Genomic DNA, 144,179 nt, shown 5'->3' with positions numbered 1-144,179 from the left:
CACACTACCCTCTTCTGTTGGAGGGGCGCGTCCTCGCCAGGAGCGTTTCCACTAACTCAAGAGGGGAAGCATGGGGAGTTGAGAACCAAGGCTCTCAGCTCCTCGCAGCTCTCCCCCTCGCCCCCCCCGGGAGTCCTACTCCCAGCTGAAAGTGCGGGGAGGGCAGCCTTTGTAGGCCAAAAGCCTAATGAAAAGAAATTGTCTCAAGTAAAATTGTACTCCATTGTGCTTTATATTTCTTTTGCTAGCTTTGAATTAGTAAAAAGGAATTGTAGCCTTGAATTAGTCAAAAGAAATTGTTCGGAGTTTATTCTTTACAGATTGTTAATGACTGTTTTTAGAAGGATAGACGTTTTATGGCTGTAATTGCCTTATTTACTGTTTGGTGTGAGTGAAGGATGTGTGGGGAATTAACTGAGACAGGACAGCCAGCTAGGCCAGATGGTCAAGAAGGGAGTGGAGGAGGCGAGAGGCGCCAGCTTTCACCTGGATGGCAGATTGATGACCCCAAAGCAAAGGCAGACACCCAAGGACAAGATAAAGAGTGGAACCAGAGGGACGAGATAAGAAACAGCTGCGGATAACTCCCAGTAACAACCCAAATAATGCTGACTGGAGCAAGCTTGAACAGCTCCGGTGTAACACAGAAAGGTCCAGAGACTCGTATGGGAACTTAATACTATAAGAGAAGGGTGTATTGCCATGGGACTTTGGGTTGGTTCTGCATCAACATTGGAGCTTCCAATGCGTTCGCCAGAGACCCAGCTCCCCTCCCTCATGTGCAGTTTCAGATCTGACTGAGCAGTACTAAGGACTGGTAACTATAAGATCCAGCTGCAGAACCTTTTGGGGCGGGTGGATGGAAGCATATGCTGATTTCAATGCTTAAATTGTACTCAATAAACACGGCTTATTGCCTTATCCCCTTTAAAAAGATTCCATGTGCTGCTTATAAGCATAACACCACCAGGGAATTCTTGCCTCTCGTGGGGAAATCAGCACCCAGAGTCCTGTTGCCTGGCATGCTCCTGGTGGGGAGCAGGGAGCCAGGACCCCAGGGGGCAGCAGTATGTCAGTTGTATGGCTCCAGCAGAACTGTGAAACTGACAAGCCAGCCAACAGCCAATATAAGGAACACAGTGTCTACCCAAAAACAAGGAGGAGCCCTTGTGGCACCTTACAGACTAACAAATTTATTTGGGCATAAGCTTTCATGGGCTACAGCCCACTTCATCAGATGCATGAAGTGAAAAATACAGGAGCAGGTATAAATACATGAAAGGATGGGGGTTGCTTTACCAAGTCTGAGGTCAGTCTAACGAGAAATCAATTAACAGCAGGATACCAATGGAGGAAAAATAACTCTTGGAGTGGCCCATTACAGACAGTTGACCAGAAGGTGTGAGTAACAGTAGGGAGAAATTAGTATTAGGGAAATTAAGTTTAAGTTATGTAATGACCCAAACACTGCCAGTCTTTATTCAGACCTAATCTGATGGTATTCCGGTTCTGCAGCTTCATGTTGGATTCTGTTTTTGTTGTTGAAGAATTGCCACTTTTACGTCTGTTATTGAGTGACCAGGGAGATTGAAGTGCTCTCCTACTGGTTTTTTTTAATGTTATGATTCCTGATGTCAGATTTGTGTCCATTTATTCTTTTGCGTATAGAAGGACTCCTCGTTGTTTTTGCTGCTACAGACTGTGGCATAGTTCTGACCTTGTCCCGGTGGGTCCCACAATTCCAGGCAGTTTATGCTAGCTTCAGAGACTCACTGCGACCCTCCACGTAGCTCTTCTCTCTCTAGGGCCAGGTACAGTCTACTGAGCCCTTTTCATCAGAAGCCAGCAAGGAGGTTGGTGAGAGAACTCCCACAGTCTCTGTTGTCCCTATGGGTTTATTCAAGAACAGTTGAGTCTCCAGTCCTGACAGGGGCCTGCCTTCCCCTCCCAGGAGGTGTTTCTGTAGTGGTGGGTTGGGGACGAGGGGGCCCAGGCCCACCCTCTACTCTGGGTTCTGGCCCAGGGACCCTACTGGCAGCAGCTGTTGGCGGCCGACCTTTCACTGCCAGAGTTACTACATTTCCCTGGGCCACTTCCCCACAGCTCTCCCGCTTCTCTCTCTTAATACCTTCCTCATTCTTACCTTAGGACTTCCTTTCCACTGGTTTCAGGGTTCTTCATTACCCAGCCCTTCAGCCACACTTCTTCTCCTCTGGCTCTCTTTGGCCTGACTGGAATGAGCCTTTTATAGCATCAGAGGGGCCTTAGAGTCAGGTGCTTAACAGCCTGACCTGACTCTTTGCAAGTTAATTGGAGTCAGGTGTTCTCATTAGCCTGGAGCAGCCCCTGCTCTAGTCAGTCACGGAACAGAAAACTGCTTATCCAGTGGCCAGCATATCTGCCTTCTACTACTCTGCTGTTCCCAACTGGCCTGGGTCTATCCCAAGACTAACATGGCTATCACTCTGAAAAGTGTCTACACAAACACTGCGTCGCCCTAACTACACCAACATAAGTCCTATGCCTCTCATGAAGGTGGCATTGTTATGTTGGCATAGTAGGGCACTTACATCGGCAGGACAAGGCTGTTATGTAGACACTGATGTAATTAGGTCAAGGTAAACTGCCTTATGTCGACCTAACTCTGTAGTGTAGAGCAAGCCATAGCTTTCACTTTAAATACACAAAAAACGTTTCTAGCTGTTCTGGTTGTAAAGAACAGTGAGCAGTGGGGGCAAAATACCTGACTGGCTTCAAAACTGTGCCTGATAAGTTTATGGAGGAGGATGGTATGATGAGACAGCCTACAATAGGATGTAGCGACTGCTAGCAGCAGATATGCCCAACAGCTGGAGATGGGACACCAGTTGGGGAGAGCTCCAAGTTACTATAGAGAATTAATTCCCAGGTCTCTGGTTGGCTGGTCTTGCCCACATGCTCAGGGTCTAACTGATCGCCATATTTCGGGTCGGGAAGAAATTGTCCCCCAGGTCAGATTGGCAGAGACCTTGAGGTTTTTTTGCTTTCTCTGCAGCATGTGGCACAGGTCACTTGCAGATTTAAACTAGCGTAAATGGTGAATTCTCTGTAATTTGAAGTCTTTAAACCATGATTTGAGGACTTCAGTAAGTCAGCCAGAGGTTAGGGGTCTATTATGGAAGTGGGGGCGGCGAGGTTCTGTGGCCTGCAATGTGAGGAGGTCAAACTAAAACTTAAATGTTTGAAAAAAGTTTCAAAATTGTGGCAATATTTTGTTTTGGCATTTTCTAAATGAAATATTCCAGTTGCTAGTTTAAAACAACTTTTTGTTTAGAAGTTTATGCTAATTATAGTTTATAAAAGAATAAACGAAAAATGGTTTAAATTAAAAACATTTGAAACGATCAAAACAAAAAAAACTTTGACCCAAATGGACTTTTTTTTTCTTTTTTTTCCACCCAGTTCACAAAAAATTTCCAGATTTTGACTTTTTGTCCTGACTCAGGATGGAAAAATGTTTTTGAAATCTAAAAATTTTCATGAGACAGGAAAACAGTTTCCCGACTGGTTCTAATCTGTCCAAACTATAAAATCCCAGCTTCTTTTGGGAAGAAAAGGACATGATTCCATTCTGGCCTCTCTGGGTACATCTACACTGCAATGAAAGATCAACAGCACAGCCATGGCTGGCCCAGATCAGCTGCCTCGGGCTTGCAGGGCTCAGGCTGCAGAGCTATACCATTGCATGTAGACACTCTGGCTTGGGCTGGAGCCTGGGCTCTGAGACCCCATGCGGCGGGAGAGTCTCAGAGCCCGGGCTCCAGCATGAACCTGGATGTCTACACTGCAATTTTATAGCCCCTCCACCTCAGCCAGGTGACCCGGGCTCTGAGACTCAGTGCCACGGGTATTTTATGGCAGTGTAGATGAAGCCTCAGAGATGTTTCATTTCCAGAGAGAGTACAGTGGGTTGGATCCTCAGCTGGTGTCCTCTGGCCACAGCGACAACTTCCCCAGCCAAAGACCTGGCTCAACATTTATTTTTTAGACAAAAGCATTAATAAAATATGGGGAGACCCTTATGCTCTCACGCTGGCATCCAATATTTTCCACCCATCTCTGAAGAATTATAACTCTCACACAACGGGACAAGTTCTTCAGAGTTCTCATGCCTGAGCTGTCCTTCAGTGTCGTGAAAGAGTAAAGTCTCACCAGCGTGAATGTCTCAGGCAGCCATTTTGAAAAAAACAAGCCAGGATTATTGGTACCAAACACTTCCAGGATACAGACGACCTGAAAATTACAAACATGCTATGATTTTCCATTGATTCCATCTGAACTTTAAGGTCCTTGGTTTTCTTTTATTACTTCAATGAACAATGGGGCCAAATTCTGAACCCAACACTTGCAGAATTGAAACTCACCTCCTAGCAGTTATCATATTGCTCCTTCCCGTCCCAAAAATGTCAAATCTTTTGTGGACTGTGTCTGGATAGAATGATTTCATACGGTCTTTGCTTTCCCTTGATTGCTCAAAAAACACAAGAGGACAGAAGTCACGAATAACAATGTTATGGGTTTATGATTATTTGTTACCTTTACAGCACCCCAATGCCTCGTCTCCACTTCTTTATGGCATGTATAGTTTCATCTAACACCACTTTTTGTATGGAGAACCACAGCAGTTGACTTGGCGTTTGGATCTGTTTCTTTCTGGGTACTGTCTGTGCTGTCTGCTCCCTAACAGTCACAGAATAAGAGCAACAAAAGTTTTACTGCAAATACTTCTTTTTTTAAAAAAAAAGAAGACGCCGATAATAAGAAGAAAATAGCACACACATAGCTCCGAGCTCTTCCTGGCCCTCTTGCTCCATTAAAAATGTTTGAAAGAAAGTACATTTCATAGCCCGTGAAGGATGACAAGTGTATTTTACCCTGTGAACTTTCTTCCTGATGGGCTGGGTGGAATGGATGCTGTTTCCCTTTATGATAGTTATTTTCTACCACTCACAGCCTATCCTTTTTATTTTATATATAAAATGTATGTTTGAGTCTTTATTTATTTTTTAAGGCGGTCGATTTTGTGGGGTGTGATTTAAGCAAGTGAAGGTTAGCTCCAAGTGCAATGTCGTGGCCAAGAAGGCGTATGTGATCCCTGGATGCATAAGCAGGGGAATATGGAGTTGGAGTAAAGAGGCGGTATTACCTCTGCAGATGGCACTGGTGAGACCCTTACTGGAAAGCAGGGTCCAATTTTGGTGCCCACACCTTAAAAAGGAAGTTGGAAAATGGCAAAGGGTTCATAAAAGGATGACTTGGAAAACCTGTCTTACGATAAGGGTCTTAAGGAGCTCCATCCAGTTAGCTTATCAAAGAGAATTAAGACTTTATCATGGTCGATGAGTGCCTGTATTCTGATATTAGAGGGCTCCCTAACCTAGCAGATGGACCCAGCAAGATCTAATGGCTGGAAGCTGAAACGAGATAAATTCAAACCGGAAATAAGGTCTGTGTTTTTTAATAGAGAGGGTAATTCGTCACTGGAACAACTTACCAAGCAGTGGATGCTGCAACACTTGAAGTCTTTAAAATCAAGAGTGGATGTCTTTCTAAAAGATACACTTTTGCTCAGCCAGAAGTCATATGGCTTAATATGGGAACTACTGGGTGAAATTACATGGCCTGTGTGATGCAGGAGGTCAGAGAAGATTAACATTATGGTCCCTTCTGGCTTTAGGGTCTATGAACTGCCGTAGAAAGGTAATATGGCAGCCCTGGCTGGTTGCACAGATGCACTTTGAAACAACTTGATGCCATTATAATGTCTTCCCCTATTCCACCCCAATACTTTGAGGCAGAGGAAAAGAAAATATATTTGTGGAGATTTTCCTCCCAGTTAAATCAAGTAAACCAAGCTGTGACACTGCATCATGGTTTAGGATAATCAGCAGCTCACTTTTATGAACCCTATTTTATTGGAAGGGCTCAGAGTCCAGCCCCTTATCTTTAAACCAACACGTTTTGATGCAAATGAAGGCCTGATTTCTGTGGATGCAGGGAAGAATATAATCAGCAGGCAGCATCTGAGATCTTTTCATCTTCTGTGTACTGGCCCACTGAGAGAATAAGGGACCTTAAATGAAAATAACCACTACTTAAATACCACCAGGAATTCTGTTTTAGCTCAAATGGTTTTTGGAACTAGAAAACCAGAATTCCACTAAAAGTCATTTAAGGGCAAAGGTGAAAGTGTGCAGTTTATCTAGTAATTGTGTCTGTTGCCCATGGATTTGTTAGCGAGTCCTACTTGGATGTCAATTTTGAGCCAAAAGCTTTAACTCCTGTTCTGTTTGCAAACCCATTTCTACCCTCTTTCTCTCTCTTTCTTCTGGCTGAATTCCTACTCCATTTTAACAACCTCTTGTTTTAATTGATTGCTCTTCAGCGTCTTAAGAATAAAAGATCACAGAGACTGGATTTCTGCTTCTTTTTCCTCCTATTATTACTAAAACAGTTATTCAATTTGTCAGCATGCATTAATGTTGACTTTAATGAGAGTAGTGATTTATATAAAACAAAAGTATGCTGTACTTTACTTTTCAAGTTACCGTTGAAACTTTAAACCCTTTGCCAATGTGAAATTTGGAAGTCATGCTGCACAAATTCCCTTTTCAAGGGTACACACATATTCTTGCACTTGCAAAATGCACAGTGGACTCAAATCTGAGTAATGGCGACTCTAGATCCCCACATCTGTGCTTACAATCAGGTAGTTTTAAAGGTGCCAGAATTCATACTTGTGTTCAGAATCTAACTGCAGGTAGGAAAAATATGGTCCCAAGTTTTGCAAGTAGAAAAAGATAAGTGAGGGGAAAAGTGAGGCCGTCCTCCTGAAAATGTGAACCCTCATTCTGTTCTACCCTTGAGTCATCAGTTGGGCACCTGCTTACAACCCTCAATGGGAGTGACTCCTGTAGCAAAAGTCACAGTTGGTGGCCTATGTAACTGAAGTATTTATGGCTTCCCTTATTGTAAGAGACGAGTGCCTTGCAATTTTTAATGTATTTAAAGTGCAATACTCAGAGGTATTGATCTTTATAGTCTGGCATCAGACACATGACCTAGATCAAGGTCACCAGTGGCCAATGCTGACCCAAAGCGTATCTTTCTCCATTCCCTTGAGATCCCTATCTGTGTCCACAGTAAGATCACGTTACCAGCACGGCTTAGTTCTTCAACCCAGCCAGCCAGCAATTTCAGAGAAAATGGGTTCACAATCTGTACAGGATTTACAGCACAAAGGAGAGGTTCTTTGGCAGATGGGCTCCTTCCCGTGCCGTTGCTCAAAGTACCTACAAACCCTTCATGAGTTCACAGCTCCCAGGAAGATGCTGAAATTAGCACCAAGCAGTTCTGTAACATCACGCCATGATGAACCCCTCAGTGCCCTCAGTCTGGGAAGGTAGGAAGTGCACTCAGGAGATAAGCAAGTTAATTAACCACGGGGCTATAGAACAACCATGTCCCACTGGTCCATCGCCCAACGAAGGGTATAGGAGGCCATGCCAATTATGATATTTAATGGAGTCTAAACTTCACAGTGTCCTGATTTATGACACTACAAGGGACAGGAGAACTAAGTCCTAGGTCTTTTCATCTCTAATTTCTATGCACCGAACTGAGATAGCAAATTGGCATCTCATAGCCAGCCAAATAGGCATCAGATGGTGATTATTTGTAGTCACCACCACATTTGACCTAGAGTTGAAAAAGCCTGTATCCTAACAGCAGCCAGTCCCCCACAACCTGCTTTGAACGTCTTTCCCGCCCCGCCTTTGCCCATGAAATCAGACTTCCAGATGTCAAAACCTAGACGGAGACGAGAGACAAGAAGGGCCAGATCCTCAGCTGGTGTACGTCGTCTGAGCCTTGTCTCCAACAGAGCTCTGACATTTCACAGCAGCAGAGGAAAAATGCCTGGCCACAAAATGCCTATTTATGAGAGCACATTTAGCAAAGTAATTCAGAGCATGAGCTCTTCTGATCAGAGGCTGAACCCATTTTCCACTGGAACGTCACCGGGTAAGTGCTTCATCTGTTCAGTGACCCCCAGACCACTGTAGCCAACTATGTTTCCTGCTGGGAAACTAAGCCAACTTCCCCTCTAGCACCTGGATTGGCTATAGCAATACTGGGAACCTATTAAATTGCTGTTGGCTCCATTGAGTCCAAGTGATTCAATTCAGTGACGAACACACACGTTTACTGACACAAATTCTCCCTGGCTGGGAGGCCTCTAGCTTCAATGGCCTTCACAGAGTCATGGACTTCAAGGCAAGAACGGACCACTATGGTCATCTAGTTGTCCTCCTGCATCACACGGGCCATAAGAGCTCCCTGTGTTAATGATACCTGCAACAGACCTATGCATCTTCCAAGGGCAAAGATTTAATGAAAAAAATAAATTAATGAAAGGTGTCCTAAAGACGACAACTGCTAGCCTGCTTGTCTCATATATTCACCCTTGGAGGGCCTGATCCAAGCCTGTGGAAGCCTATAGGACAGTGGTTCTCAGCCTTTCCTGACTACTGTACCCCTTTCAGGTGTCCAAAGCCTGAGCCTTAGCTTCGCAGGACCCCCTGTGGCCTGGGGCCCCAGGCAATTGCCCTGCTTGCTACCCCCTAACACTGGCCCTACACTTGCGACCCCCCACTAAACCCATTCTGCGACCAGGGTCGATCATAGACCATAGTCTTTGGTGTCCCCCTGCCGTTTGTTAAACTTTTGAATTCCTTATTTTTATTGCATTTGTAATGCATTTCATGACTTTGATGCACGCTTTGCGCGCATGATTTATCCCTGTTATATAAGACGATAAATTTGCACACTAGGATCTGTAAATCTATATTTATTTGTGCCATATATAAGCAAATAAAAAATTGTTTCCTCTAAGGTTATAGAAACTTTTTAATTTTAAAAATAACTTAAATGTACTAAGATCAAGAAATTGAACTGTACACAATGTTGGTTGGACCAATATTAAATAGCGTTACAGTAGGTGACAGCCTTAGATTGTTAACCCTAGTCCTCTAGCCCCGCTTTGCCTTATATTCCCATGAGGGCCTTGGAGAGGTGGGAGGACTCAGGGTTCTGGCCAGCCCAGGGCTCCTCCGGCAGCAAGGGGGTGAAGGGAGATCGGGGCTCTGGTGGGTGGGGTGGCGAGGCCTCCGGCAGAAGGTCTAACCTCCCTGAAGTCCATCTGCTGCCCATATTTATAGCCCATATCCCATGACCCACTAAGAGTCTGCAATGAATGCTTGAAAGCAAAGCTGAGAGTCTAAGATCTCAGGGCACATCTTCACTACAAAGAAAAATCGGCACTGCTGCAATCGACGCAGCGGCATCAATTTAGCGGGTCTGGTGAAGACGTGATAAATCAATGGGAGAGCGCTCTCCTGTCAATTTCTGCACTCCACCTCCTCGAGAAGTGTAAAGTAAGTTGACGGAAGAGTGTCTCCATCAACACAGCATGGTGTAGACATCGTGGTAAGTGGATCTAGCTACATTGACTTCAGTTACGTTATTCACATAACTGGTGTAGTGTAGCTTAGATCAATTTATCACGGTAGTGTAGACCTGGCTTCAGACGCCATTAAAGGTATCTCATAGAATATCAGGGTTGGAAGGGACCTCAGGAGGTCATCTAGTCCAACACCCAGCTCAAAGCAGGACCAACACCAACTAAATCAACCAGATGTGAGTGCAGCTCATAAAGACACTCTCAAGTTAGTTTTAATCTGGGTAGCTCAGGTGCCAGAACAGTGAAGCCAGTGCTGGCTCTAGGCATCAGCGTCTCAAGCATGTGCTTGGGGCGGCACTTTTCAAGGGGCGGCATTCCAACTCTTTGGGGGCGGCACTTTTCTACGGGTGGCACCCCGGCCCTTTTTTTTTCCCTGCGATTTGGTGGCAGCACTCAGTCTTTTTTCTTTTTTTTTTTTGGCTTGGGGCGGCAAAAAAACCTGGAGCCAGCCCTGAGTGAAGCCACAGCAGTATGTGCTGTCCACACCCACCCAGAACCATGAGTAATTCCTGGGGAGACTAGCCCATGGTGAAATGGCTTCATTGCTCCGATACCATGCCCACTGAGTCCTGGTCTACATTACAGAATTAGGTCAACACAAGGCAGCTTACGTCAACCCAACTCTGTAAGCGTCTACAGTAAAACTCTGCTCCCTCCGACATAACTCGCCCACCACATCGACTTCATTACTCCACCTCCGCCAGAAGGGTAGCACTTAGGTCGACGTAGTCAGGCCGACGCGGTGTCACAGCGTACCGATGGGCATTCTACTGGTGACGTGAGTGTAGCGCAATGAGTATCCAATATGCCCACACACCATAGAATGGATTCTCCCAGTGCCAACCATTCACAAATCTTGAGTCAGCCCCACCCTCCTCCAAAATATCATGTGATTACTAAGTCTCCTGATTTTAAACCAATACATGCTGGATTTTTTTTTTTATTTGCCTTGTGTTTTTTTGAGCCTTTAGAGGTCATATTTCCATGACTTCCCCACAATCACAAGGGGCAGAAACTTACTTATTTTTGTAATGAAAGCTGAGATTCTCATGTAACCACAGGAGCTCCAGAAGGTGCGGCTTTTGAGGAAAACACCCAATATCACAAATAAAATTCACAAGAGCGGACAGCACTGAGTTGGTCCAATGCAAAGGTTAGCTTTCCTCCTTCATCCATTCAGTCTGAATGCATTGCTTTTGGAAGTGAAAAATTGCTGACAGTTGCTAGAGCCAATATAGTAACCCTACCCCTAGACAATTCTGCTAATCCCTCTCCATTCTGAGTTGGAACATGCCATCCTATCCCAGTCTTGGGCTCCTGGCCATAATTCTACCCATGTACCTCAATCCTGACCTGTGTCATTCCTCTGCTATTCCAGTCCTGGGCTCCCCCACACAGCTTTGCCTCTAAACCTGGCCTGCAACCCCCATCCCCCTGCTATTCCAGTCCCATTCCCTGCAGCACATTTCTTTCTGTCTGAAATACCTTATATTCATGACTGTCATGTCAGTGAAATGTGACCAAAAATAAACGGCAGCTGTGTCCATCAAACAGATGCTAATGAACTTCCAGACAATAAAATTATATGGGGCTCTCTATTGTTTCCTACTTCTTTCTTCATTCTCCCCAGGAGCTGACTTTATGGAATTACTGCAGGAAGTTCCAGATGCATGAATAAGTAGGGAATGGACAATCCTCGATGAGGCTAGCAGGTTGCTATATACCATAAACTTTCGCATACTGGACCATAGGCTTTGTTTTAGGCACCTGTTCTAAATGTACAGGAATCACAATGAGCCCCAGATGGAGTTAGCCAAAACCGCAATGATCAGGGGTTGTAATGTGAAAGAGAAAAATCCTGGGAAAAACGTTATTTTTCTCCCCCGCCTGCTACGGTCCTACGGAAGCCTTGTTGCTGGCTGGTGATATATATGGGCAAGTTTGCTGGTCTTTCCTTGTGGGCCCACGTCTGCTTCTGTTCAACTCCATGGCAGTTTGACCACTAATTTCATTGGGAGCAGGGTCAAACCCCTTTGTTATGTCTAAGGCCTGGACTACACTAAGAGTTTATCTCGAATTTAGCAGCATTAAACCTAATTAACCCTGCACCCATCCACACACAGAAGCCCTTTATATCGATATAAAGGGGTCTTAATATCGAAATCTGTACTCCACCCCGACAAGGGGAGTAGCACTGAAATCGGTTTTGCCATTTCAAATTAGGGTTAGTGTGGCTGCAATTCGACGGTATTGGCCTCTGGGCGCTATCTAACAGTGCACCATTGTGACCGCTCTGGACAGCAATCTGAACAGCTCCTCCTAGCTTCATGGGGGGCACATAGCATCTCCCAAAATATGCTAGTAGGTGCAAGACCAATTGTAGCAGATACTGGGCCTGATCTGATCTCATTCACACCAGTTGCATGCTGGTATGATAAATACCTAGCTCTTATATAGCATTTTTCGTCAATAGATCTGAAAGCACTTTGCAAAGGAGGTCAGTATTATTATCCCCGCTTTACAGATGGGGAAATTGAGGCACAGTGAGATGAAGAGACTTGCTTAAGGTCACCAAGCAGACCAGTAGCAGAGGTAGGACTAGAACCTGAAGGGTTAAAATTCAGGTGCATTTTATATAACAACCTGGTATATGGATTGTGCCAGCTCTTTTCCAGATCCAAAGTCCAGAGTGTGGTCAAGAGACCAGAGGCCTAGCAAATAGTGATCAGCTAAGAGAAAGCTGGGGTAAACAGATAATCTTGTTTTGCTAAAATAAGACTAGTCAGCAAATTGCCAGATGTTGGAGCTAAGAACTAAATAATTGTGTCTTATTCAGAGTTGCAGATTGAACAAAGAATCCCTGTTCCTATTGTGTTCGTTTCTTCTGTAGGGAGACGTTCTTCCCACAGATCCAACCTTGAGTTTATGAAAAGTGGGCACATGTCAGTATAAGATACGGCATCCTCCCACCTCCCCTTCCAAGGGACCAATGCCTGCCTTAAGGCACAAAGAAGACAATCTTTATTGCCATATACTTTCACTGTTTCTTTGTTTTAACCCCTAGGAATGTATCTGCTGAACAATCGGAGGAGCAACCCATTCCTATGGACCCCAAATCAGAAGTCAACATATATATTTTATACTAATAACATTTTATCAAAGTATTAATTAAATGTTAACTTGCTAACTTGAGACCATGGGTGGAGACATTATGTAACCTGTTAACCACTGGCTACTGTGCTATCTTGTCTTGCTGCAAAACCTATCCCGGGGTGTGGAACTGCCTACCCTCACTTTCCCCCGCCCATGGAAAATCCAGATAGTCCATTGTAATCAATTGATTGACAGTGTCTCTGAGCCTAATAAGCAAGGTGATACTCGGCCAGTTCTGTATGTATTTATGTCCTTCAAACCCACATTTCCTGAGTCTCTGTTCAGGCCGCTATCCACTAGACCACACTATTGACATCAGCTGGGTTGCTCTTCCCACCATGTGAGATGAGAATCAGGCCAATTGTCTTGAAGAAGCAGCATTATTCAGTGGGCAGGTGGCTCAGCTGGGACCGGGAGACCTACGTTCTACTGCAGACTTTGTTACCGGCCTTTCTGTGTGACCCTGGGCAAGCGGCTTTGTCTCTTTGTGCTTCTGTTTTCCCTCCCATCCTTCATCTGCCTGGTCTGGTCAGATTTTAAGCACTTCATGACAAGAAATGTATCACTATATGTCTACAGAACAGGATGTTACCAAGGCAAAGAACTTACAAGATGCAGAAGATATTAGCCATCTAGGAAAAAGAATAGCTGGCAAAATCGGATGTGTTTACAAGGGCTATCACTCCTCATGCTTCAGGGCATAAAATGATCACCAGATGGGGTTAGAAAGAAATTGTTTCTCTTTATGTTTTAGTAATACAGTGTTCGGAGCACATGATAAGGGGAAGTGCATTATAATTTGCTGCAAAGCATCCACCAGTAACCAATGTCTAAGACAAGATACCTGAACTGATGGACCATTGGTCACCTTATATACTTATGTTGCATGCAGGTCAGGGAACAATTGGGTTGTAACTGGATCCCCGATACAGTTGGATTTGACAGACCATAAGGCAGAGGTTGTGCTCTGAATGACTAAGACATGTCATGACATAAATCACTGCATCGTGATAACATTATGTCACTGCATCACTTAATGACAACATTGTGTCAGACCAAAAGACATTTTGGGATTGTTTTAATGCCATATAAGCCCTACAAACAGAACTTGGAGCAACCCTAAAGAATTGTCGTTCCCCGTTTACTCTCCCCATCCACTTCTGCCCCAATGCCAGTTTGTTAACCATGCACCTACGATGAACGTCGGATCTGCTATGTGATGCCTAAGAAATCCAACATGACAGAATCAAGTTTTAAAAGGGTGTAACAAGCTCCTGTTATCAGAAATTTATTTCAATGAGTATTTTCTGCTCTAAACACAAAGGAGAATGGGACAACCGTGCCGAGCGGATACTTTGGAAGGCCTGCTCTGCTTGGCTAGAAGGACCCAATTGGAAAGGGCTCAAGAGTCTAAGTAAGTAAAACTCGTGTGAGTAAAAGGAGAATAAGCCCGGGGGTAAGCCGGTGAAATGTGTCATCGACTCAGCAAGAGGAAAGGCAAAAACAGAGCAGATATTTACTGCAATATGGCAAGTGGAACAGGAAAAAGAGGGTGAGTTTTCAGGAGGGATCTAGTTTGGTGTGACATCATGAGCATCAGGCCTGCCAGCTGGAGCCAGGCTGCTAGCAGACAAACACAGGGCTTCTTGGCATGTAGCACCAGCCCTGTGCATATTCAGTGAGAAGAACTGTAGGAAAGAGATCTTTGTTGCCACATGTCCTATTGCTGATGAAACACGTACAGGCTTGGAGAGAAAACAATGCAGTCAGTAACCACTAATTGCAAAATGGCCTCCACAGACATCCAGCTGCCTGGCTCTAGAAAATATAAAAACCAGCATCAGAAAGGCATGCTGGGAAAAAACAGGTCTATAAGATGACAACCCTACCCTGGGTAGAATTAGTAGGAGCCAAAAGTTGTTAAGGGTACATAGATACTGGAGCTGGAAGGTGTAACTTCCAACTCAGGTAGACATTTCCATGCTAGCTCCATCAGGGCTAGCGTGTTAAAAACAGCAGTGTAGCCTCCATGCTGCGAGTGGCAGGAGAAGTCAGCAGCTCTGTGATCTCACCCGAGACCCTAAGTACTTACTCAAGCAGCTAGCCCCTTGCACTGCTGCGGCTACATGTTATTTTTAATGCATTAACTTGCTCAGAGTTAGCAAGGGTATGTCTACTTGTGCTGGAAGTTATTCCTTCCAGTTCCAGAGTAGATACACCCAACGTTAGATGCTCATAGGGAAGGTGCTGAACCTATCACTGAAATGCACGACTTGGAATAGAGAAAAAAATACAGGAACGATATGCACCTTGACTTAGATAAGCGTCAAACCATGAAGAACGACCTACAAGTATCTCAAGCACTGCACAATCCTTCAAAAATGTTATTAGCTGTGGTCGCAAGTCTTAAAAGAAACTCAGCAGCCACTTCATTAACTCCATCTTTCGTCAAGGCTTGCCACTTTATGTTTCTTAAAATATATTGAGTAATAAAATATTACGCTCTGATTGAGAGAGTGACTTCAAGCAAGATGGACGGTGTTGCTGGGTCTTATTTTTTAGTTTCCCAGACCTGGGATGTGAGAAAACATTTTTTCACAACTCCTCTAGCTCAGGAGTTTAATTTTCTTCTTTTCCATTTGCAGCCAGAATTTATGTCGCGATTTATGCTCAGCTGAGACACCAATTTGGGAATGGAAAAACTGGAGGGGACGATGGAGAGCTGAGTAATAAAGGAACACTGCTTAAGATGTGTGAACAGCACTTCTGTAAAGTGAATTTAGTGCTGGAGAAAACATGGCTGGTTTGGAAAGCCCTGCAGAACAAAGCCCTCTGTTTATCCACAGAACAGATAGCCGAGGTGCAAGCTTCCCACTACTGCTCCATCAATGTGGGCTAACACTGAGCTGCAGAGATTACCTCCAAGTGACTTGGGCAGTCTCCATAGCCCACGTCACAATACAGAGCAACTGCACCAGTGTTTCTCCTCAGTGGTTCAACAAGGGCATTGACTCTCAGGCTTCCAGGACCCTAGCAGTTGCATTTCTTGGGTGGAGACCTGCATCTCTCCCCATCCTGCCTGGGATATTTCCAGGCCGAACAGTTCTCTGCCTACACTGTTATTCTTAGCAAAAGACAGTCTGCCAAAACAGCCCTGCTTGCTTTCTCTTCGGAAAGTAACAACAGCGTGACTGCCACCGTTCTAAGTTACCACACAGCACTTCCTTCTTAAAGTAGAAAGTATTACAGAGAAAACAAATTCAGTACAATCCAAGAAACTACACGCATGCTAATAAGCTCATCGGAGAACACCACAACCCAGGGGCAGCTCCAGGCACCAGTGCACCAAGCGAGTGCCTGGGGCGGCAAGCCGTGAGGGGTGCCCTGCTGGTCGCCATGAGGGCGGCAGTCAGGCTGCCTTTGGCAGCATGCCTGCAGGAGGTCTGCCGGTCCTGTGGTGTCGGCGGCAATTTGGCAGCGGGTATGCCGAAGGCACAGGACCAGTAGACCTCCTGCAGACATGCCGCCGAAAGCCGCCTGCCTGCCGTGCTTGGGGCGGCAAAATACATAGAGCCTTAACATTGGCTCTGGCAGAAGAAGTCCGTTTGCAAGGCGTTTGCTGGTGGTTTCAAATTCATCACAGCTTCACTTCAGAACCAGCCCACTGATAAAAAGTTTTGTCCATCCTTTATACAATTCAGGGGTCTTTGCTCTGGTTGATTCCAGATGGATCTGTCCTCAGGGCATAGCTTCAAAAGGCCTCCTAGGAAACCACTTCACTCATATTGTGTTGGACCCAGGCTACTAAAAGAAATGATGTGGGTGAGGTGATACCTTTTAGTGGGCGAACTTCTGCTGGTGAAGGAGACCAGCTTTCGAGCTACACAGAGCGCTTCCTAATGTTTACATTAGTCAAGTTCCTAGAAAAGTTACAAACAATCCTACAATCACACATAAACAATTGCATTTCAAATACAATGGACCCCAAAGGTATTAAAACCTAATTCAACAGGGTTTCACTTCATTCAATAAAGTTTATCTCAATTCCATAAGGTTTGTCCAGGATACTGTCCGTGCATCACAGCCCATTCATCCGTTGACCTGGGACTACCAGCGGAGGTTGTGGGTCCTGTGGCATGGACCCTCACCCATTGAGAACTTGACCAAGACCAGTAGGTAAGTCTCCAAACAACTCTAAAGATAGCAATGAAGACTCCTGGTCACCCAGCTGAACCCCTGTAGAAGGAGTCCAGCAATGAGGAAGGGGAGCCTTATAAATGTGTGCAACAGAGCTGGCCAATAGATTCCAGCTTTTGGAAAATGTATTAAAGAAAGAAAATTAGAAAAAAGCTTTTTACCAAGTTTTTCCCTGTTTTTTGACCAGCTGTCAAGCCAATTGAAATTTTGAAATGCCAAATTTCAGCCCCACCCAAGGCCACATCCTCTCTTTTAGAGCCTCCCTTAACCTGGTGATGCCTCCCTCCATGATGGGCAGCTGTACACAGATGTCGGCGTGTGGCTAGAAGCAGATTATGAGCATCTTGTCACAAGGTGCTGTAGCAAGGACTTGATATAGTACCCCATTACTTCTTTACAGCTACCCAATGGAGTCACCATGTACAATCGTATTTATATTATAGCCGCATGTATGTTATCCCTGCAAATAACTGACTTTCTTCGCCACTTCAGTTTCTGATGTGACACAAGACCTACACGGCAACGGCTTACAAAAAACAAGAAACCGAACGGACAAAGTAAAAGAGCTAATATCTGTGTGCTAAGTTATTATCTTCCAGCATTATTACCAGCACTGCTGAAGAGTTAAAAGTGTCAGCTATCTCCATTTTCCATTTGCAGCGAAGAGAAGGAAATACATGAAAGCTTGTTTGAGGAAATTAACTGGACCAGTGATGCTGAACGTTAACCTGCAGGAGAGGATGTATGTACTGCAGTTAGAAAAGGAATGCAGCTGACTAGGATCTAGGCCTGACCTGTCCTTCAGTGTTCCTTTTAGAGAGGACTAGATCCAGTCATTTTTACTTAGGATCAGATCAGTGGAACTGCTAGAGGAGTAAGCACTTACTCAGGTCAATATGGGTGACAGAATTAGTGCTACCGTAATTGGAACTTATTGAATAATAGAAACCAATGATAATTTGCAAATAAATGCGGTGAGTCTGTTCTGCTGTTATTCATGGATTCATATTACTCCTCATTCAGGAGTGCTCAGATCACCAGCTGTCTACAGTAGAACCTCAAAGATCTGAACACCAGAGTTACCGACTTACCGGTCTACCGGATACCCTGGGGAACCGGAAGTAATCCATCAGGCAGCAGCAGGAGACCCCCCTAAAAAGAAAATACTGTACTGTCTCAGGGCTTTAGCCAGGGGCTCAGGGCTTCAGCCATAAGGGGGTTGGAGCTTCACCACAGGAGGAGGTGTCAAGGCTTCGGGCAGGGGCTCAAGGCTTCTGATTCTCTGGAGTGCTGGGGCTCAGGGCTTCAGCCCTGCGGCTCCATTCCCAGCTTCAGCCCCACAGGGGTCACCTGGGCTCAGAGCTTCAGTCCCAGTGCTCCCCCCGTAGCTAAAGCCTTGAGCCCTGGTGCTCTCCGTGAGGCTGAAGCCCCAAGACCAGGCATTCCCCCAGCTCTAAAACCCTGCACCCTGGTGCTCCCGGGGAGTAGAAGCCCCAAGCCCAAGGCCCGGAGACCTGGTGCCCTGAGGGTCAGAAGGCCCATCACACCCCCACCCCACCCAGAGCCCTGACCCCTCCTACCCTGTGACTGCAGCCCCAACCCCCCATGGCTGAAGTCCATAACTTCTTATTCAGAATTACAGAACATTTCAGTTACAAACAATATCCATTCCCAAGGTGTTTGTAACTCTGAGGTTCTACTGTATTTGCAAAGTGTCATGAATTTAGATAAACTATTGAAAACTTGTATCAGAGAGTAAATTGTTTGCCGCTATTGTTATATGGTAAAAGTTTCAGTCAACTAATCAAGGAAAGGAAAAATACCATGAGACTTAGAAGACCAATCACATGCCACAATACTGAATAGTCCAGGTGAGCCGTTTGTGAGAGCTATCAGCTGTAATTTGTTTGCACCAAGTTTTTGCCAAATATGTCTGGATAACATATATATTTGTAGATATCAGGATCATGTCACCTATTTACTAAAGGAAGAAACAGCTGAATTCTGCAGAGTTATCTGCTGTGAGTAGTTTGCACAGCTCTAATGCGGATTGTTTTATTTCTGCATTAATTGGGGCTTGTTACTCGGGGTCGCTCTAAGATACACAACTTCAGCTCCGTGAATTGACATACTTAGATCTACTTACTGTGGTGTTTTCGCTCCAGTAGGTCAACAGATGATGCTCTCCTGTCAACTCCGCTTGCATTTCTAGTTCTGGTGGAGTACCGGAGTCAATCGGAGAGTACTCAGTGGTCGATTTATCGCATCTAGTATAGACGCGATAAATCAACCCCCACTGGATCGATCTCTGCCCGCTGACTATTTTGGGGAGTAATTCAATTGGCTCTCACAAGATAAGCCTGTTTAGGACACCTACACATTAAAGACAAATGCTGCTAGAGATCGCAGCTTGGGAATCTCAGCTGACTTCAGCTGCCATGTTGTAACAAGGACAGAGACAGCCAAAATCCAAACCATTTAGGCAGGGCCGGCTCTAGGCACCAGCGCCCCAAGCACATGCTTGGGGCAGCACTTTGCAAGGGGCAACATTCGAGCGCTTCAGCAGCGACACTCGGAACTTTTTCTTTTTTTCTTTGCTTAGGGCGGCTAAAAACCTAGAGCCAGCCCTGCATTTAGGATGTTAGAGGTTAAAGGTGACCCCTTGAATTGTGCCTGGCAGTGAACTGGCAGCCAGCACAGATCATGCAGGTAATGCATTCCCTGCAATGGATACCACTAAGTAGTGTAGGCAGGGGTGTTCTGCACCAGCTGATGCTCCAGAGTGTTGTACAGGTGCAGCCCTATGCCGAGTGCATTGCAGCAGTCCAGCCTCTAAAGGGACAAAGGCATGGAGAGCTATGTCCAGATTCAGAGCCCAAAGGAGCAGTCGGAGCCCCTTCAACAAACGCAGATGGGAAAAAAGCTGCCTCCACTCTTGCTACCTGGAATCCAGTATCAACTATGGATCCAGTGAGCATGTAGATAAACAAAGACTGGGAACATTCTCCAATTCAAAGGGGTGGACAGAAGCTCTCTCTTCTCTCCCTAACCTACCAGCAACACCTCAGGTTTATCCAGATGAAGCCTCAGCCAGCCCAGTCCTCAGCTAGCCACCAGTGATCCAGACCCAGCGAAACAGACACAGTCTCAATCCAGTCTCAAATGGACAAATGCTCACCTCATGCTCGCAACTAGCAGAGAGACAAAGAACTGAATGGGCTGTGGAGTCTGTACTATCCTTTCATCCCTGCAGGCAATCCCTCCATGTGATGGTGGAGGAAGGTAGATAGGACCGCGTGTGGAAAAGCTTGCCCGGCTAGTCTGTGCTACTCCTGCCCCATGCTTCAGTCTCTGGAACTGTCCATCCAGAACTAAAATGCACTGTGGAAAAATAACGATTTAAAGAATGACTAGTTTACAGTCTGCAGATCACCGTGATTTACCCACTTCCCTCTTTCCAGCCTTTGGAGAAACGGCTTCATATTGTCTGTCGGATAGCGCGCAGTTAAATAAAAGCCCTGGTGAGAGGTTAACGACAGATGGCAAATGCCGCCTGCAAACAGATGTGGAGATGTGCCTTCGCCTTGTTCGCGAGTGATAAAGCTGGACTCATTCCAGAGCCACCAGGACCGAGGGTGGAAAGAGAAGCAGTTTGGAGACAGACTCTGTCTACTGTGAATACTTGGCCAGTGGAACCTGGCAGCTGGTGGGAGGGAGATGAAAAACAGCTATTTAACAGAACAAAAAAACCAGTGGGTAAAAGCAGCTCTGTTTTATGTTCCTAGCTGTGCTTCCCAAAGTTCTTTTCAAGCCTTCTCTGGCGTTTTTCTTTAACCAGCGACTGGAAGCAGCTCTTGTCTCTTCTTCTGGCTCCTAGGGTTTGTCTACACTACCGCATGGGGTCGATCTAAGATACACAGCTTCAGCTATGTGAATGGCGTAGCTGAAGTCGAGATACTTAGATCTACTCACCACAGTCCTCAATCAATAAAATCAATCAATCCCAGCTGGATTGATCGCTGCTGCCGATCTGGCGACTAGTGCAGACAAGCCCTTAGGAAAATGCTATTAGATATTTCAAAGCAGCTCCAGGCAGGGGCAGTTCTAGACATTTCGCCGCCCCAAGCACGGCGGCATGCCGCAGGGGGCGCTGTGCCGGTTGCCGGTCCCGCAGCTCTGATGGACCTCCCGTAGGCGTGCCTGTGGAGGGTCCGCTGGTCCCACGGCTTCGGTGGACCTCCTGTAGGTGTGCCTGCGGAGGGTCCGCTGGTCCCACGGCTTCAGTGGACCTGCCATAGGCATGCCTGTGGAGGGTCTGCTGGTCCCACGGCTCCACGGAAGCCGCAGGACCAGTGGACCCTCTGCAGGCATGCTGCTGAAGGCAGCCTGCCTGCCACCCTCCCGACGACCAGCAAAGCGCCCCCTGCGGCATGCCACCCCAAGCACACGCTTGGCATGCTGGGGCCTGGAGCCGCCCCTGGCTCCAGGTTCATCTGGCATTTGGGATATTGGCTATTGCACTTGCAGCTAACGCTATGTCAATACAACCACGGTAAGTCAACTTACTCTATGCAACTCCAGCTACGTGAATAACACAACTCGAGTCAACGTACCTTAGGTCAAGTTCCCGCAGGATCTACACTGAGGGGTGTCGACGGGAGACTTACATTATTCTTCTTGTCGGGGGTAGAGTACAGGGATCGACTGGAGAGCGATCGGCAGTTGATTTGGCTGGTCTTTACCAGAGCAATCCCAGACTCACAGAGACAGGAGCCAGTATTGTCAGTGTCAAGCATTCAAAATCTTGAATCAGGCCCTCCCACAATCTTGAGTTTGGCTTAAAATCATGAGATTTTAAAAATAAATGCTGGAGTTCTTTTTATTTGCCTTCTGTGTTCTAAGCCATCAAATATAATAATAGTACTATCCTAGCTCCTATGTAGCTCCCGTCATCAGTAGATCTCAAAGATCTCGAAGGAGGTCAGTGTCATTAGGCTCCAGTTTACAGATGGGGAAACTGAGGCACAGCCTTTCCTTACCTGACAGGGGTAGAGTGAGGTGCTCAGATGCTATGGTGGCAGAAGCCATATAAATAACATGCGTGTGAGAGAGAACTGCTGACAAGTAGCGTGTGTGCATTCTAAGACAACCAAAAACCGCTGCACTAAACCTAACAGTATCATAAACAATAGAATTGGTCTGAAGATGGTCAACTTTTAAAAACCTTGGTTGTTTTTTTTTCAGAAATGTTCATGGGGTTTTTATTCTGGGTTTTCAATGAAAAATTAAAAACCTAAAAGTTTTACTGAAAAATATTCAATTTTCAGTTTTTCCATGGGGAAAAAATATAAATACATTTGGTTTTAGAGGAAAATTTTCTGCAAAAAATTCTTTGGAAAAAAGGCCATTTTTCATCAAGAAAAAGCTGATGGAATATTTCCAATCCGGTCTAATAAATAAAGAGAATATACACATACTCGTGTCACGCTGTCTGGAATGGCTCATAACTCTGAATGCCTATCTCAGGGCAGACTGCTAGAAAATGGAGCAGACACTCCAAACTGATGGTATGTTCTATAATTAGATTTCACCAAGTCTGTGACAAATGTGAACTCCTGGATCACTACATCAGTCCTACCATAGTGTCACAGACAGTCCCCTTAGACTGTCCAGGTAAAATATATGCACAGGTGAGTCACAGTTTGTAATTCCAAATGATGGCAGTGATGTAATAAACTGCCAGTTTCCCAAAAGTCTTGTCAGGGTTCACAGATTATCTCTGAGGATCTCCGCTTTGGATCCAGGACACTTCCCTGTAAGGGCTGGTCCACACTACGGGGGGGAAATCGATCTTAGATACGCAACTTCAGCTACGTGAATAACGTAGCTGAAGTCGAATATCTAAGATCGGATTACTCACCCGTCCACACTGCGCGGGATCGATGTTCGCGGCTCTCCCTGTCAATTCCGGAACTCCGTTGGGGTTGATGGTATTCCGGAATCGATATAAGCGCGCTCGGGGATCGATATATCGCGTCTAGATTAGACGCAATATATCGATCCCCGAGCAATCGATTTTAACCCGCCGATACGGCGGGTAGTCTGGACGTGGCCTAAGAAACAGCCCAGAGATGCAGGATCTCTCCTCGAATCCATATGTATAACTTCTTTGAGTGATGAATGCATTTCGAGTCTTTGCCCTCCAGTCATCACACATAATGACCACTTGCTTTGAAATGAGCTCTTTTCTGTTAGAGGTCCTCATTTGCATTTTTTCTCATTTGATGGGTTATTTAGTCACAGGGCTATACACACAATGCAAGTAAGATCCCACTCGTTTTCATGACATTTAAACACCAAATACACTCTCAGACATTTAACAATCACTTTGATCTATACTAAGCCACAAGTGAATTGGCCAGTGGCTCTGGCATGAGGTGGCACCTGGCCTGCCAGCATCACAACTTGAAAATGAGAATTTCAAAACTCAGAGGAGCAGTTAAGACAGGACCAAGTAAACATAGACCTATCCCTGAAAGGTGTTTGTCCAAACTGTTCTTAACAATCTCCAGTGATGGGGATTCCACAACCTCCCTTGATAACCTGTCCCAGAGCTTAACTACCCCTAGAGTTTAAAAGGTTTTCCTAATATCTAACCTAAATTTCTCTTGCTGCCGATTATGCCGATTACTTCTTGTCCTACCTTCAGTGGACATGGAAAAAAATGGATCACCGTTCTCTTTACAGCAGGCCTTAACATACTTGAAGACTTATCAGGTCCCTCCTCAATCTTCTGTTCTCAAGACTAAACATGCCCCGTTTAACTTTTCCCCATTACATCATTTTTGTTGTTCTCCTCTGGACTCTCTCCAATTTGTCCACATCTTTCTTGAAGCGTGGCACACAGAACTGGACACAGTTCTCCAGCAGGGGCCTCACCAGTGCTGACAGAGCGGGACAATCGCCTCCCATGTCTTACATAGAAAACTTCTGTTACTACACAGGGGCAACTCCAGGCCCCAGCATGCCAAGCGTGTGCTTGGGGCGGCAAGCCACTGGGGGCGCTCTGCCAGTCACCCCGAGGGCGCCAGGCAGGCTGCCTTTGGCGGCACGCCTGCAGAGGGTCCGCTGGTCCCGCGGCTTTGGCAGACCTCCCGAAGCCGCGGGACCAGCAGACCCTCCGCAGGCAAGCCGCCATAGGCAGCCTGCCTGCCCTGCTTGGGTCGGCAAAATGCCTAGAGCCACCCCTGTTACTATACCTAAGAGTATCAATCTTCTTTGCAGCCGCATCACATTGTTGGCTCATATTCAATTTGTGACCCACTGTAACCCCCCCAGCTGTTTTTCTGCATGACTCCTGGGTTGGGCAATGCTTGAAAGCACCTGTTACGTTCCCTCCTGCTTGCACTGAACATACTGCTCCGTGTAAGGCTTTAGGAGTATGGCCATCCTGTGCTGTATCGTCTCCCAGGCGTGCACAACATTTGCTGGCAACAAAGGCCAACGTTTTCAAACTCAAGTGAGGCACCTAAATCCACATTTAGACACCTAAAGTGGCCTCCGTTTAGAGAGACCAAACATTCCTGGCTTCCATTGAAGGTCAAGTGCTAGGGAGCAGTCATGTGTACTTTACTAGTAGCTTAGCTCCTATTTGTACTGGGACCCAGCCAGTCTGGCTCTGCCCAGCCCTCAGCGTTGTCTTCTTCACTCTGGACACTCGAAACGGTGCTGTTTGCTTCTGCAGTTAGACCTTCGAGGTCTCAAGAGATGCATCCAGCCTGGGGCCTGTAACAATAGCCACTGGAGTTGGTGGACAATGACCCCTTCATTATTATTTGCATTCCTGTATTACCAAGAGGCTCTTGCCCAGATCAGGGCCCCACTGCGCTAGGTGCTGGACATGTAGTGAGAGTTGGTTCATGCCCCAAATAGTTTATCTTCTCAATAGAAGAGAGAAAGGCAATATTATTATCCCCATTTTACAGATGGAGAACTGAGACACTGAGAGGTTAAGTAACTTGCCCAAGGCCATACAAAAACCTGGGGGTCCTGGGTTCTATTCCCAAGTCCCAGGCCAGAGACTTCACCATAATCATCTTTCCTGCAGCCCCTTGGCAGCTAACCTTGATCCCTGTCATGTGACTGCATCCAGGAAACAAAATTCAATCTCTCATCAGCGCTCCTGAGTGTCACATCTTATTCCAGCTCCCAGAGAGACAGTTAGCAATGAGAGGTCCTGACTGCATTTGGGATCACTCCTGCAAGTGACACTCTACCCCATTTTCAGAGCCGTGTCGCACGGAGGGATAAACCATCCTACTCAGCGTGGAAGACCCTTAAGAAAAGCAATCAGACCTGACCTGACGTTTATAGCCTCATGTGCGCAGAACCCATCATAAAACACTTTGCACAATTAAACTGCCTGAAGCAGCCAATCGCCTGCAGAGTGAGTGGCTGGAAAGAAAACAAAGAGCCCCCGAGTGCTCTCTGAGTGGGCTGGTTTGGGTCTGAATATATGCTCAGTTATTGGCCCTGACAGCACCAGCTGGTGCTATGAAATCTGGGAGCAGACAGCCTTCTGGCTCGGAGGCACTCACTCACAGATGGGAATGAAATGCAACCAAGCTTTTAGCAGCACTAGCAGAACGTTTACAAACATTGCATCTTTTGGCTTGGACTCGCCAGTCTCCTCCCTCCAAACCCATCCCGCCCCAGACCTCCCAGGCACCTTTTACAGCTGCTCAAATCCTGATACCAAGCTGTGCTGTCCGCCACTCACAAATGGTCTGCGCATGTAGAAAGAGACAATAGAGACATCAGTTATAAAGCCAGAAAGGACCGTTGTGATAATCTAGTCTGACCTCTTGCATAACCCAGGCCATAGGGAGTTCCCTAACTTAATTCCTCTTGCAGCGAGGGTTGCCAGGCGTCCAGTTTTCGACCAGAACACCCGGTCGAAAGGGGACCCTGGCTGCTCTGCTCAGCCTTTACAAGTCTGGTTGGCAGTGCAGCAGGGCTAAGGCAGGCTCCCTGCCCGCCCTAGCACGGCACAGCTCCCGGAAGTGGGCAGCATGTGCCTGCGGAACCCAGGCGTAGGCGCGATCAGGGAAGCTCCACGCGCTGCCCCTGCCCTGAGTGCCGCCCCCTCAGCACCCATTGGCCAGGAACCACAGCCAATGGGCACTGCGGGGGCAGCGCCTGCAAGTGCAAGCAGTGCACAGAGCCACCTGGCTGTGCCTCCTCCTTGGAGCCAGACAGGCCAGCTGCTTCTGAGAGCCATGTGGAGCCAGGGCAGGCAGGGAGCCTACCTTAGCCCTGCTGCACTGCCGACCAGGAACTTCCTGAGGTAGGTGCCACACGGCTGGAGTCCGAACCCCCTCCCGCCCCCCAACTCCCTGCCCCAGCCCTGAGCCCCCTCCTGGATCCTATACCCCAACCCCCTGCCCCAGCCCTGAGCCCCCTCCTGGATCCTACACACCAACCCCCTGCCCCAGCCCTGAGCCCGCTCCTGCACTGCAAACCCCTCAGCACCAGCCCCTCCTGCATCCCAAATCCCTCATCACTGACCCCACTTCCAGAGCCTGCACCCTCAGCCGTAGCCCTCGCCCCCTCCCACACCCCAACCCCCTGCCCCAGCCCTGAGTCCGCTCCTGCACTCCAAACCCCTCATCCCTGGCCCCACCCCAGAGCCCTCAACCCCTCCCACTCCCCAAAGCCCTTTCCCAGCCCAGGGGAAGTAAGTGAGGGTGGGGAAGAGGGAGTGACGGAGGGAGGGGGGATGGAGTGAGTGGGGGTGGAGCCTCAGAGAAGGGGTGGGGCAAGGGTGTTCGGTTTTGTGCCATTAGAAAGTTGGCAACCCTAGTTGCAGCTAGAGCATGGCTTTTAGGAAACAATAAGGGGCAGGCTTTCAAAGGCACAAACTGCGATGAAGTCCCTAACTCTCAATGACAGTCAATGGGAGTTGGGTGCCGCCTTCTCCTTTGGGCCTTGAAGATCTCCTCTGCAGGCCCCATCCTTGCTACAGTTACATGCTGATCCAGTGTGGTGGGGGCGTCTGTCCGTTAGGTTGTGCCGAACTCCCATCCTTGTCGCCTTGTGAGGGAGAAGCCTCAGGGAGTTGTCCCCAGCCAGCTAGTGAGCAGGGACCTCTTATTAAAGAGCCGGATAAGGAGTCACCCCCACGCCCCCGGCTAACCCCAGCAGTATGACTGTAGGGAAAACAGCAATACATTCCCCAGGCCTCGCTGATAGATGAATTCTAAACCAATAAACAGTCCGAACGGCCCCGCTCCAGCCCTAATCCCCATCTGACACACGCTGCCCGTCCGTGCTGTCAGCAGGCCAGCCAGGGATTCCTCTCAGGAGCTGCTGCAGATGTGGCACGGACCAGCGTCATACTCACCGTCCTTGCCTGCAGCTGTGCCAGCTCCTGCTGGCCGTACCAGCTCTGTGCTCCCCCTCCAGGTCTATCAGCCTGGGGCCAGGTTCCTTGGAGGCTGGGCCAGCTTAAGGTACTTCCCCTCTATTGTCGCCCGGGGTTTAGCTGAATCTTAGCCAGCCACCCCTGCTCGTTGTTGCCTGTTTCAGGTTGCTACACGGGCTGCTCTCTGATGCCCAACCTGGGTCTACCTGTGCATATCTCCCTGCATCCTTGCCCACTCTCCCAGCCCTGTGCTTGGGCTGTTGTGCCCCCATCCTGCAGCCCAAGCTGTCGGCCCCCTCTGTAAGCCCCTGTTCAAGGGCACCTGAGGCACATGCTTCAAGTCACAGGAGGGATTTCCTGCCAGCTGTCTAACCATGAGACCGCTGGTGGCAAGGCCAGGGCCATCACAACCAAGCAGCCGATGCGTGGAGCAAGGGCTCTACAATGGGTGACATCATGACTCCATCCTGTGGGGCAGGCTGGGCTTTGTTTTCTATACGCAAAGGGAAGCCACGAATGAGTTCTTTATTTCAGAGTCAGAGAGAACAACAAAAGCCCAATCGCCATGGAAGGAAGTGGGGGGGGGGGGTGAGCACAGTGGGTGCAGCTATCTCTGCCACGTGCTGCCTCTGAACTGAACACAAAATGGCCGCTGCCTCCAGCGGCCAACAGAATCCTACAGTTTAAAGGGGCAGGAGATTCAGAAAACCAAATCAAAACAGTTCCACCGTACTTCTAATCTAGCTAGGATTGGTCAAGTGACTTCGCCTCTCTGCACAACGTTCAGCCGTACTTCAAAGGAGTGCTGTGAGGATAAATAGATTAAACAAAGGTGATCAAAGGTTTAGAAACCCTGAGCCATGAGGAAAGGTTTAAAAAAATGGACATGTTTAGTCTTGAGAAAAAATCAGGAGGGCCTGATAGCCATCTTCAAATGTGTTAAGGGCTGTTACAAAGAGGACTGTGGCAATTATCTTTACTCCCCTCTGGTGTGGTCTTTGTCACTTTTTTTAATCCATGTGTCCTTCTTCAGGTCCATAACATTTTATGTTCTGCTACTTACCATATGGATGCTGAGTAGTAATAGATGTTGGAGGAGAAAACAAAGTTTTCTTACAGTAACTTGCTTTATTCGCACCATATACACTAGTCCTGGAAGACAGGTGGTCACCAAAGCATGCGGGCCAATCCCGACTTTCAGAGATTTCTGCCAAACACCAATGCCTGGTTTCCTGGGAGTGACTCTACTCCAAAGAATTAAATCTAGTTAGATATTAAGGCAGAGAGCAAGTTCTCTTGCTCCTTCACACAGCTGCCTCAATGAAACAATCAGCCAGTGACTCCTGATATAACGACATGAACTTAGGACAAGGGACATTTGGAGGACAGCTGAAAAGGTTTCATTTAAAAGAAAAAAAAAGAAGCAGGCTTGCAAATTTAATTGCCACCAGCTTCTTGGTAAACTTTGGGCCCTACAGCAACGACAGGCACTACATGCCTGCTCTGCAAACTTTGCTTGTGCAGGAAACTCCAGGAAGGAGAATGCAGCTTGCCTACAGACTATGGTTCACTCAAGTAACCATGGAAATTGTTCTTCATAGGCTAAGCCCCATTTAATGCATTACTCTCCGAGCGGAGTTCTGGAGGGAGCAGTACTTTTATATTCAGTCTCTTCTCCAGTCGAAACGATTCCTTTCCGACTTCCCTGCAGCAAACAACACAACCGACTGGCCTGAGGGAATGTGGTCAAGCTCACACGTTCCGCTCCAAAGGAAGGGAGCGAGATGTTCCGTTCTGTATGAATCTGAGAACACAGCCTGGTAACTAGGATGGCGCACTTGGGTCCTCCAGGACTGTAACAGCCTCAGTAGTTAGAACTATGATTTTCATGGAGTTTTGGCCACAGAGAGCCCTTCGCGGGGCTGAAATACAATCAGAGCGGCTTTTCTTCCACTTGGGAGCTGAAGTTCCTGGAGGAGCCAAGAGCGTGTGTTACTTTAGCCCCACAGAAATGCTTTCTGATAGCATTTAACATAAAAACATAAACCGTCTACACAAATCCAACACAAATACTATTAACCGCGAGGGTGTTTGATCTCCTCGGCGCTAAGAGAAGTCAAATAAGGAGCAGGGGAGGGGGAGGATGTAACATGTACTTACCAGCCATTAGACAGGGATGTACTCCCTTGCAAAATGGTCCTGCTGTTTGGATTTGCCAAATTTTAAGAGCCAGCTGCTGAAAGGCATGCTGGGAAATCAGTGTCTGCACTAGAAATGGTTACTTCCTGGTCCCTGATAATGAAGGATTTATGGGCTCAGAGCCTCAAAGGCATTCAGGTGCCCAACTCCCTTTGAAACCAATGGCAAGTAGGTGCCTAAATACCTTGGAAGAGCTGGGCCATGCTCTTTTCTCTATGCCATGTATGTTCCTATTGATAACTATTACAGAGCAAACCTCAATCAATGACAGCATAAAGCATTTAAGTGGCATCGCTCATAAAGAAGTGAATCTCTCAGACACCAAAGATGTCAGCCTGCCTACATTTTTCCACGTAGCTTCAGAGGGCTACAAAATTCTTTACTTCCTACGCTAAAACTGTTGCGTTTATTGTTATTATTACTGATTATTGATTTGTATTACCATAGCACCTGGGGGCTCTAGATATGGACCAGGACCCCACTGTGCTAGATGCTGTACAAACACAGTCCCTGCCCCAGAGCTGCCAATCTAAGGCTATGATAAGAGACAACAGATGGATACAGACGGATGGGGAGTACAAGGAAACAGTGGGACAACACTGACTAGCGTGACAACCAGGGATTTCCACACACCAGCAGCCTAGTCATTGTCAAGTTGTTTGTAAGCTTCCTGGCAAAGAAGAATTTTTGAGGAGGGATTTGAAGAAGGGCAGTGAGGTGGTTTTGTGGGTGTTCAAAGGGAGCTCGTCCCAAGAGTGAAGGGCAGCACAGGGAAACGCACGAAGGTGCTTGTTTGACAAAGCAACAAGTGAACAACTGAGGCTGGCATCGTGAGCTGAGTTGCTCTATGCTTGGAAAAAGCTGCTGCAGCCCACCACTGAGCTGGCTGCATTTCAGCAGCAGGTGAAGTGACTGGATCCAGTGAACACTAGATTTGGGGAACATGGTGGATAAGCAGCTGAACAGGAGCTATCACTGCGACACTGTGGCCACAAGGACTAATGTGATCCTTAGATGCATAAACAGAGGAATCTCGAGCAGGAGCAGAAAGGTAATTTTACCTGTGTGTCTGGCAAATGGTGAGACCGCTGCTGGGAAACTGTGTCCAGTTCTGGTGCCCGCAATTCAAGAAAGATATTGATAAATTCAAGAGGGTTCAGAGAAGAGCATCAAGATAGATTAAGAGATTAGAAAACCTGCCTTATAGTATCAGAGGGGTAGCCGTGTTAGTCTGGATCTGTAAGAGCAGCAAATAGTCCTGTGGCATCTTATAGACTAACAGACGTTTTGGAGCATGAGCTTTCGTGGGTATCCAACGAAGTGGGTATTCACCCACGAAAGCTCATGCTCCAATACGTCTGTTAGTCAATAAGGTGTCACAGGACTCTGCTTGCCTTATAGTGATAGACTCAAGGAGCCCAATCTATTTAGGGTAACGCTAGGGTGACTTGATCACAGTCTGTAGGTACCTACATAACAAATTTGATAATGGGCTCATCAATCTCGCAGAGGAAAGTACAACACAATCCAGTGGCCGTGTGCTGCTGGCAGACCAGGTGCCAGTTCATGCCAAGGTCTGTAGAGCTCAAGCAAACACTATCACATGCGTAGCTGGAAACTGGTCTGGCTCATCTGTGGGTTAATGTTGCTAAAATAGATCTTAGCCTTGTAACAATGTGTTTAGACTTTATGAAATGATTGTAAATTGCTACATGCCTTAATCTCACTTAGACTCTCTGCAACACATGCTAGACAGTAATATAGTTCTGGAACCGTAAAACTGTTTGCTCTGAAACTGTAAATCCAGTCAAGACAGAAACATCACCCAGTGTGAAATACTGATTTGCACCCAGGAGGAGGGGTTAGCCCCGGCCCATCAGGAAGGCCTGTTGAATCCAAACGGGCCATTGTGAGCCATCAAAGCACAAGGAGTTTGCTGATTGCTTCCTGGACACTCATGAAAAGGGGGATGTGTAGAAGCACTCGTCCTGTCAGTTTGGACTTTAGGGAGAGGGGATAAAAATCCCTGACCAGAAGGAATTGGGGTCTTTTTATGCTGTTTGGACTCTCAGGGGCAGAGATTCCTAAACATAAGCATGAGATCCCCAGGATGAACGGTGGTTAGCCCTAAAGGATGCACAGAGCTGGCATATTTCAGCAGCTCTATCACCATCTGAAACCATTTGTGTGTGTACACTTACCACTTTAACCTGGTATATAACTCTCATTTTTTTTCCCTAGTTAATAAATCTTTAGTTTACTCTAGGATTGGCTACAAGTGTTTGTTAGTTTTGGGATGTGAGATCTAAGGTGCAATTGACCAGATGCAAGAGACTGGTCTTTTGGGACTGGGAGTAACCTGAATATTGTTGTGATTTTTGGTGCAATCACAGAGTCAAGTTTGCCTGGGTGGCAAGATGGATCAGAGTGCACAATGGGGCTGTCTGTGACTCCACATATAAAGCCATGTGTTGTGCCTGAGGAGTTTACACTTGGTTGGTGAAACCCAAATATAGACCTCACAACCAGTTTGGGGGTTGTGCCCTGCTTCTTGTCAGTCTGCGCTGAGGGTGGGTCTCTCGTCCGTAAGCCACTCCAGACAGTGTGACAGGCCGGAAGCTGAAGCTAGACAAACTCAGATGGGACATAAGGTGTAAATTTTTAACAGTCAAAGTAATTAACCACTGGTACAATTTACCAAGGACTGGGGTGGATTCTCCATCACTGACCATTTTTGAATCAAGACTGGATGTTTTTCTGAGATCTGCTCTAGGAGTTATTGTGGCAAAGTTCTATGGACTGTGTTATCCAGGAGGTCGAACTAGAGTGATCCCTTATGGCTTGGGATCGATGGATCTAGTTGTTGTGGGAAGCAGTTCTGGAGATGCAGCTTCCCTTGGGAAGCTCGCCCACAGAAGTCAGGCAAAGGGGCAGACAACGCAGCAATTGCTCCTCTCCTCTTTCCCCTCACTGGGCAGAGATCCTGGCATGAGGCTGTGGGTGAGCTCAGTCAATCAGTAAACTGGTGCATCCGTCTGTGGGCCCTGCTAATTCAGCAAAGGAGCTGGGCGGGGGAATGGCTATCTGAGCTTTGCCCCCTCATCCTTTCCGTTCACTAGCATCTGACCGAGGAGCCAGCCAATTCAGCAGCGTGGCTGTGGGGAGCCGGCGTTTCACCACCGCCCCGTGATGCTGGTTAGCTAAGTGCCAGCAACGGCCAAGGCTGTAGGCAACTGACAAATTCATCGCTGGAAACCAAACGAGCTCACCTGTATGGTAGTTTTGTTGGAAATAGGTATTCGTGCTAGAATCATAGAATCTCAGGGTTGGAAGGGACCTCACGAGATATCTAGTCCAACCCCCTGCTCAAAGCAGGGCCAATCCCCAACTGAATCAAGAATGTGTTATAAGAATGTATTTAGTGTTTAGACTTCAACATTTCAGCTTGGAAGTAGCTGCGTGCACCCGTCTCATGAGTAGTGTCTGGATTCCACGCTATAAGGAAATAGCTGCGTTTTGCTTTATAACTTTGACAATGTTTGCTCTGACTGTGTGAACCCAGGCATGGGAATCACCCCTTGACCCCTGCCCCCGCTTATCCTGGAGGACTATCAAAAATTAAGTGGACCACTATCAGACAAAAGCTTTCTTAATTGCCCCATCCCCCCATGGAGAAGTACAGGCAGAAGGCCTCATCCCATTGGCTTGAGTGCTGCAAGAGGGAAATAAAAATAATTGTCTGCATTCTCACAGGCCCAGCGGCATTAAAGTAAAGCGGAGATCCCCAGGGGTTACCCCTGGGTCCGCCCTGAAAGACATTTTGAATTTACAGATCACTACAACTCTGTGACGCTTAGGATTTAAACTCATTTGTGTGCATGCTTGCTTGCTTGAACCTGTAACGACGTCTATTACTACTTTTTCCTAGTTAATAGCCTTTAAATAAGGTCTTACAGGCAGGGCGGAATTTGTAATGAAAACGTTGCCAGGGCTCAAACAATGTATTTACTTTCATAACCGAGGAGGCAAATCCAGAGGGTTGCCAACTTTCTAATTGCAGAAAACCGAACACCTTTGCCCCGCCCCCTACCCCTTCCCTGAAGCCCCGTCACCCACTCACTCCACCCCCCATCCCGCTGTCACTCAATCTCCCCCCTCCCTTGCTCACTCGCTCATTTTCACTCTCAGGCCAAAGTAGGCACCAGGAGAAGGCCAGGAGCTGCAACAGTTTGACTGTGGGAGATGGAACATGGGATTCAAATACCCTTCACCTCAACGGGGAGAGATTTTAAACACTATTGTAAAATGAATTGCTCCCCGAAAGAGTCCCACTCGCTTGCAATGAGAGAGACTAAAGAGACTACTGCAGGAGCTTGATTTTCTTGCCTTCACTCAGTTGTCCTGGCAGGGAATCCGTTAGTGCTGCAGCCACTTACTGATTCCTGCCCTATCTGACAATGAACAGCATAGCGGGGGGGTAGAGGGAGGTGATGCTGCTCCATGTTTAATGATTAGTTAAATTATTGACATGTACGGTTTAATAGACAATAAAATGTCATTCATGCTGCAGAAACTGACCCCTCCCTATTTTCCCATCCTGCTAACCAATAGCATTGGCCTCGTTAGCACTACAAAAGTACTTTTCCCTCTCTTGATATTCACCCCTTCTTGACAACTGTTGCGAATAGGCCACTTCCACCTTAATTGAATTGACCTCGTTAGCACTGACTCCCCACTTGGTAAGGCAACTCCCATCTTTTCAGGTGCTGTAATATTTTTACTGCTTACTGTATTTTCCACGCCATGCATCTGAAGAAGTGGGTTTTATGCTTATGCCCAAATAAATGTGTTGGTCTCTAAGGTGCTACAAGGACTCCTCATTGTTTTTGCTAATACAGACTAACACGCCTGTACCCCTCTGAAAACTGGTCTCTGATAGTTAGAGCTGAAGCACAAGGTCTAATAGCCCTTCCAAAATTGTTATCATCCTTATTTATAACAACTTGGGCTATTCTTAAACTCATTGTCGAATCTTGCTACATTCTTGGTCACAGTGACATACCGTGGTCATGAGTTCCACAGTCTAATCACACGTTGTATGAAAATATATTTTCTTGTTCTGATTTTGCCACTTATTAATTTTATTGACTGTCCTTTGTTCTTAGGGAGGGGGACCAGAAACTCCAGATTTACCTTCTCTTGACCATTATTTTATATATTCTTATCTCCTATGTGATATTCTTATCACATCTTACCTTCGTCATTTCTTTCCTAAAGTAACAATCCTCAATCTCTTCATACGAGAGTTTTTCCATGCCCCTAATTGACAAGGTCTAGAACCTACACCTGCCAGTCCTTGAGTGACTCAGAATCGTCACCAGTAATGAAGATTTTGCAGGGCAGATTAAATCCTCAGTGACAATCGGGCAATGCAATTAAAGAGGATGAATTTGCAGCCAACACAGACCCTGAATTCGTAACTCAATTAACAAGTCTGCTTCTGCTGTATGAGTCAGAGGAGAATCCAGCTCCTCCGCTCAGAGATCTATAAATTGAATAGGAGTAAGAAATTTTAAAAACCAACTTATTATTGTCACTACGGTAATACATTTACGACTGTAAAAACATGGTAGGAGCAGATATGCAGAATACAAAGGGGCTAGCGATTCAGACACTTTTTAGAGCCGATTGGAATTTCAGTATATTAATCTAACCTTTTTAAGTCAATGAATCATATTTGTTGCTCATTTAGATTATGGCAAATCCTTTGACCTCCATGGGACTGCACCAGTGAAAGAGCAGTGAATTTAGCCTACTGCCTGTGAATTTGGGATCTCTGAGCAGAGGTATGTATTTGTTTATATTTTATAACACTTCCATGCATTTAAAATCCTGAGGGAATCAGCTCATGAAAGTGTCAGTCTTCCACCTGAAGGTCAGCCCTGGACAGAGGAGGAAGCCGGTTTAACTGTACACCTAGAGTGAGTAAGTAGGTTAATTGGAGCATGTCAATATGCACAATGATATGACAGCCAGGAGAAAAGATTCCAAATTCTCTCCAGCTGCCTCTTTTCAGAATTCAGTCTTCTGCATACAGAACTGGAGACATCTCCAGGATATTCTACTTAATCACACGTATAAGTTTAAAATGAATACATGATAATGTTCCAGACCAGAGGTGGGCAAACTACAGCACTCAGGCCATATCCAGCCTGCGGGACTGGCCTGCCCGGTCCCCGAGCTCCCGGCAGGGGAGGCTAGTCCTCAGCCCCCCCTCTGCTGTCCCCCCTCCTCCACAGCCTCATGTCACCGTGTCACCAGCGCTCTGGGCAGCACGGCTGGCTCTGGCCAGGCCACATAGCTACGTGCTCCTGCCACTCTGAGCAGCATGGTAAGGGGGAAGGGAGTGTGGGGGGGTGAATAAGGGGCAGGAGGTTCCGGGGGGCTGTTAAGGTACAGGGGGTGGTTGGATGAGGGGGTGGTTGGAAAGGCATGGGATTTCTGGGGGGGCTGTGAGAGGGCGAGGGTGTGGATAGGGATCGGGGCAGTCAGGGGACAGGGAACGGGGGGGTTGGATGGGGGGGGCGATCAGGGGATGGGGAGCAGGGGCAGTTGGATAGGCATGGAATTCCGGGGGGGGTCTCAGGGGGTGGGGGGTGGATAGGGGTCAGGGCAGTCAGGGGACAAGGAGCAGGGGAGGTTGGATAGGGGATGGGATCCTGGGAGGGGGCAGTCAGGCGACAAGGAGCAGGGGAGGTTGGATGGATCAGAGGTTCTGAGGGCGGCAGTCAGGGGGCACATAGGCAGCAGGGGCCAGGCTGTTTGGGGGGGGGGCACAGCCTTCCCTACCCGGCCTGCCATACAGTTTCACAACCCCCATGTGGCCCTCAGACGAAAAAGTTTGCCCACCCCTGTTCCAGACCCTCTTCTCAGCATTTGAAGATGCTAGTTAACATAAGAACGGCCATAGTGGGTCAGACCAAAGGTCCATCTAGCCCAGTATCCTGTCTACTGACAGTGACCAATGCCAGGTGCTCCAGAGGGAATGAACAGAACAGGGAATCATCGAGTCATCCATCCCCTGTTTCCCATTCCCAGCTTCCGGCAAACAGGCTAAGGACACTTAGAGCATGGGGTGCATCCCTGCCCACTCTGGCTAATAGCCATTGATGGACCTATCCTCCATGAATTTATCTAGTTCTTTTTTAAACCTCTCATAATATTGGCCTTTACAACATCCCCGGGCAACAGTTCCACACGTTGACTGTGCGGAGTATGAAAAAGTAATTCCTTTTGTTTGTTTTAAACCTGAGGCCTAATAATTTCATTGGGTGACCCCTAGTTCTTGTGTTATGTGAAGAAGTAAATAACACTTCCCTAGTCACTTTCTCCACACCAGTCAAGATTTTATAGACCTCTATCATCCCCCCTCTTAGCCCAATCTTTTTAATCTCTCCTCACACAGAAGCTGTTCCATACCTCGAATCATTTTTGTTGCCCTTTTCTCAACCTTTTCCAATTCCAATATATCTTTTTTGAGATGGGGCGACCACATCTGCACATGGTGTTCAAGATGTGGGCATACCATGGATTTATATAGAGGCAATATGATAGTTTCTGTCTTATTATCTCTCCCTTTCTTAATGATTCCCAACATTCTGTTTGCTTTTTTGGCTGCCGCTGTACATTGAGTGGATGTTTTCAGAGAACTGTCCACAATGACTTCAAGATCTCTTTCTTGAGTGGTAACAGCTAATTTAGCCCCCATCATTTTATATGTATAGTTGGGATTATGTTTTCCAATGTGCATTACTTTACATTTATCAACACTGAATTTGATCTGTCATTTTGTTGCCCAGTCACCCAGTTTGGTGAAATCCCTAGGTCATTCTTCACAGTCAGCTTTGGACTTAACTATCTTGAGTAGTTTTGTATCATCTGCAAATTTTGCCACCTCACAGTTTACCCCTTTTTCCAGACCATTTATGAATACATTGACCAGCCCTGGTCCCAGCATAGCCCCTCGATGACACCACTATTTACCTTGCTCCGTTCTGAGAGTTGACCCATTACTCCTACCCTTTGTTTCCCGTCTTTTAACCAGTTATTGAGCCACCAGAGGACCTTCCCTCTTAGCCCATGAGGACTGTTTGCTTCAGAGACAGCAGCCAGGCTGGATTATAAAACAGTGTATTAGTGACACCTAGTGGTTACTTCTGGATTCTTAAAAATTAGGGGTTTTCTACACACCAAAGTTGTGCTGCTTTAACTATACTGATGCCATACAACCATCCGGCGCTTTACACTGGTATCGCTACTCCCATACAAGGAGAAGAAGCAATCCCAGTGTAAAGAACCATTACCACTGTGTCCACCCTATAGATGTACCAGTATAACTTGACTGGCTTAAAAACACACACACACGCATGCGCGCTAACTGACAGTGCTCCCAGTACAAAACCTGTGCGTAGACCAGGCTTGATGTACTCAGAGCCTCGGAGGTTTGACTCCAAGTTAGAAATAGCTGTCCCACAAGTCTCTTGCAGAATCAGCTCCAAAACCACTTGGCTCCCATGGGTGACGGGAAGTCATTAAAATAAGCATTACAAAATTCACACTCCTCATGGAGGCATATTAACCACGGCAGCCAATGAATTTATGCTGCTCTATCTCACCCTACCAATTCCCTTGGTCTCACAGGCCTGTTGCCTCTTCTCTTTTAGGGTAGGTCTACACTGCCATCGAAGGTGTGATTTCAGCACAGGCTGCCGTACCTGCATTAGCTTTACCCACACTAGCAAGGCTAAAATCAGCCATGATGACGCAGCAGCACAGGTTTCAGCCCCGGTTGGCAACATGTGTATGTAGCCAGGGTCCCGGGCAGGTTCGTACAGCCCAATGGTCACCACATCTTCCCTGCTTCTATCACCCATGCTAGCTAGAGAAAAGCTAGCAACAGCTACGCCCAGGCCCACCGACAGTAATTCCAGGCCCCAGGGCAGCACAGGCAATGGGGCCCCTGGAAAGGGGTGGCTGCCACTGCCGGTACTACCCTGCTCGAGCGATTTAAAAAAGCCCAGGGCTCCTGGCCGCTGCTACCATGGCAGGAGCGGAGGCTGGGGACCCCGGGCCCTTTTAAATTGCCCAGGCCCCTGAGCAATTGCCTCCTTTCCCCCCACCTCACCCCCATCAGTGGGCCTGGCTACGCCTGCCCGTGCTGCAGTCATGTCTCCAACTGCACTGTGGACGTACCCATGGGTTGGAAGCTCCTTTGGATAGGAGCTGTCTCTTACCACATGTACACACCCAAAAACACCAGGCCCCCTCCTGTCCGACACCTCCAGGTGCAGCTGCACTATAACCCACAGAGTATTCCTCTCCGGCACTAATGCATGCGGACGCTGGGGGATAAACGCACAAGACACAGGCCGCTATAGATTGCACTGGGAGGCTTTATTCTGTTACAGAAAAAAAATGATTGTTTTTTCATGGCCCAGGCCGCACTGAGACTAGTCCTGGCCTGAGCCCAGCACATCTAGGAAGAGCAGGCAACCTCATCCTCACGTAGCCAGCAGCAAGCAAGCCTTCCACTAAAGCCTGGGGCAGCTGGGAGTAGGAGGGGATCTTCCCAGACTCCCTCCCATCATCCGCGAGAGCTTTCAAGACCAAGTGGACGTGGCTAGCAGGATGGCCACCTACTCCTTGGCCGAGATGCGGCCTCATCCTCTCCAGCCTTTGGGTACAGCTGCTCCAAGAGCGGTGAGAGATCCTGCGTTCCACCGGCCCTTCTTTTTCCCCTTCCCAGACCTCCGCACTCTTCCTCCCTGAAATAGACAAACAGGAGATTTAGAGACCAGGGAAAGAACAGGGTCAGCAAGAGCCTGGGTCTGAATTTGTGTCTGCTCCAGGCAGTTTTATTGCTATGCAGCAGGAGGGTCAAACTGAGCCATCTGCAGTCACAGAGCAGTGAGTAGCTTTGTGCATAGGCGGCAAGTTATATTCTTTTGTGGTGCCCGGGCTCCAGGAATATTCAGGGCCAGGGGCCCTGCTCCAGCAATATTTGGAGCTGGGTCTCTCCCACGGCCCTGCCTGGAGCAGGCCCCGGCTTCCTCCTGCTACCCATCCATCTCCCCGTCTCCCCTCTGCCCCGCCACGTCCCTGCCTGAAAGAAAGCGGTACGTGCCTCTCCCATGCCTGCTTGTGCTGCCGGTGTAGCACATTCCTATGGGAAGCGGTATCCTATACTACATTGCACCCCCTCCTATCCGCAAACTCCCTCCCAGAGCCTACACCCCCTCCCCATTCCCACACACCCTGTCTTGCCCCCAAACTCCCACCCAGAGTCTGCACCCCTCACCTCCTCCTACGCCCTCACCCCTAGGCCAGAGCCTGCACCCAAACTCCCTCCCAGAGCCTTAGGCAGGTGGGAGGCAGAGTTGGGGGGGGCGGAGTGGGGAGGGCAGGTTCTGGGCACCACCAAAATTTCTACAAACCTGCCACCCATGGCTTTGTGCAATCTACAGCAGAGGTTCTCAACCATTTTCTTTCTGAGCCCGCTCCCTCCCCCCTGCTAGAAAAACTCCATAGCCCACTTGTGCCACAGCAACTGTTTTTCTACACAGCCAGTAGATTATAAGCCAGGGCAGCGTTAGGGGGTAGCAAGCAGGGCAGGGGCCACAGGGGGCCTAAGTTGCTTGGGCTTCGCTTTCTGCCTGGCTTGGGGGGGCTCGGGCCTCGGCTTCAGCCTGGCTTGGCGGAGCTCGGGCTTCGGCTCCAGCCTGGCTTGGCGGGGCTCGGGCTTCGCTTTCTGCCTGGCTTGGGGGGGCTCGGGCCTCGGCTTCAGCCTGGCTTGGCGGGGCTCGGGCTTCGGCGTCAGCCTGGCTTGGCGGGGCTCAGGCTTCGGCTTCGGCCTGGCTTGGCGGGGCTCGGGCTTCGGCTTCAGCCTGGCTTGGGGGGGCTCGGGCTTCGGCTTCGGCCTGGCTTGGCGGGGCTCGGGCTTCGGCTTCAGCCTGGCTTGGGGGGGCTCGGGCTTCGGCGTCAGCCTGGCTTGGCGGGGCTCGGGCTTCGGCGTCAGCCTGGCTTGGCGGGGCTCGGGCTTCGGCTTCGGCCTGGCTTGGCGGGGCTCAGGCTTCGGCTTCGGCCTGGCTTGGGGGGGGCTCGGGCTTCGGCGTCAGCCTGGCTTGGCGGGGCTCGGGCTTCGGCGTCAGCCTGGCTTGGCGGGGCTCAGGCTTCGGCTTCGGCCTGGCTTGGCGGGGCTCGGGCTTCGGCTTCGGCCTGGCTTGGCGGGGCTCGGGCTTCGGCTTCAGCCTGGCTTGGCGGGGCTCGGGCTTCGGCTTCAGCCTGGCTTGGCAGGGCTCGGGCTTCGGCTTTCTGTCTGGATTGGCGGGGCTCGGGCTTTGGCTTCAGCCTGGCTTGGCGGGGCTCGGGCTTCGGCTTCGGCCTGGCTTGGCAGGGCTCGGGCTTCGGCTTCAGCCTGGCTTGGAGGGGCTCGGGCTTCGGCTTTCTGCCCTGGGCTCCTGCGAGCCTAACGCTGGGTTTGCTCTTTGGTTTATTTTAGAGGCCCCCGTGCAACCTGCTCACGGTCAGACTCCTGGCTGAGAACCTCTGATCTACAGGGTTAGGGTTGGTTTTAATATAAAACTTAACAGCCCTCCCACTTACGTAGGAACAGGCTGGGTCCAAACATAGATGGAGGCCTCAAAGCCCACCCGGAAGTGGCATACTGCTGATGATTCAACATCAAGCATTCTTCCGTCTGGGTCAGCCCTGAACCAATGCTTCATTGTAGTTCTAGGGAGAGTGGCTGTTAAAGGTGTCATGTTTCAGCTGAATAGAAGTGAGGGCCTGACCACTGGTGGTCATTAAATACCTCATGGCATAGCTCAGCTGTTATCCCTGGTGTCCTGACCAAGTGACCAGAGAGGTCATTACATTATAGTGAGGACTTGGGAAATATTTATATTTTGATGAATATCATAGGTCCTCAGTGGATCTATGTGATACGTCCCTGCCTGGGTCAAAAGGAGTTGTTAAAGAAACCAGGCAGGAAAAGTAGAACCATGGCCTAGGTAAGGAGCATCCCTTCAGGGCAAGAAACCTGACCATGGTGTTTGAAGAGGGAATCCTCAGCCCCAAGCCTGGCACCAGGGCTGTTTGGCTGAGGCTCAGAAGAGATCAAAAGACAGTGACTGTTTAAAAGACCTGCCCTCCGGAGTGGGAGTGGAATGGTCAACACACCTAGGGTGACCAGATGTCCCAATTTTTGGGTCTTTTTCTTATATAGGCTCCTATTACCCCCCACCCCATCCCGATTTTTGACATTTTCTGTCTGGTCACCCTAAACACACCTCTGAGACTGACAGACAGGCTGGCTGGGAGTCAGGGTCCCCTGGGAGATCAGGAGACACAAAGGCTAAGTCATGTCTAGCTAGGGGCTCAAGGGAAATGCCATGCACCGCTCAGGCAGCCTGCACGGAGGTGGCTTTGTTATTTTACATCCACTTCTCTAAGCCTTTGGGGCCAAGTAAGTAATCCTTTGTTTTGTGCTTGTGTGTCACTGCATCCTGGTGCTGGCCAGGCTCCTGAAGGCAGAGGGGATGAAAGGGGAGGAAGGAGTGAGCAGAGATAAACTGCTGACAGCCTGAGAGGTGTAACCCAGAGAGCCAGCCAGAAAGTGGTTGGATGGCAAGATTTTAACCCTAAAAAGCCGAGGCAGGGGTGCACTCGGAGGATTGGAAAAGGGTCTCAGCAGAGGTAGCCTTCCCAGGGCCTGTCACAGTTATGCCCTCCAAGAGTCCCGCTTTCTTCGGAGCCACTGCTCTTCACTTTCTGTGGTGAACTGTTGTAGAGAGGTGGTCACAGCCCCTTCTCTCCCGCACTCCCACCACCCGGGTGTTTTGAGGAGAGTAAAGGAGCAGACAGAGGGGTCAGGTCTCATGTCGAAAGACGGGGAGCCAGAGGAGGAAATATTGGAGCAAAGAATGACTATACCCCATCTTCAGTTCCTCAGCACCATTGGCAGGAGATAAGGAACCAAAAGGTTAATTCAAGGTGAGAGGAGAAAATGATTAAAAAAAAAAACCAGATCTGAATTGTGTTTTTATGGAGGGAGGTTCCTTCATTTTCAAACTTCCTGTGGAGATTGTTAGTGTGTCCAATGGGGGTTATGGGAAGTAAAACTTGGGGTTGGTCACAGTGACATAACAGGTGAGGTTCCTGCAGAGAAACCTTTTGATCGCTAGGAGGCACCATGGAACGTTCATTCGAATTCCGGCAAGGGGGCAAGGAGTGCTGGGAAGGAGAGCTGGGTTGTCCTGGGGCTGGCTGAAGGCACCAGGAAGGGACTCTAAATTAGTTCTTTCAAGGGGTTTCTTATAGTTAACAGTGTTTGTTAAGCAGGTCGGGGTGGAGCTGCGGTGAGTGGGAAGAGCGGCTGCCCTGTTTAATCAGACATCAGGTCACTCCCGGGGACATGGTCCTTATCTCACGGGAGCAGAGCGAGGGTGCCACAAGGTACAGTTTTTAAGTCCAAAGCTCAGCAATGACAGCAAATTGCCTGCGCCCAGGGCACAGGAAATGCAGGGCTGTACAACTTCTTCTACTTTTACATCTCCCAAGATTTTGTAATTGTCATCAAACTGCAGCAGACCCCAGCATGACAGACACCTGGTTCCCCCCCATCCCCACAGTGAAACACATGGCAATTTTCCAAGCTCCTCGCCCGTGAGTCCACCAGCACTCAGTCCCCAGTTCCTTTCCTCTGCTCAAACACAATCCAACCACTCAGCCCCTTTCACCCTCCAAGCACTGTTCTCTAGCTCTAGTTTGCCGACTAGCAAAACACCCCTCTGAGGTAGACAGGTGATATTTCCCCACTTCACCCAGCTGCAAACTGAGGCACAGAGAGGTTAACCCAGCTAAGATGACACAGCAAGGCAGAGGCGGGAACAGAACCCCTGACACCAGACTCCTTCTCTCCTTGCCTTTGATCACTAGGATAGGAACACAATGCCTGGCACTGGAACAATTCAGCTTTGGAGCAGGCCAGACCAGGTCAGCCTCCACTGAAGTCACCGGACAATGCTCTGACAGAAATGCCACAGATGATTATTCTTTGATGCTGCCCCCAGGGGAGAAGAAGCCTGTCTGTGTGGTTACCTGTGGGTCAGTCTGACACCAGGAGCCCAGCCATGCTGCCAATGCAGCTGCAGCTTGCTCGGGGAGGCACGCAGAGAGCTTGGATGCTGGGGAGTGTGGAGATGTTAGTCTGGGAATAGCAGAAGATCACAACTTTTACCCAGAGTGAGTCCCACCTCCTCTCTGCTAGAAGCCCTGTGTGATCCCTGCATTCGCCTACCAGTACAGTAGTCTGATGGGTGTTCTGCGCTCTGGTGAGCAGCACGGGAATCCTCACACCACCCGAGATCTTGGGGGAAAACCTTTCAGTGAACAGGATTTTGCCAGCAAAGCTTCACTAGCATTTTACAACAGCCCTTCGCAGAAACGGGAGCCATGTAGCTCCTGATCGTCCTGAGGCAAGTCCCAGTCATTATCCCTGTTTTGCAGATAGGGAAACTGAGGCAAAGGGCAGGGAAGTCACATGCCCAAGGTCACACAAGATGACACTGAGCATGTCACATTACATGTTACATTCCTGGCTCCCAGTCCCATGCTTAGTCCACACAACCCTACAGCAAGGACAGGAGCAGGGGAATGACCCATTCCACTTTATTCTCCAAGCTCAACTTTTCATCAGCGAGGATTACATAGTGGATCTCATCCTGGATGTCCCCTCTCCTGCATCTCCCAGCAGATCCCAAGAAAGGACAGACACAATGCAAACAACTTCTAGCTCTAGTTTGCCGACTAGCAAAACACCCCTCTGAGGTAGACAGGTGATATTTCCCCACTTCACCCAGCTGCAAACTGAGGCACAGAGAGGTTAACCCAGCTAAGATGACACAGCAAGGCAGAGGCGGGAACAGAACCCCTGACACCAGACTCCTTCTCTCCTTGCCTTTGATCACTAGGATAGGAACACAATGCCTGGCACTGGAACAATTCAGCTTTGGAGCAGGCCAGACCAGGTCAGCCTCCACTGAAGTCACCGGACAATGCTCTGACAGAAATGCCACAGATGATTATTCTTTGATGCTGCCCCCAGGGGAGAAGAAGCCTGTCTGTGTGGTTACCTGTGGGTCAGTCTGACACCAGGAGCCCAGCCATGCTGCCAATGCAGCTGCAGCTTGCTCGGGGAGGCACGCAGAGAGCTTGGATGCTGGGGAGTGTGGAGATGTTAGTCTGGGAATAGCAGAAGATCACAACTTTTACCCAGAGTGAGTCCCACCTCCTCTCTGCTAGAAGCCCTGTGTGATCCCTGCATTCGCCTACCAGTACAGTAGTCTGATGGGTGTTCTGCGCTCTGGTGAGCAGCACGGGAATCCTCACACCACCCGAGATCTTGGGGGAAAAGCCTTTCAGTGAACAGGATTTTGCCAGCAAAGCTTCACTAGCATTTCACAACAGCCCTTCGCAGAAACGGGAGCCATGTAGCTCCTGATCGTCCTGAGGCAAGTCCCAGTCATTATCCCTGTTTTGCAGATAGGGAAACTGAGGCAAAGGGCAGGGAAGTCACACAAGATGACACTGAGGTCACACAAGGTCACACAAGATGACACTGAGCATGTCACATTACATGTTACATTCCTGGCTCCCAGTCCCATGCTTAGTCCACACAACCCTACAGCAAGGACAGGAGCAGGGGAATGACCCATTCCACTTTCTTCTCCAAGCTCAACTTTTCATCAGCGAGGATTACATAGTGGATCTCATCCTGGATGTCCCCTCTCCTGCATCTCCCAGCAGATCCCAAGAAAGGACAGACACAATGCAAACAACTTCCCCTCCACTCCTTATCCCTCCTGCAAACCATACCTTCAGCTGTGTCTGGAATCCATTCTCCTGGGTTATTGTTCTGGCATGTGGTCCTACTGCACCCAGATCTTCCATAGCCAGCAACTCCTGAGTGGTGGGACTAGCTATGGTGGCCGCAGCCAGCACCGCAAAAGCCAAGAGAAGCAGCAGGCGTCTCATCATGGTCTTAGTCTCCCTCTGGGGAATGCACAGACTCTCTGCTCGTAATCTCAGTTGGTCTGGAAGGAATGGCAGATGGAATCTGGCTGTAATTGGGAGAAGGGTTGTTTGACCAGATGATGCAATTGAAAGGGTTTCTTTACACATAGACCTTTTTTGGTCCCATCCCAGAGAGGCTCCATCTGACCAATCACTTCCCCACCCCCAGCCCACACAATGTGCATTGTGCAATGCTAAGAACAAACAGATCAAGAACAAGATCCCCAGCCGTGATGTCTGGCAGATTATCTACTGGGGGGCTGTGTAATGTTTAGCAGGCACTTGGGAGGCAGATCAGAAGGTTGGAGAGAAGTCACCGACTTTGTTATTTCTTGCGGAGTCTGCTCAGGCCTCTGCAAACATCTGGTTCATGAGTCATACTGGGTCGTAGCTGGGACATTATGAGCATAGCTTCTCGGACACGAACCGAATGTGAAATCATTTGCTGGTGCACCCGCTCCTTCACTGGCAGAAGTTATGCTAAAACAGCAAGTAACGTGCTCCACTGCTCTCTCCTGGCTGGAATCGGAGCTCCTGGTGTCTTTGGTTGTCTTCTTTGGAGCGGACACACAAAAGAAAACAAAGGCAGTGATTGTTGTCAGCTGGACAGAGGAGAAGACACGCAGTCCTTCCCAGCGCTGCGCCCAGATTTAATTCTGTTTAGCACCCAGGACAGGGAGTCTCCAGTGCTTAAGGCACATAATAACGTAATTAACACAGTCAGAACAATGAAGCAGGAAGGAAGGAGGAAGCCCTTTGCTGGCTTCAGAAACAGAGCACCCCATTTCTGCCAGCCCCCGACGTGTGGGCATCCCTCTACCAGTCCCCCAGGGAGAGAAAATCTAGCAATTGCTTATGGGAAATCCACATTGAAAATAACAGTTTTACACTCTGGACTCAGAATAGGAAACATCATATTTATGACATTCTTGATAGCAATCAACATCCCACCAGAGGAACCCTTTATGTGTTTCGATGATGCTCCCCCAGTGAATTGATTTGAACAAGATTCCTCTCCATGAAACTATGAAAACAACAGGGAAATCCCAGGCAGACTTTTAACAAGCACAAAAGTTTTCTGTAACTAGATGGTTACCCCCATGGCCATTACTGGGAGGAATTGCCAGGCAGCTGACCTACTAGCGAACTAAAGTTACAACTAATCAAAAAGTACTTTTTAAAAAGTGCTCGATGCTTGAAGAACCCAGCTGACAATGGGCAAGCTGTAGGGAATGACCAGGGTGACCGAGCAAGGGGTATGTCTGTGTCAGACTGTGAACTCCATCGTGTTCTGTGAACCCTGTTTGGTTTCCAGAGCTCTACTCTCCGCTGTGACCTTCGTTTTGGAATGTGACCTTCATGCTGGATTGCACTCTCCTTTGTGGGCTACAGCTTCCATTTTGTTGCAGGTCTTGATACCTAGCGGCAAGACTGTCTGTGTCTGGAAAGCCCTGACAAAGCCCTCAAGGCCCATCATCACTGAATGATGCTCCCCTCCTTGGAAAATGGGTTTTCCACCAGTGGGCACCATTGACTTTAAAATGTCTCTCTACACGGAAGCTGACAGGGGTGGGAGGCCTGTAACTTCCTGTCTGGAAGAAACCCAATTTTCTCTTTGGTTGGTGACAGATTTTAAAACCTATTTTCAGACATACAATAGAACCTCAGAGTTCTGAACACCTGGGAATGGAGGCTGTTGGTAACTCTGAAACGTTCAGAACTCTGAACACAACGTTATGGTGGTTCTTTCAAAAGTTTACAACTGAACATTGACCTAATACAGCTTTGAAACTTTGCTATGCAGAAAAAATATTGCATCTTAATTGTAACCATCTTAATTTAAATCAAACAAGCACAGTCACAGTTTCTAGCTCCCTCCGCACCCCAAGTGCCACCTGTGCCTGGGGAGGCAGGTCATTGCTCAACAGTCCTGTTGGCTGTCTCTGTGTGACAGACTGCGCAGTCAGAGATTTATCTACACGAATTAATCACTAAACCGTCAAAATATCGACATTGGCTGCAGCTACCATGGGACGGAAACTGGGATTATAGTTTCCCACGCAGGGGTCCGCAGGAGCTTCTTGGTTGCTTGACACATCTTTTCTTCAACTACTAAGATACTGTTTCTATTGCTGTAGCATCAGCCCCCAGCTGGCACCTCCAGAGGCACTGATTCCCTAATGGCCTTATTTTTGCAGCCAAAATCCCCAGAAAGGGGGTCACCAAGGGTGGTGGAGGGAAAGACCCCCACATTCTCTGACCCTCAGGCCTGTCAGAGGCTGAGAACAAACAAAGATGCCGACAAGAAATTGAGACCGACTTGCCAACCCCAAACATTCAAAAAGTACCCATCAGGCTCCAAAAATTCTTGTCACCTCATCACAGGCCTCCAGGAGCTGGCACTTTAAGAAAAATGCCAAATATCGCAGGAGTCGTGATAAAAGCGTGAGAGCTGGCAACGCTGCAGAGAACTGCTGCTTTCGTCTCAGAAATGGAACTGAGCCGTGTTTTCCTGCCAGAAGTGGGAGAGGCCTTTCAAGGCTCAGGCAGGGGTTTGGGCCGAGCCGGGCACTTGGGGAGCTGCAATGACTGGGAGCATGGAGAAGCCAGTCTGGACGGAGGGATCAGAGGTTATGGGCTGGCTGAGCAGTGGGGAGCCTGAGGTTTATTTGGGGCAGGGGTAGAGTTTGGAGGTGCTGTTGTGGGTCAAAGCCTGGGCAGCCCCCCATTCATCCCCCACTTCCCATTACTCCCCATTTCCTTCCCCCCACAGCCCCAGCCATCCTGCCCCTTCAGCCCCCATTCGCTGCCATGCCCACCCCTTTCACCCCCATTCTCTCAGCCTGCCCATCTCCCCCCCCATTGCTCCATCTCCCCCACTACACTCCCCCCACAGCCAGTAACTGGGGCTGTCAGGCTGCTCCCTCCATCGACCCCAGGCTGCCTGGGTGACAGCTGGGGCCATTGAGAGCACAGGAGAGACCGTCGCCAGCCTCGGCTGGACCCAGCTGCCCCATCAGCCAGGAGGAGGACACCTTGGGATGTGTGTGTGTGTCCCTGGCACTGAGTGTCCTGGCCTCAGAGATCCTCATCGCTTTGCAGACAGCAGCATGGGGGGGGGAGCAGCTGCTGAGGGTCAGGAGGTAGGACCAGAGGGACACAGATGCTGCGCTCTCCTCTGGGGAGGAGGCAGCGAGAGGGGACACAGACCCCTTGGAAGAAGCATTGTCCAGAGGCCCCTGAGCTGGGGCAGATCCCACCTCTCCTCCCTCTCCCACAGGAGCCCTTGACACAGCCCCTGGGGCTGGATGGCACCTCGTCCCTGCCCAGCAGGCTGAGAGGCTTACACGGTGCCTCCACCCTGCATCTCCCCAGCCCAGTGCAGGCTGTGATGCTGATGCTAGCTCTGATCAAAACAGTGGGCTGAACTGAGAACTGATAAACTCGCTGCTGGGAGTCAGGCCAATTCACTTGTGTATTAGCAGAGGATCAAAAATGGCTGCTAGATTGATATGAATGTATTTGGTTTTAAACTTCACGACATGAACAAGATTTTGCATGGATCATTTTCACTTATCTGTATCTTGTCACTATTTTGCATTGTCTGCCCCCCACCTCCCCACCTCCTCTCTAAATCCCCCTCCCAACGTGAGGAAAGCCTTGTGCAATGCACATGAAGGATGCTTTGCAGAAAGGTTACACCTCCTGCGTACTTTGGAGCGAGTGGTCATGGTATTATGAGTTCAAAGACTCCCAACGCATTTCTCTCTCACAGCCACCAAAGCAGAAACCACCCATCTGTCCTGTCCGATTGTCCTACATGATCAAATATCAATATGTATACAAAGGAAAACCCTGCATCTCAGGAGGGTTTGGACTCGGTCAGGGCAGAACAACTGAATGAGAAGATGGAGAGCCCCAGGGGTAGCGTGGGTAGCCCCGAGCCACTTTTGGGAAAATAGCAGATGACAACCTCTCTGCTCCCATTTGGAATTACAAACTGCGATTCACCTGTACATAGGTTTTACCTGCTTTGACCTCTCAGGAAGTCTTTCTTTTTTTTAGCTAATAAACCCTTAGATTATTACAGAATTGGCTGCCAGCGTTGTCTTTGTCTGAGATCGAGGATGCAGCTCTACCTGAGTGAGTGACTGGGCTCTTGGGCCTTGGAGCAACCTGGAATATTTGTGATTTTTGGTGTCCGTGACCATTTATCACATGTTCCAGTTTGCCTGGGTTGCAAGACAGGCTGGAGTGCCTGAGGGGACTGTCTGTGAGGCCATGGTAAGACGATTGCAGCACTTCAGGAGTTCGCATTTGGCACTGGGTTGGTTAAATTTAATTTTAGACAATACCTGTGGGGGGAAGGGGGGAGATCTGCCCTGCTTTTGACAGTTGTCCCAGAGTCAGGCACTCACTGTAATAAGCTGCTCCAGAGAGCTTGACAAAGGCCATCTCCTCCCGCTCGCTGCCTCCCCCCGGCCCAGGCCGTCTCCTCCCGCTCGCTGCCTCTCCCCAGCCCAGGGGCTGAGGAAGGACAGGTGGGGTGGGGGAGGCTGGGTCACGCCGAGTCAGACCTGGGAGGAGGGGGGTTCTCTGCCCTGGGTGGGTGGACTGGGCAGGGCACAGGCTGTGCCCACCCACCATAGGCTACGCCAGTCCTTGGAGTCTTCGTCCAGCCCCACGTCCCTGTGGGCACAGCCCCTTCCCGGCAGTGCACCGCCTCGTGGCCTGGCTGGGAGCCGGGGAACCGGCCACTCCCGACAGTGTGGGGACACAGGGTGGCTCCCAGCGATCAGAGTGGAGGCCGGGGAAGGGGCTATAGTGCTGCACATGGGCAGGTGGGAAGAGACTTATTCCCCACTGGAGAGGGGTGGGGATGTGGTTACTGCAGCAGCTGGGAGCTCTGGGCTGCCTACGGGACCCTGCCCTGTGCCCCTTGGAGCCGGGGCCGTGGGGAATGAGGGAGCCAGGCTCAGAGGTTCCTGCTTTTATTGCTGTGAGTGAATAAATGCAAAATACACGAGAAACTCCAGGCTCAGCAAAGCAGGTTCATCATCCGGCAGAGGGAATGAGCCTCCCACGACCGACATGGCCCAGTCCTGGCCCCCGCCCGCAGCGCTCAGCAGGGGCTGGGAGTTTCTGTACCCCGCAGCCAGCAGCATGCTCACTCCTCATGTGTAACCTTTGCAGAAAGCTCAGCAGCGCCGGGGAACAGGTGTGGGAGGGGAGGCCGGCTGGGCCCAGCCAGAGGGTGTGACTGGTGGTGCCGTCCCCTCCCCAGCTAAGATGCCTGTTCAGCCTTTCCGTTTTCCACATACAGTGACCATGCCAAAGACTGCCAAACCAGGGCCGCCCGGGGGGGGGGGCAAGAGGGGCAATTTGCCCCAGGCTCCGCAGGGGCCCCCAAGAGAGTTTTTAGGGGCCCCTGGAGCGGGGCCCTTCACTCGCTCGGGGACCCCAGAAAACTCTTGCGGGGCCAGGCCCTGGAGCTTTTTCCGCTTCTGGTCTTCGCTGGCTGGGAAATCCTTCCGCTCTGGGGCGGAAGGACCCCCCGCCATCGCATTACCATGGAAGTGGGACCTGCCGCCAAAGTGCAACCTGGTCTTTGGCGGTAATTCGGCGGTGGGGAGCCCTTCCATTCAGGGACCCGCCGCCGAAATGCCCCGAAGACCCGCGGCGGAGGCCCCCCGCCACCGAATTACCGCCGAAGAGCAGGCTGCACTTCAGCGGCGGGTCCCGCTTCAGCGGTAATTCGCCGGCGGGGGGCGCCTGCCGCGGGTCTTCAGGGCACTTCAGCGGTGGGTCCCAGAACGGAAGGGCCCCCTGCCGCCGAACAGGGCCGGCTCTAGACATTTCGCCGCGCGGGGGGTCCCCTGCCGCTTGCCGGTCCCACAGCTCCGGTGGACCTTCAGCACATGGCTGCGGAGGATCCGCTGGTGCCGCCACTCCGGTGGACCTCCCGCAGGCATGCCTGCAGATGCTCCACTGGAGCCGCGGGACCTGCGGGAGGTCCACTGGAGCCGCCTGCCGCCGATGGCCCCAGGCCCCCGGAATCCTCTGGGCGGCGCTGGCCAAACTGCCTGGATTAAAGGATCTGAAGTTCTGCGGCCGCGCGGCCCGTCTCACTCTCGCTCCCTGAAACACACATGGGCGAGACACGGCGCTAGGGGCTGGAGGAGCTGGAGGCACCGGCCTGCTCCATGGCTGCCCCCTCCTGGCTGGCACTAGAGAGACCCCGGGTGTGGGTCCCAGCCCGCCCAGGCTGCGAGGCAGCGAGTCTGGAAGAAGCACAGGGCCTGCTCATTCCGTCCCCCCTCCCTCTGTTACTCCCTCTCCCCCTCCCTCGCTTGTTTTCACCCGGCTGGAGCACGGGGTTGGGGTGTGGGAGGGGATGCGAGCTCCAGCTGGGGGTGCAGGCTCTATGGCTGGGTCATAGGGGACCTGGGTGCAGGATGGAGGTTCCAGACTAGGGCTGAGGGGTTCATTGCGGGAGGGAGCTCTGGACTGGAGCAGGGGGTTGGGATGTGGGGTCGGGGCAGGAGTTTGGGTATAGAAGGGTCTCCGGGCTGGAGCAGGGGGTTGGGGTACGGGGTCTGGGCGGGATTTTGGTTGCAGAAGGGTCTCCGGGCTGGAGCAGGGGGTTGGGATGTGGGAGAGGGTGTGGGGTCTGGGAGGGAGTTTGGGTGCAGGAGGGTCTCTGGGCTGGACAGGGGGTGGGGTCTGGGAGGGAGTTTGGGTGCAGGAAGGTCTCTGGGCTGGAGCAGGGGGTTGGGATGCGGGAGGGGGAGTGGGGTCTGGCAGGGAGTTTGGGTGCAGGAGGGTCTCTGGGCTGGACAGGGAGTGGGATCTGGGAGGGAGTTTGGGTGCAGGAGGGTCTCCGGGCTGGACAGGGAGTGGGGTCTGGCAGGGAGTTTGGGTGCAGGAGGGTCTCCGGGCTGGACAGGGAGTGGGGTCTGGCAGGGAGTTTGGGTGCAGGAGGGTCTCTGGGCTGGAGCAGGGGGTGGGGTCTGGGAGGGAGTTTGAGTGCAGGAGGGTGTCCGGGCTGGAGCAGGGGGTTGGGATGCGGAAGGGGGTGGGGTCTGGGAGGGGGGTTGGGTGCAGGAGGGTCTCCGGGCTGGACAGGGGGTGGGGTCTGGGAGGGAGTTTGGGTGCAGGAGGGTCTCCGGGCTGGAGCAGGGGGTTGGGATGTGGGAGGGAGTTTGGGTGCAGAAGAGGGTTCGGAGCTGGGTTAGGGAGTTGGTTTGTGGGAGGGGTGCAGGGCGCGGGCTCTGAGTGGTACTTTCCCGTGGAATAGCGGCCGGCATGTCGCTCCAGCTCGGGGGCAGCCAGGTGATTCTGTGTTCTGTCTGGCGGCAGGCGCTGCCCTCACAGCTCCCGTGGGCCGTGGTTCCTGGCCAATAAGAGCTGCGGGGCCCCTGTGGCTGCCTGTACACCCAGGAGCTGGAGGGACATGCCAGCTGCTTGCCAGGAGCTGTGCGCAGGGTTGGGCAGGGAGCCTGCCAGCCCCGCTGCGCCACCAACCAGACTTAACAGCCCGATCAGTGGTGCTGACCGGAGCCGCCAGGATCCCCTTTGCATTGCACCCAGCTGAGCCCGTCTCTTCGCAGTGCGGGCCGCGCCCACTGCTCTGCTGTGCCCAGGCCCTGTGCGAATTGCAGTGGGGGGCTCGAGAACAGGCCCTGCTCGGCCTCTGTCCCCTGCAGCTATGACTGGGCCCTGGGCAGTGTCTGGGCTCCCAGCGTTTAGGAGTCTGGGGGCAAAGCAGGAAACTCCCAGCTGGGGCTGGGCAAGGGAGACAGATTTAACCACATCTGCCGGGAGAGTGTCGGGGGGGCGGGGGGAGAAGCGGGAAGGCATTAACTCACCACAGCAAATTCTCATTGGCCGAGCAGGTGGGGATTCAGGCCGGGCGCTGACGCTCCACAGGGGCCGAGAGCGAATTACCCCTGTGGTGGGGTGACACTCACCGCACGCCCAGCAGGGGGTGCCCTGCACCCGGGACGTCTCACACTCCCCCTGGCTTTTCCGGGCAGGCTTCTCCCCGTTGTTCCCCCTCTCTCAACCCTTTGCCTCCTGCCCCCTAACGCTCAGGCCTGAATCAGAGTCTGGCTCGGGTCCTGGTTCGCGTTTCCTGCTCTGAAGGGAGCCCCTTTGCCCGGAGCTGATGAGGAGCTGGCGGCCAATCCATCAGCTCAGCCCTCCCCAGCTACAGCTGTCCCCCACCCCAGGGGAGAGGGTGGGGGAGGCTGGGTGAAGGGGCTGGGTCTGCTCCATGCAGAAGGTTGCGACCCTGTATCCGATCCCATCCCACCCCCCCGGGGACCCCAGGTAGGGGCACGCGGCAAAGAGCCTCCCTGCAGGGACGTGCTCAGGGCCCCGGGCGCGGGACTCACCGGCTGCTGCTGTTGGGCTCCGTCCACCTGGACTGACGCCCCATCACCTGCTGCCACCACGCCAGGATCCTCTGCACCCAGTGGCTGCTGCAGAATGGGCCCAGCCAGGGCAGCCCCGGCCAGCGCCAGAACCAGCAGCAGCACCAGCCACAGACGCCTCATCGTCCCCTTGAGCTGCTTTTCCTCCTGGGACTGTTGAGCTCCGCTACCACTTCCCCTGGGAGAGGGGCCTCGGCCTCGTGTGGGGCTGGGGGTTGTGTGACCCACTGGCGGGTGCGAGAGGCTTTTAACCAGCCTTCTCCTCTCCCACATGGGGAGGTACCTTGGGGGTTAAGGAACCTCCTTCCCTTCCCTCCCTTCCCTCAGGCAAGGGAAACAGGAAAGTGCCTGTGTGCAATACACTGAAACTGCCCCTTAACGGATCTCTCCAGCAGGTTTCCTCACCGCATGGAAAGCTGGAGCAAGGACAGGGGTCAGTGGGAATCTCCATGGGGCAGGGTCATTTCTGGGGAGCCGGGGATCCCCTGGGTGGGGAGATGTAATTCCCACAATGGGGACAAGGGGAGGGAAGGTCCCTGCCAGAGCGATCCTGTATCCAATCCCATCCCAGTCCCTGGGAATTCCCAAGAAGCAGGATGAGGTAAAGAGCCTCCCTGCAGGGACGTGCTCAGGGCCCCAGGCACAGGACTCACCAGTGACTGCTGTTGGGCTCCGTCCACCTGGGCTGACGCCCCATCACCCGCTGCCACCACGCCAGGATCCTCCACACCCAGTGGCTGCTGCAGAATGGGCCCAGCCAGGGCAGCCCCGGCCAGCACCAGAACCAGCAGCAGCACCAGCCACAGACGCCTCATCATCCCCTCGGGCTGAGTCTCCTCCTGGGACTGTTGAGCTCTGCTACCACTTCCCCTGGCAGAGGGGCCTCGGTCTCGGGTTTGTGTGAGCGTGAGGATTTTAACCAGACCTTCTCTACTCAGAAATTCCTCCCTCTCCAAGGGAAACAGGAAGGGCCTTGGTGCAATACGCTGAAATCCCTTCTGGGTTTTCTCACCCCACAGATGCCTGAGGCAATAGGCAGTTACCAGCCTGACCCTGGCCTCTGCCCAAAACTGCCCTTTGTGTATGGCACAAGAGGGGCACAAAGGGTAGCAGGACAGGCAACGGTCACATGCTGTTACACAGGATCCTGCCTTTCCAACTGGCCTGTGTCTGACCCTACACCTCCCAGCACCTCTGTTCTGACTGAGATTTTCCCTTTCTGTCCACTGAAAGGCATGAGTGGGCACCAAGAACACCCAGGTCAACCATCAAGTCATCGCTTGAGAATGGGACACAGGCCTTTTATATCGACACCACCGGCACAAGTATGGTCAAGCTCAAGTGACCGGAAGTTACCAGTGGATAGATGACTCTGACGTAGCCTAGAGTGAACTGAGTTGGGGGGCCCAGTCCAGTTTCCCCCAGAACAAATGGCCACATCCCAATGACACTCTTGGTAATTCTGTTTGGCAGGTGTTACCGGGTGGTGCTGTCATAGTCTCCTAAGAGTCTTTTCTTAGTGTGCGAACAAGTTTTCAGCTTTGGGAAGACATGCTGTGTGTGAGTTTTGTGCTACGTTAGCTTTTGGTGTAAAAGAGAGCTGTGTGAGCAGCAGGAGAATTTGCTCTCTGCCTTGGACTCTGATTAGAGAAAATTCTGGAGAGAGAGTGGCTATTTGGCCATCTCCATTTCAGGATTGGTGTGTGCATGTAAATAAAGCAAGTTACACTTAGAATATACCCAGATTGTCACTGATTTCTCCTCCACTGGGAAGCCAACCTGCAAAGCCCCACACAGCTGCTATCGCTCGGCTGAGGGGCAGCCCTGGTATCAGAAGAAGGGACAAAACTACTTCAATATCCTTGGATCAAAGGCCCAAGAAGCGCCTCAATGTTTCACAAACAAACATCAACCATCTGCAAGGTAGGTGACACCTCCCAGTACTGAACCAGTCCCCTCTGGTGTGCAGAGAGGCACCACACAACAGGACCAGCCAGGACATGGAGAACACCATATCCTTATCCGAGGGGGAATGTAAGTAGCTAGAGCGAATTTACCAGTTTGGGAAGTTAGCCAGGATTTTGGATTCACACGTTCCATCTTTTCTACAGCGTCATGGAAATTTTAGTGGCCGCAAATGGTCAAAAACTTGGTTTTAATCCTCATTGGAATGGCAGTGCCTCCACCAGCACAGCAGCCTCTCACCACCTAGGCATGGCATTCCCACAACCGATGAGAGAAGGACTGCCACCGACTGAACCAGAGCCACTTTCTGCGGAACCTCGTCTTCCGTGGAAGTTGGCCCTCCGAGCCGGCACTGACCCAACCCTAGTTCACTTGTGAACGGAGACAGGACCACAGCACAAAGTTCAGTGACTGGGCTCAGAGTAATCAGGGCTGCAGTGGGCATGAATGCTGAGCCTCTTGCAAATAAAGGTGCCTGCTGCAGGTCAACGCCGAGGCACATCCATGGGATAGCCCAGAAGAAGTGTGAATCCCTGCGGCCCGTTCTGCACCTGAACTGCCGACAGAAGACTGATCTGGAGATTTTTAACCCTGCACCTTTCCCCAGGTGCTAGCAGGGACACTTATCTGTATCCTGTGTAAACTCTGCTCTAAAGATCCCCGTCAAATTCTTACACACCAGATATTGCATCTCAGGAACTCCAATGCTTTTAAATGTATATAGGCTGTTCAGCATATCCCATGATGATGTCACAGCATCATGTCTGTTCTCTTGTGGCTGTTTAGTCTGATCAGTGAATAGCAAAGTCACAAACTGATGGGAAAGTGCAGGCTCCCACTGAGGATTTGGCATGACACTTGGCCCTGTTTTTCATGTCTGTCTTCCTCAAAGTGTTTACAACCTTCATCAATAGCTGCTCTCTGGGATAGGTCTGTCCTTGACAATGTCTTCAAAGTGACCAGAATTTCTACCATACAAAGTGAGCTTTTAAATAAATCCCACACTTATGGGAATGCTGCTACCACAACTGTGATTCAACCAGGAGTTGGCTAGCCTGGCCCCGACCCCAGAGCCAACAGCTCACCATGCTCACAAAGGGCACCCCGATGTTCTCCGGGCAGTTTTGATGCTGTGGGGACCACTGAAAAGGATTCATTATTCAAAAAGAGCCAAAGCCAAGCTCCAGCAGAGCTGTGAATATCAACACAGGTTTTAGAAAACCACAGTAATAATCTGACACCGAATAGGGCGTGTTCACCGCTGCTGCTCCTCACCTGTGTGCTCCTGAGCTGATGCTGCCCGGGCAGCACTCCCTCCCCACAGAGCGGATGCAGCCAGCCCACAGCCTAAACCCACTGTGAAATTAACTGCCTCTGCAGCACATGCTCTCGTGGCCTCCTCGCAGAAATGATGCACCCAGCACAGGAAAGGGACATTTTGCACCGTTGCCGGGTCATTTTATTATGAAAAAAATACTTGTTGCAGCCCAGTTTTACCTGTAACAAAACCCACCGATACAGCACATGCTCCACAAGCTCCTGTATGTGGGGGGATCAGAAAGTAAAAGGGAACAATATGAATCGTACATGAATCTGTCTGCTAGAATGCAGGCGAGGCCGTTTTTAGTGACCATGCATAAAGCTCTCCAGCTGCACAGCCATTTTGGGATTCTTTTGTACAGTCATTGGTTTCTTCTTGCCCTCCACAAAGCCTCCATGCAATGGGAGGCTCCACCCCCCCATCTGTTTAAGTGACGACAGCTCACCAGCCCCTCTTGTATATTACATAGTTCTGCCATGTACTCAGCTGTACTGCAGGAGAGATAAAAAGGGTCAGCAAAGGAGTTGGCTCTATAGACACCCACCCACCTCTGCACAGAAACACGCTGTCTGCCCTGGCCAAAGAAAGCATTTGCACCTCTCTAGCACACTGCTCTGAGACACGGCTTGAGCTAGAGAGATGCTACATCATTCCCTGACCAGTGTGGGTAGGGCCACAATTCTCACGGGATTGCTAAGCACAGGGCTTTTCTTCTGGCTGTGTGGTGTTCCACATGCCACTCATGAGCCATTTGCTCCTTCAATCTGCTCCAGTGCTTCACCTGAGAACTTTTACTTCATCAAAAGTCCAGAAAAGCTCAACTGGACACCCCTGCCCTGCCCGCAATGCCAAACCACATACTGCAACGATCACCCCCTGTGAGGCTGAGCCAGACAGCTAGGCACGCTCTCCAGGGGATGAGAAGGCAGTACACAGCATGCACATTGCATGGAGCATTCCCATGTGAAATGCTCACACACAGCAAACACATGCTCGTGGGTCTAGAACAGACTGAGGGGCTCCCCATATCTGCCCCTTTAGGAGCTGCTGTGCTGTGGCTAAAGGATTCCCATCTCAGAGAGAGATTCCCCTCTACCCAAGTCCAAGGGAGTTAAGGATTCTGTTAGCAAACCGTGACACGTGACAAGCCCAAATGAGTCTGTGCTCTGAGGCAGCCAACCAGGCCTCTTTAATCAGAATCACTTCCTTCCTGCTTTGCTGATCCAACAGCTGATGCCAGTTCTTCCTCTTGGCCTCTCAATCGCTCTCCTGTGTGGGCAACAGAAAAGCCAGTCAGTGATCATTGTGTAACCGGAGTTTAAAAGGGCACATGACGGGGGTGATCTGAACTGTGCTACCCAAACTTCCAGGATATCCACCAATCTTGCCAGCAAGTTTCCCTGCTCAGGTCCCAGTTATTTCTGGAGTGGATGTGAGTGTCACCCAAATGGCTGGGCGAATCTGGATTCTACTGTACAACTCGTACCACTAAAGGCTCTGAGAACATCCCATAGACATGTGTATCTGCCCACGGTGGGCAGCAATATTACCCCTCCCCAAATCAGCCACCTGCCCATCAGGGAAGCAATCAAGGGGAACTAACAATGGTTTTGACATATCCGGGGAAGGCTTGGCTGGAAGCGTGCTCTGAGGACCAACACATTCTGGCTGGCTGACTGCCAGAGGGAGGCAGCATTACTCTCCACCCCAGACCCCTCCTCAGTGCCCCTAGAGAGAGGGCGCCCGGGGGGCGGAGAGGGGCGGCTCATTCCTGACACTATTCCACAGCCTTTCGTTTTAAAAAGTTAGACCGAGCTCCACTGAAGATCGCTCTCAGCCATGAAATTGCTGGAGAATCCAAGATTCAGAGCAGAACCAGAAACAAAGGTACAGCATTAGTGCTAAGAGTTGTCCAGAGAGAACTGGCAAGTGAGCGCCAGCTCTCTACAAGTCCAACGTGTTAAAAACACCCTCTCTGTTCATTTCCACTCATGTTGGAAAGTCTTTTCTGTGGCTTTTTAGACTGTGACCCTAAGCCCCGCTCTGCTCACTCTACACACGACTGTAATACGCTTTGTACAAAACAAGCCTTGTGCAGCATCATTTGAAAACTAATCACTCACTGATCATTAATAGGCTTGTGTGGTGAATGAGTTCTGGATACATGCTGGAATTATGACTGAAGTGTGTTTAAATCAGGCATGTCCAGGGGAGTTGGTAAACAGGTCTGTCCTAAACAAAGGAATGGGCTTTTACCCTAATTGACATATAAGTAGTAAACGGGGCCATCAAACTAACAAGGGGAGGTGATCATAGGAAAGAGAACACTTTTCATTTTAGCAAACACCTGGAAGGGAAGAAAGAGCAGGGAGCTTCCTTCTCCACCAGACTCAGCGTTACCTTTCTCATAGCTTGAAGGAACTGTACTTGGAGGGTAACCTTCAGAAGAATCCATTTCAAAGATTCTCTGGACTATAAAAGAAAGGGGCAGAAAACCTAAATTCTCTCACCTAACATGACACAGGAACCAGCACTTTGGGTTCTGGAGGAGATCCTGATGGGAGGAGCGAGGGGGGTGGTAGCCCCCATTTTGCCAAAGACTGGGTGAGAAACACCATCTTGAACAAAGCCTGTATCTTAAGTTTTAGACGCACGTTTTCACTTGTAGTTGCTTGAAATCAATTCTAACTTTCTTTCTTACACTTGAACTCACTTAAAATCCTATCTTCTTCTGTTCATAAACTTATTTTACTTTTAATTTAAACCCACAGTGCTGTGTTCGATTCAAGTGAATGTTAGCTGCAGTTAATGTGGCAAGCTGTTTGGTTTTGTCTCTTTAAAGGAACAAATGAACCATATTATTTCTGTGAACATTGCAGGAGAGGGCTGACATGGCAGAGGGCACGGGTTTGCGGTCACCTGCTAACATGAACCAAGCCTGGTAAAGACAAGAGTGTGTCTGTGATAACTGAGGCCGGCTCTTGGATTCAGAGTGGTTGAATCAGAGCTGTAGAGCACAGAGAACACGGCGTGCAAGCTGGCTGTGTGCGCGTCCCAGGCAGGGAGCACAAGCAACGGAAGCATTTTGGGGGACTCGGGATTGTAATACAAGTGGTGACCCAACCTCCCACTGGTCTGAATTGCACCCTGAAGTGTGACACTGACGATCAACAATATTTACTGCCTGAAAACGAGACCACGATTTTCAAAGATAAATATGCAGGCACCTAAGTAAGTAGCCTGCTTCTCAAAAGGCCGAGCTCCCCCGCAGATCCATCTGAGCTCAGGAGCAACTGCTGTGAGCGCTTATACAGATGCATACAGAGCAAATGAAGAGCCTAATTTTTGTCTCCTGCCTTTGAAAAATCTTGGCCCCAGTCCTTCCCAGCCTATCACCATTTCCACGGCTCCCATCCGTTAGTTCAACAGCAGCACTGCACTTACTTATCAATTCAGCAATTGCCCTTTGTGTTCTCTTCTCCAGTTTTTCCAGTTTCTTGGCTACATCTCGCTTTAAATCCCTGGGGGAGAGGATGGTCATTTAGCAAGAAAGCCCAACACACAAGCACACACAGACACAAAGCTAGCCCACCAGCTAGCCCAGCAGAAAGGATCCATGCATCTATCCAGAACCAGTCTGGGGTCTTGGATTAAGAACAGCCACAGAGATACTGTAAGCTCCTTGGGGCAGAGACTGTGTCTTACAGAGCAAGCTGCTGGCACTTTAATCACCATCAGAGCCAATGCAAGGGCCACACAGACCAGTCGGATGGAATACTCCTGCCACAGGTGTCCCTAAATACCACTGCCCAAGCAGGGGAGCAGCAGCAATCCATCCAATTCCTGTTTTAAGGGAAAGGGTAAGAGAAGTGCCAGCTTCACGGGGAGGGATGAGTGTCATCTCATTGGGGGAAGAAGGGGAATGAAGAAATCCTCGGCTCTGCCCCTCCCCACGGGGCAATTCTTGCCCTTCCTAAGTGAGAGAAGACAAGCACCATCTACGAGACAAAGAACTCCATTCCTGGTGGACACAAGTCTCTCTGAACTGCTGACACTATGCAAGACCCACAACTCGCATTAGTCCCTCCTCAAAGCCCGTGCCTGGCAATCCATGTGGCCCAACACTCACACTCAAAGAGAAGCCAACTCACCAGCCAAGCACAAAACACCAACACTCAACCAACAAGGAGAAAATGGCTAATGCACCACACATGCCAGGCCTGTATGATTTGTGATGTATTTATAGGGTTTCAGAACAGGAAGATGTGAAAATCCAGCTGAGGAGCACAGTGGGCCAGGCCCTTCTGTGCCCCTCATTTCCATCGGGAACCTGCCACATACTCTTTGAACACAGATGCTCTTTGCTTCGGAGGCCCCTGTCAGTAACATATTCCTTTGCATGTTATCCTGCGCCCACTATTCCAGCTGTGTGTGAGAAGCCTGGTGCCTGTGTCTGCCCACATGCTGAAATCAAGGTGCTGTCATGCTATGGGACCATTGCTCACTATGTGTTTGTACAGTACCTAGCACACCAGGGTCTTGATCCCAATCAAGCCTCTACATGCAACCGCAGTGCAAAGAATACAAGCATCACCAGGATCCCTTCATTATTAGCCAAACAAAAACAAAACCAATTGTATCCATCCTAGAAACTCCCAGACGATGGAGATCAGCACCACTTATCTGTCCCATCTAGCCAATCCCCCAAGAGCCAGAGCCTGTTCATTTTCTACAGGATATTGACTAGGGTTTTCTGCAGTGGTGTCCAGGGATGGGGATTTTAGTTCTCCCCTTGGGATACTGTTCTATACTCAGATCTCACTCCTGGGAAGTTTCTCTTGATCCTGAACATAAGTTTCCCAATTTCTTGTCGTCCCAGCTGGTACAACCTTAACAGGGTTAAAGTTATGGAAATAGCTGGAGCGCGTCCCTGCTACCATGAACACACGTGATGCTTAGGACTAAAAGGACTGAATCAACGTAAGCTAACTCCTAAGATAGCACTTACCAGTCTGGCTTTCTGGGGGCGAGGTTTGCCAAATCCTAGTGGAAAAGGAACAAGGGAATTCTCATTAAGAGCAGCCAAACTAACGTAACCGAAAAGAGTGAGTTTACAAGTGTGCACAATTACATTTCAAAGCAGGTATTGAAGATCAAGACACATACCACTTCTTCAATGATAGGCTCTGGCTTCGCGGCTTCTAGTTGGTCTTTCACCTTATCTTCCACTAGAGGGAACAATAGAACAACAAATGTTAACCGAGTGTCTCATAAGAAAGCCAGCATGAGGACGATGCTTCACTTTAGTATTTAAGAAGGTTTTACAAAACTGAACCCCAACAGACATGCGCTGGAAACTACTTCTGTACAAAAACATTCCTCTGCAACTTTTGCAACCCAAACATTGCACCCCAGAAGCAAAACTGACCATAAACCACGTGAAACGGACATCCATTGTCTGAACTGAGAGACATGTGAGAAGTGAGCAGCAGCAGCAGCAGCACTGAAGTCAATTGGACTCAAACTGTTTTAATATAACCTCTGCTGCTGTAACACTGGAAAAAAAATGGATTTGCTTATAACATATGACCTGAGTTGACAATGTCTATTTAAAGCAAGCAACGATGCACAGGAGTGAGCTTTCCTGCAGAAGTAGCATTTTCTCTTTGATACTAGGGACCAGCTTGATGCCTTCCTAGGCTACAGTAGGGAGATCACAGGGACTGGCACTGATGTACAGACTAGTCGTTGAGAAACACTGTCTTAGGGCTTGTCTACATCACAAAGTTGCAGCGCTGGTGAGGGGGTTACAGCGCTGCAACTTAGGAGGTGTACACATCTGCAGGGCATCACCAGCGGTGCAACTCCGTTTGCAGCGCTGGCCGTACTCCCGTTTTGTCTCGGGTGTAGAGGATCCAGCGCTGGTAATCAAGTGTAGACACTTACCAGCGCTTTTCTTGACCTCCGTGGAATAAGCAGGTATCCCAGCATACCTGAGGATACCTCTCTGGTAATCAAGCAGGTCTCCTTCCCCGCGGTTTGCTCCGGTGTTCTCCAAATCCCCCCCCCCAAGCGGGTCTCCTTCCCCGCGGTTTGCAGGGGGGTTCGGGGAACGCGAGAGCACACCGCGGGGAAGGAGACCTGCTTGCACGGGGGTTCGGGAAACACGAGAGCAAACCGCGGGGAAGGAGATCTGCTTGCAGGGGGGTTCGGGGAACACTGGAGCAACCTGGGGAAGGAGACCTGCTTCCCCACGGTTTGCTCTCGCGTTCCCCGAACCCCCCTTGAAGCCGCCCAACAGCGCTGCAGTGTGGCCACATCTAACACCACTTGCAGCGCTGGTTGCTGTAAGTGTGGCCACTCTGCAGCGCTGGCCCTATACAGCTGTACTAATACAGCTGTAACAACCAGCGCTGCAAAATTGTAGATGTAGACATACCCTTAGAGGAAGGACAGAGCCCCACAATCTGAAGAACTGATAAGATGACTGGTAAACTTTATTCCCAACTATTACTTTATTTAGTGTAATCATGGGAGCCTTCCCACTCCATAGCTCTGAGGCAAGTTACTTTAAACTCCTTATCGTAATTCTTTACATTATCCACCTCTGAACTCCCACTTATTCACAGCATATGACACCTTCTTCCCTCCTGCAATGGGCACATCCACCACTGGGAATGAGACACCCCAACCGGGAGAGTTCTGAACTGATACTTCTCTGAGAACTAGAGTAAAATCCCTGCTTCAAAACTAATGTAAAGCCCCAAGTGGAACAAGAGACAAGGAGAAACTGCCGGCAGAATTCCGTCTTTCCTTCTGCTCAGACGTTGCAAGAGGGAGAGGCCTGGTCCTGAACACTTCGAGAACAGCAATATTTACTGGAGGACACGACTCTGCACTTCAGAGTGCTATTTCTATCACATGCCCCCTCCCCCGGATGTTAGAAATCCATTGAGGAGTGGGAAACGCTAGCCCGTTGGTTTAACTTGGATCTGTTCTGTGCTTTCATGGATGCTCCCGTCCGGAGAGGAAACGGCTTTGAATGATGAAAACAAACACACAGAAAGAAACATGGACAAGATGAATTATGATTAGTGAAGGGTGCTGTCTGGCACAAATCGAGGGCAGGGTAGACTCCACTCCCTTGGCAAACTCAGGCTGGGTCTATAATACGTTAGAGTCCAATTCTGCTTAGAGCATGGTTCAGTTCAGGCTACAGGAAAGAGCTCTCTCTGTACCGGTGGTTCTCAACTTCGGGTCTGCGGGCTGCTTGCGGCCCACTCAGCACACGGCTGCGGCCCACGTGACCTCCTCAGGGCCATAGAGGACGTATATAGTGTGTGCGGATACGGCCCACATAACACAGAGAGCTACATATGCAGCCCACAACGGTAAATGGGTTGAGAATCACTGCTCTGTACTGTAAGACCAGGCCGTGAGAAGGGACGACTTGCAGTGGGGAGATCCTCTCTATTTTGTTACCTGACCTCTACGTCAAACGATGCGGTTACTTCTTATGCAGTTTTAAATGAATACACCCTCTTCTGATACCTAACAGGAGTCCTGACTTATCTCTGCCCCTCCCCCAACAATCACTGATTTTAAACAAGCCTACAACCCAGATTTCCATGTTTCAGTTACAGAGCAACTCCCCTCCCAAGGCATACAACACCACACAACACTTACAGAGGGAAGATTCCTGAAGCAGCGTAGGGCTATTACAAGCCACTGGCATTCTCTTTCAAGGAGATCATAACTCTGCTGAGGGGCTGGTAAAGATGACCAGTTCTCAGACATCACTGGAAACAAATCAAGGCAGCTATGCCCATTTCCCACTATTATAATTGTGGGAAAGTGCCATCATTGTTTCACAGGAGGGCAAACTATGAGATTCTGCCCACAGCTGAGATCCACAGAGGCCCCAGTATTTCTAATTATAGTCACCGCTCCCGCACTCAGCACTCTAGGGTATTCTTCATCCTTTCCAAACTAATTCCTGACACTCCCATTATTTGGCACACATTTTAAAGAGCTCTCTTCTGTGAGGGTTTAACACCACCATGCTAGCAACAAGACAAATAGGGATTTTTGTTTTACATTAATTAAGGGTAAGTGGATTTTCAAGCTGGAGAACGGTACCAGATTGAAAGCCCTGAAGTTATGGCTAATGTTGTCAAACATGGTTGCTTAAAGTTAGGTGCCTGAATAAAAGTGGCCTGGTTCTCGGAGGGTGCTGAGCACCCTCCAGCTCTCACTGACTTCCAGGAGAACTCTGCTCCTCTGAAAATCAAATGACTAATTTACAGGCCTGAATTTGGCTTTCCAGACCTAACTTTAGGGACTCACATTGGGAACCCTTGGCCCGATGTTGTCTGCCCACAGAAAAGGTTTGGCATGGGCAGTCGCAAGGCAATCTCCTCCACGCTGCCACACTGACGTGCCTCCACCCCGACCTCAAGGGAACCGCCACTGGAGGGCAGTCTCCATGCTCCTTCAATCCCTGGCACATCTCCGGAGTCACTCAAGGGGCCTGTTCGTGACACACACAGACTGGCTTAACGGAATTGGCTCGGAACCTCACAGACTCATTTCGCACAGGCCATCCGACTGCTGCTAAGTAGGAAAACCCTTTCCATCACTTCTAACCCGAGCTGGAGTCAAACCCATGAGGAGTTAGAGAAGAAAGGATCAATTGCCCTGTTGAGACGCCTCTGGCCCATTCTTTGGAGACGTAAGTATAAATGACTGGGTAGTTACCTCTGCTGGGAGGTGAAGCTGCAGTGTTGTCCCTGCCTATGCAGTCCCTACTCCTGCTCATTTCCTGCTAGTAATGGCCATGGCCTGTGGGAGAGGTTTATATGAAGTGTAAAAACCCAGGACATGAGCACTGAACCACTCTAGTCTAGTCTATATAGGACCAATTCACGGTCACACTCAGATGGCTTCTAGACTATAGGGACTATCTGCTCATTTCTCTGATACTGCTGGGAACAATGATTTAATTCATCCTCTGAGCCATTCAAGATTCCCCAACTGGGCACTGTGTACCACACAGCTGAGTTGGACCAAGTTCGACACGAAGACTGACAGACCATGGGAGGAGCAATAACAGTGTAAATCCTGAAAAGAGACTCATTTAGACTAATCTCTTCAGAGCAGGGACTGCAGCTTGTTCTAAATTCCCAGAGTGGCAGGCACGTGCCCAACACCATCTAGTTTATAATAATAAATTGGACAGAAAAAATAAATCAGGCAGGCGTCCAATAGCTGGTCTGAATTGAAAAAGAAAGGACTGGGGATATGCAACTGCTCACCTCGAGGTCACCGGGTCAAAGGCAGTGAAAGCAGGGCCGGCGCTTCCATTAGGCGTTTTGTGCACTCAACAAGGGGCGCACGGGAACTTCCAGCTGCGCTCCAGTCGCACCGCGGAAAACAGCGGCAGGCATCTGAGCAGCTCAATGACTACCGCTGTCGCCTGCGGCAGTGCGATGGGAGTGGAACCGGAAGCTCCCGCACACCCCGTGGGGAGCGCACAAAATTCCACCCCCCGAATTCTGCCTAGGGCGCCAGAAATCCTGACGCTGCTCCTGAGTGAAAGTCAGTGGCTTAACTGATGGGCAGCTGTTTGGCAACCAGCGTCCAATGAGTATGGTGGATCTCCCCCCAGTGCCTAGATGAAAAGTGTAACTGGCCCCTTGCTGGCAGTTAGAGCAGAGGCCAAGGACTGAAGCATTCCTGCTACAGCACTAGCAGAGATGGTCTCTCCAGATAGGGCAAGGCAGAGGAAATTGGACCTGTTGCTGACCCTTCACTCTCCAGGGTGATCAATCCAGCATCTTTCACATCTTCTAAGTTTTGTTTTTTAAACATCATTCCCAAGCTCTCAAAAACTCCCTCTCCAGCACCTACCTGAGGCTGGCTTGGCCTGAGGCACCTTCCTTTTCTTGAGATCTTCATCCTCAGGAACATAATTTCGCAGCTTGAGCTCCCTAGAAAGTAAGGGGAGAAAGCAGGAGAAGTGTAAACACCTGCACATTCCCCCTCAACAGCTTAACTGCTACCAGCTTAACTGACATGCACAAGAACAGAGATGGCAGCAAAGAATCCTGTGGCACCTTAAAGACTAACAGACGTTTTGGAGCATGAGCTTTCGTGGGTGAATACCCACTTCGTCAGATGCATGACATGCATGCATTGACATGCATCTGACGAAGTGGGTATTCACCCACGAAAGCTCATGCTCCAAAACGTCTGTTAGTCTATGAGGTGCCGCAGGATTCTTTGCTGCTTTTACAGATCCAGACTAACACGGCTACCCCTCTGATACAAGAACAGAGATGAAGAAGTCAAAGTTCTCACTTTCTGTAATCAATAAATAAGGAGAGAGACTTTGAAGTAGATGGACACAATTGAGGCTGGTTGATCTGCAAAGTGAGCCAATTCAACAGATCGGCCACCTGCTCAAGCATTTTCTCTGTGGCAAACAATCCTTCAATAGGGAAGTCCTGGCTGTGGAGGGGCCCATATTTCACTGCTTCGATACACATGGGATTACACTGAAAGAAGCGGGTCTGATTCTCCCAGCAGGCAAGCCAGAATGAGGTCCATTGGCCTGTGGCGTAATGCCACTGCTGACGTGACTGAAGCCAACAGAGTCACAGCACTGGCATCGGGTCAAGGTGCAAGAAGGTAATGGTGTATTTCAAGGTGAGATAATTTAAAGGTTAATTGGAATTGAACAGCCCTTGTTTGCCTCATATCCAGGGTGTTTAGACCCAGCTACTTATGGAAGGTGAGCTGCAAAGCAACATGCAAAGAGAACACGGTGTGGATTTCTGTGTAGAGTTCTTCCACTCGGGCTCCGTGGAGCTGGTGGGCAGGCGAAGGGAAACTATGCTCAGCCCAGAGATGTGTGTTCATTAACCCTTTCCAGGCCAGGATGTGAAGAGTTCCAGAGATGCTGCTGAGCCCCTCTCCTGTTGGGTCCATTTTTTTGGTCCTTTTCATAATCTTTCTCTGGTTTAAGTCTGTTGTTTTTAGGTGTTTCTATGCTAATGAAGTCCTGACCCTGCACATACGTAACTCTACTCATGTGTGTAACCTCATTACTTCGGTGGGATTACTTGTACATCAGCTCACACAGCAGGGAGTTCCCTGGTGCCATAGTCAGACAAGTAACCACAATAAACAAGAATCTGCATATGTTTTTGCAAGATCAGGGCCTTGAAAGGTGAGATCTCAGAGCAAGGACCCTGTCTCATGTGCTTGTGAACAATGCTAAGCAACAGCTGGTGCTATATAATAGTATTTTAGCCCATAAGGCAAATTAAGAAGATTAAACTAATCTAACACTTTAGATTGGTTTATCTGTTCAAGATGCTCTAAAGCTTTCAATTGGTTTAAGTTGTTAATGCAGCATTAAGGCCCTCAGTTTAAACTGCAAAATACATTAAAAATTGTGGGGAGGGGAGATGAACAAGAGGGTTAGAGAAAAGCCAAGGGGTGGGAGCCAATCATGCTGTTCTCAAAACTGTTTCTTAAATGATGCACCAGAGAGTAATTCATACCTAGAAATTCATACCTACCCTGCGATACTTGAGGGGCCGCGGGATTTGTAATGAACCTTGGAATTAACTCACTTCTTGGTCAGGCACTTGCATCAGTCAGAACTGCCCTGGAAGAGCATTTGACTGCTGCTGTTCAGCATATTGCATGACAAACCATTTTCATCTAGATCCTGTGTAAATAATGAATAGTATTTCTTCATTTAAAAAAAAATAAATCAGTGATGGAGCAATTTGGGATTTTGCAACTTTTAATGGCCAGTTTTAACACAGAAGCCATTTCCCACTGGATTCTAGGGCCTCTGTCTTTAAAGGCAAGTTATATGCGAGGTATGTTTTATGTTTATGCCTGTTTTAATCTGAAATCTTTCTTGTGACACAAAAAGGGGCAGCATTTCACTTGCTACTGCATGAATTCCTCCACCTAGACACCCAGCCAGCAGTCAATGGTGTTGGTCTGTCAGTTCTGATGCTGAGAACCAATTTCCAGTGTTTTTAATAGAAACAAAACAGATCCCACTAAATCAGCTGCACTGCACAGATTCAAAGTATCAGTTTCTTTTGAAGTCCCACTTTTATTCATATTTTGGTAGCGTCAGGAGGCCCCAGCTAACATCAAGGCCCCGCTGGGTTAAGTGCCGTACATACATATACTGAAAACCGGTTTCTGCCCCAGACAGCAAGCGGGGGCAAGAGAAAGGGGCAGAATCTACCCCCTTCCCCCACGGCGGCAGGAAAGATAGTCCAGTGTTTAGGGTGCTAGCCTGGGATTTAGGAGACCCAGGCTAAATTCCCAGCTCTGCCACAGACTCCATGTCAGCTGCTTGGTCTTTCCACGCCTCAGTTCCCCAACTGCGTGGGGATCACAGTACTTGCAAGGGGACTGGGGGAATAAATGAAAATTTGCGGTGCTCAGATACTACATTGAGGGGGTCACGTAAATATCTAAAATAAGCAGAAGAGCGGGAACCAAGCCCCAGAGCAATTTAGTTACTTACCCAAGAAGTTTGTGATAGAGCCTGGAACTGAGCCCACATCTCAAGTCCCCCTCACTCTGACATAACACCATGAACCAGACCAATTTTCCCACCATTGGGCAGACACTGGCAGAACAAGGGTGATTAAAAGAAACCGATTCCAGCAGAGATTAGCATGGGCCTGAAATACAAATGGACGCCAAACATTTCTCCCTTTGTGTCAAATGCAGGTCAGAGTTCATGGGATTCACTTTTAAACACAGCAATTGTGCTTCTTATGTAGTGCACTTGGCGCTGGGAAGAAATCTTTCACTAAGCTGGGCTTATGAAGGAACGACAGAGGGGGGATGGGAAGCGACTGATTAACGTTACAGGACCAGGTGTGTTATGACGACAAGAACTGCTCCCCTGAGCAGCACCTTGGGGATTCCCAAGGGTGCAGTCCCAGGGCCTGGCGTGATTAGTGGGTTTGCCAAGATTTCTAAGGTTAAAATGAAGGCAGCATTGGCCGATTGCTCTCGTCCAGGAGGGTCAGGATACTCAATACCTACTGAAGTCAGCGGGAGTGGCCAGGTGCCCCATGCCTCACAAGAACCAGCCCTTTGTGCTGCAGAGTAACAATCACTAACAGTGGTGGCTTACCATGGTTCACTCATCACCTCCCAGAGGGCTTTCCAATCTTCAATTCCCTCCCCAGGGCCAGGGGAATTACAATATACTGCTATTTATCCAAATAGCATAAGGAACATGGATTCTGTGTGGATAATGAAGAGAGCAGCCCTTCACCCCAGTCCTCTCCCTCAGTCAGAAACAGCTGGACAGGGTGCAGACTTAGCTGTTGTCACTACACATGCACAACAACAGTGCGACAGCCGATTCCCAGGCTCCTGCAGCTGCTCGGCTCGGTGCGCACACGCCCCAGCATTGGCTCCTTTGGGCTGCCCAGGGAGCACCACTGAGGCCACGTCGAAGAGGAAGCTGGGCACCTCGGTTCTGCATAAGCTAGGCCAAGAGCAACAACACTGACCAGGTGAAGAGCAACTCCATTGCAGAGGGGTGGGGAAGAGGCGAGGGAGCGGTGAATAGGGATGTGCACGCACAGGTGGCGGGGGAGGTCACGCCAGCAGCTGGGTTGGGGGGTTCACTAGGGGCTTGCATGGCAACAGCTGGGCAGGATAGCACATGGGCACTTGTTCTGGGGGGTGCAGACAAGGAAGAGGTTCAGATAATAGGGTTCCAGATAAATGGGAGTAGACTGTGTCTAGGTGGGGAAACCGAAGCAGAAATGTGAAATGAATTACCCAATGTCACAGGGTGGGTGTCAGACATCGGCATAGGGATCAAGAGCACCTAGCTTCCCATCTTATTTTCAGCCCACTGAAAATTGCAATGTATCTTTTTGTGCCTGCATGGGAAGAGGAATTTAATCAACAGAAGTTAATTTACTATCCTCGAGTCCTACAAGGGGAGTTCATTCCTTTCAGCAACTGCTAGCTGGCATGCTCCTTTCATTCCTTCTGGTCTCAAATGATTGATCAATTTTTTTTTTCAGCATAAGGCCCCAGTGCTGTTCACACAGACATCTCAGGGTTATTTATGTTTTTCTTAACAGTCCGCACTAAGCTGAATTCTGTTGCCAGCCTGGAGAAAACATCAGTAACTAATTCATCCAGAAGGTAATTGGATGTCAGGCAGTGCTGTTAGACCCTCGGCCAGCAGGCTGGATCTAGTATGCTGAAGGGGTTTCTCTTACTAAGACAGCAGAGTCAGACCTTGCAGAATGGAAGCATTCATTTAAAAAGTTCCTAGTCGCTTTAGTTCATGTCAAGAAGGTTTTCCTGTGAACGGAGTGTAAGCCAATGCAGACTTCCAGAGTTCAGCCACTCCAAAACAATAGCTCAGAGCAAACAAGTCAATGGGGTGGTACCATTAAGCCTTACTGTGACACTTGACAAGCTGTATTTCCAAATAACTATGTGGAATGTTGTGCTTAGTTGCATATGCAGGTGCCACAGACGGGTGCTCGGACAAAGAAACTGCTTGGACCAGTGGCCAAACAAAGGGCAGAAAATAGTAGCAATCCTAAAAGCACTCTGCATAGTATTTTCCCCTGCGCCTCACTTCCTAAAGCTCTGCAAGCTTCTTTAGCAAGTGAAAGGGTCAGCCCATGCAGAGCCACCTGCAGAAGCTACATGAAGACCACGTTCTATGGTCCTTGTGCAAACCTCCTATTGGCTGCTAGATTTCGAGAGGCCTCTGCGACCCTCATTTTATAAACCCACCTCCAATTTAACAGAGTTAAAACCCTAATTTGAAGTAAAAGGGGGAATCCTGGAGAAAAACAGACCTTTCCCAACCGTGTCCAGGAGAATTTCAGCCAGGCCTATGGCTGCCCAATCCTTGTGAACACAGTGAGGACCAAGGTGATCAGCCTGTAGGGTTTTAATGCTTGTAAAGTTTACACAAACCATTTCTATTAATACCAATATCAACCCAGGGCCAGAGAATTGTGTGTTAAGTGAACTGATCTGCTGACAAGGCAGAGCCAATTGGGCTCCTGCAGTCCTTGGTGTTGCAAGACTTTGACAGCCTTAAACCCATTCTCCATTTGGGGATATGCAGCATATGGACCAGGTAGAGAGGAGGCTCCAGCACAGTAAAGAGAATAAGGTTTACATCTGATTCCCCAACAGGCAGGGATAAGAACATAAGAACGGCTGTACTGAGTCAGACCAAAGGTCCACCCAGCCCAGTTCCCTGTCTGCTGACAGTGACCAATGCCAGGTGCCCCAGAGGGAGTGAACCTAACAGGCAATGATCAAGTGATATCTCCCCTGCTGTCCACCTCCACCCTCTGACAAACAGAGGCTAGGGACACCATTCTTTATCCATCCTGGCTAATAGCCATTAATGGACTTAAGATTTATGAATTTATCTAGTTCTCTTTTAAATCCTGTTATAGTCCTGGCCTTCACAACCTCCTCAGGCAAGGAATTCCACAGGTTGACTGTGCGCTGTGTGAAGAAGAGTTTCCTTTTATTTGTTTTAAACCTGCTGCCCATTAATTTCATTTGGTGGCCCCTCGTTCTTAAATTATGGGAACAAGTAAATAACTTTTCCTTCTTCACTTTCTCAGATTAGTAATGCAGTTTAGTAATAAAATAGCTTTTTGCCCATTGATGCTAAGCTGAATTCAAATCCCATGTCAGACTACCAACAAAAACATGAGGGTTTTATCACCGTTAGCCTCTGATGGAGATTTATCCCGGAGACAAAACAGCAAGTACAGAATTTGTTTGGTATCAGAGGGGTAGCCGTGTTAGTCTGGATCTGTAAAAGCAGCAAGGTATCCTGTGGCACTTTATAGACTAACAGACATTTTGGAGCATGAGTACATGCATCTGACGAACTGGGTATTCACCCACGAAAGCTCATGCTCCAAAACGTCTGTTAATCTACAAGGTGCCACAGGATTCTTTGCTGCTTTTACGGAATTTGTTTGGTGCTGCTCAGGACTGAGATAGCAGCAATGCTGTGCGCCAGGACCGAGTTGCACCAGCAGAGCCATGTAAGGGGCCTGGGATAAGGATAGCAATGATGCTGCAGGTGCAGAAAACTATTCAGTGCCTAGATGTACTACAACCAGTTCCAGCCATGGCTTTTTGTTCACCAAATTCATGCATGACTGTTTGAAACAAACAAAAAAGGATCCCTTTAATTGTTCAATATAAGACAATGCCACACACACCTGCCTCCTGTAATTAGCCGTGCCCACTGTTCCTGGCAGCTGCCTCCCTGAGGTGCCCATGGATTATGGAGTTAATCCCCAAGGCTCCAGCGCTCATTGGGAAGAGACAGAGCTGCTTTAAGTTAGTCTTTCCCACTCTCTGACTTCTTGCCCACCTTCATCCCGTGGTTCCTTGTTGATGATCTGTAATGTTTTATTGCAAAGAGGTAGTGTGATGCCAAATCAAACCTAGTCATTTATTGTAGGAGATGAGGGATTAAATGTGCTATCTTGAAAAGCAAAGGCTTACAGAGGCAGGAGAGAGCGAAGTCAAGGTAACTGATTTCTCTAGCGCTCTTTCATCCCCCAAAACAGATCACAAAGCACTTCACAGATGATGAGTTTGATCCAAATCTGGCTGAAGTCAACAGAAAGACACCCACTGACGTCAGTGGGATTGGGATCATGCCCTGTATTTTGGAGCCCTCCAATGCACGGCAGCCTCTTCTGGAGTGAAAGGCAACACTGGTTTAAGAGCACACAGCAATGCTACGTGGCCATTTAGATGCTACAAAAAAGTTATCATTCATTCTGCCAGTTACTAAAAAAAGAAACCCCTGTTAATGCAATGTTAAGGCCACAGTGTTAAGGAATCAAAGTCAGACAATAAGGATGTTTAGACTGAATTAATCGCCTTATCTTTTCCCCATTTACCTTATCTCTGCCCCTTCCCCCACAGGCCCAGGCACCGTGATACATTTATTAAATGTGATCACGTATTTCTCAGATACAACATAAGACACCTCAGCAGCTGAGTGGAGGCCTATCGGCAAGACTGGCCCAGATCCTCCATTACTCCCACCAAACAAGGCGCAGCTGGGTACGGCAAGGCGTATTGTCCTTTTAACGACATCTCTCTCTGTTTTTAATCTTTTACCATTTTTTGTACAAATGGTTTTGTAGTTCAACAGAAATACAGCATTATCCAGAGAACACAGCTTCCTACCTCATTACTTCACAAACCCTACATTTGGAAATGCACAGGTGAGCTACTACAACCGCATGCACAACTGCAGTAATTGAGCATCCAATTGACCAGCACAGTAACGAATGGGACAACAGCACACGGCACGGTATTCTGAAAACATGGTTCTAGATCATTTGGTTCTAGGCAACAAATTCGCTCATTGCATTTATCTGCATTACAGAGCACAGACATGGAACCGCAGTTACGCCTTTCCACTACAAGTCCCCTTTTCGACACTCATTGTACTACATCTAGCATCAGTTCTACTGGCACCTCCACTGCGAAAGGATTTCCTAAAGGGGTCAAAACCTCATTTTGAGGCATCAATCAGTCATCACCTGGGTGTGATGCAGCTGGTACTTGGTACTGTTCCACGGTAAAAATGCAGTCGGCATTTGCAACCAATACAGAGTTTGAAGAGTAATTCCTATAAGATGTGAAGAACTAGCTTGATGCAAAACAGAGGATACTTACAAGGTGCTTAAAGCTTTCTCCAGCTTGTTTGCTTTTCACTCTAACAGTGCTGGGTGTTTCGCACAGTCAACACTGTTTCCCAATTAATAAATGGGCTTTCAAAGTCTTCTGGTGATGCTTTTGCACACTGTCTCCCTCACGCCTGTCCGAAGTGTGCTGTCATTTGCCAAGAAATCTTCTGAGAGCAACTTCCTCAGATGCAGAGTCCATCACATGCTCCAGCTGCTATCACAAAGCAGCCACTTGTACTCTCATTAACTAGAATGCTTAAAAAGGCAATACATTCGCAGCTGGGAGAGGACGAGGTTAGTAGCGAGGAACAACAGTCTAGAACACTCAAGTGCACTCTTTCAGGGGAAGAGGAATTTTTGTTAGCATACGGAAAGGCAGGACGGGCAGAAGTACTTTTTACTGGAGGGAAGGCAAGGGGAAGCTTGCAGTAGGAGGTAGCAGTTATACGGACCTTGTAAATATTGCAAGGGCTCTGCTCCTGCATAATTTAGAAGCCATCCCTCACTAGCTTGCCTTCCTGCCAACCACTCATGCGCCTCCAATTCTGAAAGCTCACAAAACTTTAGACATTTCTAGATTCTTTCCACACACTCATTCCCTCAAGTCTTACTGCTCTAGATGGCAGCTGAAGACTACAAGCAAGATGGTGCATCGTCTGCCCAAGCCACAGCCAAAGCTCAATGGTTCATAATGCCCAAGATGCCAGCTGGCTCCTATTTTGAAGCACAAGTGTTATGTTAGTGCCTTTCTGTTCTTGGGAAACAGTTATGTTTAAGGAAGTCCTGCACATCCTCCTAAGCATCTCAGCTGTTTCTGGTCATTTCCATCAGAAGCCTCAGAGAAATACCATCTGGTTTTGATTATTCACTGCACTTTAACTTCCCAAGCTACTCCACAGCTTCATTTTTATAGTCTTCAATTTCTGTTACAGCCACTCCAATTTGCTTTAAAAAAAAAAGTGCCCTTGAAATGGAAACTCTTCACTGTCCTCTAAAGAGAGACTGATATAAAAGAATACTCCTCTGCTACTTCAACATCCACTTATCTTTGGGTAGTCTAGGCCAGTAGTTCTCAACCAGGGGTCTGGGGCCCCTTCGGGGCCCTCAAGCAGGTTTCAGAGGAGGCCTCCAAGCAGGGCCAGCATTAGACTCGCTGGGGCCCAGGGCAGAAAGCCAAAACCCCACCGCATGGGGCTGAAGCCCAGATCCCTGAGCCCCACCACCCAAAACTGAAGTTGAAGCCTGAGCAATGTAGCTTCGTGGGGGCCCCTGTGGCAATGGGCTCCAGGCAACTGCCCTGTTTGCTACCCCCTAACACTGGCCCTGGCTTTTATATGCAGAAAGCCAGCTATTGTGGCCCAGGTGGACCACGGAGTTTTTATAGCATGTTAGGGGGGGCCTCAGAAAGAAAGAGGTTGAGAACCTATGGTCTAGGGGGCGCACAGTCACACAGACTCTTTTCTTCAGCATGTTAAGAATTTATGTACATTACTTTGATCTCTTTACCTGGTTCTCCTGGAGTCTCTTTGACCTTTTTTTACTTCCAATTTGAACCTTTACAGGCACAGTTGTTTAATATGTCCATGGCATTTGGACAAAGATTTCTGTATTTCTGAAAGAAGAATTTGCAGCCTTACATTCTTGAACTTTTCTGCTTTTGTCTATTTCTACAGAGAGTTCCACCACTAACCTGCTGTGTGTGATCTTGGGCAAGTCAATCTACCTTTCTCTGGTTCAGCTTATCCATGTATAAAATGGGAATGCTATGTTCCTATCTCTTGGGGTGCTGTTTGTAGGTCATAGTATGGAAGGTGCTAAGATTTTCCTCCCTGTCTGTTGTTGAATTTTCCCATGTTTTTATAACCCATTTCCCACATAGTTTTCAAGGTTACCCTTTCATATCTACCACCATCTACTTCCTTTGATATTTCTGGGTCTAGCAGCCATCCATCCATCCATCCTTGACCCTCAATCTCAGCGGACTGGCTTGGAATGAAGGGTTCTTACATTTTCAAGCTATTCTATTTATCATCCTTCATATTCTCATGCACAGAATTTGCTGTATTTGCTCTGCTGTTGACGTAGCAACCAAGAATTTTTTTCTGAGAGTATATTACCCCACTGTTAAAAATAAAATAAAAGATCTCTCATCTGGCCGAGACCACCTCTTGTCCAATCACAAAGAGAAGAGCACTACCACAGTACCACCTCCTGGGGCAGGAAGCAAATGCATTTCTAAAGGACCTGCCAACACTGACGCCCAGAAACTACTGTCTGCTTAAAATGGTGCAGTTCTTTCCCATCATGCCTGGATTCCTTATCCAATGAAGGGTAGAAAAGGAACAAGAAACAAAGAGAGGGAAAAGTAGCTCCCCACTGCCTTCTTCTCAAAGACAATTTAACTTCAGAATCAGTGTGTTGCCATGCATTGTAGGTTGGCTGCTTTCACTAAAATAACAGACGTGTTGAAGCACATTCTATCTTCCCCAAGCCGCTGCCTAGGGCTCCTTTAGGCACTTTAGGAATGTCAAAAAAAAAACACATCATTAGCCTGTCAGACCCCAAAACAACACAGGCTAGAGAGGTGTCTGGTTTCTCAAGAGGAATTCCTAAGGGACCACGTGAGCAAGGGGGAAATGGCCAATTCTGGATGCTGCTAAGCACAGCTGAAGTAGAAGAGCTTCAAGCACATACATGCAGGTGCCACGTGCCCATCATGTCTCACATGATGCCTGCCCAGATTACTGGGCACATTCCAACTGGATACAAATAATCTAACCATCAATTACAAAACAGATTTAGAACTACCCAAAGAATCACAGAACCTAGGGCCAGCCTGGCAGCTTCATGGCAGCACAACAGAATGAGCTCCCCTGATAGACAAAATCCAAAATCTGACCTTAGCTAAGGCATGTGTTAGCATTGTATCTAGGGGCTATACTCCCAAGTTACGAACTGCAGCAATTCCATCTGGAAAAGGACCACATATCCTCCATCCCTTACAACTGCTTCCTTACTTGGTTGTCTCAGACACACACTACCAACCATTCTGCAGGCATGGAGGAAACCTTTGTGCAAAGAGACTGCCCCCGTCGAACTCGAGTAGCACGCCAGCAGTGACAAGACCGGCAGATCATGAACTGTGCTGCCAAAAGTCTGCTGTCAAGAATTTGCAGGGCTGGCCGAGAACGCTTTCACACTAGGGTCTTTCAGCTGCACTGTCCCTGCTGATTGCAGCTGTTGTGGTGGATATGGGAAGAGGGCTTTAAGACAGACTGCCTTGGCACAGCAAGGGCAGACTTGGCATTGCTAATGCAGTGCGAAGCACCAGTGCAATGTGCAGTCAATCTCTGTTTAGCAGGTGAACCACTGTGTGTTGGACCAGCTAATACTTGTGTGGAGCCTTCACCATAAAATCCAGGTAGACTCTGTTGCAACAGTCTATTCTGGATGGAAGGCAGTATCGCTATCACTTGGTGCTCAGCTGAAGGAAGGGGGCACATCTAGTTAGCCTCAGAAGTGAAGCAGCACTGCTGGTTACTGCTATTGTAGCATCAAGGAGTAGCACTGAATCCTGTAGGACATGAAGTCCAAGCTCCACCTTGACTATCAGAGGATAGGAGTCTTCAGAGGGAGAGATCAAAACTCCTGACAGTTCCTACAAGTGCGTCTCCTCTCTGTTAGCCTCACGTTGGTTTTACCCAGGTTGGGAAGAGTCAGCTGCTTTTTATCCCCCTCTCTAGCCACTCAGGGACTGGGACAATTGCTTAAGTAGAATTTAGACTGGAGTCTGTCCTCACTTCCAGGAATGGCAGCAGGTGGGAGCACTGTGGAGGTGGCACATGCTCAGACCCTGGCAGCAAAAGGATGAAGAGGATGTCAAGATATCAGTCAAGGACATCAGGCCACATCAGGATGACATTAACAGGCTCCACTCTCACTACCACGACAATGGGCGACTAACAATGTATCTCCACAGGGGTAAACAAACAAAGACCATCATTAAGGGTCAGGTATTACCCCTGCATATAGCAACAGTGGTCTCTCCAGTAGAAAAGTAACTACAACAGCCAAGAAACAGTACCACTTTCCAAAGCACAAAGGCACTGTATTTGCATAGAAGTTGTTTCTGGTATCACCCTTGTTGTTCTTCCTTTCCAATCTATTGCTAGGCAGGTTTGCCACCTTATTTCTTGTGTATGGAATCTGAAGACTGGCTGTTTCAACCTGACCCATGACATCCTGCCATAAGCCAGTGGAGAGTGCACTTCACAGCCCTGGCTTCCTGCAACTCCTCCCAGGAAATAATTCTCTGCAAGCAGCACTGTGTGGAGTTGTAATTCTTAAGGATGACTAAGTGCTGAAATGCTAGCAGCAGATTAATTACAGCCTTGTGAAGTTTAATTGCTAGCATGGCTGGTTAAGTCACAGGTCACGCCTTTCACTCTCCTCCACCCCTGCCATGCATTCTCTGACATTCCTCACAAGCCACAAGCCCAGATTGCAGAACTACAGTATAATTTCCAAGCTCAGAGCATTTCCTTCATGGGGTGGAGGTCTAACTCATCAGTGAATGATGGTTTATGGGCATCTGAGGCATGAGATCAGTAGTCGCAAGAACAGCCCTACCTTACATAAGTAACCTGCTTTCTCCAAATCATAGAAAGCAATCAATAGGAAGGGCCAGAGTCCACCTGCACCCATCCTTTGCAGGACATCGTCCATGTGAGTGACAGCACACAATTGATCCTAACGGTTGTTTCTGATCAAGAGTCTGGAGAAAGTGGTAAATAAAGCACACAAGCTCCATGCCACTATGTTCAAGGTGAATCACCAGAGTCAAGTTCGGTGATTAAAGATGTATGGGAGCAAAAATTGCCATGGGTTTGAGACTTTTGTAGAGAGGCCTATTCAGCACTCACTTTTGTGTTGGTATCTTGCAGCTCAAAAGCTTGTGGAAAGAGGAGGAACAGAAGGTTTCTTAGGTCTTGGCTACACTTGCGAGTTGGAGCACATGAAATCAGCCCCAGGTGCCCTAACTCCTGAGGTGTCCATACTGGCAAGGCATGTAGAGCGCCCGGACTCTGCAGCTGGAGCGCCCCTGGTAATCTACCTCCACGAGAAGCACAGAGCTTTCTACATCTGGGCTGGAGTGCCACGGTGCCAGTGTGGACGCCTTGGTCTATTAGTGTCCCACAATGCCTGTTCTAGCCACTCTGGTCATCACTTTGAAATCTACTGCCCTGTCCTCAGGTGACCAACCATCAAACTCGCCCTTTAAATTCTCTGGGAATTCTGAAAGTCCCCTTTCTGTTTGCTCAGCAATGAATGAAGTGCTCTCAGCGCATCTTTCCACATGACCCGTGACCATGCCTCCATGTGCCAGGCGATCCCCAGTATGGAGCAATGGAGAGGTACTGACCTCATCAGTGTTCGGGGGGAGGAAGCTGTCCTGTCCCAGCTGCGCTCTAGCCATAGGAATTATGATACCTACAGGCAGATATCAAGGCCATGACAGAAAGGGGCCATGACCAGGACGCAGCGCAGTGCAGAATTAAAGTGAAGGAGCTGCGGAACGCCTACCACAAAGTGCGGGAGGCAAACTGCCACTCTGGTGCTGCTTTCACAACCTGCCAATTCTACAAAGAGCTGGATGAGATACTGGGGGGGCGACCCCACCTCCACTCCGAAGAGCATCATGGACACTACAGAGGCCACAGCAGCCCAGAGTGCAACAAGGAAGGAGAAAGAAAGAAGGAGTGAGGGTGCTGAGGAGGAGCGGGGCCCATAGCCAGAGGATGGCCCGGCATCCCTAGATGCATGCAGCCAGGAGCTGTTTTCAAGCCAAGAGGAAGGTAGCAAGTCGCAGCAGATGGTGCTTAGGGAAGAACAAACAGCGGAGGAGGTGCCTGGCAAACAGCTTTTATTTTGAGAAGGGAGTTGTTGGGTGCAGACTGTTGGGGCAAGTAGGGTTGCAGAAAGAAGGGTTAGGGCTATGTGCATGCCTAGATGTGGAATAGGGCTTTGATGCACTCTCTCACATCGCGGTAATAGGCCTCAGTTATCTCACTGAGGGTCTCAAGCCGAAGCTGCACAGGTTCCTTGGCAAAGCTACTGTGGTCCTTGTCCCGGTCAGGCTAACGTGTCTGTGCCTCTGTGCCGTAAGGGGCAGGGGGACCGTTGCTGCACACAGGCAAGCAGCATAAGGGTAAGGGCGGAAGCTGCATTGTAGTAAAAGACCCTCCCTTGCTTCCCCAGGTCACCCTCAGCAGCGAGATATCTTCCAGGGCTAACCCATTCTGTGGAAAGTGTGGGGACAGTGTTGAGCATAGCAGCTCCCTGCAGCTGTTGGCTTTCCCCAAGACACAAGACCCCAGAGGACGGTACGGCCCTGGAACAATCAGTCCCCCCTGCCCCTGTGGTTACTCATCATTTCAGGGTTCTTGCGGGTTACGTGCACTTGGGACAGCCAGTTTGTGTTGTTGTGTACAATGTGTTTGTCTTTAAGATCAGCCGAACCGTTGCTCTGCCTTGTGTGAACAATGCTGCCTCTGTTCAATGTTGCATTTTGGCTTTACAGGTGCATCCTTGAGATCCCAGCCGTCCTTGTTGTCAAAGGCCAAAAGGCTGCACAGACTCAGGAAGCGGCTGTGAAGAAGCAAGGAGGACCTTCTGCATGAAGTCATGCAGCAATCCCTTACTGAAAATCAAAAACTACAGGAGTGGTGGGAGACCGAAAGGAGGCTCCACCAGGAGAACGCAGATCGCTAGCAACAAACCACGGAGCGGCTCCTAAGCATTATGGAGCGCCAAGCGGACTCGACGCAGGTGCTTGTAGCACTACATACGGAGCAGATCCGTGCCCGCCCCCTATTCCCCTTGTCCCAAAACTCTTTCCCTTGTGACCCTATGTCACCACCAACCCACTTTCCCCAACATTCGGTTTCTTATCACCACCAGCTGCCTCCAACATGAGGAGGTTACTCACCTTGTGCAGTAACTGACGTTCTTCGAGATGAGTGTCCCTGTGGGTGCTTCACTCTAGGTGTTGGTGCGCCCCTGCGCCTTTGATCGGAGATTTCTGCAACAGTACTTGTACCGGCCACGCATGCTCAGAGCCTGGCCCCCGCTCTGAGTATACCTCTAATGAGCATGCGCGGCCAGTTCCCTCAGTTCCTTCAGGCTACCCCAACTCCGAAGTAGAGGGGAGGAGGGTGGGTAGTGGAGCACCCACAGGGACACTCATCTTGAAGAACGTCAGTTACTGCACAAGGTGAGTAACCTCCTCTTCTTCGAGAGAGATGTCCCTGTGGGTGCTCCACTCTAGGTGACTTCAAAGCAGTGTATCTCAGGGAGGTAGTGACTTCGGGTCTGGCAGGAATGCAGTAGATAATACTGCCCTGCCTAATCGAGTGTCAGAGAGAGGGCCCTGAGTAAGGGCATAGTGTTTGACAAATGTGTGCTCGGAGGACCAAGTGGCTGCTCTACAAATGTCAGACAACGGTACTTTACGTAAGAAGGCTACAGAGGTAGATACAGATCTAGTGGAATGTGTTCTGATCAATGCTGGAGGTGTAACGTTTTTTATCTGATAGCAGAGTCGTATGCAATTGGAGATCCATTTCGAAAGTCTCTGGGTAGAGATAGGCATGCCTTTGGAGCGCTCCGCGATGGAGACAAAGAGTCTAGGAGAGTTTCTGAAGGGTTTGGTTCTGTCCAAATAGAAGGATAAGGCCCTGCACACATCAAGTGTGTGCATTGTAGCTTCGAAGGAGTTTGCATGTGGTTTTGGAAAGAAAATTGGTAGATGTATTGGTTCATTGATGTGAAAAGAAGTGTGAACTTTTGGAAGGAATTTTGGGTGTAGGCGTAGAGTAACTTTGTCCTTGAAGAAGAGTGTATATGGTGGATCTGCCATAAGGGCTGCTATCTAGCCTGCCCGTCTGGCGGAGGTAATCGCCACCAGAAAGGCTGTTTTCATCAAGAGGTGCAAGAGGGAGCAGGTGGCTAAGGGCTCAAAACGGTTGATGAGTTAAACAGGACAATACTAGGTGAAGATCCCATGGAGGGGTAGGTGGCTTAATTTCTGGATATAAGGTTTGGAGTCCCTTCAGGAAACGCTTGGTAATGGGATGAGCGAAGACCCAGGTACTGTCAACTGTGCCATGAAAGGTCGTGATGGCAGCTAAGTGGACTCTGATGGAGTTGAAGGAAAGGCCGGATTGCTTAATGTCCAATAGATAGTCGAGTATGCAGGGAAGAGGTGCCAAGGTAGGAGACAGTTGTTTAGTTGAACACCATTTTGTGAATCGTTTCCACTTTCGGAGATAGGTGGTACGGGTGGATTGTGTTCTGCTGTGTAGAAGTACCCTCTGAACTTGGTCAGAACAGTCTAGTTCTCGTTGGGAGAACTATGCAGATACCAGGCTTTGAGATGAAGCATGGAGAGATTGGGGTGAAGAAGCCGGCCGTGTTGCTGTGATAAAAGGTTCGGGACGAGAGGCAGGGAGATTGGTGGTCAAATTTACACTCTGGTGAGGAAAGGGAACCACGGTTGTCTCAGCCATGAAGGTGCGAACAAGATCACCCGACAAGATCCGTTCGTATCTTTATGAGGACCCTGTTGAGCAATGATATTGGGGGAAATGCATAAGCTAATTCCCGGTGCCATGGAATCACGAATGCATCTCCGAGGGAGTGTTTGCCCAGTCCCGCCCTGGAGCAAAAATTGAGGCATTTCGTGTTTTTCGCTGTTGCAAAGAGATCTATGGTTGGGTGACCCCAAGTGCAAAATATGTTGTAGATGATTTCCTTGTCTATCTCCCATTCGTGCTCCAAAGGGAAACGTCTGCTTAACTCGGCAGTGGTGTTCACCACCCCTTGGAGATAAGCAGCTGATATGCGGATGTGGTTCGCAAGGCACCAATTCCAGAGTTTTATGGCCTCTGAGCAAAGAGAGTGGGAACGAGCCCTTCCTTGTCTGTTTATGTAGAACATGCAGGCAATGCTGTCTGTCATTATGCGTACATGCTGATTCTTGATTAGTGGAAGGAAGTAGCGGCAGGCATTCCGTATAGCTCAAAGTTCTAGAACATTTATGTGCAGGGAGATCTTGGAATGAGGCCATAGCCTGTGGACTGTTTGGTGAGAGATGTGTGCCCTCTAGCCCGTGAGGGATGCATCAGTCGTCATTATCAGAGTTGGGGAGGTCTGGAGGAAGGGGACTCCAGAGCAGAGGTTGTAGGGGACTGTCCATCATATGAGAGAGTCTTTGACTCGGTAGGGTATGGCCAGATGTTTGTTTAGTGAGTGCACGTTTGGTTTGTAAACCGTGGCCAGTCAAGCTGGAAGCACCTCATGTAGAGATGTGCGTTCTGGACCACGAAGGTGCATGAGGCCATGTGCCCTAGTAGTTGGTGGCAGTCTCGGGCGGTGACCCGGGGGTTGTTGCGAAGTCTCGTAGCCAGCAGTTTTATGGTATTGAATCGGCCGGGTGGGAGAGATGCCAGTTCAGTTGTGGAGTCGAGGCTCGCTCCTATAAACTCCATGTGCTGGGTAGGACTTAATGTGGATTTGCTTTTGTTTATTTGCAGGCTCAGGGATTGGAAGCAATCGATGGTGAGTTGTGTGAAGCAGAGGGCCTCGTTGAATGTGGAGGCCTTCAGGAGGCAATCATCGAGGTAAGGGAATATTATGACTCCTTTTTTCCTGAGGTAGGCAGTGACTACCGCTAGCAGCTTGGAGAAAACTCGAGGGGCAGTGGAAAGGCCGAATGGTAGAACTCTGTATTGAAAATGCGTTGAGCCGAGGGTAAAACGAAGAAAACGTCTGTGGGCCGGGTGGATAGTGACGTGAAAGTAGGTGTCTTGTAGGTCGAGGGCTGAAAACCAATCGCCCTGTTCCAGGGCTGGAATTATGGTGGTGAGAGTAACCATCCTGAACTTTTGCTTTTTGACAAATTTGTTGAGCCTCCTGAGGTCGAGCATCGGTCGCCATCCTCCAGTTTTCTTTTCTGTTAAGAAATAATGGGAGTAGAATCCTTTCCCCTTGTGGCATTCGGGCACAAGTTCGATAGCCCTCAGGTGAAGGAGATGTTGTACTTCTTGCTGGAGGTGTAGCTCGTGAGAGGTGTCCCTGCAGAGGGACGGGGAGGGTGGTTGGGAGAGAGGTAAGGAGAGGAAGGGGATAGAATACCCAGTTGTGATGACCTCTAGAACCCACTTGTCGGTGGTAATATTCTGCCATTGGTGCAAAAATGGCTGTAGGCGGTGTCCAAAGATAGTTGTAGGCAGTGCATACGCTGAAATTGGGGCGATGTTTACGAGACCCTCGACCAAAGGTTCAAATCTGCTTATTAGTTGGAGGAAGTTGGGGCATCCTGGAAGAATTGGGGCGATGCCGCTGCTATCTGGATCTCTGGCGTTGGTGTTGCTGTTGTTGATCCTGAGATCTTGTGAAATGCTGAGTATATGGGGGGTAGCGTGGACGGTGGTAAGGTTGATGTCTGTACTGTCACCTTCTGGTTGTAGGGGGTTGGATGCCTAAGGATCGAAGAGTTGCCCTTGAGTCCTTCACTGAGTGGAGCACCTCAATCGTGGTGGAAGCAAAGGGTTTATCACCATCAAAAGGGAGGTCCTCTATGGTGCTCTGAACCTCGCGAGGAAAGAGGGAAGAGGAGAGCCATGAACTTAGGCGCATGACCACTGCCGTAGCGGTGGATCTTGCTGCGGTATTGGCTGCATCCAGAGCTGCTTGAAGAGCCGTGCGTGATATGATTTGGCCCTCGGAAACTAAAGCTGTAAACTGTTGTTTCTTCTGGTCTGGAATGTGTTCAATAAAGTCCATGAACTTGTTACAGTTTCTATGGTCGTACTTTGCCAGAATTGTGGTATAATTGGCAATTCGAAATTGTAAGGTTGAAGTGGCATACACTTTGCGGCCCAGCAGGTCTAAGCGTTTGCCTTCCTTGTTGGCTGGGGTATGGCGGAAATACTGTTGTTTGTTCCTTTGATTGGCTGCGTCCACTACCAGTGAGTTTGGCGCAGGATGTGAGAAAAGGAATTCATAGCCCTTAGAGGGAATGAAGTATTTATGGTCCGCTTGTTTGCGGGTAGGCTGGTTTGTGGCTGGAGCCTGCCAGATGGACTTAGCAGGTTCCAGAAGGGCTGCATTGATTGACAATGCCAGTCTGGATGAAGAAGAGGGTTGCAGGATGTCCGTTAACTCATGCTGTTGGTCCGATACTTCCTCTAGATTGATTCTAAGCTCGCTGGCAACCCTTTTAAAGAGATCCTAGAATTTCGAAAAACCGTCTAAGGACGGTAGAGGGGAGGGAAGTAAAGCTTCTTCAGGCATTGTTTCAATTGGTACTTCAGTTAGTACTGGTTCAGGAGCAGGAGTTAATTGATCCTGAGAATGGGAGGGTGCCGCCAAGTGAGTCATATCATCTGGACGTTCGCGTCTCGTTGGATTGGAATAGTGGGTGTGTTGCCGAGGGAAAGGTGCTCATGGGGCCCAATACTGCCATGGTGGTGGAAAAGGCATAGGTGGTGAGATCCAGGGGTTAACACACCAGGAGGCAGGGTCTCGAGGGTAGTCTGAGACAATTTTCCTGTGCCCGCGGGTGACAGGACTCCGAGGACGGAATTCTGATTGTATTGAAACATCACCTTGTAGTTCAGACTCCTCCTCACTGGAGAAAGGCTGTTCAGACCCTGAATCATTCGTAAGGGAGAAGCAGTCTTTAAGGAAGGGCGATTGCAGCGTAGGTGACACTAAGAGGTCACTTGACTGGGTAAACGGCAGCGCTGAGGCAGCTGAAGGTGAAGGCTGATAGAATTGCTGTGAGGGAACCCGGGCCTGCACCGGAGTTCTTAGTCTTGGCTCCGTGCCAAGTAGCGCTGTTAATGCCGGTGCCATAGTCAGTGCCACGCTATTAATAGCAGGCTGCGGTGCCTTGGGGGGGCCTGATTGGTCAGCACCGTGTTCATGGCGGTGCCAATAGGTGCCATAATCGAGGCAGGCAACTGAAAGCCTGTCACCTCGGCACCGGAGCCTCGCGCTGCCGCCGAAAGCACAGGCGGGTTTAACGCGGTGCCGGAGGAGCCCGGCTCGTCAAAAGTGCTCAGGCTGCGGAGCACCAGTAAGGAGACTGTGGATCTGACCGGAGAAGGTTTGTGTCTAAGGGCTTCTTTTGAATTTGACAGAAGGTGCCCTTGTTTTGCTGCTTTCTTCTGCTTTTTAGAAGTGGGAGAGCTGTGTCAGTGAGCGGAGGCAGAGTCTGCGCCAGGGTCTGAGGCAGAGCCTAGGGATTTTTGAAGTAGAATAAGTTTACGTTTTAGCTCCCTAACTAACAACTAACTAACAAGAAACTGTCTAACTACAAGTTATTTTAAGATGAGGAAAGAAATTCTTTAAGGAGTCTGCTGAGCTCCGTCTCAAGCCGGGGACGGTAGAGAAGGAACTGAGGGAACCGACCGCGCATGCTCACTAGAGGTATACTCAGAGCTGGGGCCAGGCTCTGAGCATGCGTGGCCGCTACGAGTACTGCTGCAGAAATCTCCGATCAAAGGCACAGGGGCGCACCGACACCTAGAGTGGAGCACCCACAGGGACATCTCTCGAAGAAGAACTGTAACTTCACCACTCAGCCCTGCAAACTACGACCCTTACCCACTGCACTCAGCCCCCATCACCAAGCATTTTAGCCAGACTGAAGTGCAGCACTCATTGCACGGCACTCCAGACAGAAACGGTGAATATGATAACAGGACATATGCAAATCTGTGATTGTTCCATTCCCCACCCTGCCCCCCTCCCTCCTCCCACACAGCACAGATGTGTCTTGCCATGTTTGTTTCTCCAGCAGTTGTGTTTCTTTTCAATAAATGTTTGGGGTGTTTTTTTGGTTTTGGAAACATTCGTTATTGCATTAAGTAAAAGATATCGTAGCCCAGGAAAGCAACAGGCACTGTTCATCAGTGCATCATACATAGCAAACAAATATGCCTGCTAGCATTGGAATCACAGCATTTCACTCCCCTGCAGAGCACCAAACATTATTGGTGGCTTTCCGCATCGAACTGCTCCCTCAAGGCATCCCTAATCCTATGGCCCTGCACTGGGTCCCTCTAATAGCACTGCTCTCTGGCTGTTCAAATTCAGCCTCCAGGCATTAAACTTCAGCAGTCCATGCCTGAGTGAAGCTTTCACCCTTCCCTTCACAAATATTATATAGGGTACAGCACACGGCTATAACCATGGGGATGTTGTCATCGGTCAGGTCCAGCTTCCCATACAGACAGTGCCAGCGGGCCTTTAAATAGCCATTCTGCACCGACTCAGCCTGTTGCTGAACGGCTCCTTGCTGCTGTCAAGGCTCCCTGTGTAGGGTGTTATGAGCCATGGAATTAAAGGGTAGGCAGGATCTCCAAAGATCATGATGGGCATTTCGACTTTCCTGACAGCAATCTTCTTGTCTGGGAAGAAAGTCCTGCTTGCAGCTTCCCAAACAGGCCTGTGTTCTGAAAGATGTGTGCATTATGCACCTTTCCAGACCAGCCTGCATTAATGTATGTGAAATGCCCACACTGATCCACAAGCACCAGGAGAACCATCAAGAAATACCCTTCCAATTTATGTACTCAGAGGCAAGGTGGTCTGGTGCCAGAATTGGAATATTGTTGTCCCACAAACTTACACAGGATTGTTTTAGGGGTCAAGACAAAGATGCCACATTTATTATTAATCCGTAACTATTAGCAAATACCTTAATGCTTATACACACACACACACACACACACACAACCAAAATGTTCTGCAGCTGCTGGATAGTTACCAGTCCTGATTGCAGTTTGAGTTTGCAGCTTGGGATCAGAGCTCGTGGCAGCTAACTGGCCAGGAAAGCTGAGCACGAGGAGGAGCCGGGTCTCTGTCGGGCGCGCACCGATGCTCCTTGATGTTGATAGCAGAACGTTACCCAAAGTTTCTCATCTCACCCTTCCCTTTTTATAGGAGTTTAGTTTGGATTCAAAGTTCCTAGGTCTTGCTGTGTCACCCCGCCTCTGGGTTTGCTTGATCACCCGTCATTGCAGGCGTGACTGTCAGCCTGGGACCTGGCTTTGATCTTCCCTCTGTTGTTCTGTTGTCCTTTTCTTTTTAGGGTGGATGCTTCTTACTTTGTTTAGGGCTGTTGTCTAGGTCTTCAGCCGTTGGTATTTGAACTTATCTCATCAGGACAGGCTGGGGCTGGAGGTTGATTCTATCACCCATGCATACCTCATTCACACATGTAAACTAAACTAATAAGATTACGGCAGGGTTTGCAGAAATGAAGGTTGGAGGAAGCTTTTATAAAATGGAGTGAGTGTTTTAAAATGGAGTTTGAATTACAATATGGAACAGAAGTTACAGTGTAGCCAAGTATAGTGAATAGTGAACAGAAGTTACATTAATAAAGTGAACAATTAAAAACAGTTTCATTTATCAGTTCTACAATATGCGTGCCATCTATCGCTCCTCCACAGTTAGGGAAACCCCTTTGTGCAAAGCCATCCACAGTGTCACGCACGTTGCCTAGAGTCACGGTTCTTCTGAGCAGGATTCGATCAACGGCCCTGCAAACTTGCATCGACACCATTCCAACAACAGACTTACCCACTCCGAACTGATTAGCGACTGATCGGTAGCTGTCTGGAGTAGCCAGCTTCCAGATTGCAAGCACCACATGCTTCTCCACTGGCAGGGCAGCTCTCAAGCCTCATGTCCTTGCGTCGCAGGGTGGGGGCAAGCTCAGCACACAGTCCCATAAAATGGCTCTCCTCCTCCAAAAGTTCTGCAGCCACTGCTCGTCATCCAAGACTTGCAGGATTCAAGGGGTGGGTATATCGTGGATTTACACAGTGGCATTATGGTATTTTCTGTTTTACTATGTAGCCCTTTCCTAACGGCTCTTAACAGTTTGTTACCATTTTAGGACTGCTACTGCTCATTGAGGCGATGTTTTCCAAGAATTATCCAGTGACTCCAAGATCTCTCTCTTGAGTGTTTACAGCTAATCTAGGCCCTATCATTGTGTGTGTATCTTTGGGATTATGCTGTCCAATGGGCATTACTTTGCATTTATTAATTCAGCCACATAGCAACCTGGTAGCTACACTGTCGGCAACATGTAATCCTCTCTCCCATCCTCAAGTGTAGCAGGAGGCACAGCTGGCCAGAGACAGCCAGAAGCAGCTTAGCAAAGCTGGTGAGGAAGCGGGCAACTAAATAATTTTCTTCTGATGGTTTTCACAAGGAAACCAAAGCTGGCAGCTCTGTTCCCTTTTTTCAGACTTAGGTCAGTCACGTTGGTTAGACGATATATCCAGGCTGTAAGCGTAGGTCACAAGATTATTTAGTGGACAATTACAATTCATTTGCCTGGATCAAGATTTTGGTTGTCTTCAACTCCAGACAACAAGGTTTTTCTTGGCCTGCTGCATAGCCTCTGCAGTGCTACAGAAATGCTGCTGCAACCTTAACTATGGTACAGTTAGCAGCTGTCCCATAAGCTTTGATTTCTAGAGCCTGCTGTTTCTAAACTTCAGGATCAACCTGATCAGCCTACCTTTAGGACTAGCCAGACTCACAAGCACTATGACAGTACACACACTGGTCCCTGTTTCAAGGGGCTGGGGGAGTTCAGAGACACTACTGGAAGATGCACATGCAGAATGAAAGGTACCAGTTTCCTGGAGTTGTAGGCCACTCCTGTTTTCAAAAGAATTTTTGTCTGGTAAAGGAGTGAACTAATAGTGAAATTCCTAAGTACATCAAAGTTTAATTGCAGAGCTAATGTCTCTATCAGCTGAACAGTAAAAACTGAATTTGAGATTCAAACATCCACTACAGAGAAGGGACTGTTCTAATTTGCCTTGCAAAGTTACATCTGGATCCTGACAACACAGCAAGTAGTTGGACAGACGTACACAAGGGTCTTGCAATCTATTGGGTAGTAACTGCTACAGAATGCAAACTTGACTCTTTTTACAACAAATTGTGCCTTCAAAAGCATGCGACTCCCACTGACCTAACCCTGAGCATGCATCTGTGGGCAGAGTTAGGCCCATTGATACAAAACTGACTTCTGACAGAGAGCAGCTGGTGTCACGCTTAAAGTTTTCTTCTCTCGTACAGCTGCTCTGAAGTTTCAAGGACTCTGTACACAAGTGGAAAGACCCTTTGGCCTTTATGGCTCCAGCCAGAGGTCAGGAGATTATGAGAGTTTCCAATACTCCCTGGAGGAGAAGGTGGTTTGCCAACTCCAGAGGACACAGGCTGAAGATTTCGTATGAAAAAATATGACTTCTGGCACAGTTCGAGCTCCTCATTGTGCTGCTTGACAAGACAAGACATCAACATTTAAAAGGGAGGAACTATAGGGCTGAAAGAGAGTAGAGGCTGTTTTTACATCACTGTTAGGGCTCTCCAAAGAGAACATGGCAAATATCATTATAAACCAGGGTGTGGATGTAAGGACGCATCCCTGATGGCACAATAATGCCATCTCGTATGGCAGAGATGCCAGACAGATTCATAGATTATTAGGGTTGGAAGGGACCTCAAGAGATCATCTAGTCCAACCCCCTGCTCAAAGCAGAACCAACCCCCAAATCCCTTAATGGCCCCCTCAAGGATTGAACTCACAACCCTGGGTTTAGAAGGCCAATGCTCAAACCACTGAGCTATCCGTCCCCCCAGTCTGACACATCTCGTCACCGCGTCACAATATGCATCATCTTGTTGCTCACTCAGTATATCAAGTGGCAGAGGGCTGGAATGTAATAGCAGCTCATTCATTATTCACCAGGCTCTATACCTTCACCTCTTGGCATGTCAGCTCACTTGCCTTCTGCAAGGCCCTGCGACCCTTTCAGGTATATGAACAGTGTGATACACAAGTTTGCCTCTTCACCTTACTCCATCCCAGGAGCCGCTCTCAGCACCAGTGCAGAATGACACCCGGGCAGTCCTTGCACACACACTTCCGCAGCAGAATTGAAACAGACCAGGGACACAATATGTCACTCTGCTCCTGTCAGCATCGTTGAGCAAGTGTTCATGTGCCAGAAGCAGCCGTTCAAATGCAGCTCTCCAGCACGGGGATTTCTACACTGCCAGATGGTGAGGAAGAACATGAAATTCCCTTGATCGCACACTAAATTCAAAGCCCCTGCCTCCTCTGTTGGGACCCGCAAATACTTATTGGTGGCAAAACCAACTAAAGAGTCAGCAGATTTTGCCATCAAGAAAAGCCTGTAATTGATCGACTTTGTCTTTACACCTTGCAGCTACAAGGAAAGCACAGCAGCAGGCCACCATTAGCATGAGCCCCATTTGGCCTTTGGGCCTTCACTCATGGGTGCCAAAAATAATTCCATGCTTAAAACATGGCAGGAGGAGACAAAGATATAACCATGGAAGAGGCTAAATTGTGTTCAGATTCTGATAATCCTCTGTTTTGGATGGCCTTCCCCTTGTGTGTCAGTCCCTAAGGGCCAACTCTTTGGGCCGAGGGCCATATCTGGGTGGGGAAATTGTATGCAGGGCAGGGGGCTGGGGTGCATGAGGGAGTGCGGGGTGTGGGAGGGGGTGCGATGTTAGGAATGGGCTCAGGGCAAGGGACTAGGGCAAAGGAGGAGTGCAGGGTGTATGAAGGGGCTCAGGGGAGGGAGTTGGGGTGCAGGAGGGGTGCAGACTGTGTGAGGGAGCTCAAGGCAGGGGGTTGGAGTGCAGAAGCGGTGTGGGGTGTAGCAGGAGGCTCAGGGCAGAGAGTAGAGGTGCAGGGTGTGGCAGGGGGTTGGGGTGCAGGAGGAGTGCGGACTGTGTGAGGGAGCTCAAGGCAGGGGGTTGGGGTGCAGAAGGGCTGTGGGGTGTAGCAGGAGGCTCAGGGCAGGGAGTAGGGGTGCAGGTTGTGGCAGGAGGTTGGGGTGCAGGAGGGGTGCCAGGTGCAGGCAGGAGGCTTAGGGCAGGGAGTTGGGGGCAGGATGCAGGAGGGATTCGAGCTCCGACCCAGTGCCGCTTACCTAAAGCGGTTCCAGGGTGGCAGTGGAGTGCCCCAGGGCCAAGGCAGGCTCCCTGCCTAGCCGGGCCCCACGCCGCGCCGGGAAGTGGCCGGAACCACAGCCCTGCACAGCCCGGGGGGGGGTGTGTGTGTGGGAGGGGCGTAGACGGGACAGGGCTCCGCACGCTGTCCTTGCCACGCCTCCAGGTACCTCCCCTGAAGTTCCCTGTTCCCGGTCAATGGGAGCTGCGGAGGGCGGTGCCTGGAGGCAAGGGCAACACACAGAGCCCTGTGCCTCCCCCACCCCCAGGCCACAGGGACGTGGTGCCGGCCATTTCTGAGAGTGGCGCGGGGCCTGCAGCACCATAGGGGGCAATCCTGCGGGCTGGATAGTTTGCCCACCCCTGCCCTAAAGGTATGTCTACACAGCAACTAGACACCCATGGCTGGCCCATGCCAACCAACTCTGGCTTGCAGAGCTCGGGCTGCGGGGCTGTTCCACTGTTGAGGAAATGTCTGGGCTCAGGCTGGTACCCAGGCTCTAGGATCCTGCGAAGTGGGAGGGTCCCAGAGCTCCTGCTGGAGCCTAGAAGTCTACATGGCCATGAAACAGAGTCACACTGGAGCCAGCTGGCACTGGCCAGCCCTGGGTTTTCCTTTAGTGTGTGGACATACCCCGAGAATTATTCCCAAACAGAAGGGCTGTTTGCATTTCCTAAAGTGTCTGAAATGGAAAACTTTTTACTGATAATTTCATTTTTGCTAGGGCTGTGCAGTTTTTCACTGTATTCCCTCAATGTCACTGAGAGAGTAAATTCACGGTAAGATATCTGGGTGCTGGAAGCCACAGAAAGATCCTAATTAGCAAACCATGGAAAGCAGCACTAAGACAACACACAGTCAGAGACAGCTGTCTGAAAAATAAACAAATTACTTGTGTTTGGTGCCATCCTCTTCGTCGTCTTCTCCAAACTGCTTATTCTCAGGTTCACCATTGTCCTTATTCTGAAAAACAAAAAAGGTTTCTGTCAAGCTTCTACTTTCCAGAATTATGCACAGTAACAAAAGAATGGAGTAGCACCAGAGCCACATTGAAAAGAGGACACAGGACCGATATGAACACTAGTGTTCTGTACAATTTAAATCTGACTTGCTTTTAGGCAAAGATTGAAAATTGCAGCTTTGTCTCTAGCTTGCACCAAAGACAAGGAAAATTAAATTATCTTCTCCTTAGAGGCAGCCATGACACTCAGAACTAATATTCTCCTTATTTCTGGATGTCCAAGCCAATTTGGTGAGCGAACAAGCAGACATGGTAAATTCTAAGCTAAAAGACCCGGTCTGCAGTATAAGTACAACCTTGTTTTAAACGACAGAGTAATGTTGAGAGTAGGGCATTGTAGGGCAAAGGACAGTGCAGTAGATTGGTAACAGCCGTGTACAGCTTCACCTTGTCACAAGATTGGGGAGGAGAGCTGAGTTTGGATCCCGAGTTCCCCTGGCTAGGAGGGAAGGCTGAATTCTATTCTGGCCAACAACCGAAGTGATAGTGACTGGATCTGAAGAGAGCCTCATGTTGATATGAAGAGTCCTATTACATCCATCTCCCTGTGAGTGCAGGATTATTCCCTAGCATAAACCAGGTTATGTTTACGTTTACACTAGCCTGCTTTCTGAAACATTTCCCATGTTTGATAGCAATGGGTCAGCTACAGAGTGACTGCAACAATGGGAGTGCGCTGCTTTTAGACAGGGATCCAGACAGCTGGTGACTTCTTTATCATTTAAAATAACTACGAAGAAAGTTTTAACAGGTTTACAAATCATTACTACATAAATTAATGATTACAACACTGAGCTTATCTTTTTTAGAGAAACATTACGCAGAAATAGAATAATCAAATCTCTATTTAGTAGGGTGTTACCATATTCGAGTGAGTCACTTTCCACTAGCCACGCTGTATTTGCTGGTGATTGTAGTAAGTGCAACTCCTGACTCTACTCATATTTATCAAACCAGCCACATTCATCAACCTTAATATTAAAAAAATCAGATATGTATGCTAGGATTTATGTGCAGGGGAATGTACTTTGAATAATCAATAAATGGTAACCAAACATCTAAGTATTTACTGGCCCTCTGTTTTGTTGAGTATGGAATTGATGCATAATTCTTTCCATAACAATGCCCCATATTTTTTGGAGCCATTCCTCTAATGTGGGGCTTCTCCTCCCACCCCCAATGAGGCACTATTGGAGCTATTAGCAGATGTGAAATCAATTCTTTGAACCTGTTCCACCAGCAGGATTATCAAAGCATCATTTGGTAATCCTCCTGGTGATTTTTGGTAATCATTTGGTAATTGTGACGTTATCTAATTAAAATATGACCATGCAAATCACTGCTGCTGCCACTGTTATATAACTGCAACGAATCTTATACAAAGTGTAACACGTGGCCAGAAAGGGTTAAGCATCCTGCAGAATAATTGACCCAGGTTCAAACTTTAGAGACATGTTAGAAAGGTACGTAAATGGTAATTAAGGCCATTCCATGTTATATAGGCTAGACATACAAACTCTGAAATGCAAACCTATATTGTTAGAAATTAAAAGTGATACTAATTGTGTTCACTTATATCTTGTTTAATGATTAGCCATGTAAACAGACAGTGCCTGTCTGTCACTCTAGCTATTAATTCAGAGAGCAAAAGGGGATATTAACATTTAGATGAATCTTGGGTGTAATAATGTCATTGTCTATATGTCACTTTAAAGTTTCTGATAGACTGTCTAATGGATAAATTGTCTTATGTAAATCCGTGTAGCTAATTACCAGTGACACTTAGGAAACAGGTCCACTTCAAAGTATCTTTGATTGCCTATTGTTCGCCTAAGGATGCCGAACTATATAAAGATGCCTTGGGTCCCAATCCTATTTATCTCAGACCTGCCTGATGCTTCACGCAGAGGAAGCTTAAGTCACAAGGCTGAGACTCCAGACCTGACTGGACCACCCTGAATATAAACATTTGGACTACAACCTATAAACTATTTCTGAAAGAACTTTTTGCAACTACAAAGCTCACCATCTCTGCTATGAATTCAATCTCAAGAATTGAACTCATGCCTGTATGTATATTGATCTTTTAACCAACACTCTCTCTTCTTTTTTAATAAATGTTAGTTTGGTTAAGAAGAATTGGCTATAAGCGTGTATTTGGGTAAGATCTGGAATATTCATTAACCTGGGAGGCAATGTGTCCAATCTTTTGGGATTGGTAGAACTTTCTTATATGATAAGTAGGATTTTCAGTAATCCTCATCATATTTGACTTGAGTATCTGGGTGGAGGCCTAAGGCTGGGTTACTTTAAGGAACTAAGTTGTTGGCTTCTGGGTAACCAGTGAAGTATTACAGAAGCTGTTTTCTGCTGGCTTGGTAAATCTAAGTATTGGAATATCCACCAGCTTTGGGGATTGTCTGCCCCATTCTTCGCAGTTCACCTTAATTGAGTGACCTCAGTTGGCTCCCCTGGGACCCTAGTCACAGTAATAATTATCCAACATTTATAATATTTCATTATGAAGCATATCCCAAAATTCTCTGATAACCGGACAGGTGTACCATGCCTCTTTCAACACAATTTCACCAACTTTTATCCCCATTCACTCTCTATATCTATTTTAAAACCTGACGGATGTGAGGTACCATTGAAATAGATATTAAGGAATTTTCTTTTATTTAGGTACAGACTGAGGTTGCTGACTTTTTTCCCAGACCAAAGCCAGTTCCTCTGGGGTAATTTGTCTATCCAATTCTTTTTTTCTTTATTAATATGTAGACTTTTTTTGTTAGGAAAATCATCAGCAAAGATTGACATTAATTTGTTATATATATTTTTTCTAGTCAACAAGAAGCCATCACTTCTACTAAAGTTGGGTTTCTATGGAAAAGTTTTCTAGGAAACTGGGAAACATAATGCCTAACTTGAAAGTACTGGTACCACAGGAGAGTGGGCCAGTTAAAGCAGGTTTTGGTTTCTAAATGAGTTAGAAAAGTTTCTTTGGTGAACAGTTGGCCAAGCACATGTATTTCATGGCTCTCCAAAACTTCAAAACTCTGCTGTATGATTTGGATTAAAATTTGGATTATTTGCAATGGGTGTAATTAGCAAAGAAAATGAATGTATTATCTCTAGTTCTGTCCCAAACCCATAGAGTAGCCTTTGCTAAAGGATTTATATAAATTGCATGAAGACATGTACATAGGTGAATTTGGTTTGTTTTAATCCGTGCTATCCTAGCAATATTTAGATTGCCACAATTTTCCTGTTCAATGAAGACCCAGTGTTTGCTTGAGCTGCCTGGCTTTGATGGTACCATGTAACATTTAGAACTAGTTCACCCTGTTTAATGGAACTGTAGAGTATCTGCACTCTCTCTCTTTTCTTATTCTATATGAACTCTAACATTCTTTGTATTCTTGCTAGAGCTTCCCCAGAAGATTTTGAAACAAGAAGGATATCTTTGGCAAAATATTCAATTTAACGGTAAATATTCTTCCTAACCAAGAAACTGTGCATTTCCCTCAGCATGCAAACTTTGTTCATTTGCTGAAGTAGGGGTTTGACATCTTCTTCTGCTATGCGAGGATGACATCTGCCAAAGGGGATCATTGGTGAGTATTTAAGTGTCAGAGGAACCCAATTTGTGCCCTGCAGATTTTCCCACAGAAATGGAATCTTGGAGGAGACATACTTGTTGCCTGAACTGTTGTGCACTTTCTTTCCTCCTTTGTCGCTTCTGTCTCATGAGCACGTCTGTTCTCCTCAAAGTGGGCTGTGGCTTGGTGTATGGTGTGACGCCACTGTGTTCTGTTTCATGCCAAGTCCTCCCAGTGTGTTGGGCTGATGTCTCCCTTTTTAAGATGTACTTTCAGTACGTCTTTGAAGTGCTTCAGATGCCCTCCGCAAGCCCTCCTTCCTTGATTTAACTGAGAGAAGAGTACTTGCTTCGGGAGGAGAATGTCAGGCATACGTACACAGTGGTCAGCCCAGAGGAGTTGGTATTTAATGACCTGCGCTTCTACACTGCTGATGTTGGCTGCAGAGAGAATGCTTATGTTACTGGGTCAGTCTTCCCAGCTGGTCCTGAGAATCCTACTGAGGCAGCATTCCTTGGACCCCTCCAGCGGCTTGAGATGTCGCCTGTAGGTTACCCAGGTCTCACACCCATAGAGAAGGGTGGGGATGACAACTGCCTTGTAAACCAAGATCTTAGTATCTGTTTGTAGATCCCTATCATTGAATACTTGTTTGAGTAGTCTTCTAAAGGATGTGCTGGCACAGCTGAACGTGTATTCAATTTCTCAGAGGGGTAGTCGTGTTAGTCTGGATCTGTAAAAGCAGCAAAGAATCCTGTGGCACCTTATAGACTAACAGACGTTTTGGAGCATGAGCTTTCGTGGGTGAATACATGTTGTTGCATCTGAAGAAGTGGGTATTCACCCACGAAAGCTCATGCTCCAAAACGTCTGTTAGTCTATAAGGTGCCACAGGATTCTTTGCTGCTATTCAATTTCTGTGTCAACGCTGGCTGGTTAGGAAAGGTGGCTGCCACGGTACAGAAAATGGCTGTGGTCCAGGCTGTGATAGGCATCTGAAAAAAGATTTAGGGTGCTTTGCAGGTCGGCCTGCGTGTGTGCAAGAATGGACACAGGAATCTGCATACTGAAGGTCAGTGATGCCAATTCTCGTGATCTTAGATTTTGTTTGGAGATGTTCAAGATTGAGGAGTTGGCCATCCATATGATCCTGATTCCCATTTCCATCAGGAAGGTGGTCGCAAACAAGAATCAGGATCACGACAAATAAAATGGAGAAGAGTGTTGGAGCAATGACACAGCCTTGCTTGACACCGGCACGAATGATGAATGGTTTGGTCTCTGAGCCGTTGCACAGAATGCTGGCAGTCATCCCATCATGGAGTAATCTGATGATAGAAATGAATTTCTGTGGACAGCCAAACCTAAACAGCACCTTCCATAGGGCATCACAGTTAATAGAGTCAAAGGCCTTGGTTAGGTCAATGAATGACATGATAGTTCCGGGTGTTGCTCTCTGCACTTTTCCTGAATCGGTCATGCCATGAAGATCATGTTGGTTGTGCCTCGGGATGACCTGAAGTCTCGCTGTGATTCAGGGAGGAGTTCCTCAGCAAGGGCAGGAGGCAGTTTAGTAGGATCCAGGCAAGAATCTTCCCTGTGATGAAGAGGAGAGCAATACCTCTGTAGTTCCAGCACAAAATTGACATCTTACAGCTGCTTCAGGTTGTTTGAGATTCAATTCCAAAGCGTCTTATGGCATTTGTTGCCTATTTGCACCCAAATGTTTTCTGGAGGGACAACTTCTCTGTATCTGGAAAATTACACATAGTGATGTCTGACCCAACTCACAGTAGCTTTACATGACAGTTCTTAAGGCATGTCTACCCTACAGCTCCTACAGTGGCACAACTAGAGTACTGCAGCTGTGCTGCTGTAGTGCAGTTGTTCCTTACATCGACAGACAGGTTTTTCTGTCACTTTAATTAATCCACCTCTTTCAGAGGTGGTAGCTAAGTTGATAGAAGAATTCATCCATCAACTAAGCTGCATCTACAGTGCAGGTTAGGTCAACCTAACTACCTCATGCAAAGCATGAAATTTTTCACAGCCCTGAGCGATGCAGCTAGATTACCCTAAGTTTTAGGTGTAGACCAGGCCTCAGAACATTTGTGGCCACTGGCATCCGATCTACACTAGTGCTACCACTGCAAATACCTAGCTATACCTCCTTCTACTATGGTCAATGATTAGATACAATGTGCTGAGACAGTATGACAATGGGTGCAATAGAATCTCTCTCTCTGGTGTCTTCCCTGACAGGAGGAAGAGCAAATGAGGCATTGTTCCTTTTTTGGGTGAGAGTGAGTAGAGTAAAGGAGATAATGGGGATTGTGGCAAGTAGGGAGCACAAGAACGGCCATACTGGGTCAGTTCAATGATCCATCTAGACCAGTATCCTGTCCTCTGACAGTGGCCAGTTCCAGATACTTCAGAAGGAATGAACAGAACAGGGCAATTTCAAGTGATCCATCCCATCATCCAGGCCCAGCTTCTGGTAGCTGCAGCTTTAGGAACACCCAGAGCATGAGGTTACATACCTGACTATCTTGGCTAATAGCCATTGATGTACCTATCCTCCATGAACTTACCTAATTCTTTTTTGAACCCAGTTATATTTTTGGCCTTCACAACATCCTCTGGCAACAAGTTCCACAAGCTGGTGTGTTTTATGGGAAGAAATACTTCCTTTTGTTTGTTTTAAACCTACTGCCTATTAATTTCATTGAGTAACCCCTGATTCTTATGTTATGTGAAAGGATAAATAATACTTCCTTATGCACTTTCTCCACACCACTCATGATTTTATAGACCTCTATCATATTCCCCCCCCCACCCAGTTGTCTCTTTTCTAAGCTCAACAGTGCCTGTCTTCTTAATTTTAACTTGTTTGGAACCTTTTCCATGTGCCTAATCATTACTGCTGTCCTTCTTTGCGCCTTTTCCAATTCAAACATATATGTTTTAGATGGGCCGACCAGAAATGCATGCAGTATTCATATGGCATTATGATATTTCTGTTTTATTATATATCCCTTTCCTAATGGTTCCTAACATTCCATTAACCATTTTTGACAGCTGCTGCACACTGAGGGGATGTTTTCAGAGAATTATCCATGACTCCAAGATCTCTTTCTTGAGTGATAACAACTCATTTAAACCCCATCATTTTGTACATATAGCTGGAATTATTTTTTCCAATGTGCATTACTTTGCATTTATCAGTACTGAACTTCATCTACCATTTTGTCACCCAGTTTTGTGAGATCCCTTTGTAACTCTTCACAGTCAGCTTTGGACTTAACTATGAGGAGTAACTTTATATCATCTGCAAATTTTGACACATCACTGTTTACCCCCTTTTCCAGATCATGTATGAATATGCTGAAGTCCCAATAGATCCCTGGGGGACCCTTCTGTTTACCTCTTTCCATTGCGAAAACTAACCATTTATTCCTACCCTGTGCTTCCTATCTTTTACCCAGTCACTGATGCATGAGAGCACCTTCCCTCTTAGCCCAAGACTGCTTAGTTTGCTTAAGAGTTTTTGGTAAGGGATCTTGTCAAAAGCTTTCTGAAAGTCCAAATACATATATTAACCTGATCACCCTTTTCCACATGCTTGACTCCCTCAAAGAACCCTAACAGATTGGAGAGGCATGATTTCTCTTTACAAAAGCCATGTTGACTCTTCCCCAACATACCATGTTCATCTACATATCTGATAATTTTGTTCTTTACTATATTTTCAGCCAATTTGCCTAGTACTGAAGTTAAGCTTACCAGCCTGTAAATCCCAGAACCACCTCTGAAGACTTTTTTTAAAATAGGCATTATATTAGCTACCCTCCAGTCATCTGGCACAAAGCCTGATTTAAGTGATAGATTGCATACTATAGTTAGTAGTTTTGCCATTTCATATCCGAGTTTCTTCAAAATTACCGGGTGAATACCAACTGGTCCTGGTGACTTAGTACTAATTTATCCAGTTGTTCCAAAATCTCCTCTATTGACACTCAATCTGGGATAGTCCCTCAGACATGTCACCTAAAAAGAATGGCTCAGATGTGAGGATCGCCCTCATGTCCTCTGGTGAAAAACGATGCAAAGAATTCATTTAGTTTTTCCCACAACGGCTTTGTCTTCCCTGAGTGCTCCTTAAGCACCTCCATTGTCCAGCAGCCCCACTGAATGTTTGGAAGGCTTCCTGCTTCTGATGGACTTAAATAATGTTTTGCTGTTAGTTTTGTGTCCTTAGCTAGTTGCTCTTCAGATTCATTCTTGGCCTGCCTTATTATACTTTTACACTTGACTTACCAGAGTTTATGCTTCTTTCTATTTTCCTCAGTAGAATTTGACTTCCAATTTTTAAAAAATGCCTTTTTGCCTCTCAACTGCCTCTTCTACTCTGCTGTTAAGCCAGTGGGTGGGGGTTGGTTTGTTTTTTTGGTCCTCATACTTACTGGGGTGCAGAAGTATACATTTAGTTTGATCTCTATTACGGTGTTTTTCAATGTCTCCAGGCATTTTACTCTGGTGACAGTTCCTTTTAATTTCCATTTAACTAGTTTCCTCATTTTTGTGTAGTTCCCCTTTTAAAGTTAAATGCTACTGTGGTGGGTCTCCAACATTTTCCCCCCTACGAGGATCTTAATTTTAATTATATTATGACTCCTATTACCAGTCGGTTCAGCTATATTCACCTCTTGGACCAGATTCTACGTTCGACTTAGGACTAAATCAAGAATTGCTTTTCCCATTGTGAGTTCCAGGACTGGCTGCTCCAAGAAGCAGTCATCAATGGTGTCTAGAAATTCTATCACTGCATCACTTTCTGAGGTGACACATACCCAGTCAACAGGAAGAAAGTTGAAATCCCCATTATTGCATTTTCTGCCTTTATAGCCTCTCTAACCTCCTGGGGTATTTCACAATCACTGTCACCATTCTGGTCAGGTGGTTGGTAGTATATTACTATTGCTAAACTCTTATTATTCAAGCATGGGATTTCTCTCCACAGAGATTCCATGGCACAGTTTGATTCATATAAGATTTTTACTTTATCTGACTTTCTGCTCTCTTTCACATATAGGGCCACTCCCTCACCAGCACAAACTTCTGTCATTCCTATATACTTTGTACCCTAGTATCACCATGTCCCACGGATTATGCTCATTCCACCAACTTTCCCTGATGCCTCTTATATCAATATCCTCATTTAATGCCAGGCACTCTAGTCCACCCATCTTAGTATTTAGATTTCAAGCATTTGTATACAAGCACTTGTACAGTTTCTCAGTATTCAGTTGCTTGCCTTCATATGTTATATTTCAGTGAGATTCTTTTACATTTGACAGCTCCTCACTACCTCCTACCTCTACTTTACCAACTTCTTTCCTATCTTTACTAGGATATAGAGTTTCCCTTTTAATAAATTCAGCCTGATGTTTCCACAAAACTGTGTGCTCCTCCACACTGGTCAGCTTTCCCCCAGTGCTTAGTTCAAAAAATCCTCTACAACCTTTTTAATTTTAAATTCCAGAAATCTGGCTTCATTTTGGTTTATGTGGAGCCCATCCTTCATGTATAGGCTCCTCCTTTCCCAAAAGGTTCCTTAGTTATTAATAAATGTAAAACACTCTTCCCTTTACCATCATCTCATCCACACATTGAGATCCTGCAGTTTTGCCCGTCTTCCTGACTCTGCGCATGGAATGGGAAACATTTCAGAAAATGCTACCATGGGGTTATGGGTTACAGAAGAGGCAGTAAGCCTCAGAACCTGCACGTAAGCTGCTACAAGTTGCTCGTCACTAGCATAAATACCTGTAAACTGCACTCCCTTCCTTCTGATTACCTGCTGCTAATACAGCTGCACCAGACAGAACAAAAACAGAGTAGATCTGAAACCCATGTCCTAAAATTTAGGTCTCTCTCTCTCAAGAGAAATTAATGCTGGTTCCTTCTTTGCAACAATGGCTGTTAAACAAGATTTCAGGTTTCATTAGCAGGATCATTCAAACCATGTGCTAATGTTCCTAGTTCCCAAAGTCAGCCTGCAAAGCCAGGAAATGCTGAGCAGCACAGCTTCTCTGAAACCAAACTAGGTAAGAAATAATCATGGCTTTACAGTTAAGTGTTCTTTTGTCACTGAGTCTTTTACAGAAGGGCCTTTGTTCAGTCTGTTTTCTCATAGAGCTTAATCAATAGATCAATGTGTGGATCATACTTCCTTTTGAGACTGCAGAGAGAAATCCTTCTATTTCCCTCAATTCCATTTCCAGTCACCCTACAAATTATAAAGTAGAGCTCTCAGTGTTGCTCTTGAACAGTTTAGCAATACATGCTAGCTGAGAAAAGTCAAGTTACCAATTAATAGTGGGTTACGGAGGTGCACTAGGAGAGGGTTATGTGTTTTTAAAAAATATAAACTCTGTCTTCCAACGTGTACCTGATTCATACTGCTCCTAGTCAATTTCATACTGGAGCATGTCATAAGGTGGGCAGCAAGAGGACTGCCTATTGAGTAATGCCTAGGAAGCTGAGCTTTGAAGACACATCATATTTGTTTCTCCACCCACCTCCCATCCTGACAGGACTGGAGCTTCATGACTCTGTTGCATAGGAAAACAAATTATTGGATCAATGCAACAGAAAAGGGCCCTGAAAATGCCTGTAGCCCCATGGAATTATTGTGCACAAAGACAACAGCACAGAGGGGAAGGGTAAGCAATCACAGCACAGCGTCAATAACCATCATCTTTGCCTGCGGACAGCAACCTCTTGACACACCATGGATCTTTACGCAGACTGACTCCAACAGAAAGTCACTTCAGACACACAGTACAAGCTGGGACCTACCTACACAACAGCTTAGGTTAGAAGGTGAAACATCAGCAGATTCTTACATGAATTTTAAGAGTGTCACATTTCTGAAGGTGTTAGTTGCTGTCCTTTCAAACTAAAGCAATGTTTGTTTCTGAATCATAGAATATCAGTGTTGGAAGGGACCTCAGGTGGTCATCTAGTCCAACCCCCTGCTCAAAGCAGGACTAATCCCCAATTAAATCATCCCAGCCAGAGCTTTGTCAAGCCTGACCTTAAAAACCTCTAAGGAAGGAGATGCCACCACCTCCCTAGGGAACCCATTCCAGTGCTTCACCACCCTCCTAGTGAAATAGTGTTTCCTAATATCCAAACGAGACCTCCCCCACTGCAACTTGAGACCATTACTCCTTGTTCTGTCATCTGCCTCCACTGAGAACAGTCTAGAGCCACCCTCTTTGGAACCCCCTTTCAGGTAGCTGAAAGCATCTATCAAATCATCCCTCATTCTTCTCTTCTGCAGACTAAATAATCCCAGTTCCCTCAGCCTCTCCTCATAAATCATGTGCTCCAGCCCCCTAATCATTTTTGTTCCCCTCCACTGGACTTTTTCCAATTTTTCCACATCCTTCTTGTAGTGTGGGGCCCAAAACTGGGCACAGTACTCATAGACTCATAGGTCAGAAGGGACCAATATGATCATCTTGTCTGACCTCCTGCACAAGGCAGGCCACAGAACCCTACCCATCCACTTTTATAACAACCCCTAACCCAGGACTGAGTTATTGAAATCCTCAAAATTGGTTTGAAGACCTCAAGCTGCAGAGAATCCACCAGCAAGCGACCCATGCCCCACGCTGCAGGGGAAGGCGAAAAACCTCCAGGGCCCCTGCCAATCCACCCTGGAGGAAAATTCCTTCCCGACCCCAGATATGGCGATCAGCTAAACCCTGAGCATGTGGGCAAGACTCACCAGCCAGCACCCAAGAAGGAATTCTCTGCAGTAACTCAGTTCCCATCCCATCCAACATCTCCCCGCAGACCACTGAGCAGACTTATCTGGTGATAATCCAAGATCAATTGCCCAAATTAAACTATCCTATCATAACATCCCCTCCATATACTTATCCAGCTTAGTCTTAAAGCCAGAAAAGTCTTTTGCCCCCACTACTTCCCTCGGAAGGCTGTTCCAGAACTTCAATACCCTAATGGTTAGAAACCTTCGTCTAATTTCAAGTCTAAACTTCCTTATATTCCGTTTGTACCCATTCGTCCTCATGCCTACATTAGTACTAAACTTAAATAATTCCTCTCCCTCCCTAATGTTAACCCCCCTGATATATTTATATAGAGCAAGCATATCCCCCCTCACCAATGTCGAATAGAGGGGAATGATCACGTCCCTCGATCTGCTGGCAATGCCCCTACTTATACAGCCCAAAATGCCATTAGCCTTCTTGGCAACAAGGGCACACTGTTGACTCATATCCAGCTTCTCATCCACTGTAACCCCTAGGTCCTTTTCTGCAGAACTGTTTCCTAGCCATTTGGTCCCTAGTCCGTAGCAGTGCATGGGATTCTTCCTTCCTAAGTGCAGGGCTCTGCACTTGTCCTTGTTGAACCTCAACAGATTTCTTCTGGTCCAATCCTCTAATTTGTCTAGGTCCCTCTGTATCCTATCCCTACCTTCCAGCATATCTACTACTCCTCCCAGTTCAGTGTTATCTGCAAACTTGCTGAGGGTGCAGTTCACGCCATCCTCCAGATCATTAATGAAGATATTAGACAAAACAGGCCACAAGACTGACCTTTGGGGCATTCCACTTAATACTGGCTGCCAACTAGACATGGAGCCATTGATCATTAGCCATTGAGCCCAACAATCTAGCCAGCTTTCTATCCACCTTATAGTCCATTTATCCAGCCCATACTTCTTTAACTTGCTGGCAAGAATACTGTGGGAGACTATAACATAAGCTTTGCTGAAGTCCAGGAATAACACATCCACTGCTTTCCACTCATCCACAAACCCAGTTATCTCATCATAGAAGGCAATTAGGTTAGTCAGGCATGACTTGCCCTTGGTGAATCCATGCTGACTGTTCCTGATCACTTTCCTCTCCTCTAAGTGCTTCAGATTTGATTTCTTGAGGACTTGTTCCACGATTTTTCCAGGGAGTGAGGTGAGGCTGACCGGCCTGTAGTTCCCCAGATCCTCCTCCTTCCCTTTTTTAAAGATGGGCACTACATTAGCCTTTTTCCAGTCATCCAGGACACTTCCCCCAATCGCCATGAGTTTTCAAAGATAATGGCCAATGGCTCTGCAATCACATCTGCCAACTCCTTTAGCACCCTTGGATGCAGCGCATCCGGTCCCATGGACTTGTGCTCGTCCAGCTTTTCTAAATAGTCCTGAACCACTTCTTTCTCTACAGAGGGCTGGTCAACTCCACCCCATACTGTGCTGCCCAGTGCAGCAGTCTGGGAGCTGACCTGGATTCGCTCACCAGATGACACTATCCTGATTATTTACGAATACTGGGAAAGAGGCCCTTCATTGTGGCATTTTAGCCCAGCTTATGGTTCTGTTGTGTTTTTTGCAGCCACCTGTCTGTCCTTTCCAGCATACTCTGAGTTCCACCAACCATCTGGGATTCCTATCTGAACATGTGCATTTGCTAACAAAGCAATCATACAATTAATATAGTGTAATTCATTGCAGCCCTGTTGTCTGCTACTTCCCCCCTCCGCCTTCCCTGCAGCTTCTTCCTTGGCAAGCTGCCTTCCACCATCATCTTCTCCAGATGGTCTCCACTTCTGCTTACTGCCCATGTACAACACTAACTTTCATTTCTCAAGCTCCAGGAGAGGAAACATTTCTCTTCGCAACACTGCAGTGCCCAGCTATTGGATTCTATTTCCAGTAATAGCTCCACATTTCAAATGCTCCAGTCATTTTCCTTCCTTGGAGGTGGTCAATTTCCACAAGTCTGTGGAGCAATAAGTCAGTTCAAGGCACTATCCAGAGAGGCTTCACCTTTGTTTTCTTGTATTTAAACTGAAAGCAGCAGGAGGAGCTGAGAACAACCCTTGTATTGCTCTGCCCTTATTTCTAGCACATCCTCTTTCTGGTATGCCCTGCGGTGAGACTCCAACAATACTGGTTATTAGCAATCGTAAGTCATACCACTGGAGGTAGCTGTATAGCTAAGGCCTACAAAACTGCATGCTAGCTGCCTGCAAATGAAAGTCTCTCTCATATCTCAATCTGCTAGGCATAGACAGCCCTTGGATGAACTACCAGGATAAAATATATATATATTTGGATTGCAATGTTTGAGAACTAACTACCAGATTGTAAATGAGCAGTGTGCGTGTGTGTATGTGTATGTGTGTGTGTGTGTATATACACACACACACACACACACACACACACACACACAGAGTAGTTACTTAGTTCTCAAACACTGCAATCCTCATCCATTACTTTTGGCCTGAAGCCACCAATATTAAAATTACTTTTGGGTGGATAAGGTAGGGCATTAATAAAGCAAAGAGGTTTAAGATAAAAAATGACTTTGTTTTACAAAGATGTTAAAGAGGACTAGACTATTTCCTGATAAAGACACAACTCCCCTTTCCCCTGCCCCAAAGGCTGACGCTGAATTATTCAAAGAGGACTAGCATCCTGATGCTACACAATGCTAGTGGCAAAGATTCACAAAGAACAAACTGGTAATAGCCCAACTTAAAAGAATATATGTGGACACATAAGACTGCAGAATTTGGGCCCTGCAAGAATGTTTGATGGAAGTTAGGGTATAGTCAGTGTCCAAGTGTTACCTTCTTATTCCCTTAGCAAATGCCAGATGGCAATAAAGATACATTTGGCTGCAGATGGCGACACTACAGAAAAATACATATGGTGGGTGTAGCCAACTGTCAGCAAGAAACTGCACCCTGCTTTTCTTCCAGCCTCTGGGCCATTGCTGTCCCAACACTCACCATCTACACCCAAAGAGCTGCCTTTCCATGCTAAGGATTATTGGTAGCATCTAAAGGACTTTGCTCAGATCACAAGGTCTACACTCTCCACTGCAGTATCAATGTCCCCAAATGCCTGCAGCATTTCTGGGGAAATCACCAGGTTATGTACCACATCAGCTTCCTGAACTCAAGCATGAACGGCACGGGACAGTACGCCTTGTTGGTCAGCAGGAGGGAATGTGGTCTCAGCAGGTGCTTCAACCTCCTGCTTTTCCCCTTTATACAGTTTAGTGTTACATCTGAGATTGTGTGCCATGCAACATGGGTATCTTTCTTCTCACCTGATCAGCAGACTAAGCCCGATCCTGTCAGATGCAGCAGTGATCTGTGGGTTTATCACAGGGGTCGGCAACCTTTCAGAAGTGGTGTGCTGAATCTTCATTTATTCACTCTAATTTAAGGTTTCGTGTGCCAGTAATATATTTTACCATTTTTAGAAGGTCTCCTTCTATAAGTCTATAATATATAACTAAACTGTTGTTGTATGTAAAGTAAATCATGTTTTTAAAATGTTTAAGAAGCTTCATTTAAAATTAAATTAAAATGCAGAGTCCCCGGGACCGGTGGCCAGGACCCAGGCAGTGTGAGTGCCACTGAAAATCAGCTAGAGCGTCGCCTTCGGCCCGCATGCCATAGGTTGCCTTATCCCTGGTTTATCGCCTCCCAGCTGGATTACTGTAATGTCCTAAAACTGGGGGACAGTGAAGGCTGCAAAGCAGCTCCACTTAGTTCTGTGTGCAGCCCTGCATCTTCCAACTAGAGCAGAGTATCAGGAGCACATCATCCCACGGCTCCATGTTTCTCTGGGCCACTGTTCAGTACCAACATGTTTCAGTGTCCTAGTCCCAATCTACAAAGGCCTCAGTGGACAGGCCTCGACTACCTGAGGATATTGTGCTTGTCATCGTTAGTACAGACTGGCACTGTCATGACAAATACAAGGCAAGGCTATAAGGCTTTTTCAACAGCAGGACCTTATCAATTAACTATACAATCCTATCCCGTTAAGAGCTAGAGGAGAGCCATCTCTTTGTATTTGCATTCATAGATACATGCAATAAAGCCAAGAGGAACTTAAGTCACCTAGCCTGACTACGTCAGTCACAAGACACAGAATTTCATCCAGATACCATAAGAACATAAGAATAGCCTTACTGGGTCAGACCAAAGGTCCATCTAACCCAGTATCCTGTCTTCTGACAATGGACAGTGCCAGGTGCCTCAGAGGAAATGAACAGAACAGATCATCAAGTGATCCATCCCCTGTCGCTCATTCCCAGCTTCTGGCAAACAGAGGCTAAGGACACCATTCCTGCCCATCCTGACTAATAGACTTTGATGGACCTACCCTCCATGAACTTATCTAGTTCTTTTTTGAACCCTGTTATGGTCCTGGCTTCACAACATCCTCTGGCAAGGAGTTCCACAGGTTGACTGTGTAGTGTGTGAAGAAATACTTACTTTTATTTGGTTTTTAACTTGCTGCCTATTAATTTCATTTGGTGACCCCTAGTTCTTGTGTTAGGAGAAGCAGTAAACAACACTTCCTCTTTTACTTTCTCTACACCAGTGATGATGTTATAGACCTCAGTCATATCTGCCCTTAGCAGTTTCTTTTCCAAGCTGAAAAGTCCCAGTCTTATTAATCTCTCCTTATACAGAAGATGTTACGTACCCTTCATCATTTTTGTTGCCCTTTTCTGAACCTTTTCCCATTCCAATATATCTTTTTTGAGATGGGGCGACCACATCTGCACACAGTATTCAAGATGTGGGCATACCATGGATTTATATAGAGGCAATATAATATTTTCTGTCCTATTATCTATTCCTTTCTTAATTATTCCCCTGCATTAAGCCCAATAACTTGTGTATGACTAAAGCAGATCATCCAGAAAGACATCTAGTCTTGACATGAACATATAAGGAAACGAAGATTCCACCACTTCTCTTGGTAGTTTGGTCCAGTGGTTAATCACCCTCCCTGTTAAAAATTTGTGCCTAATTTTTAATTTGAATTTGCCTGGTTTAAACTTCCAGCCATCATTTCTTGATATGCCTTTCTCTGTTAGTTTAAAGAATCCTTTAGTGCCCAGTATTTTCTCCCCACGAAGGTACTCATGCACTGCAGTCAAATCAACTCTTAGTCTTCTTTTCAATAAACTAAGCAGATACAGCTCTAAGTCTCTCACTGTGATGCTTTTTCTCCAGTCCTCAAATCTTTTTTGCGGTGCTCTTTTCTGCAACCTATTCAATTTTTCAACTTCCATTTTAAAAGGTGGACACCAGAACCGGATGGAGTACTGCATTACTGATCTCACCAATGCCATACACAGAGGAAAACTCATCTCTCTCCTCCCAGTTTATACATCCAAGGATCAAACTGGCCCCTTTCGTCAATGCAAGGTCACATTGATTTTCTTATCTACTACAACCCTTAAATCCTTTGAGTCCCTGCTTTCCAGGATACATTCCAACATTCTGTAGGTATAGCTGGCATCCCTTGTTCCCGGATGTGTAACTTTGCATTTGGCTGTATTAAAACACATTTTGTTTCAATGACCCATTTTACGAAGCAATCCAGATTACTCTGTATGACTGCCTTGTCCTCTTCATTTACCACTCCACCGATCTCTGTGTCATCCACAATTTTTTTAATATCAGCAATGATTTTATATTTACTTCCATATCACTAATGACAATATTGAATGGTGTCAGACCTAATATTGGGGGAGGTGTAGGTTGGATATTAAGAAAAACTTTATCACTCAGAGAGTGGTGAAACACTGGAATGGGTTACCTAGGGAGGTGGTGAAATCTCCTTCCTTAGAGGTTTTTAAGGTCAGGCTTGACGAAGCCCTGGCTAGGATGATTTAGTTGGGAATTGGTCCTGCTCTGAGAAGGGGGTTGGACTAGATGACCTTCTGAGGTCCCTTCGAACCCTGATATTCTATGATTCTATGATTGTTGCAGAACCCTACTAGAAACATCCCCATTCAATAATTCCCATTGACAACTACTTTGAGATCTGTAAGTTAGCCAGTTTTTAATCCATTGAATGTGTGCTTCTTTGACATTGTATTGTGCTAATTTTCTAATGAGAATGTTGTACAGTATTAAGCCAAATGCCTTACAAAAGTCTAAGTCTGTTCTACCTACAACAGTGATGGGCAACCTGCAGCCCATCAGGGTAATCTGCTGGCAAGCAGCGAGACAGTTTGTTTACATTGACCATCTGCAGACACAGCTGCCTGCAGCTCCCAGTGGTCGTGGTTCGCCATCTCCGGCCAATGGGAGCTGCGGGAAGTGGTGTGGGCCACAGGGACCTGCAGATTATCCTAGCAGGGGGCCTCATGTGGCCCACGGGCCACAGGTTGCCCACCACTGTTCTACATAGTTCACTTTATCAACCAAGTTTGTAATCTTAAAAAATGGTATCAGGTTTGTTTGACAAGACCTGTTTTCTGTAAAAGCATGATAACTGGCACCAATTATATTCCAATCCTTTGATTCTTTATTGACTGAATCAGCTTTTCCAATATTTTGCTGGGATCGATGCCAGACAAATCAGACTATAATTATCCAGGTTACCCTGCTTATCCTTTTCGAATACTGGAAAGATAGAAGCATTTTCCAGTCTTCTAGAATTTCCCCAGTATTCCAAGGTTTATTAAAATCTAACTTCAGCTGGCCAGTGATCTGCTTCATCTCTGAGGACATTTGGGTGCAAGTTATCTGGGTCTGTAGATTTAAAAATGTTTATCCTTAATACGTGTTGTCCAACATCCTCCTTAGTTCGCTACTAAAGTCCTGGACAGTAATTCATTCTCATGTGTCAAGTATCAGAGGGGTAGCCGTGTTAGTCTGGATCTGTAAAAGCAGCAAAGAGTCCTGTGGCATCTCATAGACTAACAGACGTTTTGGAGTATGAGTTCTCGTGGGTGAATACCCACTTCGTCGGATGCATGTAGTGGGTGATGCTAGTGCAGAACTCTACTTCTTTCCAAATAGATTTATTGAACATTCTTCCTCTTCTGTACCATTCTTAACAATTTTCCCAATTTTAGGATTTTTATGTTCCCAATAAAAACTCATTTTCCTCTTTGGCTCTGCCAGCCATGGATTTACACCTGATGTTTTTAGCTTTCCTTACCAATTTTCTACACTTCATAATTTATAATTTATATTGATAGCTGTCTGCCTCCCCTTTTTTATTTAATTGCAGCATTTACTTCCCCTCTAAACCCTGTTGGGCTTTTACCTTGAATTGTCCCCTTTCTTAACTGCAGAATTGTGGCTTTTCTACCCTCTAAAACTACCAATTTTCATTCACAATTTTCTGTCTAAATATTTCCTCCCACTCAATTCCACTCAGAAATTTCTTCATTTTTGAGAAATTAGCCCTTTTGAGGCACCAGGTATATGTATTACTGGTTAGGACCATCCTGTTTGCCCATCCTAACTGCAATCAGGTCATAATCACTGGCCCCTAGACAACCAACTACTTCCTTTCCGACAGTGTCTTCAGAATGGGCCAGATAGCACCTCCTCTGTCTCCCAGGAATCAATATGAACTTTTCCTTTCCTTGGAGTCTCAGTGGAATGGTGGAGAACACAAATCCCCCAGGTCAAATTTTGCTTACACGGTTCTGCTAGTGCCCAGACACCAGTCTGAAGGGTGCAATACCTATGTAAATACAGACATGAGTATTACCCAGGTGCACAGAGTAATTTGTCCAGCAGCAATCAAAGTAGATTTCCCCATTTTGATAGTGTTCTTGGCTTAAGGCTAACAGCAGCTGGTTGGACACAGACACACACACATTCAAAAAGCTGGTTCAATGAAGAGTGAGGAACATAAGATACAACTTTGTGTCTCAACGTTAACAAGCAGAAAGGAAGATCACAAGCAAAAATTAATATAAGAATTCACAAGCAGTGGAGGAAGAAAGCAGAGCTATAGTACATGGAGATGCTGAAAATTTTTTGTTTTTAACAAATGAAGGAAATTAAATGCTCCAAAACTTGGTTAACACGGAGTTAAGGTTGCCCAGTGGTGCCTTGCGCTGTTCCCGAACGTGAAGCATGCCTAACGTCAAGTCCCTAAAAAGTTAAGGGACAAGCCAGCTCCTCGGTGCAATCTTAACCCTGCCCCCACCCCAGCCCCCCGGAGCTGGGAATGGTTCAGCAAGGGTGGTGCAAATATTAAACAACCAAGAAAAGTGGCAGGTTCTCCATTTCTTGTCATCTTCAAATCAAGACTGGATGCTTTATTGGAAGATGCTCTAGTCAGTCAATCACAAGTTATTAGGCTCAATACAGGAGCAACTAGATGAAATTCTCTGGTCTGTGGTATACAAGAGGTCAAATTACATGATCTAGTGGTACCTTCTAGTATTAAAATATGTGAATCTATAGCAAGTAGCTATGAGGAAGGACTAAGAGAATGTGCCCTTGTTGGTATTCCACAGATTTGAATTTCAGCAATTCTCTGCAAGCATTCCAGCTGTGTTAGCTGGAGCTGTACTGAATACTAGAGGGATTTGTTGTAACAGCTTGGCAGAGCTGTCTCTATGATATGAGAAGAGGGGCATGTTTACCTTGAGAGAGCAAATATGCCTCATTTCAGGGCTGAATTTTGTAGGCTATGTCACTAGATGTGCATGAGGGGGTGTCTTCTTGCAATGGGAACTGTCAGCATTCTGGGGGCACAGATGATAGAGGTCTCCAGGGCACAGTGAGGGGTAAGGAAGGTAATGTGTCAGAAGAAATCCTCTGGCCAAGGTTGAAGATTTGCTAACAATTAGCAGGACTGGGGTGGTTTATATGGAGTAGGCCAGAGGTGTAGGTACTGTAGCTCCTGTTTGCTACACGTGACCTAACCACAAGTTTTGCCTTAGCAGAGAAGGTGTTACAGTTAGACTGTGTCCTTCAGTGCTTACATGCTCTGTTCCTGGAGCGTTCTGTAGCATCTGTGAGGGAAGAGTGCTATTCTGTGTGTTATTGGCATGGGGGGCTTCACTTAGCCCACGTCCAGACTAACCCGCGGCATCGGCGGGTTAAAATCGATTGCTCGGGGATCGATATATCGCGTCTAGTCTGGACGCGATGTATCGATCCCCGAGCGCGCTTACATCGATTCCGGAACTCCATCAACCCGAACGGAGTTCCAGAATCGACATGGAGAGCCGCAGACATCGATGCCGCGCCGTCTGGACGGGTGAGTACCTCGATTTTAGAAATTCGACTTCAGCTACAAAGTTGCATATTAAAATCCATTTTAATACCCTAGTCTGGACGTGGCCTTAGAGAAGGTAGAGGAAAGGTTGTACTGGGGGGGGGAGGGAAAGGTTGTATGGGGGGGAGGGATAGCTCAGTGGTTTGAGCACTAGCTTGCTAAACTCAGGGTTGTGAGTTCAATCCTTGAAGGGGCCACCTAGAGATCTGGGGCAAAAATTGGTCCTGCTAGTGAAGGCAGGGGGCTGGACTCAATGACCTTTCAAGGTCCCTTTCAGTTCTAGGAGATTGGTATATCTCCAATTATAAAATAAATATAAAATAGAAGCAGGTGGCATGTATCCTAATTTTGTATTGCCTGGTTTTCAGAAACGTAGTCAGTCTCCACATTCAGGAAGGGCATGAGGCACCACTAGGTAACCTTAATTCTGTGTTAACAAAAGTTTTGGGACATTTAATTCTCTTAGTACCACAAATGGAAAAAGCGAGAGGATCGTTAAGTGCCATCCACATTACAACACCATTGGGTAGCTAAGCTTGCATTGACAACCTGTGAATTTTTACACAAATACCAAAGGATCAAGCAATTTTAATTCCCTGACTGAGTGGTTAACATGAATAAAAGCAAGTAGTAAAAAAGCTTCATTTTAGTATTTACAGAGGAGAGCCAGAAAAACATAAAAATTCATAACTACATATTCAGGTCTTAAAGATCCATTGATACTTTGTGACAAACCACTATTTAGAAACAATTCTCCTATACCCACCCTGTTTATTAAAAGTATAAAAACATGACTGTTTTTAAGAACCTCTGTGTTCCTGGTGCTTATTCCTTATTGAAGTCATAAAACCCTGTTCAATCACAGTCGGTTGCTATGGAAATGATTAAATCACAGACAAAACATTGTGACTTCACATGAGGAACAATCAGAAAGCGTGGAATAGGCTCCGAAAACTAAATATCCTGCTTTCACATCAATGCCTCTAAAAATGCTAAGCAAATAACTACAGACGCCAATTCTTACATGTCCTACCTAATCAACACGAACACGTTTCTCATACATGTATGAAGAAATACAATTTTCATCACAATAACCTTAAATTCATGAAATGGTGGGTTTGCTATTCTAAATATACTTGTATTATCCAAATGTCAGTGCCTAAGTATTTTCTTTCAACAACTACTGTTAAATGTGAAGTATCCGTGGATGTATTTTGCAACTGACAGCACAGTTGCTATCACAACTGAAATTAATGGCACAGAAGTTCCGCAGAAACCAAAGCTATACACAGAGATTAATAGTTTTATTTACCAGCTCTAGCTGCAGAATCCAGGGTGCAGTCACATGAACTTGCAATGAGATTTAACTATATGAAAAATATGAAGGGGGCAGAAACAAGTTACTTTTGAGCCGGAAGGAGATAAACAAAAATGAAGATTTTAAATCAGGGTTCGTCTATTGTTTTTAAATAGATTAGTGAACCAATGCTCCAAAAACATTACCCTTTACCATCCAAGAAAGTGTGGCATTACCTAGGCCAAACCAAAGTTATAAGGGGGTGGAAGGTGTAAAAATAGCGCATAACAATGGCTCAACCTTAACTATTCAGAGGCTATAATCTCTCTGTAATAGTTCAAGACTTTGGTACAATGGGTTAGCCAAGAAACCAATCCACAATTTTAATTCCAAACTTGCTCTGTCACCTTAAGTAAAGTCCTTAATGATCCCTTGATAGGTTGTTATTGTTTTATTTTAAGTACTTAAAATTCTTTTTCAAAATGTTTTTCCAAACGCCAAACCTCCTGATCCAGTCATTACAGAACCACTAGAGTTCCTGAGTGTGTGGGATGATACTCTAACAATTCTCTTTCCCAGTAAGTGATTTGTATAGATTTTACTTGTATTGATCAATGCTACTGTATTAGTCTGTGGCATTAGAAGTTGGCACTTTCCTCAAATGTGTTGAGGACTGCTATTAACAGAATCTTTTTGGCAGGTGTTTTTAGTATTCTCTTCTCTTATTACTGTAAGAAGTGTTTCCATGAGGTTTTTCAACATCTTCAGAGGGGCTCATGATTCCATAATGAAACAGCTTTGTTTAGGTCGACACAGAATGCTGCTGAGAAATGCGATGCACCCTTCATAGCAGGAGCCAGTAGGGAGCTTTGTCTTTGCTGTTGGCAAAAATGCTCTCACATGAACATGGTCACAGCTGCCAATTTGCAAGAGCATCAAAAAGCAAATGTGTAATATTTCAGAGGTAAACTGGTGTTTGTCTTGCATCTGAGCCTAGATACTTTCCCTGAGGAAATCCCCTCTATCATGGCTAATGCCTTAAATGAAACAAGCCCTCATAAGGGACTACCTAGCTCAGTGGTTTGAGCATTGGCCTGTTAAACCCAGGGTTGTGAGTTCAATCCTGAAAGGGGCCATTTGGGGACTGGTCCTGCTTTGAGCAGGGACTTGGACTAGATGACCTCCTGAGGTCCCTTCCAACCCCAATAATCTGTGATTCTTGACATTTGCAGATAGCAGAAAACCATCCCATGAATTAACCTAGATGAATAGTAGAATCTGGCAAGTACAATGATTTATTCAATTAAGAATGTGCATCAGCTCTCTTAAAATATGTATCAGTATCAATTCCTGAGATATATTCATCCTAGCATAGGATTCAAAACTACACAGCAATGTGTTCCCACCTTTGAGTGGGCAAAACAAAACTAACTTCTTATATAGAGAGTGAAGACTCATCTTCTGAGTTTGACAAACTAATAGCTTGCAAGATGCATTCCTTCCAACATATGGTAACCAATTTACAGAACATCATGCGCTACGACAATCTCTGCATCGTTCAACACAATTTATAAAACCAAGAAATAATCCTCAGTGCTGTATTTTAAAGAAATTGGAAACAATTGGCTTGATGTGGTCCCAGATCACTTTCTACCATACAGACTGCACACTTCCTTTCTATTACCCAGAACAGAAACTCTCCCTTGTGTTTCACACTGAGCAAACAAACAAACAAGAAAACTTAGTTGCCAAAAACTCCAGAGCAAATTTTACTAAACCCGGGACCATTTTTAAATGATCTTGGATAATGAGAACTGTTCTTTTTCCTAGGGTTGGGGGAAAAGACTAGTTGGCTTGTTCAGTTTTTAGAAACATTTCAGCTAGACTGGTACCTTTGTCGTCTTAGGGCAAAAACAAAAATAAACGCCACACATGGCCGGTTTCACTTCTCTGTCAACAAAAACCAGGGAGGTTTGTTTTTACATGCAAGGACCTGTTAAGAGAAAAATTTCAGCTAGAACCAAGCAGAAACTTCTCTCAGCAGATGAACTTTCCCCATCCCCGCCCCTATATTTACAAAACAGGTTGGTCTCAAACTATACAGGAAGAATTTCACAGCCTTGCACACAGTAATTAAGCATTGCCACTTGGGTGCAAGACAGATCTAATTCTGCATTTTTGGAGCTGATGATTAACCTATTTTCTGGAGTTTCTTTTTCCCTTCCTGAATTAAACAAAAAAGCCAGCTGAAAGGCAGTGCCAGTCAGCCATGCAAGAACATGAGCCTACTTCCCCAGCTACGCAGCCCTGGGTTTTTCTTTTTCTTAAAAAGCTCGTATGCATTCAACTTTGTTCTTCCAGGCAGAACATTTCTGGAGAAACCTGTTCATTCACAAAGAGTTAAGATCTTCTCATCTTGTCATTATCTATAAAGCTCTGAAGCAATATAGGAACTAAACTCAAATTGGAAAGCCTACAGTGAGAATCACCTAGCAGTTATCTAGCTAAATGGATCTCAAATCACTTTACCAATTGCATGCTTAGGCTTTGTCTACACTAGCACATTTGTCGGTGGGGGTGTGAAAAAAACCATACCCCTGACTAAGTTTCACCAACAAAAGTGCTGGTGAGGACAGTGCTATGCTGACAGGAGAGCTCTCTCCTACAGGCAAGAAGCATCGACATGGGAGACCTTACAGCAACACAGCTATAGCAGTACAGTTTTGCCACTGTATGGTCTGTAGTATAGACATAGTCTTAGTTAATGGGATAGGAAACAGCGAAATATTGTCATATAAATCATCATCCCATCATACAAATCAATGGGATAGTATCAGAGAGGTAGCTGTGTTAGTCTGGATCTGTAAAAGCAGCAAACAATCCTGTGGCACCTTATAGACTAACAGACGTTTTGGAGCATGAGCTTTCGTGGGTGAATACCCACTTCGTCGGATGCATGTACTAGAAATTTCCAGGGACAGGTATATATATGCAAGCAAGAAGCAAGCTAGAGATAACGAGGTTAGTTTAATCAGGGAGGATGAGGCCCTGTTCTAGCAGTTGAGGTGTGAAAACCAAGGGAGGAGAAACTGGTTTTGTAGTTGGCAAGCCATTCACAGTCTTTGTTTAATCCTGAGTTGATGGTGTCAAATTTGCAGATGCAGAAGCTCAGCAGTTTCTCTTTGAAGTCTGGTCCTGAGATTTTTCTTTGCTGCAGTATGGCCACCTTAAGATCTGCTATTATGTGGCCAGGGAGGTTGAAGTGTTCTCCTATAGGTTTTTGTATAGTGCCATTCCTAATGTCTGATTTGTGTCCATTTATCCTTTTCCGTAGAGATTGTCCAGTTTGGCCAATGTACATAGCAGAGGGGCATTGCTGGCATATGATGGCGTATATTACACTGGTGGACGTGAAGGTGAATGAACCGGTGATGGTGTGGCTGATCTGGTTAGGTCTTGTGATGGTGTAGCTGGTGTAGATATGTGGGCAGAGTTGGCATCGAGGTTTGTTGCATGGATTGGTTCCTGAGCTAGAGTTACTATGGTGCGGTGTGCAGTTACTGGTGAGAATATGCTTCAGGTATATCTCCAGATCAGTGGTACCGCTATGGGCATCCACATGGCCCCACAATATGCCAATATTTTTATGGCTGACCTGAAACAACGCTTCCTCAGCTCTCGTCCACTCATGCCCCTTCTCTATCTACACTACATTGATGACATCTTCATCATCTGGACCCATGGGAAGGAGGCTCTGGGAAAATTCCACCATGATTTCAACAGCTTCCACTCCACGATCTGTCTCAGCCTGGACCAATCTACATGGGAGGTCCACTTCCTAGACACCACGGTGCAAATAACACTGGTCTACAATTTTTGAGAAGTCGTCTGCTTCAGAGATAAAATGTGATATTTATTATGTATTTTGATGTGCTGAATTCAAATATGACAATTAAAACAACTGATTGGCTACTGTTTCTAAGATATTTAAGTTTTTACATTTTATGTCTATGTATATTGTGTAGATAGCAGAGTTTTAATTATAAATTGTAAACCTAGGTCTTTTCATGTGTTTATGGTTGCTTTACATGATAATATTTCACCTGTCCTGTTTATGTAACACTTTAAAAATCAGCAAAAGGGTTATATAGATAAAATTTATTATGAAACAAAAGGCAAAAAACTATTATGTACATAGTTTAGTCCTATTCATGTCTACTCGGCACTTCTTGGCTTGTCTCTTGTAGTCATTAAATGGAGCATCTCCTGTCACTGTCCAGCAATAGTCTGCAAGCATTGATGGGCTCCATTTGCCCTGATAGCCTGCCAGGAGATTACACTGCTGTAGTCTGGAGCCCAACAGCTCTGCCTTACTCTTGGGTAGTTCCAAATCCCTGACAAGGTCATTCAGTTCATCTTGTGTTATGAGGTGTATGGTTCAGAGGAGGAGGATGGGAGAAAATGAGGGTCCTCTGACATTGATGGCTCAGGACCAGAAGTTTCATCCTCTTCCTCGTCTGACTCAAGTGAGAATGATTCTGGTGCATCAGGAACTGGCAGTCCTTCTCCGTAGGGTACTGGGAGTATAGATGATGGAATGTTTGGATAATGCACAGTCCACTTTTTCTTCTTTGACACACCTTTCCCAACTGGAGGCACCATGCAGAAGTAACAATTGCTGGTATGATCTGTTGGCTCTCTCCAAATCATTGGCACTGCAAAAGGCATAGATTTCCTTTTCCTGTTCAACCACTGGCGAAGATTTGTTGCACAAGTGTTGCAGCATATGTGTGGGGCTGACCTCTTGTCCTGCTCTCCAATTTTGCAGCCAAAATAAAGGTGATAGGCTTTCTTAACCCTAGTGGTTATACTGCGCTTTTGTGATGCAAAAGTCACTTCACCACAAACATAGCAGAAGTTATCTGCACTGTTCACACAAGTACGAGGCATCTCTGCTCACTTTGGCTAAACAGAAATGTGTCCCTTTGCAAAATCAAACACTGACAAATAAGAGAGCACGACACTGTATGATTTTCTAGAGCTGATATAGGGCAATTTGTTCAGCAGAGTGATGCAATCATAACGAAGCTTACATCATCCATGACTTCTAGGAAGAACAAGATGCAATTCATATCATGTATGATGCAATTCCAGCTTCAGATTGCATCATTCATTGTTTTGCCTAAAAAGCAAGTACTGTCCAAACCCAGCCATAGATTTATTCATAGATCCAGTCAAAGATGTATTTTAGTCATTTCTGGTTTAAATTGAGATCCCTTCCCTTTATAACTCATTTATCCTCCGCCATTCCCAAGTCAAGGGTCGTATATACTGACCCAATAGCATATCTTGAAAACTAGAGCCAATCAACAATTTTAAGCATCATTTTCGTTCTCAGTGACCCAGAATTAGTAAAGTTGGACTACATTTATTTCAGAAGCATTTTGGCTGTAGAGCAGTGTAAGTGATGGTCACATTACCACCACCCTATATCGAAAACCTGCCGACTGCTATGCCTACCTTCATGCCTCCAGCTTCCATCCCGGGCACACCACATGATCCATTGTCTACAGCCAAGCACTGAGGTACAACGGTATCTGCTCTAACCCCTCAGACAGAGACCAACACCTACAAAATCTCCACCAAGCATTCTCAAAACTACAATACCCGCACGAGGAAATAAGAAAACAGATCAACAGAGCCAGACGTGTACCCAGAAGCCTCCTACTGCAAGACAAACCCAAGAAAGAAACCAACAGAACTCCACTGGCCGTCACATACAGTCCCCAGCTAAAACCCCTCCAACGCATCATCAGGGATCTACAACCCATCCTGGACAATGATCCCACACTTTCACAGGCCTTGGGTGGCAGGCCAGTCCAACCTGAAGCATATTCTCACCATTAACTGCACACCGCACCATAGGAACTCTAGCTCAGGAACCAATCCATGCAACAAACCTCGATGCCAACACTGCCCACATATCTACACCAGCAACACCATCACAAGACCTAACCAGATCAGCCACACCATCACCGGTTCATTCACCTGCACGTCCACCAATGTAATATATGCCAGCAATGCCCCTCTGCTATGTACATCGGCCAGACTGGACAATCTCTACGGAAAAGGATAAATGGACACAAATCAGACATTAGGAATGGCACTATACAAAAACCTGTAGGAGAGCACTTCAACCTCCCTGGCCACACAATAGCAGATCTTAAGATGGCCATACTGCAGCAAAGAAAAACCTCAGGACCAGACTTCAAAGAGAAACTGCTGAGCTTCAGTTCATCTGCAAATCTGACACCATCAGCTCATGATTAAACAAAGACTGTGAATGGCTTGCCAACTACAAAATCAGTTTCTCCTGTGGTCATGGCCCCTTTCCAGCATGGCCCTTGAGATCTGCCCATAGGTATCGTAATTCCTACGGCTGGAGCACAGCTGTGACTGCACAGCTTCCTCCCCCCAAACACTGATGAGGTCCATCAACTCGCCATTGCGCCATGCTGGGGCTCGTTTGGCGTGTGGAGGCATGGTCACTGATTGACTGCACTCCACGCCTGGCTGAGTAAACGGGAATGTTAAAAATCCCCTTCCTGGGGCATTTGAAGGGCGGGTCACCTGAGGCCAGGGCAGTAGAGTGTGATCTGATGAGCAGAGTGGCTGAACAGGTATTCTGGGATACCTCCTAATACCCTGGAGGCCAATTACAGTGCTTTAGATGGCCACACTTGTGGAGCAGCACTGCATCACCAGCGCTGCAATCGTTATACCTGAGTCAGAGCAGGATTACGGCCAGCGCTGCAGCCAGGGAGATGCGGCGCTATATGTGCCTTGCAGGTGTGGATGGTGAGTAAGTTGCAGCGCTGGTGGTGGGTTTACAGCGCTGCAACTCTCCAGTGTAGCCAAGCCCTTAGTCTGTAAGGTGCCACAGGATTCTTTGCTGCTTTTACATCAATGGGATAAACTCATGTTGGGCTCAGAGGTCTGCAATCATCATCACAACTCATTTTTGCACATGGATGTCTATTCACCTAGCACTCCTATGCCAATAGTAATAGGATTGCTCAGTGCCCCATATGTGAAATAGGGATAGTACATATTTATCTGACAGAAATGTTGGGAGACTAAATGAACACCATGCCTGAAAAGCAAGTCAAGTGCCTGGACGGAAGGTGTGACATTTATCCAATGTGTTTAGAAAGATTAAATCGTTCTAGTAATTGGATGTTACTGAAGAAGAATGTTTTAATTATAAAGTCTCTCAGTACATCTCGAGCGTTAAGTGACTTGCCCAAAGCCACCATGCAAGTCAGCAACAGGGTAGGAAATACAGCTGTTTGGAAAATGGGGTTCCCCCGTCCCAGCAGAAAATTTCTACTTTGCAGCAAAAATGAAAAACCAAAATAGTTAAACTCAGAAATACTGCAGCAGCGCCTCATGATCCCATTCTCCTTTATAGGACAGTTCGCCGTGGGAGAGGAAGCCTAGCTAACAGAGGAGAATGTGGAAATGAGGGAACTGAACACCTCCTCCCACATAAATCAAAAATATTTAGAATTTTGGTTGAAAACTTCACTTTGTAGGGTTCAATTTTTCAGTGAAAAAAAATCAGAAGACGACTTCTAGAGAAAGCAGATGCTTTTTATGAAACATTCCATTTAGTCAAAAGACCAACTTTCTGTCAAAAAATAGTAACAATGGAAAATCTTCTGTCAAGCAGTGAATAAAACTTGAGGTCAGCATAGTGTAACAGGGAGGGCAAAGGAGTCCAGAGACCTGGATTCTATTCCTTGCTCTGTGACTTCGGACAAGTTGCTTTCTGTTCTTCAGTTTACACATCTACAAAACATAAGGATGATACTTACTCACTTTTGCAAAGTGCTTTGAGATTTACTGATGAAAGCTGCTACATAAGCACAATGCATTAGTATTAAATGAAAAGAGCTATATATAAATACAAAATTGCACAATTTGGGTTGAAAAGTAGTTCAAAGTTCAGAGTTACAAAGCTGCTTATCATTTGTTAAAAAAAAAAAAACTGCCAAAAATGAGAACTCTCCTAAATTTGGATGTGATTCTCTAAAGATCTTAACATCCTTAACAGCTCATCAAATATTCAAACACCACATGATAGCATTATTTTGCCAGCTACATTTCAGTAGTGACCTGGTGGCAACAGCACACAGCAACAACACACAAGTTTAAGGACAAAAATGAATAACGCAATGAACAATGTATGGCAAAATTAGGGAGGCAGAGCATAATTATACAAAACAGAATTTGGCCCACATACTGAAATTAGCATTCCTCATCTTGCAAAGAGAGTGTCATGGGATCTGAAAAGACCACAAGAGGTCAGCAAGAACATTAGGCTTTTCATCTCATCAGAAAGACCAGACCCCACAAACCCAGCATTCCCTGATATGCTAGGGCACTGCTACAATACTTCTAGGGGAAGTGTGTCCTCTGTGAATGACCAAAGCCATTGCTTACAACATTTGGGTGTTTTCTAGGTCTCCTAATCAAGTACAGATCAATGCTACCTTATCTTATGAAGCTGGATGAGATCACACTGTGAAGGGCTCTGACTGCAGAAACCAAGGTTTGGGTGAAGTCTCTATAGTTCTGACCCTACTAAGCATATTTCCTCAGAACAGGGGACAATTTCCACATGTAAGTCTTGAGGAGGGAAAGTGTGAACATAGCTTTGACCTGAATGAAGATGAAGTAGCGTATGTTCCATTTGAAAAGAAATAATTAGGTAATAAGATAGGGCTAATACAGAAAAAAAAAAAAAATCTTTAGCCAAAACTCCTGGACCAGCCAGAGAAATTACAATAGGAAGGCATGTGGAAAGGATTTATAGCTGTATTTTTACAAATGTTAAAACAGATGGGAAAGGAATCTAAATGTGAATTTTAGGGGAAAGAACTGGTAAACAGTATGTGTGTATTCTCAAAAGGAAGTGGCAGTAGATTTGACTGATATTTCTCCATAAGGCATCCATTGCAACTGTAACACAGATTTAAAAGAAGCTTTTAAAAAAGACCACTATTTTACAGTATCTGACATATTAACCAAGAATCCAACTTCCATCCAGAGGAAGACTATCACTAGTTATTTTAAATTCTAGATTATTTAAGTTTTGCATAAAAGAACAATTATGCCATCCGCCTACTGCTGTCTTTTGGAGAGGCTGGAACATCTGGTTAAAGATTCAATTACTTTTGTGCAATTCTTGTTAGTTGGTAACTAGGAACAGAATTGCCTGATTCAGAAGAACAGTTCCTCTGTTGAACATGGCAGAGGGGCATTGCTGGCACAGGAATCAATCCCTGCAACAAAGCCCGTTGCCAACTCTGTCCGCATATCTATTCTAGGGACACCATCATAGGACCTAACTACATCAGTCACACCATCAGGGGCTCGTTCACCTGCACATCTACCAATGTGATATATGCCATAATGTGCCAGCAATGCCCCTCTGCCATGTACACTGGACAAACCGGACAATCTCTACGCAAAAGAATAAATGGACACACATCAGACATCAAAAATTGTAACATTCAAAAACCAGTACTTCAGTCTCCCTGGAGGCTCAATAGCAGACTTAAAAAGTGGCCATTCTTCAACAAAAACATGTCAAAAACAGACTTCAACAAGAAACTGCAGAACTGGAATTAATTTGCAAACTTGACACCATCAAATTAGGCCTGAATAAAGACTGCGAGTGGATGGGTCACTACAAAAAAATTATTTTCCTTCTGTTGTACTCACACCTTCTTGTCAATTGTTGGAATGGGCCATCCTAATTGAATTGGCCTCATTAGCATTGACCCCCCCACACTCATTAAGGCAACTCCCATCTTTTCAGGTACTGTGTATTTATACCTGCCTACTGTATTTTCCACTCCATGCATCTGATGAAGTGGGGCTGTAGCCCACAAAAGCTTATGCTCAAATAAATGTGTTAGTCTCTACGGTGCTACAAGGACTCCTCGTTGTTTTTGCTGATACAGACTAACACGGCTACCCCTCTGAAACTTCTCACCAAGTAGTGCACTTCTATTCACCTGGCTCCATTTCCTAGAACTTGCCCAGCATGCCTGTGCAGCCACAACTACTGGAGTGCGGTCTAGTGCAGTGGGTCCCAACCTGCGGTCGTACCCCTGGGGGTACACAGAGCTCTTCCAGGTGGTACATCAACTCATCTAGATATTTGCCTAATTTTACTACAGGCTACATAAAAAGCACTAGCAAAGACAGTACAAACTAAAATTTCATACGACTTGTTTATATTGCTCTATATACTATACACGGACATGTAAATACAATATTTATATTCCAATTGATTCATTTGATAATTATATGGTAAAAATGTGAACGTAAATACATTTTCAATAATAGTGTCCTGGGACACTTTTGCATCTTTAGGTCTGATTTTGTAAGCTAGTTGTTTTTAAGTGATGTGAAATTTGGGAGTACACAAGACAAATCAGACTCCTGAAAGGGTTACAGTAGTCAGGAAAGGTTGAGAGCCATTGCTCTAGTGGTTAGTCCAAGGGACTTGGAGGTAGAACCCAGGACCCCTAATTCCAATTCTGCCACTGATATAGCGCAACCTTAGAGAGACCAAAGAACTTGCCTATGCCTCAGTCTATAAATGGGACTGCTACTTACTTACATCACAGGGAAGTCGTGAAATTTAGTATTCACAAAGCAGTTTGAAAGCCTTAGGTCAAAGGTGCTACACATATGCAAAATATGATTTACTTAGAATAGACTTTTTTATTTTTTTATGTTAGCTCTTTTGCCAGGTTGTGTTCTGTTTGAACTCTTGGAATAAAGACATTTGCTTAACTGTCATATAAATGCTTTGGCAGACATGCCCAGTCTTGAAAGGATTAACTACTACAAACACTCCGCCTGCAAATGGCATTATCTAAATTGACTAGCGAGATAGAACAGCTAAGTAACATTTCTTCGTGGTTTAGATGAGTAACAATTTGTCATTGCGAATTGTCTTGTACATTGCTGGTGAAATAATTTTGTCTGCAGGTTTCCATATCTAAACACTTGAGCTTTGCAGTGATAGCATATTATTTTCTTGATAAGCCCTAAATAGAAAGAGCCTTGGCTAGCAGTGTACATTTTTGTCTCCTTGTAATGTAACTTTACTATGTTGTGTTGTTACCACAGCAACTATTTTCTCAGCCACTTTGTTCTCCGCTTTCGAGAACACAAGCTGCTGCTACACTCTATCTTCTAAAATAAAAGGAAGAGGGGAAAAAACACACCTTTGAAGAAGGCATGCTGCCAGTCTCCATGCTATGCATCACTCTTCAATGTGGAGAGATCCCCAGGTTAGAGCTTAGATTAGTTTAGTTAGAGTTTTCCACTGCTACAGACGTGCTGTCTGTTTAGAGCTGCATTGAAAGAGTGACGTAGTACATAAAGGGGCTAGAGAAAGAGAACTCAGCTGGGAACCTGTTACAGCACATGGATGGCTCCTAGTTCCTTTTGCTGGTTGATATTTTCTGGCCAAAAACAAGATAGCCCCATAATGTTAGCTAGCCTCATGTTCCTACCATGTGCGCACTTTGCATTCTTCCGTTACTAGCAGTCAGTGCTGGGAATCTGGTTCTGCTCTACTCAGGATGTAACACCACACCCATCGCCATGGTGTGAGTAGCGGTTTAAGAGCATACACATTCCTGCTACTCTTGCTCCACCTTGATATCACAACCTGTCTGTAATACCGGTGGCAGCTGCTTTTGGACTGGAGCTGGGAGACTTCCCCGCCCAGCAAACCAGCTTCATCTACCCTGAACAGGTTCAGAGCATGGGGTTTATTTACTGTACACAATTTGGAAAAAGTCCCATTCTAGTATTCAGCTGGCTCTGTAACTGCAGTTTAACGCTGCTCCCAGAGGGTTGGATGGGAGCAATGTTGGTGCACAAATAAGAAAAAGCTATATTTGGAATATCCCTGCACAAGAAATGTCTATTTATAATGCACTATCCTGTTGTGTCAGTAATACATAGCATGTACACAGCATTTTCCATACAACTATACCCTCAATAACCATGAAAAAAGCATTCATCTCCATTTTACAGGTGGGGAAACCGGAGTTGGGCAGTTTGCTTAAGGCCATGCAGCAAGCCAGAGTTGGAATTTGAACCCACAAATTCCCAACTCACACGCATAGTTCACTAGATAATGTCTCTTAAGACTTACAATATTATGCTTCTACACCACTACCTCGATATAATGCGACACAATATAACATGAATTTGGATATAATGCGGTAAAGCAGCGCTCCAGGGTGGCAAGGCTGTGCACTCCGGTGGATCAAAGCAAGTTCAATATAACATGGTTTCACCTATAATGCAGTAAGATTTTTTGGCTCCCAAGGACAGCGTTATATCAAGGTAGAGGTGTATATGCACATTTTATATACTCGCACACACACTAACTCAGAAACTGAATCAGATGCTGGAGACGGACGGGATCTAATAAGTTACCTAGTCCTTTGGCCTGCCAGTGCAGAATTCTTCCCTTTTCCAATATTTGCTACTGTCACGGTACGTTTAAAACTAGACTGGACGAATAACGGTGCTTCCACCATTCTTTTGGAAGAGTATTCCACAGCCAATGGAGATGCGATTAGATACCAAAGCAATGAGTCTCTTATAAATACTTAAAATAGTGCATTGTACGGAAGACTTTTTTTTCACTGATATTAAGCGCCCCTCTTCCCCCTTTCTCCTAGTTGTCGATACTCCTGTCACCTTAATTCCTTAAGCCCACCTCTAGTCTGCTGTAACTGGGTACATCCTCTGTGCATGTGGGAGAGGGCCATGGAAGTGACACATTACTGGAGAGGAATCCTTAGTCTGTACCCTTTGACAGAGAATCCCCAAAGGGCTGGGGCCAAACAGCCTTATTTCCCTGTCTTTTCTTAGAGGCTTTGACAGTTGTTTCATCTCAGACAGCAAGCATGAAATTCCCAGACAGCCCCAACCCAAAGTTTAGTAAAACAAGATTTATTTAATAAGAGAAAATCTTATTAGAAGAAGGAAGGTCTGGTGGCTAAGGTATTGATTGGGACCCACAAGGTCCAAGTTTTATTACCAGCTCTGCCATAGACTTCTTGTGTGACTTTTCTATGTGCCTCAAATCCCCATCTATACAATGGGGTAATGCCTCACAGAGGAGTTGCAAGAATAAATCTATTAGTGCCTGTGACACAAAAAAGGAATGAACGCAATGGTAGATAAAACAAAAGAACCAGCACACACATCTCATTTTAACTGCTGCAAAAGCTGATCTAGACAGGTACCTTTTGTGTTATAGTGAATAAACAAAATTTTATACTTCTAGAGAATGTAACCTCCTATTCCAGCTTGCCCCTTCTGCTATGACCCTTTGCAAAGCGGTACATCTCAGACCCAGCCTGTAACGTCAGGCATCTCATGTCATGCTCATGGCGTCTCTCTGTGGTCACTCCATTACACCTCTTTGTGATATTGCTTGGCCCGCCCATGATATCCCTCACATGGCTCTATCCAAGGAGGGTAATTCTTTTATGAAACATCCACTGCAAGTTTCCTAAATCCATTCAGATGGTATTCACCGCTTAGGATAATCAGTTTTGGTTCCCAATTTTCTGTACCACTTTCACAGCCGAAGGAGGCGCCTGAAAGTTCACACACACATACACCCCTACCTTCCAGTCACTGAATATCTGTGTTTCAGATTATTTTTCTGTGGCTGTAAATACATAACCTTTGAAACATTCATGCTGTGGGCGAGACATTTCAAATAGCAGAATGATGTGCATTGGCTGTATTTAGGGAACTAAGATTTTAAAGAAAACAAATGTTAAGCCCCATTAACAAGAGATAGTGGACTGTCAAATGGAACCTAACCAGATCTGTAGCCAGACACATTTTCAAGTTTCAGAGAAGGTGTTAGAAAAAGAGAATCAAACAAGTGCGTGGGCGGGAGGGGTTCAGATCGCGTTTTAACCACATTATTCTCCAACAGACAGCAAGCTATTCAATTCAAGTGAGCCAACTTCAGGCGATTAACAGCAAGGGCCCAAAACCACGTTGATGCTGCCCCCAGATTCACTGCTCACTTCCTTCAAAAAACAAGGTAGTTTAAATTCCAGTGGAAAAAAGGTGCCCTGATTCTCCCACACTGGGCTATTTAAACAAACTGAACAAAAATTTCTGATGGGCCGGAAGCAGGTGACATCATAAGTTTCATTTGAAGCAAAGGGGTAGAGGATGTGTACCATAGGAGAGCTGTCACACTCAGGTTTAGTATTAATTTCATAACTTGTCTGCCTTTGCATTACCCTCTGGAGCTTGTGTCCATTCACTGCGAACATACGACCAGATGAAAAGATGCCTCATGTCAGTCATCTATTTCCATGGACCCCACTCAAAAGCTCCAGCAGAAAGAGTCAGAATGCACAGCTGGGACCACTGAGCAGCAGATTAAAGGAGCCAAGGTTTTAGTGCAGCACAGTTTGTGTTGAAAAGGAGCAGTTAATCTTTTTTATGAGTACATCTGGAAAAAAGGAAAAACGATGTAAAAACTCTCTGCCCATTACCATGGCAATGCAAAAATAAGTCAAGATAATGAGTATCGTGAAAATCCGATCCCATAAACTTATTGGCAGTTTCTCATGTGAAAATTAATCCTCATTTACAAAATAAATATGGGAATCACCGGGTTTTATTATATTACAATGTTTTTACACTGGGGAAAGGGAAGATATTCAACTGAATTTGCAGCAGTTTTCAAAGATTTGCCTCTAAATGCCAGTGTGTTAGATTGCTTTGCTGCTTTTATTCAAAACTGGAACGTAGCATCTTATGGAAACTGCGAAAAGCATCAACACATGAAAAAAAGTGTTAGTCACGTTTAGTTTGCCATTAGCATCTATTTGTAGTAACCTAGCTCTGTTAAATACTCACCTCAACCAACAACAAAGCTGCTTTAAAAATTAAAAAGCAAAGAGCGTGAAAACACCTAGATAGCAAGAAATAGAAATGAAATGTGGTCACATGCTGCCATACAGAAGGAGACAGCCACCTTGGAGATGTGTGGACTTGTAGTCTAAAGGTAGAACTAGGAGCCAGGGAATTCTGAGTTCACCATTCACTTGTCATTGACCACAGGCAGGTGACCACCTCTCAGCTTCAGTTTGCCCATCAGTAGGAAAGGAGGATGTGAACCAGCCTCTCTTTGGCTTTCCTAAGCTCTATACCAGCGGTTCTCAACCAGAGGTATGCAGCCCCCTGGGGTTACGCAGAGATCTTCCGGGGGTACATCAACTCATCCAGATATTTGCCTCGTTTACAACATGCTACATAAAAAGCACTAGAGAAGTCAGTACAAGATAAAATTTCATGCAATGACTTGTTTAAATATTGCTCTATGTACGCTGAAATGTAAGAACAGTATTTATATTCCAATTGATTTATTTCATAATTATGTTGTAAAAATGAAAAAATAAGCAATTTCTCAGGAACAGTGTGCTGTGACACTTTTGTATTTTTTTTCTCTGATTGTGTTAGCAAGTCGTTTTTAAGTGAGGTGAAACTTCAGGGTACGCAAGACAAATCAGACTCCTGAAAGGGGCACAATAGTCTGGAAAGGTGGAGAGCCACTGCTCTACACCACATCTGTCTCTCAAAGGAAGTGATGGAAGCCCCACGACTCCTCGGTCTAGTTTGACTATGTCTTCCTATGTCAAAAACACAACATACAAGTTAGATATGATTCAAAGACAAAGAAACAAGTACATAAAGATAAAAAACAACCACTTGTCTGAAATTTTACCTACTTTTGTTAAAGTAATTATTATAAATTGATAGATCACTGGAAAATATCCCCCATTTATTTCCTTAGTGCATTTAGGAGCACTGTGTCTAGTCATTTTCACTGTTTCCCCTGAATAGTCATTTTCCCGTTTGTGTGAGTCTTTCAGACAGCAATGGCAGAGAGTAACTCATTTTAGAAAATGGAAAACAAAAATTAAAAACCACAAAACACTGGACGGGGAAACAGCACAAGTGTAGAACCTAAGACTGGTTTTAGCTTTGTTTGAAACCGATCAGCTTACAAGTTAACAGCCTCCCTCTAAAACAGATCTACTACTTTTGTGCTTAGTATTTGTGCTGCACTGCACATGCCTTGTATCTATATATTCGTATGGAGAGTTTGATCTCTGCAGTAATAAAGCTTTTTCTCTCTATTCCAACTCTCCTGTCATCCAAATCTTTTAGAAGGAACCAACTAATAGCACGCAGATGAAAATACTCAGTAATTCACCACACAGTGAGGCCTCACAATTTTCAGTGCTTGATTTTAATAAACATCCTCCCTTTCTCAAGTAGTCTGAATTAACAATATGGTAGCAGCTTCCTCCCCTAGCAACAGCAAGCCACAGACTTTATCACACCAGCAGCAGCCAATGAACATTTCCTCCCTCATTTCAAAACCTAAAGGTTACACACACAATTATTTCAACATTAGAGATTAAGCAGTAACAGCCCAGATTACAAAGCAGTGTTTAAGACAACTGCACTGTTCGAAAATATATTGCTAAAAATATTACTAAGTAACTGGTTGTGTGAAAAGGGCTCAGCTCACAAGAAAGGCAAAACAGCTCAGCTGATTCTTTTATATGGATAATTCACAGACCCACGGCTTCACTATAGTACTAGCAGTGAGGAAAGAACTAAACCATACTTTGTTATGTATTGTAATTAAAATCAAAATGCCTCCCTACAGCGAACCTAACTATTGGGACCACACATTGGCACATCTGTGGTATCCAACAGCAACTAAGAAAAACCATTTTACATGCTCGGTTTTCAAAACAGTATATGGTAGATGGATTCCAAATAGGGTGACCAGATGTCCCGATTTTATAGGAACAGTCCCGATATTTGGGGCTTATTTTTATATGGGCTCCTATTACCCCCCACCCCACCATCCTGATTTTTCACACTTGCTATCCGGTCACCCTAATTCCAAAATCTCTGTTTAGAATATATTGAGGCATCAACAATTCTAATGAATGCATGCTCCAGTTTACACAGTGTTTTCATCTACTTACAGATGTACCACAGTACATGCTCATAAAGTAGCCCTTTGAAGAATCCATTTATTGCCGGAAGGTCAAAATCCTAAAATAGACGGATGCAGATGTACAAATAAGGTGGTTTCTCAAGAGCCAATCTCTTAGACACTATTCTTGCGACCATGGATTTCACCTCCCTATACACCAACATCCCTCACAATGACATCAGCGTTGCCTGCCTCAAATATTTACAAGATAATGGGCAACCCTCATATCGTCCTCAAATACATCACCAAACTCATCCATTTCATCCTCACACACAACAATTTTACATTCAACAGTAAACACTTTGTCCAAACCATGGAAATAGCAATGGGTACTAGGATGGCTTCCCAGTATGCCAACCTCTTCATGGGTCACCTTGAAGAAGAATTTTTGGATAAATGCACCACAAAACCAATGATACACCTGAGACAGATCAATGATTTTTACATGCTCTGGATGAATGACCTAAACTCCCTCATAGATTTCCACCCAACTTCAAAAACCACCACACATCCGCTAAACTATCTCTAGAACACTCCCACACCTTCCTGGACACCACTATCAGCTCCAGAAATGGAATCCTACAGATAACTATATATACAAGAAACCCACAGACCACCATACCTACCTGGACAGATCCAATAACCACCTAAAATATATCAAGAAATTTGTTATCCACAGCCAGGGACTCTGATACCACAGACTATGCTCTGAGTAGAAAATCCAGGATATATATACATTAACACACTTAAAACTGTCTTTACCAAACAAGGACACTCCACCAGAGAAATAGCTTGCATCATGGAATGGGCCGCCCAAACACTTTTGAGAGAACCTGCTTCAATACAGAAATAAAACCACCTCCAAACTCACACCCCTAGTTGTCACCTGCTGTCTCACACTGGAATCTATATGGGGTATCATTAAACAACTGCAATCCATATTTAATGGGGACCACATCCTGAAAGAAATCTTTCCTGAACCCCACCTTCTGGCCTTCAAACCACCCCCAATCTCTCCAAGCTCATCATCAGAAGCAAGATCCCCACAGATCAGGATATACCAACTCAAAACAACACCAGAACCTCCCAGAACAACAGATGCAAAATCTGCAGACATATCTCCACTGCTACGAAGATCAACACCCACCACAACACACCTTTCAATATCCATGAGCCCTACACATGCCTATCACAACATGGGGTGTATCTCACACATCTTCTTTTGGAAAAGAGCCACCTGAAGAAAGACGCATTTACAGGATTGGCTTTGCCATCAAAAATAAGATCGCCAATCAGCTTTTGGAGCTTCCCGTGGGGATCAATGAACGTCTCATGACTCTTCAGCTCAAGCTCAGCAACAACCAATGATAAGGAAGACAACAGGGAACAGTTTTATAGTGCTCTCAATGCAGTCTTCACAGCCACACCTAAAGCAGACAAATTCATCCTCCTGGGAGATTTCAATGCCAGAATCAGACAGGACTCCCAACTCTGGAGCAGCACAATAGGCAAAGAAGGGGTGGGAAATGTAAGCCCCAATGGTATTCTCCTCTTCACCAAATGTGTGGAGCACGACCTGCTCATCACAAATACCATCGTTAGACAGAGTAATAAATTTAAGACCACCTAGAAACATCCTCGATCCAAACACTGGCATCTCCTTGACTATGTTATAGTCAGAACCCGAGATTTGACTCCATATAACACAAACCACAAGAGGTATAGATCACTGTTGGACAGACCATCTATTAGTAAGATCACTCATGTACCTGCAGCTCACTCCACCACACCGCAAACACCCAAAGACTAAGCAACAGCAGTATAACATCAAAACACTTCAAGACCAAGCCAGCGGCAAGACGTTCCAGTAACACCTGTCTGAGAAACTAACTTGCCTGATAACATCACTGACATTCAAGAGCACAGGCATCAACTTAAAAATACCACTCACCGTGCATGTGCTGAAACTGTAGGATATTCCACTTATCAGCACCAAGTTTGAGTTGACGAAAACAACGAGGAAATCCTAGCATTAATTTAAAAGGAAAGAACTGCATTCTGTAACTGGCAAAACGATTCCTCTACCAACGAAAACATGAGGCTTACCACTTGCTCAAAGCCAAAGTAGGCTACATGACATCAAAAATAAGCGGTCGCAAGAGAAGCCTCTGAGATCCAGGGTTTTTTGCAGACCAGGATGAGAAGCTTCTTTCAAGCAAGAAAAGCTACATATGGGCCAAGCTCCAAAGGTCCAAGCACCTTATATTCCCAGGATGGCTCCAACCTCCTCAAGCACAATGTGGCCATTAAACAACGCTGAAAGGAGCATTTTGAGAGCCTACTAAATCCCAAATCCATGGTCTCTGAAGACACCATCAAGTCTATTCCACAATGCTCAACAATGGAACACCTTGTTGATGTCCTATCTTCTGGCATGCCATCACTCAGACAAAAAAAAAAAAAAATCACAAGACACCAAGCCAAGATAGCATCCCAGCTGAGGTTTTTAAAGCTGGTGGAACAATGCTCCAGCAAAAACTTTGCCAACTCCTCGACAAAATCTGGATCTGCAAAGAAATTTCACCTGACTTTAAGAACGCCAACGTTGTTACAATATTTAAGAAAGGGGACAAATCTTTGTGCTGGAACTACAGAGGTACTGCTTTCCACTCCATCACAGGGAAGATTCTTGCCCGAGTCCTACTAAACTGCCTCCCCCACCCCTTCCCGAGGAACTCCTCCCTGAATCACAGTGTGGGTACAGGCCATCCTGAGGCACAACTGACATGATCTTCGTGGCGCGACAGATTCAGGAGAAGTGCAGAGAGAAACACCAGGAACTGTTCATGGCATTCATCGATCTAACCAAGGCCTTCGACTCTATCAATCATGATGCCCTATGCAAGGTGCTGTGTAGGTTGGGCTGTCCACAGAATTCATTTCCATCATCAGCCTACTCCACGATGGGATGACTACCACCATTCTGTGCAACAGCTCAGAGACCGAACCATTCATCATTCACACTGGTGTCAAGCAGAGCTTGGCATCACTGACTTCAGTATGAAGATGACCGTGTCATTCTCGCACACACAGAGGCCGACCTGCAAAGTACCCTAAACCTTTTTGCAGATGCCTATCACAGCCTGGGTCTCTCTCTCAACATTGTGAATACCAAGGTATTCTATTACCCCTCACCTGCACAAATTACTCTTCATAGTCTACAAATCACCACCAGCGGAGAACCCCTGGAAAATGTGGACCATTTTCCTTAACTTGGCAGCCACCTTTCCCAACCAGCAGGCACTGACACAGAAACCTTGAATGGTCCCTTGAAATGTGTTAACTGCTTGTGCTAAACAATCTGTTCCACCTTGTATTTAGCTCTGACATGTGCTGTTTCCCAGGCCTGAAGAAGAGCTCTGTGTTTGTCTCTCTCATCAACAGAATTTGGTCCAATAAAAGATATTACCTTACCCACTTTGTGTCTCTAATATCCCAGGACCAAAATGGTTACAATATCACTACATACAACCTCTTAAACATTTGCAACAGAAAAAGAGATAACACTAACAATTTATAATGTCAACTAGCTTAATGGAAAATTGTGGTAAGTGGGAATAAGATTCTCTGTGTACTAAGGATGGAATTTTTAAGTGCTTACGTGATTTAGATTTACAAGTCCTATTGATATTCAACAGAGCTTGTGCTCCTATGTCAGTTAGGAAGTCCAACCCTAAAGGTTTTGATGTTGGTTCCATGCAAGTGTGCCCATTTAATACCAGTGGCCAACTTCTGATTTGGGGTTAATTGTAAAAGAGTTTTCCCTGCTCCAAACAGCACTTTGGACCCAATCCTGCGTTTCTTATATAGGTAACTTCATATTTAGGAATTGCAGTACCAGGATCTAAAGAGTCAGCTGAATCCTGCAGTGCAAGTGGGTTTTCAATTTTCCATGAGGAATGATACAACTACCCTCCATCTTACTTTCACTTACTGTAAACGAATGATGTTGAGGCGTATGCTTTACAGTCCCAATCCTGCAAACACTTACATGCGAGTTGTTCCATTGACAATTCGACTGCTGAAGTACACAAAGTTAGACATGTGTCACTAGAAGTCATCTGAAGAAGTGAGCTGTAGCCCACGAAAGCTTATGCTGAAATAAATTTGTTAGTCTCTAAGGTGCCACAAGTACTCCTGTTCTTTTTACTAGAAGTCAGGTAATCACATGCCTAAAAGCTGTAAATAAATCTAAAAGACCATATTCTCTAATTGTGTTCCAAGATTTATAATCAGATAGTGATGCTGCACTCAACAGATAAGTGATGGCCACTGACAGCAACCAGGCATGTAGTATTAAACTTGAAAATGAGCCTAACTTAATTCTTTAGCAATAATAACCTTAACAAAGGGCGAAAAACAGCATTCGATTTAATTATTTGATTTTCAGCTGTTTAATGGGAAAAAAGATAGGTCATATGAAAGAAGCGGACAGTAAGTGGTCTGGACTACACGGTACTATAAGAGAAATGTTAGTATATTAATTAGAATTAACCCCATAAGATTTAAGCAAGTTGAGAAAATTATGATGCAGCTACAGTACAAATGCAGCTGCTGCTTCTAGTACTTTTCATGCAGTTTTACACTTTTGTATAAAATGCATGCAGTGTCAGATTCTTCCACCTCACTGCTGTGCCGAATGACTAAGTGATAAACTTCTCCCCAAGCGTTCTCTCTTATGTTCACATTTGGGAGAGGCTTGCTCTCATAGCTATAATATGATGTACACTCAGTTACTTAGGAGAACAACCCCTGTTTTTCCCCCCAAGAGCTGGAAGCACTTCTCACTCTGTTTCAAAATTAAAATTCTTAAAGTTAAAAAGACTGATCAACATCATTATGTGAGCGTTACCAAGGCTGGCATCAGAAAAACTGGTGCTGCTTTCCTCTTAATTGGACGTGGCACCAAAAACATCAGCTAAGTGCCAATTATATAACCAAACTCTTTTAAAGATATTTAAATATCCTAAGCCTGCAGAAAAATGTGCAAGGCCATATTAAGCATTACAACACTGTCCTGTGCATTTCCTCCTCTACAAAGAAACAAAAAGAGGAAGTTTATTCTTCAAAAAGCACTGTTCCCATGTTGTCCCTTCATAGGCTATTTAAGCTTTTATCAGTTTTACACCTTCTCCAGTTACTCACAAATACATCAGCTTTTAGGAAAATTGTGTGGTATAATCAGGTCCTGGTCCGTGACTGCAGCTCCCTTAGGCACCATCACAACACAAATAATCATACAGGGTTAAAAGCACCTTCCATGCATGCTAGCCACTTCGCTTGAAGCGATCTTCCAGCTGGGGAAAACTCCCTGTCCCTAGAAGCCCAAGACAAGAAGTAGCACCCTCTGAGTTAATAGAAGTGTCAGGTTTCCTGCCCATTGGAAGAGAACAAGGGAGGATGAGTGCAGGATCTGAGCAACAAGCAAACTGAGCTGCCAGTTAGAGGGGAGGGTAACCATAAGGGCTGAGTGGTAGTGAACCAAAGAACTTAGTGGTAAGGGGAGAAGGGGCAGAGCAGAGCATAACTACTGAGTTGCCAGTAAGAGGGGTGATGAATGGGCCTCACTGGTACCAACTACATACAATATTTTGGGAGAAGGTGATAGCATCCTGGAAAGAACCTCTGCTGGGCCTCAGCTTGAATGTGTTTTTTAGTGCACTGATCAGGGGTCTATGGTGAGTGGAGAACCAAGAGATGTGGTTTAGATTTTTCTGCTACAGTCAGGTAGTTCAAAGGCAAGCAGCTGTTTAATTTTCCAGCCAAGCTGAAATAGGCTGCATAGCAACATCTAGAGCCTGGTAAGTTTACCAGCAGAAGCTTTGGCCAGGCAGACTTTGATTTGATCTTAAGAGGGAGAATAAAGCGTGCATGCTAAAGGCCACAGTCGGAAAGTGGCTACCATTTTCATGTCAGAAAGACAAAACGTTGTGTACTTTGCAGAAAGCATGAGAAGCTTGGTCTTCAAGACACTTTGATTGTAAGCGGGTGTAGAACCGTTAGAACTGGCTTCCTAAACATACACAACCACCCCTGCTGCTCACATGAAATGCATGGAAGCATGAAACATGTCACTTTGCCCCCGAGAAGCTCCCATTACTGACTGCTCCATAAAATGCTCCATGAGAAGACCTTAAACTTGGCTACCTTGTTGAACACCAGTTAGAGTCAAACATGACTGCAGTTTGAGAGTGTCTGAAATACACTGCAACTTGCAAGCCAAAGATGGCCTTAATCTTGGCGCAAGCTATATTTAACGGTGACAGGGAAATGCTTTACAAAGAAAAACAAGGTCTGAGAAAAGTTTCTCAGAAATACAGTCAGAAAGCTAGGTTTTATTACCATACTTGCTGCTGGATCCACTGACGGGTCTGTAGCGGAGCCAAGAGTCTGCATACATCAGTTTTGTGTAGGATAGAAACCTTGTACTACAGTATCTTTGTGATACAGTACACTTGGAACCTGGGACAGCTGATGGTATCACACAGGGAATAAGATCAGCTTTAGCAGTGGCACGGATTGAGTCAGAAGAGTTCAGACCAAATTTCAGATTGCATAGCAACGACTACAGGCTTTTCAAATGTTGTACAGGCCAAGTTTAGATAAGGTAATTATGCTGTGCACTGCACCAATCACAATCACCTCTACTGTGTAGCTCAACAAACGTTATCCCTTTCTTTAAGAGGGAGTTTATTTTGGAATATGTTTTCCAATTTTACTATTTAAAGTGGCAAACAACAACAACACTTTCAAGCTCTGGCTGATGACCTTGATGCTCCTATGAGCTACTTCAGAAACATCCACCATGTACATTCAGTTGTTGGTCAAGCCCCAATAATGAAGGCAGTGATAAGTCATCATTTGGTCCACACCTATTATGAAAATAATACAGAAACGAAGTCAAGCACCGATACAACCCAACTTACAGGAATTCTTAAGGACACCAACCCAGGTAAATTTAAGAGCATACCTCTTTACTTTCGAGGGAAAGGCTCTCTTATTAATGTGTAGCACCACAATTAAGTGGGATCCAACAGGGCCTCAAAAAATTATCTGGCCACACATTACAATTGTTTACTTAAGTAAGCCACACATTACACTCACCCAGCATGAAGCAACTGTTTCCTACCCAGAAAGAGGTCAACACATTTATTTTGCATGTTCCTGAGCAGCACAACAATGGAAGCTTTCACTCTGTAGTTCGCCTGAGAAAACGATTTACATCATGAAGTCTAAGCCAGCAACCGAATGAAAATGTGGGCCAAGTTCACACCTGGTGTAAAGCCTATGACATCAAAGGCACTACAGATGTGTAGTGCAATACAGGTTTTTCTAGAAAAGCCCAAATTCTTAACTGCACGGATTTCTTCTGAACTTCCAAAGACTCTAACCAGCCTGAAGTGACTCAACACCTGCGGAAACAGAGTGCAAGTCTCAGAATTAGCCTCTTTCTCACTAGATGGACACTACAGTTGTAGCTGACTCGTCTCCTAGAGCAAGAGTGGCCAAACTGTGGCTCTTCAGAGGTTAATATATGGCTCCTTACCGAGGCACTGATTCCAGGGCTGAAGCTTTAGGTACTAACTTTCCCATTTGCTGCAAGGGTGCTCACTGCTCAACTCCCTGCTTTGCCCCAAGCCCTGCCCCCACTCCACCTCTTCCCCCAAGGCCCCTGCCCCTTCCCCTGAGCCTGCCATGCCCTTGCTCCTCCCCCCTCTCCCCATAGCCTCCTGCGCATGTGAAATAGCTGATTGAGGGGGGAGGCGGGAGTAGGCACTGATTGGTGGGGGCTGCCAGCAGGCGGAGGTGCTGGGGAGTGATGGGGCAGCTGCTGAGGCATTACTGTGGCTCTTTGGCAATGTACATAGGTAAATTCCGGCTCCTTCTCAGGCTAGCCACCCCGTCCCAGAGACATGACAAGACTCCCACAGTGTAAGCTGAGCCTCATCTGTCTCCAAAGGACAAGAGACAAAAGAACAGGGCAAAACATGGTACCATGTACAGGAAGGGGATTTAATAGAGGGAAGGAAAATATACATCACCTTTTTTAAATTACCTAGAAAAATTACAAAGGCTCTGTGCTACCCCTGGTTCCTTATCTTATGTGCCAGTCCATATAGGCTACAAACTAGAGTCTTATTTTCTGCAACCCCCATTAAAGACCAAGGATAATAAAAGAAGTGGAACTAATAGTTTTCAAGAAGCCCCAGGTAAACAAGTTCTGTATGTGTCTCCAAAATGACTATAAAACTGTCCTAAAGAGACTCAACAATTGCATCCCTCCTTCCCACAATCTTCCAGTTCCACCTTTGGGGAGAAAAAGAGAATGCCCTGACCAAAACTGACTTAAGTCATTTTGTAAGGTCATCCTGAATTTACCTGCCAAGACACTTATACAAACCCCACCACCTTAGTAATTAAAGATCAATCCAGAGTGATGCAGCAAGCAGTGACTGCAAGGCCATTTTTAATTATCCCAGAAATAATTACAGGGTAGTAAAACACCACATTATTATTAATACAGTAATACAGGCCTAGAAGGTGCCGTCATGGACCAGAATCCCATTGTGCTAGGTACTATACAAAGGTGCAGTTATTATTCCATACAATCTAAGGCTCCAGGTATGTTGACTACATACTATTTTCTGTTGTGTTTTGCAGTGCTCTGTAGTGTACACCTGCTACTGATTTTAGGCTGATTTTTGTAGCCAAGACCCTTTAACCAATTGGTACAGATCATCTACTGTACAGGAATAAGTACAGTTACAGCGCTGTAGTCACCTCACAATGTGACAATATCAAATCTCAGCATCATGAAGTAAATGGTTTTTCCCTGAAGGACAAAATCCATGACGTGGTAATTCTGTCTACTTTACACACAGAGTTCAGGCACTGAAAATGAAGATCAAGCCATCTGAGTCATTCATTGCCCTCTCCTCAGTGATTGTTGAGTAAGTTCTCACCTCTCCATAGAACTCATGTCCAACTTTCCTTCTCCTTCAAAGGGCTCTTTCTCCCCTCACCAAACCAACCCCTTCTTTCATTTACTGTCCTCTTGCGAGGTGTTTCCACACAGCTGATCTGGGGCTGGTAGTCTACTTTTCATCATTGCAAATTTACCATCACAAAGCACAAAGTTAGGAAACCAAGGTGATAAGCAATGAACACAGGACTGAGAGCCATGAAACTCCCAAGTCATAATCATGGGACTGACATGTGAATGGTCTGAGCAAATCACACACCCATGTCTCAGTTTTCCCATCAGTACCATGCAGGTAACACCCTCCTGATAGATTGTTTGGGGGATTAATTAGAACCCCTCCCCCCAACCAATAAATCAGAAACTGCTATAAAAATACAAAATATTTGAATATGATAGAATTAATCGCCAGTTTATTCTTAACTCTGACCACTGATCCCCATTTGTGCACTTCATATTGGGGCTTATTTATTATTTTAACACTAGCCAAAACTAAATGAGCTAAGTGCCATCCAATACAGACAGCAGACACGATCCTATGGAGCTTACAAGCTAAAACAAACACAAGGCAAACAAGGTGGATGACAAGTAGGGTGATCAGATGTCCTGATTTTACAGAGACAGTCCCAATTTTTTGGTCTTTTTCTTATATAGGCTCCAATTACCCCACACCCCTTGTCACAATTTTTCACACTTGCTGTCTGGTCACCCTAATGACAAGACAACAGCCAAGAGCAGGAACGGAAAAGTAGAGGTGGAAGAACAAAGCTCGTACATCAACAGGGGTACATGGTTATCCAGCAAAGGCTAATACACAGCACCATGGAGCAAAGGTAACAATGAATTAATAATAGCAGAGTAGGGTGCTGATTCTGCAATTTGATCCACACAGGGGATCCCCTACAAGCATTACAGAACTTTTACGAAGTCAATGGGGTGGAGGGGACTGTCCACAGAAATCCAATTATGGATCAGGGTCCGACCGGGTCACCAGCTCCTCCTGCTTCTCCCCCACTGGGCTCCCACGCTCCCACTCCGGGGTGACACTTGGTGCTTCCTGATCCCATTACACCCACAGCTCCTCCTCTGCCCCCGCTCCTGCCCCTCCCCAGAGCCCCCTGCCCCTCCCCCACAGGGCCCCCGCCAGCTCCTCCTGCCCCTCCCCCACTGGGCCCCCCACTGGGCTCCCGCGCTCCCACCCCGGGGTGACACTTGGTGCTCCTCAATCCCGCTACACCAACAGCTCCTCCTCTGCCTCTGCCCCTCCCCCAGAGCCCCCATTTCCCCCTGCCCCACTGGGCCCCCGCCAGCTCCTCCTGCCCCTCCCCCACTGGGCTCCCGGGGTTCCGCCCGGCTCACCTTGTGCGCCCCCGTCCGGCTCCGCAAGGCCTTGAGCCGCTCCCTCCGCCGCAGCGCCTCCTCCTGCAGCCGCCCCACGCCGGAGCCGGCAGCGGGAGCCGCCATCTTCCCCACCGCGGGGGAGGGGACAGGCCCGGCCAATCGAGCGGCTCCTCAGGGCCAGGGGGAGCCCCGAGCGCATCGATCGGAGCCTGAGCGCCTCGGGCGGGGGCGGGTGCAGGAGAAGGGAGCAGAGGGGCTGGGGGAGGGGAGCAGAGGGGCTGAGGCAGGAGGAGGAAGCAGGTGGGAGGGGAGCAGAGGGGCTGGGGCAGGAAGAGGAAGCGGGGCGAGGGGAGCAG

The 144,179-nt window shown here is 46.9% G+C and overlaps 1 protein-coding gene across 6 annotated transcripts; it reads right to left on the bottom strand.

Moving 5' to 3' along the window:
- Positions 1-57,494: 57,494 nt before the first annotated feature.
- On the bottom strand, positions 57,495-143,964 carry CCDC12 (coiled-coil domain containing 12). Of its 6 annotated transcripts, none has more exons than XM_030549833.1 (9): positions 143,842-143,964; positions 124,067-124,129; positions 94,141-94,211; positions 67,293-67,372; positions 62,550-62,611; positions 62,392-62,426; positions 60,828-60,904; positions 58,569-58,652; positions 57,495-57,874 (listed from the first exon to the last, which is right to left on the bottom strand). In XM_030549833.1, exons 1-8 carry the CDS (start codon positions 143,944-143,946, stop codon positions 58,573-58,575), a joined length of 573 nt encoding a protein of 190 aa, XP_030405693.1. In that variant the 5' UTR covers positions 143,947-143,964; the 3' UTR covers positions 57,495-57,874; positions 58,569-58,572. The 6 variants fall into 6 exon arrangements, with proteins under 6 accessions (XP_030405693.1, XP_030405694.1, XP_030405692.1 ...); XM_030549834.1 differs by having other exon boundaries at positions 57,495-57,869; XM_030549832.1 differs by having other exon boundaries at positions 57,495-58,652.
- Between the last annotated feature and the right edge of the window lie 215 nt (positions 143,965-144,179).

Source organism: Gopherus evgoodei, chromosome 2 (assembly GCF_007399415.2).
Source record: "Gopherus evgoodei ecotype Sinaloan lineage chromosome 2, rGopEvg1_v1.p, whole genome shotgun sequence".
Classification (NCBI taxonomy): domain Eukaryota; kingdom Metazoa; phylum Chordata; order Testudines; family Testudinidae; genus Gopherus; species Gopherus evgoodei.
Note: the sequence above shows the minus strand (reverse complement) of the source record. Positions and strands in the feature narration are given on the sequence as shown.

What these genes read in the sequence shown, in the direction of transcription:
- CCDC12 (XM_030549832.1), bottom strand. Translation starts at nt 143,946, where the DNA reads ATGGCGGCTCCCGCTGCCGGCTCCGGCGTGGGGCGGCTGCAGGAGGAG. An exon ending in GCCGGACGGGGGCGCACAAG is followed by an intron (nt 124,130 to 143,841) that starts GTGAGCCGGGCG and finishes TATGTTTTGTAG; the next exon opens with ATGTGTAAACTGAAGAACAG. An exon ending in GGCAATTGCTGAATTGATAA is followed by an intron (nt 58,653 to 60,827) that starts GTAAGTGCAGTG and finishes TTGCCCACACAG; the next exon opens with GAGAGCGATTGAGAGGCCAA.